We start from the raw sequence: 144,179 nt of genomic DNA, 5'->3' as shown, positions 1-144,179 counted from the left end.
AGGCGACTGCCCTAGCTGAAGATCTACTTCCGAATAACTTTGTAGTCGCCTTAGACTGCAAGAAGGTGGTCGCAGATATCAATAAGGGGACCCGATGTCAATATGGTGCCGTCATCAACGAGATCAAGCTTAGGGTAGCCCAACATAATTGTATTTTTTCTTTCGAGAGTCGTGCTGTGAATTATGAAGCACATAGTCTAGCCAGGTTTTCACTTACGAGAGGTCCGGGGCGCCACGTTTGGTTTGGCCATCCCCATGATCAAACTCGCATCCCACTTTCTGTGGAATTTGAATAAAGGACTCGCTTTCCCCCTAAAAAAAACTTGGCTATTCATGAGTGATGTTAGGCACTACAGCCAACAGCTACTACTCACATTTCGCATCACAAAACATATAAGAAGTGAGTATACCTGCGCATTCACTATAGCACCTTGTTTGTTGTACCTTATGGATTTCTAAATAATTTGAAAATCTCATGGAAAAACCACACACAGTTTTATGAAGAAAGGAAATGCATATAAATTAGAACTTTTTCATACATTTTTTGTAAAACCCCAATGATTTTTAGAAATTCCGAACATTTTTCCAAAACTCAGACTAAGTTTGAAAAGACGACCATTTTCTGAAATACGAACATTATTTTGTAAAATGGAACATTTTAAAAAATCCCCATACACATTTTGAATTGTGAAAAAAGTTAGAAACATGAATAAATTTCAAATTTGTGAAAAAATTATAAAACCGCGAACATTTCTCGAATCTGCGAACAAATTTTGAAATTGAAAACATTTTTGGAATTGTGAACAAATTTTGAAACATGAACAAATTTCAAAATAGTGAACAAAATTACAATTTTTTGACATTTTCGAATTCTGAACAAATTTTGAAACCGTATTTTTTCTAATTGTGAACAAATTTTAAAACATGAATAAATTCCAACTTCGTGAACAAAATTCAAACATTGTGAACATTTTTTGAATCTGCGAACAAATTTTGAAAACTGTGAACATTTTTGAATTGTGACCAAATTTTGGAAAATGAACAAATTTCAAATTCATGAATAAATCTATAAAATTGTGAAGATTTTTCGTTAAACCACGATTTTTTTGAATTGTGAACAAATTTTTAAATATGATGAAATTTCAAAATTCGTGAACAAAATTATAAAATTGCGAACATTTTTCAAATTGTGAACAAATATTAAACCCGTAAACTTTTTTGAATTGTGAACAAATTTTGAAACCATGAACAGTTCTCAAATTGTGCACAAACTCTGAAAAACCATGATTTTTTTGAATTGTGCACAAATTTTACATTTTTAAAAAAGGAAATAGGAACCAAAGGAAAAACAGGAAAAGGAAAAACAGAGAAAAGAAAAGAAAATATAAAATAGAAAAACCAGAATAAAGAAACAAAAGAAAAAAAACAGAAATTGGATGAGAGAAAAGAAAAGAAAATAAAAAATAAAAACAAGAATAAAGAAAAAACCGATTCAAGGAACCTTCTAGAAGTTTCCCAAAACCAGAAAAAAAAACAGCTGGGAACCTCTAGAAGGTTCCCAGAACCGGGGGCTTTGGAACGGTTAAACGGGCCGGCTCGTTGCGTCGCTGCTCGGTCGCTCGCCTATGCGAAGCGCCGGCAGTTTGATGCAGCGAGCGGCAAATAGCATTTTCCCCCGGGCGGAGCGAGGGGTCGCTGACCGTGCCGCTCTCGCTGCCGTGGATGTGGGCAGGCCTGTTACTGTAGCACCTTTTTTTTCTTCCTTTTTTCAGTTTTTGCTGCTTTTGGGGGAGTTTATTCATTTTTCTTCAGTTTATATTAGTTCATTTTTTCTTTTCTTTATGTTTTCCCTTTTCTTTTGGTTTTCTTTGTTTCATTTTGATTTTATTTTATTTTTTCTTTGTTTCTTTCCTTCTTTTCCATTTGTTCAAACACATATCATCTTTTTTTCCACACACAATGTAGATTTGTTTATGCATCAAGAAGATTTTTTAATACATGTTTAGTATTTTTCAAATACACGGTTAACACAATTTTCAAAAACATGTTTTTGATCATTGTTTCAAATATATGTTACTCACTTTTCAAATACAGAACTTTTTTTTGAATAACAATGTTTTTGAACAATGAAAACATTGTCACGAACACATTTTTGAAACTCATGTTTATTTTTAAAAATGTAACATTCATTTTTAATTATGCGAACACTTTTTAAAATGTCGCTTACATTTCCTTTTAACACATGACATTTTTTAAATGTCACACATGGTTTCCGTGCACATAATTAATAATTTCAATTTTTATGTAATCTTTTAAAATATATATAATTATAATATTTATAAATATAAAGAAAGGTAAGAAAATAAAGAGAAACAAAAAATGTGAGAAAAAAGAAAGGAGAAAATGAAAAAACACGCATTGCGTCAGCGTGACGTCAGCATGACAAGACACGTGGTTACTGGGCCGGTTTAGTGCGGCATCGGCGGCCGCTATCTCTCCTACTCTGAAGTGGCCCAATGTCTCCTACCAGCCCAACTCGAATTTTGGTGCAACCCACAAAAAGTACGAAGCCCTGGTCGCGCATGATTGATGATTGATTAGGTGAACAAACAAATGCGAGCCAGCTTGTGGTTGGATAGTTAGAGGGACTGTGGTATACCCAGCCCACCAGGGTTCAAGTTCTGGTGCTCGCATTTATTCCTGGATTTATTTCAGAATTTCCGACGATGCGCATTGGTGGGAGGAGACGTTCCCGTCGATAACGAGGTGGCTACGGTGACTTCGTAAACTTGCACGAGACCAAGCGACACTGGCCAAAGGCGGCAAGAGGTGCCGGAGGCCCGACGTGTTGGCTTTCGTCCCTCGTCTAATCTTTGCTCATGTTTTTTGTCCGCGCCCGCACTTCGCAGCCGGAACCCGCAGGCTAGGGCGTGTTTGGTTCCCGTAGCAACTTTTTGCCTGCATTGCATGCTTGATCCAGTTGGGCCTGGCTAAGAGAAAACTATCGAAAAATCAACATCTGCATTTGTTTGGTGCCTGCATACCCTCTAGTCTGCCTGGAGCGAAATAGAAGGTAGGCTGTTTGGTTGCCCGTTTGTTTAGGCGGAAACACAAGCAATGACGTTTGGTTACATGAAACGCATGTTATCTGGTAACCTCCTCGTCAAGGTGGTGAGATTACCAGCACACTAGACAGGCAGAAAAACCAAAGACACACAAATAGATATCATATAAACATAGTTCTAAACTAAACATAACAGTTTAGACGATAGTATGTAGCTTAAAATAAGCAGTTTTGAACCAAATCCATAAAACATTACACTTATAACCAAAGCAGAGCTCTCCTAGACGTTCACGGGGAAGGCAGCCCCGTGCCTCCCACACTTGGTCACCACTTCAATGTTGTCATTATTAAAAATGATGACCTTGAGTGTGTCGGGAGTCAGCAACTTAAAGGTCACCATGTACCCGATCTTGATCTGATGGACGACGGCGAAGGTGGCCCAACCTTGATTGAGGTTGACCCTGCTGTGCATCAGCTTGACAGTGACCCTCCATGAGCAGGCGGTGTTCGCCTTCAGCTTGAACTCCATCGACACGGCTAAGAAATGCTTCGTGAAGTGTAGGAGCATTGGTATGCACTCGAGCATTGGGGTAAGGATGACCTTGCGGAAGTGAGTTGGCCCAGACGCATCATGGTAGTGCCCGTAGTTCCAGCGCTTGCCGCTGGGGTGTTCCTCCAACACCACGTCATCGTCAGTGGGTGGCACCTCCTCGGCCGTGTGCGGCACCACATCCTTTCCCTTGTCCATGGGTGGCACCACCTCCTTGCTCTTGTTCTCCATCTCGATCTACGTTCTGAATAACACAAAGTTCTGCGTTATGAAGAGCACAAAGTTCAAATGTTGATCGACGTTAAAAACCTATTTTCCAAAGTCCCTATATTTACCCAACATGACACTCACTACTTACCCGCCACCCACTAAGTTAACCCTCTCTGTCCCACACTCTTGTTCCACCTATCCATCGCCATGAACTACAACCCCAACCCCTTCCCTTGGGGGCATTGGATGAAGAGATTTCTTCCTCGGATGCTCGTGTTGGAAATATGCCCTAGAGGCAATAATAAAATGGTTATTATTATATTTTCTTGTTCATGATAATTGTCCATTGTTCATGCTATAATTGTGTTATCCGGAAATCGTAATACATGTGTGAACACATAGACCATAACATGTCCCTAGTGAGCCTCTAGTTGACTAGCTCGTTGATCAATAGATGGTTACGGTTTCCTGACCATGGACATTGGATGTCATTGATAACGGGATCACATCATTAGGAGAATGATGTGATGGACAAGACCCAATCCTAAGCATAGCACTAGATCGTGTAGTTCGTTTGCTAAATCTTTTCTAATGTCAAGTATCATTTCCTTAGACCATGAGATCGTGCAACTCCCGGATACCGTAGGAATGCTTTGGGTGTACCAAACGTCACAACGTAACTGGGTGGCTATAAAGGTGCACTACAGGTATCTCCGAAAGTGTCTGTTGGCTTGGCACGGATCGAGACTGGGATTTGTCACTCCGTATGACGGAGAGGTATCTCTGGGCCCACTCGGTAATGCATCATTATAATGAGCTCAATGTGACTAAGTAGTTAGTCACGGGATCATGCATTATGGAACGAGTAAAGTGACTTGCCGGTAACGAGATTGAATGAGGTATTGGGATACCAACGATCGAATCTCGGGCAAGTAACGTACCGATTGACAAAGGGAATTGTATACGGGATTGCTTGAATCCTCGACGTCGTGGTTCATCCGATGAGATCATCGTGGAACATGTGGGAGCCAACATGGGTATCCAGATCCCGCTGTTGGTTATTGGCTAGAGAGCGGTCTCGGTCATGTCTGATGATTCCCGAACCCGTAGGGTCTACACACTTAAGGTTCGATGACGCTAGGGTTATAAGGAAGATTTGTATGTGATTACCGAATGTTGTTCGGAGCCCTACCGGAGAACTGCCACTCCATCACCACCACGCCGTCGTGCTGCTGTTGGAGCCCTCTTCCTCAACCTCTCCCTCCTCCTTGCTGGATCAAGGTGCGGGAGATGTCACCGGGCTGCACGTGTGTTGAACGCGGAGGTGCCGTTGTTCGGCGCTAGGATCGGAATCCACCGTGATCTGAATCGCTACGAGTACGACTCCCTCATCCGCGTTCTTGTAACGCTTCCGTCTCGCGATCTTCAAAGGTATGAAGATGCACTCCCCTCTTGTTGCTAGTAAACTCCACAGATTGATCTTGGTGATGCGTAGATTTTTTTTAATTTCTGCAACGATCCCCAACAGTGACATCATGAGCTAGGTCTATGCGTAGTTTCTATGCACGAGTAGAACACAAGTTGTTGTGGGCGTCGATTTTTTCAATTTACTTGCCGTTACTAGTCTTATCTTGATTCGGCGGCATCGTGGGATGAAGCGGCCCGGACCGACCTTACACGTACGCTTACGTGAGACAGGTTCCACCGACTGACATGCACTAGTTGCATAAGGTGGCTAGCGGGTGTCTGTCTCTCCCACTTTAGTCGGGTCGAATTCGATGAAAAGGGTCCTTATGAAGGGTAAATAGAAATTGGCATATCACGTTGTGGTTTTGGCGTAGGTAAGAAACGTTCTTGCTAGAAACCTATAGCAGCCACGTAAAAATTTGCAACAACAATTAGAGGACGTCTAACTTGTTTTTGCAGCATGTGTCATGTGATGTGATATGGCCAGAAGAATGTGATGAATGATATATGTGATGTATGAGATAGATCATGTTCTTGTAATAGGAATCACGACTTGCATGTCGATGAGTATGACAACCGGCAGGAGCCATAGGAGTTGTCTTAGTTTATTTATGACCTGCGTGTCAACTGAAACGTCATGTAATTACTTTACTTTATTGCTAACCGTTAGCCATAGTAGTAGAAGTAATAGTTGGCGAGACAACTTCATGAAGACACGATGATGGAGATCATGGTGTCATGTCGGTGACGATGATGAACATGGCGCCCCGAAGATGGAGATCAAAAGGAGCAAAATGATATTGGCCATATCATGTCACTATTTGATTGCATGTGATGTTTATCATGTTTTACATCTTATTTGCTTAGAACGACGGTAGCATAAATAAGATGATCCCTCGCAAAAATTTCAAGAAAGTGTTCCGCCTAACTGTGCACCGTTGCGAAGGTTCGTTGTTCCGAAGCACCACGTGATGATCGGGTGTGATAGGTTCTAACGTTCGCATACAACGGGTGTAAGCCAGATTTACACACGCAATACACTTAGGTTGACTTGACGAGCCTAGCATGTACAGACATGGCCTCGGAACACAAGAGACCGAAAGGTCGAACATGAGTCGTATAGCAGATACGATCAACAGGAAGATGTTCACCGATGATGACTAGTCCGCCTCACGTGATGATCGGACACGACCTAGTTGACTCGGATCATGTATCACTTAGATGACTAGAGGGATGTCTGTCTGAGTGGGAGTTCATTAATAATTTGATTAGATGAACTTAATTATCATGAACTTAGTCTAAATCTTTACAATATGTCTTGTAGATCAAATGGCCCACGCTAATGTCAACCTCAACTTCAACGCGTTCCTAGAGAAAACCAAGCTGAAAGACGATGGTAGCAACTATACGGACTGGGTCCGGAACTTGAGGATCATCCTCATAGCTGCCAAGAAAGCATATGTCCTTGAAGCACCGCTAGGTGAAGCACCCGTCCCAGCAAACCAAGACGTTATGAACGCCTGGCAAACACGTGTTGATGATTACTCCCTAGTTCAGTGCGGCATGCTTTACAGCTTAGAATCGGGGCTCCAAAAGCGTTTCGAGCAGCACAGAGCATATGAGATGTTCCAAGAGCTGAAAATGGTTTTCCAAGCTCATGCCCGGGTCGAGAGATATGAAGTCTTCGACAAGTTCTATAGTTGTAAGATGGAGGAGAATAGTTCTGTCAGCGAGCACATACTCAAAATGTCTGGGTTGCACAATCGCTTATCTCAGCTGGGAGTTAATCTCCCTGATGATGCGGTCGTTGACAGAATCCTTCAGTCGCTCCCACCTAGCTACAAGAGCTTTGTGATGAACTTCAATATGCAGGGGATGGAAAAGACCATTCCCGAGGTATATTCAATGCTGAAATCAGCGGAGGTGGAGATCAAAAAGGAACATCAAGTGTTGATGGTGAATAAAACCACTAAGTTCAAGAAAGGCAAGGGTAAGAAGAACTTCAAGAAAGACGGCAAGGGAGTTGCCGCGCCCGGTAAGCAAGCTGCCGGGAAGAAGACAAAGAATGGACCCAAGCCTGAGACTGAGTGCTTTTATTGCAAGGAAAACGGTCACTGGAAGCGGAACTGCCCCAAGTACTTAGCGGATAAGAAGGCCGTCAATACCAAAGGTATATGTGATATACATGTTATTGATGTGTACCTAACCAGCGCTCGTAGTAGCTCCTGGGTATTTGATACCGGTGCGGTTGCTCATATTTGTAACTCAAAGCAGGAGCTGCGGAATAAGCGGAGACTGGCGAAGGACGAGGTGACGATGCGCGTCGGGAATGGTTCCAAGGTCGATGTGATCGCCGTCGGCACGCTACCTCTACATTTACCTACGGGATTAGTTTTAAACCTCAATAATTGTTATTTAGTGCCAGCTTTGAGCATGAACATTGTATCTGGATCTCGTTTGATGCGAGATGGCTACTCATTTAAATCCGAGAATAATGGTTGTTCTATTTATATGAGAGATATGTTTTATGGTCATGCCCCGCTGGTCAATGGTTTATTCTTAATGAATCTCGAACGTGATGTTACACATATTCATAGTGTGAATGCCAAGAAATGTAAGGTTGATAATGATAGTCCCACATACTTGTGGCACTGCCGCCTTGGTCACATTGGTGTCAAACGCATGAAGAAACTCCATGCAGATGGACTTTTGGAGTCTCTTGATTATGAATCATTTGACACGTGCGAACCATGCCTCATGGGCAAAATGACCAAGACTCCGTTCTCCGGAACAATGGAGCGAGGAACCAACTTATTGGAAATCATACATACTGATGTGTGCGGTCCAATGAGCGTTGAGGCTCGCGGTGGCTATCGTTATGTTCTCACCCTCACTGATAACTTGAGTAGATATGGGTATGTCTACTTAATGAAACACAAGTCTGAGACCTTTGAAAAGTTCAAGGAATTTCAGAGTGAGGTTGAGAATCAACATGACAGGAAAATAAAGTTCTTACGATCAGATCGTGAAGGGGAATATTCGAGTCACGAATTTGGCACACACTTAATGAAATGTGGAATTGTTTCACAACTCACGCTGCCTGGAACACCTCAGCGTAATGGTGTGTCCGAACGTCGTAATCGCACTCTATTGGATATGGTGCGATCTATGATATCTCTTACCGATCTACCGCTATCATTCTGGGGTTATGCTTTAGAGACTGCCGCATTCACTTTAAATAGGGCTTCGTCGAAATCCGTTGAGACGACACCGTATGAATTATGGTTTGGAAAGAAACCTAAGCTGTCGTTTCTTAAAGTTTGGGGATGCGATGCTTATGTCAAGAAACTTCAACCTGAAAAGCTCGAACCCAAGTCGGAAAAATGCGTCCATAGGATACCCTAAGGAAACCATTGGGTATACCTTCTACCTCAGATCCGAAGGCAAGATCTTCGTTGCCAAGAACGGGTCCTTTCTGGAGAAAGAGTTTCTCTCGAAAGAAGTAAGTGGGAGGAAAGTGGAACTTGATGAGATGACCCCTCTCGAACCAGAAAGTAGCGCAGCACAAGAAAATGTTTCTGTGGTGCCTGCACCGACTAGAGAGGAAGTTAATGATGACGATCATGATCAAGTTACCACTGAACTTCGTAGGTCCACAAGGACACGTTCCGCACCAGAGTGGTACGGCAACCCTGTCATGGAAATCATGTTGTTGGACAACGGTGAACCTTCGAACTATGAAGAAGCAATGGCGGGCCCAGATTCCAACAAATGGCTTGAAGCCATGCAATCCGAGATAGGATCCATGTATGAAAACAAAGTATGGACTTTGACAGACTTGCCCGATGATCGGCGAGCGATAGAAAATAAATGGATCTTTAAGAAGAAGACGGACGCGAATGGAAATGTTACCATCTATAAATCTCGACTTGTCGCTAAGGGTTATCGACAAGTTCAAGGAGTTGACTACGATGAGACCTTCTCACCCGTAGCGAAGCTGAAGCCCGTCCGAATCATGTTAGCAATTGCCGCATTCTACGATTATGAAATATGGCAAATGGGCGTCAAAACGGCATTCCTTAACGTCCTTAAGGAAGAATTGTATTGATGCAGCTGGAAGGTTTTGTCGATCCTAAGAATGCTGACAAGGTATGCAAGCTCCAGCGCTCAATCTATGGGCTGGTGCAGGCATCTCGGAGTTGGAACATTCGCTTTGATGAGATGATCAAAGCGTTTGGGTTTACACAAACTTATGGAGAAGCCTGTGTTTACAAGAAAGTGAGTGGGAGCTCCGTAGCATTTCTCATATTATATGTTGATGGCATACTATTGATGGGAAATGATATAGAATTCTTGGAAAGCATAAAGGCCTACTTGAATAAGTGTTTTTCAATGAAGGACCTTGGAGAAGCTGCTTACATATTAGGCATCAAGATCTATAGAGATAGATCGAGACGCCTCATAGGTCTTTCACAAAGCACATACGTTGACAAGATATTGAAGAAGTTCAATATGAATCAGTCCAAGAAGGGGTTCTTGCCTGTATTGCAAGGTGTGAGATTGAGCACGGCTCAATGCCCGACCACGGCAGAAGATAGAGAAAAGATGAGTGTCATCCCCTATGCCTCGGCCATAGGGTCTATTATGTATGCCATGCTGTGTAGCAGACCTGATGTAAACCTTGCCGTAAGTTTGGTAGGAAGGTACCAAAGTAATCCCGGCATGGAACACTGGATAGCGGTCAAGAACATCCTGAAGTACCTGAAAATTACTAAGGATATATTTCTCGTTTATGGAGGTGACGAAGAGCTCGTCGTAAAGGGTTACGTCGATGCTAGCTTCGACACAGATCTGGATGACTCTAAGTCACAAACCGGATACGTGTATATTTTGAATGGTGGGGCAGTCAGCTGGTGCAGTTGCAATCAAAGCGTCGTGGCGGGATCTACATGTGAAGCGGAGTACATGGCAGCCTCGGAGGCAGCACATGAAGCAATCTGGATGAAGGAGTTCATTGCCGACGTAGGAGTTATTCCCAATGCATCGGGGCCGATAACTCTCTTCTGTGACAACACTGGAGCTATTGCCCTTGCCAAGGAGCCCAGGTTTCACAAGAAGACCAGGCACATCAAGCGTCGCTTCAACTCCATTCGTGAAAATGTTCAAAATGGAGACATAGATATTTTTAAAGTGCATACGGATTTGAATGTCGCAGATCCGTTGACTAAACCTCTTCCACGGGCCAAACATGATCAACACCAGAACTCTATGGGTGTACGATTCATCACAATATAACTAGATTATTGACTCTAGTGCAAGTGGGAGACTGTTGGAAATATGCCCTAGAGGCAATAATAAGATGGTTATTATTATATTTCCTTGTTCATGATAATTGTCTATTGTTCATGCTATAATTGTGTTATCCGGAAATCGTAATACATGTGTGAACACATAGACCATAACATGTCCCTAGTGAGCCTCTAGTTGACTAGCTCGTTGATCAATAGATGGTTACGGTTTCCTGACCATGGACATTGGATGTCATTGATAACGGGATCACATCATTAGGAGAATGATGTGATGGACAAGACCTAATCCTAAGCATAGCACTAGATCGTGTAGTTCGTTTGCTAAAGCTTTTCTAATGTCAAGTATCATTTCCTTAGACCATGAGATCGTGCAACTCCCGGATACTGTAGGAATGCTTTGGGTGTACCAAACGTCACAACGTAACTAGGTGGCTATAAAGGTGCACTACAGGTATCTCCGAAAGTGTCTGTTGGGTTGGCACGGATCGAGATTGGGATTTGTCACTCCGTATGACGGAGAGGTATCTCTGGGCCCACTCGGTAATGCATCATCATAATGAGCTCAATGTGACTAAGTAGTTAGTCACGGGATCATGCATTACGGAACGAGTAAAGTGACTTGCCGGTAACGAGATTGAACGAGGTATTCGGATACCGACGATCGAATCTCGGGCAAGTAACGTACTGATTGACACAGGGAATTGTATACGGGATTGCTTGAATCCTCGACATCGTGGTTCATCCGATGAGATCATCGTGGAACATGTGGGAGCCAACATGGGTATCCAGATCCCGCTGTTGGTTATTGGCTAGAGAGCGGTCTCGGTCATGTCTGCATGATTCCCGAACCCGTAGGGTCTACACACTTAAGGTTCGATGACGCTAGGGTTATAAGGGAGATTTGTATGTGATTACCGAATGTTGTTCGGAGTCCCGGATGAGATCCCGGACGTCACGAGGAGTTCCGGAATGGTCCGGAGGTGAAGATTTATATATGGGAAGTCATCATACGGTCACCGGAAATATTCGGGGGTATACCGGTATTGTACCGGGACCACCGGAGGGGTTCCGGGGGTCCACCGGGAGGGTCCACCTGCCCCGGAGGGCCTTATGGGCTGTAGGTGGAAGGGAACCAGCCCCTAAGTGGGCTGGGCGCCACCCCCCCTAGGGCCCATGCGCCTAGGGTTGCGGGGGAACCCTAAGGGGGGCGCCCCCCTTGCTTGGGGGGGGGGGCAAGCCCCCTTCCCCTTGGCCACCGCCCCCCTCTAGATCTCATCTAGAGGGGCCGGCCCCCTTCCCCCTTCTCCCTATAAATAGAGGGGTGGAGGGAGGGCTGTAGCACCACATCCAAGGCGCAGCCCCTCCCCTCCCTAACACCTCTCCTCCTCCGCGTGAGCTTGGCGAAGCCCTATCGGAGAACTGCCACTCCATCACCACCACGCCGTCGTGCTGCTGTTGGAGCCCTCTTCCTCAACCTCTCCCTCCTCCTTGCTGGATCAAGGTGCGGGAGACGTCACCGGGCTGCACGTGTGTTGAACGCGGAGGTGCCATTGTTCGGCACTAGGATCGGAATCCACCGCGATCTGAATCGCTACGAGTATGACTCCCTCATCCGCGTTCTTGCAACGCTTCCGTCTCGCGATCTTCAAAGGTATGAAGATGCACTCCCCTCTCGTTGCTAGTAAACTCCATAGATTGATCTTGGTGATGCGTAGAATTTTTTTTAATTTCTGCAACGATCCCCAACAGCTCGCTTGGTGATCGTACCAAGTTTGAGAACACCATGGAAGTGTGCTCGAACTTCAGCAACATCGAAGACATGCATAGGTAGGTAGACGCTATGGTCAAGAAGGCAATGGCGGAGGAGTTGAAGACACTGATTCCTGACCTAGTGAAGGGGCTATGTCAGTCGACATCCTGCGCTTGGCCATGAATCAGGCAGACTCCGGCGATGCTGGATAGAGGGCAAGGTGGGCCAAGTACAGGGAGTACATGGCTCCTCAAGACCAACAGGCCACAACTTTCTGGAATAGGACTTTGGAGGCACCGAAGGTCACCACTTGGAGCCGGAGGAGGAAGAAGAAGCGATGGAGGTGGTGACTAGGGTGTCGGAGCTAGGCCACCATACTTTGCCAATCGATTTGGATGATGGCGAGGACAATGACGAGAACTATGAGCCGGTGCATGCTATGGTGCAGCCGAAGAACAACAACAAGGGCAAGGGTCCCTGCTGCTCCAAGTGCCTCCAGGGTCGCCGGGGCTAGGATTTGAAGCTACCATAAAAATATTAACCCACAATCCCCATTCCCCTTGTACTCAATTCGGATCCGAAGCCTAAATCTATCGGTAGTTAATACTCATGAAGAAGTTATGATCAATCCTATGGCTATTTATCCTGATTTCCCATTCCCCTAGAACGCGGATGGATTATGCGGTCCGAATCTAAATGCGGATGGAATGCGAAATAGTAAGTGAGGAGGTGAAAATAGCGCTTACGGCCATTGCCCAAGTGTTGCGGGTGATGTTGTTGATGCCAGCGATGCAGGACTGTGGTCGCCTTGTTGTTCCCCGATCCGCTGATCGTCGTCGCCGATGTGAGGGTGGGAGAGTGGAGAGAGGGGGGGAGAGAGCGGTGAGGGAATGTGAGGGTAATTATTGTCGGCACTTCAGAAAACAACACGACTTCTCGAGCGTGGCTCCTCGCATGCAGACGCTGCCACCCACGTGCATCTCACAGGCCTGGCCATGGAAAAATTGCCGATTTGGACATTCTTAGCGGGCCTGGCTGCGAGGTGCTTTAAACATCGTGGGATGCAGGCCAAAAGTTAAACACAGGTAACCAAACTGGCAATTTTCTTCCCATGCGGGCCTGGTTGGGCATAATGCGGGCAATCATATTTCTCCCACCATTAAAACTGGACCCTCCTTACACTAGTAATCTAATCGTGTACATGCACGTATGTCCCCGCTTGACCGTAATACTATTTTCAGAATTAGCCGCAATTGATGTTGTTTTCAAGGTTAATTGTGTTTAGTGCAATTAATGTTATTTTCAAAGTATGATTAGTGAAATTAATGTCATTTCCAAATTATGAATAGTGCAATTAACATGTTTCTAAATTATTGATGATGTGATGGATTAATCATTAGAGCAACGCGAGACGTTGGATATAGGTGATTGGATGGCTCAGATTATTTGGATTCACCAAACTCGTGCTCAATTTTATGTTCAACAAAATGGAATTATTTGGATGTAGGTGCACGCACGTCTAGTTCGACACTAATATTATTTCCAAGATTATCCATAATTAATGTTGATTTCAAGATTAATTGGGTTTAATGTAATTAATGGCGTTTCAAAATTACGATTAATGCAATTAACATGTTTACAAATTATTAATGATGTGATGGATCATGGATACATCATTAATAACGTGTTTACAAATTATTAGTTAATGATGTGATGGATCATGGAGACATTAAATATAGGTGGCTGGATGGCTCAGATCATTTGGATTCCCTAAATTCATGGTCTTTATATGCAACGAAAGGGATTTTTCTTGCAATTTTCAGGTGAGGATATCATCACTCGTTCTCAAAGCATCAAGGACCGAGAAGGACCGAGAAGTTATCCTATAATTCGGAAGCATTTTCTCATTATTTTGTTGTTTCCTGTCCTTCGTATTTTTTTGCCACTTTGATATGTCGAAAGAATATTAACTCTTTTCGCAAAATGGAAATAGAAAAATTAGTATTTTTATCGGTTGAAAAATTTAAAGTCATGATTAATTATATGAATCCATGTTATGTTCAACTTTGGGTTATAACTTTCATATAGTATTATACAATTAGTGTAATATGGTGCTATAATCAAGTATAATGGCAAAAACAAGAGTTTAGGTTGCTTGAAAATTTTAGCCTTCAAAATTTGATTGAATTCAACTTTTTACACCCTAATTGCACATTTATGACAGTTTTTACCGCATTTAGCAGAAATTCTTAAATTTAATCAATTTAGCGAAACTTGTGACATAAATTACCCCTCTTTTGGTTTTTGTACTAACCCTGCATGCCATGTTTGCGATTTTTTATATATTTTCCGTTTGCTTTGGTTTTTGGAGACTCCAACCGAACTAGCTAGCCGCGGCCGACCTTGTACCGAACCGCCCAGGGTGGCCGTGTGTGCCGCCGAAATCAGACCAGTTAGACTGTGGTATTGTGCGGTGCGGTTCGATGTACAGGCGGACACACGGCTACCTTATTCGGTTAGAGCCTCCAAAACCGAAGCAAACAAAACAAATAATAAATTACCGGCATGCTCGGTCAATAGAAAAATCAAGAAAAAAATAAAAGGGGTAATCTTCGCCACAAGTTTCACTAAATTGAATAAGAATGATTTTTTTTTTGCTAAATGTTGCTTCGAGTTTTGTTAGGGTTTGTGTCCTGATCAGGAAGACGAGACACGGCTCCCTAAAGATGGAATAAAGTTCTCCCCATCTAACCCTCGTCTTGGTGGTGTGCCTAACATCGTTGGTGGGCGTGAGGTGATGTGTCTCTGGCGGATCTATCATTGATGGATTTGCTCGGATCTGATCGTAGTTCGGCTACGTTTGTGTGTCTTCAGGTTAGATCATTCCGATCTACACTACTATTGATCGGTGACGGCTGCTGTTCTGTTATGCCGGTCCTATGAGGTCTTAGCATGAAGACTTCCTGACTGTCTACTACAACAAGTTTTGCCCGGTTCCGATGAAGGAGGGGCAATGACGGGGGCACGCCTTCGGCTCGCTTTAATGCTTGTAGTTGTTGCTAGGTGGTCTACGGATCTGGATGTAATTTTAATCATTTCTGATGTTCGTTGTAACGTCATGATTGAAAATGAATAGATCGGAAGTTTTCTCGAAAAAAAAACATCAAACTAGAAGGTAAAAAAAATGTAAATCAATCTTAAAATATGAATACACACTTTCCTAATCATGGGCCCGACCCTTCAATCAACAAGAGAAAAAGAGAAAAAAAAAATCGCGGACAAGAACGCAACCAAGGAAAAACAGTTTGTGCTCGAGGGCCCCTCTTGGATGGGATGAGACACCATGGTGTGAGGGTGATCTGGTGATCACCACCCACGAGCAACGAGGTTAACCGAGAATCCCGCCCACCTTTGTGCTCCACCCTTTCCGTCGTCGGCGGTGCCTTTTGCATGCTGCACCGGTCGTTTCATTCCCCCCGTGCTCATCCACCATCTTTCCCTGCATTTTCCACGCCTCGCCTTTCCGGCCGGATCGAAAGAGATCGCCATTCAGCGCGCGCACCGATCGACCGAGCTCTCGCCAAGCCACAGTTTGTCGCCAGCACGTAGCACCCATCCCGCCCACGCGTAGTGCCGAGCTTTCATGCGACGATGACGCCAACAGCACCTGATGCTCGTGCCCTGCATCACTAGGTTGTTTTTGTAGGTTTCAGAAAGCGAAATCCATTCCATTTGCTTAGATCTTATCTTCCACGCAACTCCGGATGCAAAGCTTTGGAAGAAGACATATGCAAAACATGTCTCCTGCGGCTCTGCCTGCCGACGAATGGGATGTATCCATGAAACCGAGGCTAAAAGAACAGAAAGTCAAGCCATCGTGTAGATTCCCCGGGGGGGAAAAGTCATCGCGCAGATCACTGTAGCGTCACTGTAGTGGGCATAATGGCACACAGCGGGTCAGCCAGTTAGGCCCATGCATGCGCGGTAGTAGAAGAGAGTTAAAAGCGTTTACTTGCATGGCATGCAATCTTTGGCCTGCATCCACGCTAGTAGAGTTGGGCATTGACTATTGAGCACTTTGAAGATATACAAACCTACCACTACCAGCACACGCTAGGAAAGAGTGGGGGCTCGTCGGCGTCACTTACGTGTGCGTGCATGTAAACACACATACGAGTGCATGAACCCAAAAAAAGAAAAGAAAAGAAAAAGTGCATGCATGTCCTCTCGTGGACTGAATGGGTGAGAGAGCACGAACAATCTTACCCACGCCAGTGCTAAGTCATCTGCAACACAGGTAACTGGCAGTGATCATTCACTAAAAAACCCGAAAATAGAACAATTGTTCTTCTGCCAAATATGCATACAAGCACTCACTAACAACCAGATTGCATTATTGTATATAAAATTATTAGGCCGGCAACAGGGTTTGGTTCTATATAGTGCATGCACAGGAAAGGCCGTTGATCACTTGCCCGAAACGGAACCAACGCCCATCAGCCAACCATCGGCGTGCCACTGCTAAGATAACGCGGAACAGTCGGCAGACGGAACTAACCAACCGAGACTCTACTCCGGAATAAAAGAGTGTGGCCGTGCTGTACTTGTCATGCTGCACTTTCAGAGGCTTTCCGGTTAGCTGGCGACAATCGATCGGAGGCGGAAGAAAATGGTCTTCTCCTGCCGCCGAACGCTGCTGCTGAGTGAGTGCGTGGGTGCTAGATTTGATTCCTTGCGCCGATCATTTCGGATCGAGAGACGGAAAGGGGGACGACTAATAATCTGCACATATGCATCTTCTTTACTGAATGATTCACATAGCCGGAATTTGGTATATCGGAGTAGCACATATCTATCTATCATCTTTCGAGGATCATGATGCGAACTGTGATCGCTGCCTTATTGCTTTGCCGATTAACAAAGCGCCACGCGACCAATCTGGAGTTCTGGAGGACAAGGCATCGGCAGAAAGAGGCAGTGATGTGAGATGCCGAGCCACATCCTCGACGCGGCATGCATATCCGGGAAACTGATTTTTCGAACGATAGCGGGAGAGCTGCTATATTCATTCCGGGAAACTGATTGGATGTCCCTGTCTAGGGTTGTGGTGTTACGGTGTGTTTGGTTGGTATACTAAGCTTGCCATGTCACGCGTTAGGCAAATTTGATCTGGGTTAGCCCATTGTTTGGTTTGCAACCACACTTTTCTGGCATGATTCTTTTCATGCAAATTGGTCCAGAATGCCACTAACAGAGCAAAATGTGACAAAATTATCTCAAGTGAAGTGTGGTGCCAATTTGGAATTTTCATGAAAAATGTTTCCATTGGAGTGGCCACGGTGAGGCAACCGCATGGGCGACCACTCCACTCCCGCGCCGCCACTCCCACTACCACCCCCTCCACAAGCTCCCCCCTTCGTTGTTCATGCCGGTGCGCCTCCGCCGGGAACCTTGGTTCCTTTCCGCGGGGCCGAGACAGATCCTCGAGTCGACAGTGCTCGCTCAGTGACGGATCTGATGCCAGTGGCCACGCCAACCTCGATCTCCACGCTAAGTCATTCGCTTTCCTCCTCTGGGACGGACAAGGTCATCCTCGACTCTGCATCGGCCACCTCCCTCCACCTCAGATCCACCCCTAACCTATTGGAGATATACCCTGGGAGCAATCACATGTCATGATATGTCCTTGTACGATATCAATGATACATGTCGGCAAGTATGTGACTTGTTTGTGAGATCTTACATTGTATGGTAAGTTCTAAATAGTCCCTGTTCAGGAAGTGGTGTGTGGACTCACATCAAACTAGACCGGCATAGAACACGATGGATGGCTTAGTCTCACTACCCATGTAGCATTTGATGCTAGCCGGTTCGCACGGACCTCATTGGATCAGAGGTCGGCTACGGGAGACTAGGAGCCAACTCAGATGGATGTCAAGTCGGACAGACCCAACCACGAGACGGAACGATAGGTCATTTGTTAGTCACTAGTACAAAGTATCATTCTATGTCTTAGACCTTAGGTCGGCGCATGGACTCAGGATGGTGATCGAACTATTTTGGACCGATCAAATGCTACTCCATAACAAGGTAATTACAAAGTTAGGTTTCAGACTTGTCCAGACCAATGTCACAAGACATCGTCGAGCAAGAAGGGGTTTACCCCTTCGACTTGGAAAGATATGCTCTAGGATCATGTGTGATCCGACTTGAATAAAGCATGGCCATGCAATAAGGATTATGAGATAATCCAGTTTGTAAGTCTGCATCACAGAACAAGAAAGAGGTCGGGCTGGAACAAGGATTACGAGTTTGCCTTGAGCCCAACAATACATATTGTGAGGCAAAAGAAAGAGAACCAATACATATTGTGAGGCAAAAGGAAGAGAACTGTGACACGTTGTATAGGTACGTCAAATCGTATTTATTGTTAACTTAGAGGTTGACACGTTTTGTTAGACGCCACCACGAACTAAGAAGATCGGATGTGAGACGACCTGCAACCAAGTTGACTTGAACCTAAGGGGTTGGACACTTAAGGGAAGGAACCTACAAGGCTGAATCTGACTTCACAGGTTGGTTGTGATCTGACTTGAACTTGGATCTGGGCCGAGTAACTATGGGCCAAACGATCCTAGTTCGCCTCATGTGTTGAGCCCATGACAAACATCTATATAAGTGGAAGGGCAATGATAGGCGCCGGTCGACGGGCCCAATTTTGGCCGGTCGCCGCACAGCCCTTCGATTAGACGAAGGGGGACCACTCGATTGCTCCCCTGTTTCATCCTCCGAACACCGCACCCCGTGCAGGCTGTCTTCGCAACTGCACTTCACGGGAGCCCCACTGCCTCTGCCATTGGCGAGCTCGAAGTACCCCCTCCACCGTCGAGCTCGAAGCATCCCCGCCAATCTGCTCGTTCGAGTTTTGCAGCACCTTCCCCCATGCATCATGCCGCTGCTGTTCCCATCATCTCCTCGCTGGATGCAGCTCCAAAACAACCCCCAGCCGGTTGCAGCTCCTGCCGATGCCGGTTCCAGCATCCATAAACACTGGTTCGAGCAAAAATCCCACAAACAACTCCCCCTCAAAATCGATTGTAGCAAAAAACACAACCGGAGCAATAATTTACTATGGTTCCAACAAAATCCCACAACATCAAAACTCCAACAAATTTGATTGTAGCAAAAAAATAGCCGGCTCCAGCAAGAAATTACTATGGTTCCAACAAAATTCCACAAAATAGCAAACTCCAACAAAATCGATTGTAGCAAAAAAAATATGCGGTTCCAGCAACAAAAAACTCTGGTTCCAGCAAAAATAAAACACACCACCCATGGTCACAGCTCTGTGGCTGTCAGTTGCATCTTCCCCTTGAAGTAGTGGCCTGCTCTTCATGTGTACGATGCAGGAGGAAGTCGATGTAGCATGTATGGATCTCGTCGCTGGGGAGGGTGGGGATCTGAGAGAAAATGCGGAGGAGGACGGCCGACCGGAGCTCGCCGGATTTTGTAGAGCAAAGTAGGTGGAGAGAGGGATTTGAGACCTCCATGGCCGCTGGTGATGAGCTCCATGGGAACTTGAGGAAAAGGGAATCACGGCTGAGCAGATAATGATGGGATCCAAAGCGGTGGGGTGAGGCGCGAAGCAGGGTCCACCAAAAAATGATGCATGCGTGAGGATGGGCGGTAACTCGTGGACGCACGATTAGATTAATCACACGGCGCGCGTCTGGCCGGCGGAATCTTTGGCCGGTCCGCCGTTCCTAAACGTTTCCCTAAGCGGAAGGGGTTGGTACTGATTGCGGTTCGACGGATGATCTTAGATCATTGCACCGGCTAGGGTTTGCATGTGTTTCATCTAGCCACTTCAACTTTGCTCAATCGCGACTGGACCTAGTCAGCTGCTCCGCGTTCCTCCCGTACGTACGGATACCAGTCGAGGCAGTGCAATTGCGCTGCTCCAGCGAGCCTGTTTAAGGGATCCGATGATCAAGATGTTCGAGGGAGATCGGCGATGAGGAGGAGATGGCCCCGGCTAGGCGCTACTCTAATTCTTTTTCCGTTGTGAGGACCGCACGTCTAGTCGCAATCTCAGTATCTATCCCCCTAGCATGATTCTAGCTGATCTACGCGATAGGGAAATTTTTGTTATGCAATAGTTGTACGTCGTGTAGCCCAACAATAATGGTATTAGAGCCTTTGCTATTGGTTTTAGACAAATGTGATATGTTGCCGTTTATGGTGGTCTTTCTATGTGATAGATTGTTTTGTGTTTGCCCGATGAGATCGACCGTACTCCAGGATCGTGGTGGTTATGTTTCTGAGAATCGGAATTGTTGAGGTCATAACACAACACGCCTAACGTAAGGAAAAGCGTTAGGTGGCCCAATCTTTCACACTTTGAGATGGATCTAGTTGCAAGAACACAAGGGAACAAACACTCAAAGACAAGATCCAAATCACACATGCGCTCTTCCACAAATCCACCAAAGGTCACAAGATCCACAATAAACTAAGAGGAGTAGCTAGGGTAGTTCTTGCCAAATCCACAAGGGAGATGAGGGATTGATGATCTACAGAGATCCTCCTCCCTTAGGAGGTCTTGATGATCAAGAGAGATCCTTCTCCAAGATGGAGGTCTTGAGATCTAGATAGATCCTTCTCCAAGATGGAGGTCTTGTTCCTCTCGGAGGAGGTACACGGAGCAAAGCTCTCTCAATATGTTTAGGTATACTTTGCTCTCTCAGGATGTTTAGGTATACATTGGTAACCCTAATGATGAGGTAGGGGATGTTTGTATATGGTCCAAGATGAGACAGGGGTAGAAGAGATGATTACAAGGCCTCATGGATCGACTTGCACGCAAGTAGGGGACGGATGTCCGGGTAGATGGCGAATCCCAGAAAAACATTTCTGTTCGTATGTATATCACACACAGTTTTGTGTGTGGAAACGTTTGTGCAAGGTGGCCTAACGCAAACAGTTCTCTGCTAGAAGCCGTGTGTGATTGTTAGTTGATCGAACACGCCTACTTTCTAGAAACCGTGTGGGTTGTTTGAGTTCATCTCCCACGGTGATGTTTGAGTAACCGTCTGCAATAGAAAACCCCAATAAGCAGGGTAATTAGCCTATTATTGATAATCCACGTACTAATCAAATTGATATTTCTTATAAAACACACTAGATATTTCATATCCATATAATGACAACCAGGATTTCATAATCGAATTACATTAGATAGCTTTGGCACTCAGTTACGCCATTACACTACAGCACCAAGTTTCACATGCAACATCGAAAACCTTTGGAAAGTAGCATCATACACGTTAAACAGACAGATGAATCTCATCTACGAAACTGCAGAAGCGGAAGGCAAATATTGAGTCTTCAGTGATGTTGAATGTCCTTGCAACTTTAGGCCAATGGCTATGGATAATTGCCTGCCCAACTTTCGTCCTCTTCAGGAAGACTTCAATATTGTACCGTGGGTGTTGAATGAATACCTTCCTCGCCTCTTGACCATGCAGGTGGTTTGAGAGGTAATCATCGGTGAATTGCTTTGAAAAGTATTGAAAACAAAGGTATGCATAAATTGCTGTTATAAATTTTGAGATGGCGCAACGGGTAAAAATAAGGTAAAAGAGTTAGTACCATCCTATAGTTGACTGATGTCTTCTTCATTGTGCAAACAAAGATCTTGCTATTATTCATCCCAAGTTTCTTCATCCTAACAATCTTTCTGAGTTTCTTGACTTGACTGATATTCATGGACATCTCATTTCCCCATATGCAAAATGGGTCGAACAGTGGGTCTAAGCCTCTGACAGAAGGACCTACATGTGCAAGACCAAATTGTAAGAAACCTAAATATTAGAATGATTCCTGCAACTGCACAATAATGTGCTATTAGTGAAAGGACTATGCATGAGCAAACCTCGATGGTAAACCGCAGTGTCTCCCGTTGTTTCCTTGCAACACACATAAGGAAGATTTTGATTGGGTTAACTGAGAGTTGCCATACTATCAGTAGAATACGTATTCAGTACAGCCAAATTCGATTTATTTCACATGCATAACAATACAAAATTGTACCCACAGCAAATGAAAATCAAATTGCAGAATTGAACCAAACGGTTAAATGGGCAGCAGACCAAATGAACCAAAATAGTTAACTGAGCACGACATTGCAGAATAGAAACATGTACTAGAAGATAAGATAGTTAACAAAACAAAAAATGCTACTGTTAACTGAACATTATTTCAGAAGACCAAACTGTTAACTGAACATCAGATTGCATATTAACATTACAGAGGACAAATCACTAGAAGGCACCGGCGGTGGCCTCGAGAAAACAACACAAACTGTATTTTAAAGTAGACAACCGTGCGGCGGTGTCGACGATGGCCTCGAAGATGAGGTGCTCCTCCAAGATCTGGCGGTCGGCACGCATGGCAGCCATAGAGATCTTGTGCGCGCGTGCGGCCGCGATTTGCTTCTCCGCTGCCAGATGCTACTGAGCTCCACATTATACTGAGTTGTGACGCCCGGATAATTAAGCTACAGTAATCCCATGTTAACGATGCCACGTCACCCCGGTTACTGTTGATAAACTCTCGATAGTTCAGAACCGAAATAAATTCAAAATTTAAATAAAAACAAATAATAAAAGTTTTAAAATATCAAAACTAAAATGTTCGGTTTGTGCCAAATAATGCATAGGTAACTATGGTGGAGAGACCACACTTTTATAAATGGTTTAAATACTCTAAAAAAATAAAACGCAGCGAGAACAATTATTTAAATGCTTTTAAAATAATAAACAATTACAAACTAATTTATTTTAGGTGCCAAGTTAATTGTGGTGGTGGCATAATTGTTAACACTAATTTAGGTACAACTAATGTATTTTATAAAACTAATGTATTTAAAATTTAAAATTAGAACAGAAAAGAAATAAAACAAAATTCAAAAATAAATAAAATAGGGGGAGACAAATACCCCCCCCACTGGACCCCTTGGCCCAACTGGGCCATGGCCCAGCCAGGCCGGCCCACGCCTCTGGCCTACATAGGCCTCCCCCACTCCCACAAACCCTAACCGACACCCCCACTCCCCCCACTCGTTCGCCCTCTCCCTCTCCCCACCCAATCCGATCTGGATCGGGGCACGAACGCCGCCGCCGATCCCTGCGGCCACTACGCCGGAGCCCGCCCTCGCCGCAACGCCCTCCCGCCCCTACGCCAACCCGGTGAACGCCGCCCCGTCACCGTCGCCGAATCGCCTCCTCGTCCCCCTCCCCACCACTCGCCATCACACCTCGACGCCGCCCCGCTGTGGTCGCCGTCACCTCGCCGCCCGGCGCCGCCCGGAGCGTCCTCGCCTGCCTGCACCTCGTCACCACGTCGCCGTCGTCTCCGTCTCCTCCCCGTGCCCCACTGCCCCGATCCTTGCATCCCGCAGTGAGCCCCGACTCCTCCTCCCCTCTCTGTCGCCGGCGCCGTTCCCCCCCGCCGCGCCCAGCGCGTGCGTGGCCGCGCTCCTGCGCGCCCACGGTCCGCACCGGCTCCCCGGCCCGCCTGTCATAGACTCGCCTCGCCTGCGCGAGCCCGCCGCAGTCGTCCGCGGCCACCTCCACCCGTGCTCGTCGGCTCCCCGCCCCGTCGCCCCGTTTCCGTCCCGCGGTGGTCCTGCTACTTCGCCACGCCGGCGCGCAGCCATGGCCACCAGCGTCCCGCCCTGCTCGCCGGCGCTCCCGCTCGGGCGACGCCATGTCTGATCTCGCCCCTGTCGGGCGCCCGCTCCTGGCGCCCGCGCTTGTTCGCGCACCCGCGCCCAAACCCGCTAGGCCTCCCCAGGGCCTATGACAAACGGGCCCAGCCCAGAATGTTTTTTGTAAAATAAAAGTAAATAAAATTAATAATTAATTAATTAGTGAATTAATTAAGTTAATTAATCATATTTAATTAATCTGATTAACTTGTTAGTTTAGTTAAACAGTAATTAGTTTAGCTAAACCCTAGTTAACCTTAACAGAGTATGACAGGTGGGTCCCACTGGACCCACACGTCAGTTTGACCAGTCAACACCTCTGTTGGATGCTGACATCACGCTGATGTCATGATGACGTCAACATGCACTATTCTGGATAATGTTGAATTAAATTAATTAAATAAATTTTTAAAATGATTTAAAACTTCAGAAAATCATATAAAATAAACTGTAGCTCAGATGAAAATACTTTCTACATGAAAGTTGCTCAGAACGACGAGACGAATCCGGTTACGTAGCCCGTTTGTCCGCCACCCATACCTAGCATAGCAAACACGCAACTTTCCCCCTCCGGTTCATCTGTCCGAAATGCGAAACACCGGGGATACTTTCCCGGATGTTTTCCCCCTTCGCCGGTATCACCTCCTACCGTGTTTGGGCACACCTAGCACCGCTGTTTGCTTTGTCATGCACCATCATGCATCTGTTTGCATTATATTTACTGTTTCTTCCCCCTCTTCTTCTCCGGTAGACCTCAAGACCGACGCTGATGCCCCTGAGTACGACTACGTCGACGACCACCCGTCCTTCTTGCCAGAGCTTCCAGGCAAGCCCCCCCTTGATCACCAGATATCGCCTATTCTTCTCTATACTGCTTGCATTAGAAGAGTGTAGCATGTTACTTCTTTCGGTTAATCCTATTCTGCTGCATAGCCTGTCATTGTTGCTACAGTTGTTACCCTTACCTGCTATCCTACTCCTTAGAATAGGATGCTAGTTTTTCCATCAGAGGCCCTACATTCTTGTCCGTCTGCCATGCTATACTATCGGGTCGTGATCACTAGGGAGGTGATCACGGGTATATACTATATACTTTATATACATGACACATGTGGTGACTAAAGTCGGGTCAGCTCGTTGAGTACCCGCAAGTGATTCTAATGAGGGGGCTGAAAGGACAGGTGGCTCCATCCCAGTAGAGGTGGGCCTGGGTTCCTGACGGCCCCGATTGTTACTTTGTGGCGGAGCGACAGGGCAGGTTGAGACCACCTAGGAGAGAGGTGGGCCTAGCCCTGGTCGGCGTTCGTGGATACTTAACACGCTTAACGAGATCTTGGTATTTGATCTGAGTCTGGCCATTTGGTTTATACGCACTAACCAACTACGCGGGAACAGTTATGGGCACTCGACGTCGTGGTATCAGCCGAAGCCTTCGTGGCGTCAGCGACGGAGCGGCGCGCGCCGGATTGGACTGGAACGCCTGCTAGGCTACGTCTGCTTCCGGCCACCCTCGCAACGTGCAGGTGTGCAATGGGCCATGGGCCCAGACCCCTGCGCCATAGGATTTAGACCGGCGTGCTGACCTCTCTGTTGTGCCTAGGTGGGGCTGCGACGTGTTGATCTTCCGAGGCCGGGCATGACCCAGGAAAGTGTGTCCGGCCAAATGGGATCAAGCATGTTGGGTTATGTGGTGCACCCCTGCAGGGAAGTTTATCTATTCGAATAGCTGTGTCCCTCGGTAAAAGGACGACCCGGAGTTGTACCTTGACCTTATGACAACTAGAACCGGATACTTAATAAAACACACCCTTCCAAGTGCCAGATATAACCCGGTGATCGCTCTCTAACAGGGCGACGAGGAGGGGATCGCCGGGTAGGATTATGCTATGCGATGCTACTTGGAGGACTTCAATCTACTCTCTTCTACATGCTGCAAGATGGAGGCTGGCCAGAAGCGTAGTCTTCGACAGGATTAGCTATCCCCCTCTTATTCTGGCATTCTGCAGTTCAGTCCACCGATATGGCCCTTTACACATATACCCATGCATATGTAGTGTAGCTCCTTGCTTGCGAGTACTTTGGATGAGTACTCACGGTTGCTTTTCTTCCTCTTTTCCCCCTTTCCTTTCTACCTGGTTGTCGCAACCAGATGCTGGAGCCCAGGAGCCAGACGCCACCGTCGACGATGACTCCTACGACACCGGAGGTGCCTACTACTACGTGCAGCCCGCTGACGATGACCAGGAGTAGTTAGGAGGATCCCAGGCAGGAGGCCTGCGCCTCTTTCGATCTGTATCCCAGTTTGTGCTAGCCTTCTTAAGGCCAACTTGTTTAACTTATGTGTGTACTCAGATATTGTTGCTTCCGCCGACTCGTCTATGATCGAGCACTTGTATTCGAGCCCTCGAGGCCCCTGGCTTGTATTATGATGCTTGTATGACTTATTTATGTTTTAGAGTTGTGTTGTGATATCTTCCCGTGAGTCCCTAATCTTGATCGTACACGTTTGCGTCCATGATTAGTGTACGATTGAATCGGGGGCGTCACAAGTTGGTATTAGAGCCAGGTTTCGATCCTGGGACCTGTGGGTTATGGGCCCACGTCGCCATTGGGGGGTATTAGGATCTTTTACTCCTTGTCTATACTCTGGGACTATGATCTCTCTTCTATTCGGGTTAAATGAATTTTGCTAATTCTAACATTAGGATCTCGTTATCACTTTCACCCGGAGAGCCCCTTATTACTGATGATCGTCTGCTGCACGTGGGGACCCTGAAGACACTCTTCACTGTTAACCCGAGAACTTGTGTTCATCGCTTTTGCAATTCCCTTCCATCGATAAACTCCTATGGATAACCACGTATACTCGCCATTCATACAATGTTTCCCAGTTGATCTTGTTATTACAAGATACCCCGAAATTCTCTCTGTTGTTCCGAGAATCCTTTGAGCTTACTGCCTTGCTGTTCTTTGTCACCTGAATAACCCTACGGATAATTCTCGCACTTACCGAGTATCCGCTCACCCCCAGTTGATTCTAGTATTTCACAAAAGTGTTCAAAATACCATTCGATCTTCCGAAAATCCTCAGGAGCCTTTTTTCTCTTGAAATTCTTGCTTACTTGCATTATGATTAATCTTAAGTCTCGTAATCTTATTGGCATCTCTTGTCATTATCATTTTGAGTCCGTTGATTCAATTTGTTGCGAAGGCTCGCAATCCTCAATCAGAGCCTAGTATTCATCCTTCCGGCTCAGACGTCATTTGAAACGTGAACTGGTTATCGACCAATCAAATTGCCGTCGATTGTACCCCTAAGTCTATTCCACTTATCCATTCTTAATCAGGCCATTGGCTTCTGATCCCTTGATTTGGAAATGATAATTCCTTTGCATTTGGGATTTGAATTACTCAGTTGTTTTTATAGTCTGATGCCCTTTCGTTCCTTCTTCCTCTGATAGAGTACCGATACTCGCATCAGCTCCGTTATAAACCACAAGACCCCTTGTTGGGTTATTATCCGACAGTGTCCTTCATATTCAATAACCTTGTGATCATTTCCATGGATATATAATGCCTTTGGTAATTTGTATCCTCTGCTTGATAACCATACTCTACTTTTGAGCTGGTGATTTTACTCTTGAAGTTTGAGGTATATGTTTCTAAGATGCCCCGATGGATTGAACCTATACCTTCCCTAAAAACCGTATGAACCCGAAGGTTTTCACAAGTCATACCCTTCTGGTATTTTACCAGATAATTTTCTACCATACAACTTCATCGAATGCGAGAAGTGAATGAAAGGTTATGCATTGGAGAAGTGGGAGTCGACCTTGAACTTTGTGTTCATGCCCATGGACACGATGTAGATCTTATCATTAAAGCTTCTCTTTAATTACTTATTCCCTGGGTATAAATTCATCTTATATCTGGGATTTGGCCTTTTTCAATCGTGGTTCTGACCATGTTCTCCTTTAAATACCATTTCTCGTGCAAGTTTAAGCACTTGTCCTCTGCAGAGCAATACCCCCGTCCAACCTCTACTTTGGTCTGTCGTCGAGTATTACCCCCCTGGTATCTCGGGAATGCCAAGGAACTACTTAACTTCTTATGAGTTCTTCATCAACTAATATTCTTGCCGATTCCATGTTTCCAACGGGTTCTGAGTTGTTAGAACCCCCCCAAGGACACCGATAAGTGAATCAATTCCGCACTCCGATTCAATAACTCTAAGTAATTTTTGTTGCTTACGAGTTTAATAATTCTTCAATGTCCTTCCTAGCCTGCTCGGCTATGTCATTATCGTGCTGATTTTAACTGTGCTACCTGGACCTTCCCAGCGCACAAATTTTGACAATGAGCTAATCTTGCGTCGATCTTCCTCGTCATATCACTTCTCCTTGAACAGCAAACTTGATTTCGAGTTTGTGTCCTACCCGTGGTTCTAATAACCTTTCGCTTTCATCATTCCTTTGACTTGATGTCATCGTCGATCAATTACATCTTCTTGAAAACCTCTCGACAAATTTGTCGTGATCATTGTCAACAATTTGACTTCTTCCAAGTTGTTAGTCGAAATTCAGGATGAGAAATACCATCCTTCCCCCTCGATGAATTGTGTTATCATCGACAACATTCTTGCCTCCCCCCAACACAGACTTGTTCATATTTTGTGTTGTATCTTGATTTCCCTGCTATCTAGCTTATGATATGTTCTACCTTGGAGTATTACCATCTTTTATGTCAAGAATGTCGTGAGGATTACTCCACCTCTTAAGAATTCTTGGTACAGTGATACTTCTCACCATCACCATTCTTTCTTGGTCCCCGTGTTGTTTCTAGACGAAATACCGACAAATGGTCTGTGATGTGTAAATTCTAAACTTCTAGCAACCCTATTGCTTTGAAGTTATTGGTCTATAGTTTCATTCTACGTCTATGGCTTAATGAATCATCATTCGAACATTGATCGTGCTACCTAGCCCATATTTCGGGTGCACATTTCAACCAATGTTTAACTGTGTATGTTTTCCTCGAGCATACATCATTAAGTCATTCGATCTAGCTAATGTTATCTCCTTGTTCACATAGTTGTGGAAATCCATCTTTTGGAAATCTCAATGGATTGTCGCTGAGTCAATCAGTCACCTCCTCACCTCTCCTTGATTTAATGATGAACCCTTGTTCGGAACTCGCATCCATAGTTCATCTCCCGAGAATCTTCGATGTCGTTTCGACAATTTGTGTTGCACCTTTCTTCTCAGGCATCCTGAGTCTGAGGTTTCCTAACACCGATCAGATCTGAATCTCGGCCAGCTATGATGGTTGGAGCATATTTGCAAGAGTTATAACATTGGTCTTTATATGACCCGGTAAGGTGATGTCATGCCTAGCACACTTGACCGGAGGACCTATTGTTATAGTTCTTCCTTTCAGCAAGGTTATCCATTCTTCCATGAGGAAATTGTAAGACTTATTCTACAAGTTATTCCTGATGCATCCATTGAGTATCCAAAGTCCGACACTTGCTTGAAGACCATGTCAATGCTATCCCGAAGCATGTCTGTGGTACTCCGATTTTCGACAAGAACATTTGAAGCCCAATGCTAAATGTTTTCTTGCTCAATTATCCAAACACCGTTGTATGGGTAATGTCATGAAATTTCTCTCCCCTTACCTAAAGAGTTTTTCTACATTATATCCTGTCATGGATATCATGCTCTGCTTGTCCTTGGGAAGGACATACCCCTGAAATATGCGTTTAAACACATTTTTCTTTCCATTGTTCTGATTAAATCTGATAAACAATTTTCCTTTCCATTGTTTTGTTTAACCTTTCTGGTGATCTATATGATATAAGTAGTAATATTTCCCTGCTTATGTAAACACCTCGGTGTACAACCTTATCAGTAAGACCCTGTTACTACGGTTGACAGCATTCCGGTAACCACCGATGGACGAGAACTTTGCCTATTGGTCCGCCTCGTTTCAACGAGCAGGAAAATGGTTCTCTTCGCCCCTCGCCCTTGGTACCAGCATTGTTGCCATCATAACTGGCAGGCTACCCTCTGACATGCCTTGCTATCATGACCATACAAGATGTCGCTGCCCCTCTTACCTTAACCCACATGGTGGGCCCATAACCCACAGTTCCACAGGATCAAAACCTGACTCTCATGTACACCTTGTTGTCAAAGTTATTCCTCGCGCTTGACTTTGTATGTAATTCACGGGCCGCCTGCCTAGTGATCTATACTCGTATCAGATGCAATGCTTATTCACATTGCTCTAAACCCCTTCAACACTTCGTTTCAGGCAACGAACGATTGCCTATGCGCTTGAAACTTCTATTTTTGTACCTTCTTACTTTGCTCTCGATAATTTCTTAAGTTGCAATTCGAGAGTTACTTTCCGCCACCTTCCCCGATGTTAGCTACCACATAGTCAACCTTGCAGAGGTCCGTTCTCTCGGAATACCCCCTTTATACATTCGTAAGTACGATGGAGTTCCAGAAGAAAGGATGTCGACTTCAGCATGATGACCTGAAGCAGAGAAATGAAGACATCAACATAATGGATCGACCTCTCTGAGAATAGCAACCAAGTCCAAGAAGATTCGTTAGAATTTCGTAACCAGATCTTTCCCCCTTGCTCCACCTCTTAAATCTCGAGACGAGATTTCTTGTAGTGGAGGAGAATTGTGACGCCCGGATAATTAAGCTACAGTAATCCCACGTTAACGATGCCACGTCACCCCGGTTACTGTTGATAAACTCTCGACAGTTCAGAACCGAAACAAATTCAAAATTTAAATAAAAGCAAATAATAAAAGTTTTCAAATATCAAAACTAAAATGTTCGGTTTGTGCCAAATAATGCATAGGTAACTATGGTGGAGAGACCACACTTTTATAAATTGTTTAAATACTCTAAAATAAATAAAACGCAACAAGAACAATTATTTAAATGCTTTTAAAATAATAAACAATTAGAAACTAATTTATTTTAGGTGCCAAGTTAATTGTGGTGGTGGCATAATTGTTAACACTAATTTAGGTACAACTAATGTATTTTATAAAACTAATGTATTTAAAATTTAAAATTAGAACAGAAAAGAAATAAAACAAAATCCAAAAATAAATAAAATAGGGGGAGACAAATACCCCCCTCCCCCACTGGACCCCTTGGCCCAACTGGGCCATGGCCCAGCCAGGCCGGCTCACGCCTCTCGCCTACATAGGCCTCCCACCACTCCCACAAACCCTAACCGACACCCCCACTCCCCCACTCGTTCGTCCTCTCTGTCTCCCCACTCGATCCGATCTGGATCGGGGCACGAACGCCGCCGCCGATCCCTGCGGCCACTACGCCGGAGCCCACCCTCGCCGCGACGCCCTCCCGCCCCTACGCCAACCCCGGTGAACGCCGCCCCGTCACCGTCACCGAATCGCCTCCTCGTCCCCCTCCCCACCGGTCGCCATCGCGCCTCGACGCCGCCCTGCTGTGGTCGCCGTCACCTCGCCGCCCGGCGCCGCCCGGAGCGTCCTCGCCGGCCTGCCTCCTCCTCCTCGCTGGCCTGCACCTCGTCACCACGTCGCCGTCGTCTCCGTCTCGTCCCCGCTCCCCACTGCCCCGATCCCTGCATCCCGCAGTGAGCCCCGACTCCTCCTCCCCTCTTTGTCGCCGGTGCCGCCGCCCCCCGCCGCGCCCAGCGCGTGCGTGGCCGCGCTCCCGCGCGCCCACGGTCCGCACCGGCTCCCCGGCCCGCCTGTCGTAGACTCGCCTCGCCTGCGCGAGCCCGCCGCCCCGCCGCAATCGTCTGCGGCCACCTCCACCCGCGCTCGTTGGCTCCCCGCACCATCGCCCCGTTTCCGTCCCGCGGTGGTCCTGCTACTGCGCCACGCCGGCGCGCAGCCATGGCCACCAGTGTCCCGCCCTTCTCGCCGGCGCTCCCGCTCGGGCGACGCCATGCCTGATCTCGCCCCTGTCGGGCGCCCGCTCTTGGCGCCCGCGCTCGTTCGCGCACCCGCGCCCAAACCCGCTAGGCCTCCCTAGGGCCTATGACAAACGGGCCCAGCCCCAGAACGTTTTTTGTAAAATAAAAGTAAATAAAATTAATAATGAATTAATAAAATTAATAATTAATTAATTAGTGAATTAGTTAAGTTAATTAATCTCATTTAATTAATCTGATTAACTTGTTAGTTTAGTTAAACAGTAATTAGTTTAGCTAAACCCTAGTTAACCTTAACAGAGTATGACAGGTGGGTCCCACTGGACCCACACGTCAGTTTGACCAGTCAACACCTCTGTTGGCTGCTGACATCATGCTGATGTCATGATGATGTCAGCATGCACTATTCTGGATAATGTTGAATTAAATTAATTAAATAAATTCTAAAATGATTTAAAACTTCAGAAAATCATATAAAATAAACCGTAGCTCACATGAAAATAATTTCTACATGAAAGTTGCTCAGAACGACGAGACGAATCCGGATACGCAGCCCGTTCGTCCACCACGCATACCTAGCATAGCAAACACGCAACTTTCCCCCTCCAGTTCATCTGTCCGAAACGTGAAACACCAGGGATACTTTCCCGGATGTTTTCTCCCTTTGCCGGTATCACCTCCTACCGCGTTTGGGCACACCTAGCACCGCTGTTTGCTTTGTCATGCACCGTCATGCATCTGTTTGCATTATATTTACTGTTTCTTCCCCCTCTTCTTCTCCGGTAGACCTCGAGACCGACACTGATGCCCCTGAGTACGACTACGTGCACGAGGACCCGTCCTTCTTGCCAGAGCTTCCAGCAAGCCCCCCCTTGATCACCAGATATCGCCTATTCTTCTCTATACTACTTGCATTAGAGGAGTGTAGCATGTTACTTCTTTCGGTTAATCCTATTCTGCTGCATAGCCTGTCATTGTTGCTACAGTTGTTACCCTTACCTGCTATCCTACTCCTTAGAATAGGATGCTAGTTTTTCCATCAGTGGCCCTACATTCTTGTCCGTCTGCCATGCTATACTATCGGGCCGTGATCACTAGGGAGGTGATCATGGGTATATACTATATACTTATTATACATGACACATGTGGTGACTAAAGTCGGGTCAGCTCGTTGAGTACCCGCAAGTGATTCTGATGAGGGGGCTGAAAGGACAGGTGGCTCCATCCCGGTAGAGGTGGGCCTGGGTTCCTGATGGCCCCCGACTGTTACTTTGTGGCGGAGCGACAGGGCAGGTTGAGACCACCTAGGAGAGAGGTGGGCCTGGCCCTGGTCGGTGTTCGCGGATACTTAACACGCTTAACGAGATCTTGGTATTTGATCTGAGTCTGGCCATTTGGTCTATACGCACTAACCAACTACGCGGGAACAGTTATGGGCACTCGATGTCGTGGTATCGGTCGAAGCCTTCGTGACGTCAGCGATGGAGCGGCGCGCGCCGGATTGGACTGGAACGCCTGCTAGGCTAGGTCTTCTTCCGGCCGCCCTCCCAACGTGCAGGTGTGCAATGGGCGATGGGCCCGGACCCCTGCGCCATAGGATTTAGACCGGCGTGCTGACCTGTCTGTTGTACCTAGGTGGGGCTGCGACGTGTTCATCTTCTGAGGCCGGGCATGACCCAGGAAAGTGTGTCCGGCCAAATGGGATCAAGCGTGTTGGGTTATGTGGTGCACCCCTGCAGGGAAGTTTATCTATTCGAATAGCCGTGTCCCTCGGTAAAAGGACGACCCAGAGTTGTACCTTGACCTTATGACAACTAGAACTGGATACTTAATAAAACACACCCTTCCAAGTGCCAGATATAACCCGGTGATCGCTCTCTAACAGGGCGACGAGGAGGGGATCGTCGGGTAGGATTATGCTATGCGATGCTACTTGGAGGACTTCAATCTACTCTCTTCTACATGCTGCAAGATGGAGGCTGCCAGAAGCGTAGTCTTCGACAGGATTAGCTATCCCCCTCCTATTCTGGCATTCTGCAGTTCAGTCCATCGATATGGCCCTTTACACATATACCCATGCATATGTAGAGTAGCTCCTTGCTTGCGAGTACTTTGGATGAGTACTCACGGTTGCTTTTCTCCCTCTTTTCCCCCTTTCCTTTCTACCTGGTTGTCGCAACCAGATGCTAGAGCCCAGGAGCCAGACGCCACCGTCGACGATGACTCCTACGACACCGGAGGTGCCTACTACTACGTGCAGCCCGCTGACGACGACCAGGAGTAGTTAGGAGGATCCTAGGCAGGAGGCCTGCGCCTCTTTCGATCTGTATCCCAGTTTGTGCTAGCCTTCTTAAGGCAAACTTGTTTAACTTATGTCTGTACTCAGATATTGTTGCTTCCACTGACTCGTCTATGATCGAGCACTTGTATTCGAGCCCTCGAGGCCCCTGGCTTGTATTATGATGCTTGTATGACTTATTTATGTTTTAGAGTTGTGTTGTGATATCTTCCCGTGAGTCCCTGATCTTGATCGTACACGTTTGCGTGCATGATTAGTGTACGATTGAATCGGGCGTGTCACATGAATGCAAAATGGCTGTGGGCGACACTTAATTGGAGGAGGGGGACAGTGATTTCGGCGGAAGGTGTCGCGTCGTCGGTCGGGGAATGTGGGATGGGGAAGGAGGAGGATGGTGTGTGGATTACTGACCATATCGACGGGCCACGCAGCAAGAAGAAGGGTCGGCGGCGAGGAGGTGGCACTGCAAGAAGAAGGGTCACCAGCGAGGAGGCAGCACTGCAAGAAGAAGGGTAGCCGGCGAGGAGGCGGCGCTACAAGAAGAAGGGTCGCTGGCGAGGAAGCTGAGCTGCCAGTAAGCAGCAATGAAGGTTTGAACTTGGAAAGCAAGGAGAATAGTGGAAATGTGGCTTTTGGTGGGAGGGAGGGGGCGGGGAGATAGATATTTCCGCGGTGGCAGAAAAATTTCACGCGGTGCCACGAGAAACTGGCGCGCAAGTGTGGTTCAAGCGGGGGCGGTGGACGATAGAAGACGAAGCTTCCTACGTAAGCCAGACAAGACGATGCGCCAAGATATTTTATATCGCATCCCACACGATTCTTTCTAGTAAACTATTTGTGGTATACCTAATTTTTTCATTATATTTTGAAAGACAAAATGGTGTTACGGAGGGAAAGGATGGTGTTTGAATTGCTAGAACATTTATGTACAGTGAACATGCGACTACATGAGTGTCGTGTTTAAATTTGGAATTATTCTGGGCTCGATTGGCATTTTTATGCATTAATTGAGTTTCTAGGCATTTAACTACAAGCACATGCTCCAGTGCACCAAAGTTTGTTGAAAAATCACATGTGTGTCTTTGGTTGAATTTATAGGTCCCATGCAAGAAATGGGAATGAAATTCAAACATCTGGGCATAGTGGCCCAGCCGGGAGCCGGGAACATTGAGAAACTTGGTTTTTAAATTCTTGGAAATTCAAAACTCGCCTGAAAATCATGAAACTTGGCATGGTGTCATTTCATGGCACCAGCATACTGTGGTAAAAAAATTGGCCACATTTGGACAAGTTTTTGGTATAAGCTTCTTGCAAACCAGAGCTTCTCTCGAGAAGACTCGTGGTTCCCGAGGGGGGACGTGTCACCTTTGTGTGCGAGACGATATAGGTTGCGTACCCCCTTGATTTTTTACAGAGGCAACATAGAACTATATAAGTGTCGTGTTAAAATTGGAATTATTCCGGGTTCGTTTGGACTTTCTTATACATTAATTGAATTTCTGGTCATTTAATGTGCATAATTCAAATTTGAACTACAAGCACATGCTCCAGTGCATCAAAGTTGATTGAAAAATCACATGTGTGTCCTTGGGTGAATTTCTAGGTCCCATGCAAGAAATGGGAATGAAATTCAAACATCTGGGCGTCGTGGCTCGGTCAGGAAGATTGAGAAACTTAGTTTTTTTAATTCGTGTAAATCCAAAACACGCCTGAAAATCATGAAACTTGGCATGGTGTCATGACCTGGCACCAACATGCCGTGGTAATTTTTTTTGGCCGAATTGGGACAAGCTTTGGTGCAAGCTTCTCTCAAACCGGAGCTTCTCTCAAGAAGGCTCGTGGTTCCGAGAGGGAACGTGTCACCTCCGTGTGCGAAATGACATACGTACACTGCCTTCTCCCGCCTTAATTATTTTACACAGGTAGATTAGACCAAATAGAAGTATCATGCTAAATTTTGGAATTATTTCGGGTTCGTTTGGCCTTTTTATACATTAATTGAATTTCTGGGCATTTAATGTGCATATTTCAAATTTAAACTACAAGGACATGCTCCAGTGCACCAAAGTTGGTTCAAAAATCACTTGTGCGTCCTTGGGTGAATTTCTAGGTCCCATGCAAGAAATGGGAATGAAATTCAAACATCTGGGCGTCGTGGCTCGGCCGGAAAGATTGAGAAACTTGATTTTTTAATTCCTGTAAAACCAAAACACGCCTAAAAATCATGAAACTTGGCATGGTGTCATGACATGGCACCAACATGCTGTGGTAATTTTTTTGGCCGAATTGGGACAAGCTTTGGTATAAGCTTCTTGCAAACCGAAGCATCTCTCAAGAAGGCTCGTGGTTCCGAGAGGGAACGTGTCACCTCCGTGTGCGAAATGACATACATACACTGCCTTCTCCCGCCTTAATCAGGTAGATTAGACCAAATAGAATTATCGTGCTAAATTTTGGAATTATTTCGGGTTCGTTTGGCCCTTTTATACATTAATTGAATTTCTGGGCATTTAATGTGCACAATTAAAATTTGAACTACAAGCACATGCTCCAGTGCACCAAAGTTGGTTGAAAAATCACATGTATGTCCTTGGGTGAATTTCTAGTTCCCATGCAAGAAATGGGAATGGAATTCAAACATCTGGGCGTCGTGCCTCGGGTGGAAATATTGAGAAACTAGGTTTTTTAATTCCTGTAAATCCAAAACATGCCTGAAAATCATGAAACTTGGCATGGTGTCATGCAATGGCACCAACATGCTGTGGTAATTCTTTTGGCCGAATTGGAACAAGCTTTGGTCTAAACTTCTTGCAAACCGGAGCTTCTCTCAAGAAGGCTCATGGTTCCGAGAGGGAACGTGCCACCTCCGTGTGCGAAACGACATACACTGCCTTCTCTCACCTTGATTTTTTTACACAGGCAACTTAGACCAAATAGGAGTTTCGTGCTAAATTTTGGAATTATTCTAGATTCGTTTGTTCTTTTTATACATTAATTCACTTTCCAGGCATTTAATGCACATAATTCAAATTTGAAGTACAAGCTCATGCTCCAATGCGCAAAAGTTAGTTGGAAAATCATTTATGTGTACTTGGGCGAACTTCTAGGTCCCATGGAAGAAGTGGGAATGGAATTCAAACATCTGGGCATCTTGGCTCGGCCGGAAACATCGAGAAACTTGGTTTTAAAATTCCCGTAAATCCAAAACTCGCTTGAAAATCATGAAACTTGGCATGGTGTCATGACATGGCACCAACATGCTGTGGTAATTTTTCTGTCCTATTTGCGAAGGCGCACACATTAACAAGCAACAAAGTCATTTTGGAACAAGTGTTGTCACATTACAGTCGGAAACACAAGTATTATAGAAACCGTGGGCGTTCTACTTACCAATTACGTGCCGCCACGCGTCCCCTTTTTATTGGCTAGGAGGTGTCGTGCGGGGTAGCTGTTTGAGTACGGGAGGCGTGTGATCAGACCCTACGTGTGCTCATCGGGAGGAGAGCCCTTTGAACTCTATCCGCCACGCACCTCCCTCCCAACGTCTCCGTTAATGGAGCTCGAGCCCCTGTTTCACGACGTGGCTATGTCTCACTAGATTGAGATTTAAGAGAGAAAAAAGAAAATCTGAAAAGAAAGTTTTGCACGGATCTTGATGTAAGATCCGACAGACCTATATAGCATCGACTGCGACTTATAGCAAGACTGATGAATATAAGGACAATGACAGTGGATAATAATTGTCTTACATATTTAGGAAGATAATTACAAAAGCCACATGCAGCAACACCCGAAATACACAAGGGCGAAAGAAGAAGGAAGACAATGATGTGGCTCGCTGATCTCTACTTTCTTGATGCGTTGCTGCAGGCCGCGGGAACTAGTCTCCGCGGCGAGCGGTGATGAGCTCTTTCGTGTCCTCAAGACGGTGCTTTAGAGCATCCACGGATTCCTCCACCAGCCTTTGGCGCTCGATGCGGAGCATGTCATTCTCGTACATAAGTTTCTTGACGATGATGCATGTCCTCTTCAACAAGGTAGTGGTCTCCTCCTGCTGCTCCGCACTTTCGACGATCTTCGCCCTCAACAGGTCGCGCTCGGCCCGGAGGTTCTCATTGCCTCCCTTAGTTGCCGGATGATGCCGGTAGCCTGTTCAAACGAGGATTTCATGTCGTCCTGCAACCTCGCCAGGCCGGAGATTTGATCCATCTAGCTATGGACAATCGCATGCATGCGCCTGTAAGAGTCCTCGCCTGCCCGCGAGACATTTTCCCAGGCCACCGCGGCGCGGGAGGACATGTCTGCTGCATTCGCGGCGCAGCGGGACATCTTTGCTGCTTCCGCGGCGCGCCCGGACTAGTCTGCTGCATCGACAGTGCGGCGGGACCTCTGTGCTGCTACGGCCGTGCGGCGGGACATGCCGGCTGCTTTCGCGGCGAGGCGGGACATCTCTCGTGCTTCCGCTTCCATGCCCGCCTCTCCCTGGTAGCAATCTCTCGACCCAGAACTCACGCTGGCCATGGCAGACGCAAGGGAACGGTGATGAATGACTTGTTTGTTTTTGTGGATGAGGAGTTGAGGAGGAATGTGTAGTCATCTTGGAGTAGTAGTATTTATAACCGAGTACTAATACACTCCTAAGTGGGAAACTATTTAGGTTTTGATCGGTGTGAACGAGTTTGCAATTAAATATATATAGCATGGTAGTAATTTGAAATGTGACGGGACGCAGGCTCAAAATTTATTGACGATTCTATAATTTCTAAGTGCGGCACTATTCCCGGACGGCGTAACATGGGCACGCTTTCTCAGCCGCGTACGTGGCGTTTGCACCATAGGGTGCACCACAATAGGAAATGTGAGCACACGTCTTGTTCCAACAACCGTGTGCGCTCGTTATTACCATCGCGCACGCTTCTTTTAATTAGAATGTGTGCCTGTCTAGCACACACACGTTGGTCTTTCTAACTGTTTCTTTTTGTTGTGGCTAATCGCAAATAGTTCATCCGTGTGAAGTGTATGCCATCAATCGCAGACACTTTGATCTGGTTGACCGTTTCTCTTCTGTTGCCTAATCGCAAACAGTTAATCCTTCAAGTGTATGCCCTCAATCGCACACACCTTTATCTAGCTGCTCGTTTACGTTGTTCCTCCTCATCACAAACAACTAATCTGAGTGAACTGTATGCCGTATATCGCACACGCCTTCATCTGGCTGCCCGTTTCTATTCTTCTTCCTCATCGCAAACAGTTCATTGAACTGAACCGTATGCCCTGCATCGCACACGCAACTAAAATTGGAACCATGTTTGATGCATCCGTCATCGCAAACATTTTGCACCTTTTTTGACGGTTTTTTACATCACCGTTTGCGATTAATTCACCGCACACAGTTTTGTCTAAGGGTCTCTGATCGTAGTGTCGCGTTAGCAGCATCCTGAAGTAGTGTCTAGTCATCGGCCCACTTGGCACTTGGGGTGTTGGTGTAGAGTCCATGGGGATGCTCGTGTGTGCTCTGTGTGACGCCGTCGATTCAATCGTACACTAATCATACACGCAAATGTGTACGATCAAGATCAAGGACTCACGGGAAGATATCACAACACAACTCTAGACACAAATAAAATAATACAAGCTTTATAGTACAAGCCATGGGCGTCGAGGGCTCGAATACATCAGCTCGAAAACACAAGAGTCAGCGGAAGCAACAATATCTGAGTACAGACATGAGTTAAACAGGGATGCCTTAAGAAGGCCAGCACAAAAGCAAGACGATCGAAGAGGCAAGGCCTCCTGCCTGGGAGCCTCCTAAATACTCCTGGTCGTCGGCGGCCTCCATGTAGTAGTAGGCACCCTCGGTGTAGTAGTAGTCATCGTCGACAGTGGCATCTGGCTCCTGAGCTCCACCATCTGGTTGCAACATCCGAGAAGAATGGAAAAGGGAAAAAAGGAGGAGCAAAGCAACCGTGAGTACTCATCCAAAGTACTCGCAGCAAGGATCTACACTACATATGCATCGGTGTCAATGAAATGGGTAGTATATGTGGACTGAACTGCAAAATGCCAGAAGAGAAGGGGAAAGCCTAGCCTATCAAAGACTAGCATCTTCAAGTAGCTCCAAGCATCTTGCAGCATGAGAAGAGATAAGAGTAGCATAAAGTAAAGTAGTAGTAGTGTTGTCAACCTCGGCCAGAGATCCTTTCTCGACTCCCTGCGAGAAAGCAATCCCAGAGCCATACTATTTAGTTATGACCTCAAGTATCCAGTTCTAGTTGTATTGATCGGGATACAACTCCAAGCGTCCGTTACCACAGGACAGGCTATCGATAGATGTTTTCTTCCTTGCAGGGGTGCACCAACTTACCCACTACGCTCGATTAACTCTGGCCGGACACACTTTCCTGGGTCATGCCCGGCCTCGGCCAAACGATACGCGACAACCCGACCTAGGCTTAATAGAGAGGTCAGCACACCTGACTAAACCTATGCCCCCAGGGGTCATGGGCCATCGCCCGGGAACTCCTACACGTTGCGAACGCAGCCAGTGAGCAGACCTAGCTACCTCCTTAAAAAAGGCAGGTGCTTACGCAGTCCAACCCGGCGCGTGGCTCAGTCGCTGACGTCTATTAAGCTTCGGCTGATGTATACGACGCAGAACGCCGATACTATGCCCACGTGATGGTTAGTGCTATCAGGCAAGAGGCCCCTCAGATCAAATATCCAAATCGTAGTGGATTAGGAGCACGCGGTAACGAGCAGAGACTCACGATCGATGTGACCCCGTCGCCCCGTCTCGAGGACTTGCGGCAAGGGCTAATAATGCCCGGCCACACCTCGTAAGTATCTCGTGGGCTCCTTTCTGGTCAACCCGACTGCACATCACTCGCAATTAAGCTCACGTGGGTACCCCTTAGGGCCGACCCGTCTTTAGTAACATGGTTCAGTGTAAAGTCATAGTAACCATAGTAACTGTGTGTCTAACACCAAGGGGAACCCTGAGGAACCACCCTTGGTGGATTCCACTCGATGTAATAATCAAGGTGAACGTAAGAGGAACCACCCTCGAGGTTCACACTTGAGGGGTTGCACGACAGAGTCGTATCGGAAGTGCTTAAGGAGGAAATCACCCTCGATGACCACGACCGAATAGCTACACTACAGAGATCTCATCAGGAGTGATGTATGAGGGGCCACCCTCGGCACTCGATCGTAGCTCTGCAGAGTCGAGCAACAAAAGGGGCGTGATGTGATGTGAGGTGTCAGGCTCTGGTCGTCGTTCATGTTGATCGAGTCATCGGTGATGAAGTAGGGGCAACAAGGACCAGGTGGGGGTCACTGATGGATCACTAACCAACCTATACTAAGCAGTTTAGGATAAGCGGGTAGGTAACAATAAGCAGGTTACAAAAGCAGGCTATGCATCCGAATAGGAACAATTAATTACAGTAGCAAAATCTAATGCAAGCATGAGAGAATGGAATGGGCGATATCGGGACGATCAAAGGGGGGGCTTGCCTGGAAGCTCTGCTGAAAAGGGAGAAGTGTCCTCGGTGACGTAGTCGATCACAGCGGCATCATCGGTCTCGGGGTCTACCGAGAGAAGAGGGGGAAGAAACAATAAATATAAAGCAAACAAAACATCATAAAGCATAACATGGTAATACGTGGTGTTAGGGTGAACTAACGCAGTGCTAGACATTGCAGACGAAGAGGGAAAACATCCGGAGGGTTTTTTCCGGCTTCTGACGTTTTTCGCACAGATGAAAGGAGAGGGGACGGTTCCATGTTCAGCATGCTAGGGGCATGTGTCATGTATGAGGAGGGCGTACTCGGATTTTTCTCGTCGTTCTGAGCAACTTTCATATATAAAGTTTTTCGACCCGAGCTACGGTTTATTTTCTACGAATTTGTCAAGTTTAAAGTATTTTCTGGAATGACTCAAATTAACAGAAATTCATTATGACGTCAGTATTGCGTGGGGATGAGGTCAGCAGTCAACAGTAATTTAAACTAAACTAACAGGCTAATTAGAGGGGTGGCCCCCTGGTGTGAGTGACTAACTAATTACTAATTAATTAACAGATTTTAATTAGCAGATTTATTTATTTTTAAAACGTTTAAGCTAGTTGGGCCCGCATGTGAGTGGGTCAGAGTGCCCAGTCAGCAGTTGACCGAAGTCAACAGGTCAGCCGGGCCCCAGGGGCCTACCAGTCAGCGACTCAGGGGGTGGCCCCGACCGGCCAGGTCAGCGGTGGTGCCGGAGCTAGCTCCAGCGACCAAACCCGTGGCGGAGGGCGCGGCCGTGCGTCGGGATTCGTTGTCTGGGGGCCAAAATGGGTGCGGGCGGGCGTGTTCGAACGAGGAGAGCCCGTCGCGTCCTGTGGGGGCACCGGTAGAAGCTGAGGCCGCCGGAGTTGGCACCGGCGTTGAGCAGAGACCGCAGTTGGCAGCAGACCTCGACGGGGACGGCCACGCAGGGTGTTTGCGAGCGAAGCAGGGGGGACAGGCCGCACCATTGGAGTGCCCTGAGCACAACGGTGTGCTCGGATGGCCATGACAATTATGAGGGAAACAGCGGCGAGCCGTACAGCGGAGCTGAGCTCGGCCCAGGGCGGCGAGCATGGCTACGGGCGAACGGGGTGTCGCAGGGAGGGGGGAAGGAAGCAGAGGCTCACCGGGAGCCTGCAGGTGTGCAATCATGGGCTCGGGGGAGGCTCGGCGGAGTGAATCGACGGCGGCGAGCTCAAGCGTCCCGAGGAGGAAGACGGAGTGGATCCGGCGCTGCGGCGCTCCTCGATCCGAGGAGGTGGGGGTTGCTGGAGTCCTTATCCTCCCGTTCATCATCAGCGAGGGGGTCGGGCGGCGACGAGCACGCGCAGGCGCCCGGTCGGACGCGCCCGAGAAACAGGGAAGAGGGGCGAGGGGTTTGAGTGGGCCGGCGTGCCCTGGTGGGCTAAGGCCCAGGGAGCAGGGGCCCTCTCTTTTTCCTTTTCTCCTTTCTTTGATTTCTGTTTTTTTAATAAACAGAGATGGGTAAGAAAACATTGGGCCTGCTATTTACTGAGGAAAAATATGGGAAGTGCCCCTTCTATTCCCTGGTGATCTTAGACAGTGCCACAAATATTTTGGAGACCAAAAGAATTCATTTGGTACTTTTCATAAATAGGATAGTATTTAAAATGCTGAATTGGTGCTGTTATAATTGCTAATGCTCATCTCTGCACAAAACTGATGTTGTGTTCCTTAACAAATAATTGTTATGGATTTTTTTGACAAATGATGAACATTTTGCCAGCAACTTTTGATCAACTTCAAACTTCACTTGAATTTGAATTGACTGGAATTTCAAATGAGATATTGAACAAAGGTGATTGATACGTCTCCGTCGTATCTATAATTTTTGATTGTTCCATGCCAATATTATTCAACTTTCATATACTTTTTGGCAACTTTTTATACTATTTTTGGGACTAACATATTGATCCAGTGCCCAGTGCCAGTTCCTGTCTGTTGCATGTTTTATGTTTCGCAGAATATCCATATCAAACGGAATCCAAACGGGATAAAAATGGACGGAGAATATTTTTGGAATATTTGGAGAATTCCGGAAGAAGAATCAACGCGAGACGGTGCCCGAGGTGGCCACGAGGCAGGAGGGGCGCCTGCCCCCCTGGGCGCGCCCCTGACCCTCGTGGTCCACCCGTAAGGCGGTTGATGCCCTTCTTCGGCCGCAAGAAAGCTAATTTTTGGTAAAAAAATCACGGCGAAGGTTTCAGTCCAATCGGAGTTACAGATCTCCATATATATACAAAACGGTGAAAGGGCAGCAGAGGAGAGCGCAGAAACAGAGAGAGACAGATCCAATCTCCGAGGGGCTCTCACCCCTCCCACGCCATGGAGACCATGGACCAGAGGGGAAACCCTTCTCCCATCTAGGGAGAAGGTCAAGGGAGAATAAGAAGGAGGGGGCTCTGTCCCCCTCGCTTCCGGTGGCGCCGGAACGCCGCCGGGGGCCATCATCATCACCGCGATCTACACCAACACCTCCGACATCTTCACCAACATATCCATCACCTTCCCCCCTCTATCTACAGCGGTCCACTCTCCCGCAACCCGTTGTACCCTCTACTTGAACATGGTGCTTTATGCTTCATATTATTATCCAATGATGTGTTGCCATCCTATGATGTCTGAGTAGATTTTCGTTGTCCTATCGGTGGTTGATGAATTGCTATGATTGATTTAATTTGCTTGTGGTTATGTTGCTGTCCTTTGGTGCCCATCATATGAGCGCGCGCGTGGATCACACCATAGGGTTAGTTGTATGTTGATAGTGTTGGGAATCGTAGCATAATTTTAAAATTTTCCTACGTTCACCAAGATGCATCTATGGAGTATACTAGCAACGAGGGGAAGGGAGTGCATCTACATACCCTTGTAGATCGCCAGCGGAAGCGTTCCAATGAACGTGGATGACCGAGTCGTACTCGCCGTGATCCAAATCACCGATGACCGAGTGCCGAACGGACGGCACCTCCGCGTTCAACACACGTACGGTTCAGCGACGTCTCCTCCTTCTTGATCCAGCAAGGGGGAAGGAGAGGTTGATGGAGATCCAACAGCACGACGGCGTGGTGGTGGATGTAGCGGGTCTCGGCAGGGCTTGGGTAAGCTTCTACGAGAGAGAGAGAGAGGTGTTGCAGGGGAGGAGGGAGGCGCCCAAGGCTGTTGTGTGCTGCCCTCCCTCCCCCCCTTTATATAGGCCCCCTGGGGGGGCGCCGGCCCCAAGAGATGAGATCTCAAGGGGGGGGGGGGGCGCCGGCCACAAGGGGGAAAGGGGTTGCCTTGCCCCCCAAGGCAAGGGGGAACCCCCCCTAGGGTTCCCAACCCTAGGCGCATGGGGGGAGGCCCAAGGGGGGGGCGCCCCAACCCACTATGGGCTGGTTCCCTTCCACTTCCAGCCCACGGGGCCCTCCGGGATAGGTGGCCCCACCCGATGGACCCCCGGGACCCTTCCGGTGGTCTCGGTACAATACCGATAACCCCCGAAACTTTCCCGGTGGCCGAAACTGGACTTCCTATATATAATTCTTCACCTCCGGACCATTCCGGAACCTCTCGTGATGTCCGGGATCTCATCCGGGACTCCGAACAACTTTCGGGTTTCCGCATACATATATCTCTACAACCCTAGCGTCACCGGACCTTAAGTGTGTAGACCCTACGGGTTCGGGAGACATGCAGACATGACCGAGACGCCTCTCCGGTCAATAACCAACAGCGGGATCTGGATACCCATGTTGGCTCCCACATGTTCCACGATGATCTCATCGGATGAACCACGGTGTCGAGGATTCAATCAATCCCGTATACAATTCCCTTTGTCAATCGGTATGTTACTTGCCCGAGAGTCGATCGTCGGTATCCCAATACCTTGTTCAATCTCGTTACCGGCAAGTCTCTTTACTCGTACCGCAATGCATGATCCCGTGACTAACGCCTTAGTCACATTGAGCTCATTATGATGATGCATTACCGAGTGGGCCCAGAGATACCTCTCCGTCACACGGAGTGACAAATCCTAGTCTCGATCCGTGCCAACCCAACAGACACTTTCGGAGATACCCGTAGTGCACCTTTATAGTCACCCAGTTACGTTGTGATGTTTGGCACACCCAAAGCACTCCTACGGTATCTGGGAGTTGCACGATCTCATGGTCTAAGGAAAAGATACTTGACATTGGAAAAGCTATAGCAAACGAAACTACACGATCTTTTATGCTATGCTTAGGATTGGGTCTTGTCCATCACATCATTCTCCTAATGATGTGATCCCGTTATCAATGACATCCAATGTCCATAGTCAGGAAACCATGACTATCTGTTGATCAACGAGCTAGTCAACTAGAGGCTTACTAGGGACACTTTGTGGTCTATGTATTCACACATGTATTACGATTTCCGGATAATACAATTATAGCATGAATAATAGACAATTACCATGAACAAAGAAATATAATAATAACCATTTATTATTGCCTCTAGGGCATATTTCCAACAGTCTCCCACTTGCACTAGAGTCAATAATCTAGTTACATTGTGATGAATCGAACACCCATTGCGTCCTGGTGTTGATCATGTTTTGCCCTAGGGAGAGGTTTAGTCAACGGATCTGCTACATTCAGGTCCGTATGTACTTTACAAATATCTATGTCTCCATTTTGAACACTTTCACGAATGGAGTTGAAGCGACGCTTGATATGCCTGGTCTTCCTGTGAAACCTGGGCTCCTTCGCAAGGGCAATAGCTCCAGTGTTGTCACAGAAGAGAGTCATTGGGCCCGACGCATTGGGAATCACCCCTAGGTCGGTAATGAACTCCTTCATCCAGACTGCTTCCTGTGCTGCCTCCGAGGCTGCCATGTACTCCGCTTCACATGTAGATCCCGCCACGACGCTTTGCTTGCAACTGCACCAGCTTACTGCTCCTCCATTCAAAATATACACGTATCCGGTTTGTGACTTCGAGTCATCCAGATCTGTGTCGAAGCTAGCGTCGACGTAACCCTTTACGACGAGCTCTTCGTCACCTCCATAAACGAGAAACATATCCTTAGTCCTCTTCAGGTACTTCAGGATATTCTTTACCGCTGTCCAGTGTTCCTTGCCGGGATTACTTTGGTACCTTCCTACCAAACTTACGGCAAGGTTTACATCAGGTCTGGTACACAGCATGGCATACATAATAGACCCTATGGCCGAGGCATAGGGGATGACACTCATCTCTTCTATATCTTCTGCCGTGGTCGGGCATTGAGCCGTGCTCAACTGCACACCTTGCAATACAGGCAAGAACCCCTTCTTGGACTGATCCATATTGAACTTCTTCAATATCTTGTCAAGGTATGTACTCTGTGAAAGACCAATGAGGCGTCTTGATCTATCTCTATAGATCTTGATGCCTAATATATAAGCAGCTTCTCCAAGGTCCTTCATTGAAAAACACTTATTCAAATAGGCCTTTATACTCTCCAAGAATTCTATATCATTTCCCATCAACAATATGTCATCCACATATAATATGAGAAATGCTACAGAGCTCCCACTCACTTTCTTGTAAACACAGGCTTCTCCATAAGTCTGTGTGAACCCAAACGCTTTGATCATCTCATCAAAGCGAATGTTCCAACTCCGAGATGCTTGCACCAGCCCATAGATTGAGCGTTGGAGCTTGCATACTTTGTTAGCATTCTTAGGATCGACAAAACCTTCCGGCTGCATCATATACAACTCTTCCTTAAGGAAGCCGTTAAGGAATGCCGTTTTGACGTCCATCTGCCATATCTCATAATCATAGTATGCGGCAATTGCTAACATGATTCGGACGGACTTCAGCTTCGCTACGGGTGAGAAAGTCTCATCGTAGTCAACCCCTTGAACTTGTCGATAACCCTTAGCGACAAGTCGAGCTTTGTAGATGGTCACAATACCATCCGCGTCCGTCTTCTTCTTAAAGATCCATTTGTTTTCTATGGCTCGCCGCTCATCGGGCAAGTCAGTCAAAGTCCATACTTTGTTTTCATACATGGATTCTATCTCGGATTTCATGGCTTCTAGCCATTTGTCGGAATCCGGGCCCGCCATCGCTTCTTCATAGTTCGAAGGTTCACCGTTGTCTAACAACATGATTTCCAGGACAGGGTTGCCGTACCACTCTGGTGCGGAACGTGTCCTTGTGGACCTACGAAGTTCAGTAGTAACTTGATCCGAAGCTTCATGATCATCATCATCAACTTCCTCCCTAGTCGGTGTAGGCACCACAGGAACTTTTTCCCGCGCTGCGCTACTTTCCGGTTCGGAAGGGGTGACTATCACCTCATCAAGTTCCACTTTCCTCCCACTCAATTCTTTCGAGAGAAACTCCTTCTCCAGAAAGGACCCGTTCTTGGCAACGAAGATCTTGCCTTCGGATCTGAGGTAGAAGGTATACCCAATAGTTTCCTTAGGGTATCCTATGAAGACGCATTTTTCCGATTTGGGTTCTAGCTTTTCAGGTTGAAGTTTCTTGACATAAGCATCGCATCCCCAAACTTTTAGAAACGACAGCTTAGGTTTCTTCCCAAACCATAATTCATACGGTGTCGTCTCAACGGATTTAGACGGTGCCCTATTTAAAGTGAATGCGGCAGTCTCTAAAGCATAACCCCAAAATGAGAGCTATAAATCGGTAAGAGACATCATAGATCGCACCATATCCAATAGAGTGCGATTACGACGTTCGGACACACCATTTCTCTGAGGTGTTCCAGGCGGCGTGAGTTGTGAAACTATTCCACATTTCCTTAAGTGTGTACCAAATTCGTGACTTAAATATTCTCCACCACGATCTGATCGTAAGAATTTTATTTTCCTGTCACGTTGATTCTCGACTTCACTCTGAAATTCCTTGAACTTTTCAAAGGTTTCAGACTTGTGTTTCATTAGGTAGACATACCCATATCTACTTAAATCATCAGTGAGAGTGAGAACATAACGATATCCTCCGCGAGCCTCAACACTCATTGGACCGCACACATCGGTATGTATGATTTCCAATAAGTTGGTTGCTCGCTCCATTGTTCCGGAGAACGGAGTCTTGGTCATCTTACCCATGAGGCATGGTTCGCACGTGTCAAATGATTTGTAATCAAGAGACTCCAAAAGTCCATCTGCATGGAGCTTCTTCATGCGCTTGACACCAATGTGACCAAGGCGGCAGTGCCACAAGTATGTGGGACTATCGTTATCAACTTTACATCTTTTGGTATTCACACTATGAACATGTGTAACATCACGTTCGAGATTCATCAAAAATAAACCATTGACCAGCGGGGCATGACCATAAAACATATCTCTCAAATAAATAGAACAACCATTATTCTCAGATTTAAATGAGTAGCCATCTCGAATTAAACGAGATCCAGATACAATGTTCATGCTGAAAGCTGGCACTAAATAACAATTATTGAGGTTTAAAACTAATCCCGTGGGTAGATGCAGAGGTAGCGTGCCAACGGCGATCACATCGACCTTGGAACCATTCCCGACGCGCATCGTCACCTCGTCCTTTGCCAGTCTCCGTTTATTCCGTAGTTCCTGCTTTGAGTTACAAATATGAGCAACCGCACCAGTATCAAATACCCAGGAGCTACTACGAGTACTGGTATGGTACACATCAATTACTTGTATATCACATATACCTTGGGTGTTGCCGGCCTTCTTCTTATCCGCTAAATATTTGGGGCAGTTCCGCTTCCAGTGACCACTTCCCTTGCAATAAAAGCACTCAGTCTCGGGCTTGGGTCCATTCTTTGACTTCTTCCCGGTAACTGGTTTACCGGGCGCGGCAACTCCCTTGCCGTCCTTCTTGAAGTTCTTCTTACCCTTGCCCTTCTTGAACTTAGTGGTTTTATTTACCATCAACACTTGATGTTCTTTTCTGATCTCCCCTTCCGTTGATTTCAGCATTGAATATACCTCGGGAATGGTCTTTTCCATCCCCTGCATATTGTAGTTCATCACAAAGCTCTTGTAGCTTGGTGGAAGCGACTGGAGGATTCTGTCAATGACCACGTCATCTGGGAGATTAACTCCCAGCTGAGACAAGCGGTTGTGCAACCCAGACATTCTGAGTATGTGCTCACTAACAGAACTGTTCTCCTCCATTTTACAGCTGAAGAACTTGTCGGAGACTTCATATCTCTCGACCCGGGCATGAGCTTGAAAAACCAGTTTCAGCTTCTCGAACATCTCATATGCTCCATGTTTCTCAAAACGCTTTTGGAGACCCGGTTCTAAGCTGTAAAGCATGCCGCACTGAACGAGGGAGTAATCATCAGCACGCTGCTGCCAAGCGTTCATAACGTCTTGGTTCTCAGGGAATGGTGCTTCACCTAGCGGTGCTTCTAAGACATAATCTTTCTTGGCTACTATGAGGATGAGCCTCAGGTTCCGGACCCAGTCCGTATAATTGCTGCCATCATCTTTCAGTTTGGTTTTCTCTAGGAACGCGTTGAAATTGAGGACAACGTTGGCCATTTGATCTACAAGACATAGTGTAAATTTTTTTAGACTAAGTTCATGATAATTGAGTTCATCTAATCAAATTATTTAATGAACTCCCACTCAGATAGACATCCCTCTAGTCATCTAAGTGAAACATGATCCGAGTCAACTAGGCCGTGTCCGATCATCACGTGAGACGGACTAGTCAAGATCGGTGAACATCTCCATGTTGATCGTATCTTCTATACGACTCATGCTCGACCTTTCGGTCCTCCGTGTTCCGAGGCCATGTCTGTACATGCTAGGCTCGTCAAGTCAACCTAAGTGTATTGCGTGTGTTCCGAGGCCATGTCTGTACATGCTAGGCTCGTCAACACCCGTTGTATTCGAACGTTAGAATCTATCACACCCGATCATCACATGGTGCTTCGAAACAACGAACCTTCGCAACAGTGCACAGTTAGGGTGAACACTTTCTTGAAATTATTATAAGGGATCATCTTACTTACTACCGTCGTTCTAAGCAAATAAGATGCAAAATATGATAAACATCACATGCAATCAAATAGTGACATGATATGGCCAATATCATCATGCTCCTTTGATCTCCATCTTCGGAGCACCATGATTATCTTCGTCACCGGCATGACACCATGATCTCCATCATCATGATCTCCATCATTGTGTCTTCATGAAGTTGTCACGCCAACGATTACTTCTACTTGTATGGCTAACGCGTTTAGCAACAAAGTAAAGTAAATTACATGGCGTTATTCAATGACACGCAGGTCATGCAAAATAATAAAGACAACTCCTATGGCTCCTGCCGGTTGTCATACTCATCGACATGCAAGTCGTGATTCCTATTACAAGAATATGATCAATCTCATACATCACATATATCATTCATCACATTTCTGGCCATATCACATCACATAGCACTTGCTGCAAAAACAAGTTAGACGTCCTCTAATTGTTGTTGCAAGTTTTTACGTGGTTTGTAGGTTTCTAGCAAGAACGTTTTCTTACCTACGTATGACCACAACGTGATTTGCTAATTTCTATTTACCCTTCATAAGGACCCTTTTCATCCAATCCGTTCTGACTAAAGTAGGAGAGACAGACACCCGCTAGCCACCTTATGCAACTAGTGCATGTCAGTCGGTGGAACCAGTCTCACGTAAGCGTACGTGTAAGGTCGGTCCGGGCCGCTTCATCCTACAATGCCGCCGAAACAAGAAACGACTAGTAGCGGCAAGAAGAATTGGCAAACTCAACGCCCACAACTGCTTTGTGTTCTACTCGTGCATAGTAACTACGCATAGACCTGGCTCATGATGCCACTGTTGGGAATCGTAGCATAATTTTAAAATTTTCCTACGTTCACCAAGATGCATCTATGGAGTATACTAGCAACGAGGGGAAGGGAGTGCATCTACATACCCTTGTAGATCGCGAGCCGAAGCGTTCCAATGAACGTGGATGACGGAGTCGTACTCGCCGTGATCCAAATCACCGATGACCGAGTGCCGAACGGACGGCACCTCCGCGTTCAACACACGTACGGTTCAGCGACGTCTCCTCCTTCTTGATCCAGCAAGGGGGAAGGAGAGATTGATGGAGATCCAACAGCACGACGGCGTGGTGGTGGATGTAGCGGGTCTCGGCAGGGCTTTGCTAAGCTTCTGCGAGAGAGAGAGAGAGAGAGAGAGAGAGAGGTGTTGTAGGGGAGGAGGGAGGCGCCCAAGGCTGTTGTGTGCTGCCCTCCCTCCCCCCCTTTATATAGGCCCCCTGGGGGGGGGGCGCCGGCCCCAAGAGATGAGATCTCAAGGGGGGGGGCGGCGGCCACAAGGGGGAAAGGGGTTGCCTTGCCCCCCAAGGCAAGGGGGAACTCACCCCCTAGGGTTCCCAACCCTAGGCGCATGGGGGGAGGCCCAAGGGGGGGCGCCCCAGCCCACTATGGGCTGGTTCCCTTCCACTTTCAGCCCACGGGGCCCTCCGGGATAGGTGGCCCCACCCGGTGGACCCCCGGGACCCTTCCGGTGGTCCCGATACAATACCGGTAACCCCCGAAACTTTCCCGGTGGCCGAAACTGGACTTCCTATATATAATTCTTCACCTCCGGACCATTCCGGAACCTCTCGTGACGTCCGGGATCTCATCCGGGACTCCAAACAACTTTCGGGTTTCCGCATACATATATCTCTACAACCCTAGCGTCACCGGACCTTAAGTGTGTAGACCCTACGGGTTCGGGAGACATGCAGACATGACCGGGACGCCTCTCCGGTCAATAACCAACAGCGGGATCTGGATACCCATGTTGGCTCCCACAAGTTCCACGATGATCTCATCGGATGAACCACGGTGTCGAGGATTCAATCAATCCCGTATACAATTCCCTTTTTCAATCGGTATGTTACTTGCCCGAGGTTCGATCGTCGGTATCCCAATACCTTGTTCAATCTCGTTACCGGCAAGTCTCTTTACTCGTACCGCAATGCATGATCCCGTGACTAACGCCTTATTCACATTGAGCTCATTATGATGATGCATTACCGAGTGGGCCCAGAGATACCTCTCCGTCACACGGAGTGACAAATCCCAGTCTCGATCCGTGCCAACCCAACAGACACTTTCGGAGATACACGTAGTGCACCTTTATAGTAACCCAGTTACGTTGTGTCGTTTGGCACACCCAAAGCACTCCTACGGTATCCGGGAGTTGCACGATCTCATGGTCTAAGGAAAAGATACTTGACATTGGAAAAGCTCTAGCAAACGAAACTACACGATCTTTTATGCTATGCTTAGGATTGGGTCTTGTCCATCACATCATTCTCCTAATGATGTGATCCCGTTATCAATGACATCCAATGTCCATAGTCAGGAAACCATGACTATCTGTTGATCAACGAGCTAGTCAACTAGAGGCTTACTAGGGACACTTTGTGGTGTATGTATTCACACATGTATTACGATTTCCGTATAATACAATTATAACATGAATAATAGAAAATTACCATGAACAAAGAAATATAATAATAACCATTTATTATTGCCTCTAGGGCATATTTCCAACATATAGGACTATGTATTGGAGGTCAAGAGTGACAGAAGCTTCAACCTAGCATAGAAATTGATGCATACGGGATTGAAGGGGGACCAATATATCTTAATGCTATGGTTGGGTTTTACCTTAATGAACGTTAGTAGTTGCAGATGCTTGCTAATAGTTCCAATCATAAGTGCATAGAATTCAAAGTCAGGGATGACATGCAAGCAGTGGCCTCTCCCACATAATACTTGCTATCGGTCTAGTAAAGTAGTCAATTGCTTAGGGACAATTCCGCAACTCCTACGACCAGTTTTCCACACTCGCTATATTTACTTTATTGTGTCTTTAACTAAACAGCCCCTAGTTTTTATTTACGCGCTCTTTATTTTCTTGCAAGCCTATCCAAAAACACCTACAAAGTACTTCTAGTTTCATACTTGTTCTAGGTAAAGCGAACGTTAAAGCGTGTGTAGAGTTGTATCGGTGGTCGATAGAACTTGAGGGAATATTTGTTCTAACTTTAACTCCTCGTTGGGTTCGACACTCTTACTTATCAAAAGAGGCTACAATTGATCCCCTATACTTGTGGGTTATCAAGACCTTTTTCTAGCGCCGTTGCCGGGGAGCAATAGCGTGGGGTGAATATTCTCGTGTGTGCTTGTTTGCTTTATCACTAAGTAACTTTTATTTGCTGTTCTTAGTTGTTTTCTATCTTTAGTTATGGGTAGGAAACGCAAAATACCAAAAAAATTAGTTGTACCTACTGAACCAATGGTTGAAGAACCACTCAAAATCTATCACACTCCTGAAGCTTTTTACTTGGATAATCTTCGATCCCTATGTGGTCGTGCTGAAACCCCAACTAGCTTAGTTGAGGGCAAATCCTTAGATGAGCATGCTTGTTATGTGCGACACCGCATATTTGAAAAAGGGAAACTTTTACTGGGTCAAATTCATCGTTTGCAATGCTATGCTTGGAATTTATGTTATATATATGATTTTACTTGTTGTTCTGAAAACCCTAAGAAACACCTTCCCTACCAATGTGAGTTTATTGATAATGGAATCTTATATTCGTATGCTAAGGGTGTTTATAATTACTATGATGTTCAAAAAATTGAAGAATTTGTTGCTTTTAAGGGTGCTTACGAAATTGCTTCTTCGATTGAAAAGTATGATGCTACTCTTTACAAATCTGAAAATTTTGCCATACTTAAATATTGCTATGATAATTATGCTTCTAATGCCTATGTTGAACCATATATTGAGGACTACTCCGCTGTCCAAGAAGAGACTAATATTTTGCAGGAGTCTATGGAAGAAGAAATTGATGAAACTGTCAGCTCATTGGATGAAAAAGATGATGAGGAGAGCGAAGAACAAAAGGAGGAAGAGGGGATTAGCTACCCATGCCCACCTTCTAATGAGAGTAACTCTTCAACTCATACATTGGTTAATTTCCCTTCGTACTTACCGAAGGATGATGGCTATGATGATTGTTATGATCCCGTTGATTCTCTTGAAATATCCCTTTTTGATGATGCTTGCTATGCTTGTGGCCAAGATGCCAATATTAATTATGCTTATGGAGATGGACTTGCTATAGTTCCTTATGTTAAAAATGAAATTGTTGCTATTGCACCCACGCATGATAGTCCTATTATCTTTTTGAATTCTCCCAACTACACTATATCGGAGAAGTTTGCTTTTATTAAGGATTATATTGATGGGTTGCCTTATACCGTTGCACATGATGATTTTGATGAATATAATATGCATGTGCTTGCTTCCTACTTGCAATTATTATGAGAGAGGAACTATATCTCCACCTCTCTATGTTTCCCACACGTTAAAATTGCAAGAAACTGTTTATACTATGCATTGGCCTTTACTATGTGTGCATGAATTGTTCTTTTATGACATGCCGATGCATAGGAAGAGAGTTAGACTTCGACATTGCTTGATATATGTTGCTTTGTGCTCACTACTAAATGCTAAATCATTGTTAATTAAAATTGGCTTTGATATACCTTGGGATCCGGGTGGATCCATTACTTGAGCACTATATGCCTAGCTTAATGGCTTTAAAGAAAGCGCTGCCAGGGAGACAACCCGGAAGTTTTAGAGAGTCATTTATTTCTGTTGAGTGCTTTCATATAGTTTAAAAACAACAAAAATAAAGAGGGGAACCCAAAACTTTTTCAAAAAGGAAAGTGAAAGTGAGAGAGACAAGCATTGTTGAAGTGGGAGCTAGCCTTGAACTTTGTTCATGCTCACGGAAACTTTTTGAATCTTAATTACAGAAACTTTTCAAAAAAAATAATTATCCCCTTGTACAATTCCATTGTATTATAAAAATAATGTGCCAAGGTTTGCCTTTAGGATGGTTACAATGCTTGTTGGTTTGTGTGGTGCAGGACAGAAACTTTGGCTGTAGTGTGTGATTTTTAATTTTTTTACTGGAACGTCAAATGGTTCTGATTCTTCTTGCACTGTCTTTCTGTACAAATTGTATATTTTTCCTAAATTTGGCAGATTTTTTCAAGTATCAGAAGTATGGTGAATGTTCAGATTATTACAGACTGTTCTGTTTTAGACAGATTCTGTTTTTGATGCATAGTTTGCTTGTTTTGATGAAACTATCGATTTATATCAGTGGATTAAGCCATGAAAAAGTTATAATACAGTAGAAACAATGCAAAAAAAGATATGAATTGGTTTGCAACAGTACTTAGAGTAGTGATTTGCTTTATTATACTAACGGATCTTACCGAGTTTTCTGTTGAAGTTTTGTGTGGATGAAGTGTTCGAAGATCGAGAAGGTCTCGATGTGAGAAGAAGTAAGAGAGGCAAGAGCTCAAGCTTAGGGATACCCAAGGCACCCCAAGTAAATATTGAAGGAGACTCAAGCGTCTAAGCTTGGGGATGCCCCGGAAGGCATCCCCTCTTTCTTCAACAAATATCGGTATGTTTTCGGATTCGTTTCGTTCATGCGATATGTGCAATCTTGGAGCGTCTTTTGCATTTAGTTTTCATTTTTATTTTATGCACCATGCTGGTATGAGATAGTCCTTGGTTTATTTATAGAATGCTCTTTGCGCTTCACTTATATCTTTTGAGTATGGCTTTATAGAATGATTCATGTGCTTCACTTATATCATTTGAAGTTTGGATTGCCTGTTTCTCTTCACTTCGACAACCGCAATTTGTCGAATGCTCTTTTGCTTCACTTATATTTGTTAGAGCGTGGGCATATCTTTTGTATAAAGAATTAAACTCTCTTGCTTCACTTATATCTATTTAGAGAGATGACAGGAATTGGTCATTCACATGGTTAGTCATAAAATCCTACATAAAACTTGTAGATCACTGAATATGATATGTTTGATTCCTTGCAATAGTTTTGCGATATAAAGGTGGTGATATTAGAGTTGTGCTAGTTGAGTAATTGTGAAATTGAGGAATACTTGTGTTGAGGTTTGCAAGTCCCATAGCATGCACGTATGGTGAACCGTTATGTAACGAAGTCGGAGCATGAGGTGTTCTTTCATTGCTTTCCTTATGAGTGGCGGTCGGGGACGAGCGATGGTCTTTTCCTACCAATCTATCCCCCTAGGGGCATGCGTAGTAGTAATTTGCTTCGAGGGCTAATAAACTTTTGCAATAAGTATATGAGTTCTTTATGACTAATGTGAGTCCATGGATTATACGCACTCTCACCCTTCCATCATTGCTAGCTTCTTCGGTACTGTGCATTGCCCTTTCTCACCTCGAGAGTTGGTGCAAACTTCGCCGGTGCATCCAAACCCCGTGATACGATACGCTCTACCACACATAAACCTCATTATATCTTCCTCAAAACAGCCACCATGCCTACCTATCATGGCATTTCCATAGCCATTCCGAGATATATTGCCATGCAACTTCCATCATCATCATCATATACATGACTTGAGCATTTATTGTCATATTGCTTTGCATGATCGGAAGATAGCTAGAGTGATGTTTTCATGGCTTGTCCGTTTTTTTGATGTCATTGCTACGCTAGATCGTTGCACATCCCGGTACAGCGCCGGAGGCATTCATATAGAGTCATATCTTTGTTCTAGATATCGAGTTGTAATATTGAGTTGTAAATAAATAGAAGTGTGATGATCATCATTATTAGAGCATTGCCCCAGTGAGGAAAGGATGATGGAGACTATGATTCCCCCACAAGTCGGGATGAGACTCCGGACTTTACAAAAAAATAAAAGGAGGCCAAAGAAGCCCACCAAAAAGAGAGAAAAAATAAAAAAAATGAGAGAAAAAGAGACGAGGGGCAATGTTACTATCCTTTTACCACACTTGTGCTTCAGAGTAGCACCATGTTCTTCATATAGAGAGTCTCTTGAGTTATCACTTTCATATACTAGTGGGAATTTTCATTATAGAACTTGGCTTGTATATTCCGATGATGGGCTTCCTCAAATGCCTGAGGTCTTCATGAGCAAGCAAGTTGGATGCACACCCACTTAGTTTCAGTTTGAGCTTTCATACACTTATAGCTCTAGTGCATCCGTTGCATGGCAATCCCTACTCCTCACATTGACATCAATTGATGGGCATCTCCATAGCCTGTTGATTAGCCGCGTCGATGTGAGACTTTCTCCTTTTTGTCTTCTCCACACAACCTCCATCATCATATGCTATTCCACCTATAGTGCTATATCCATGGCTTGCGCTCATGTATTGCGTGAGGGTTGAAAAGGCTGAAGCGCGTTAAAATGAACCAATTGCTCGGCTTGTCATCGGGGTTGTGCATGATTTGAATGCTTTGTGTGGTGAAGATGGAGCATAGCCAGACTATATGATTTTGTACGGATGAGCTTTCTTTGGCTATGTTATTTTGATAAGACATAATTGCTTGGTTGGTATGCTTGAAGTATTATTGCTTTTATGTCAAATGATAGACTATTGCTTTGAATCACTCGTGTCTTAATATTCATGCCATGATTAGATACATGATCAAGATTATGCTAGGTAGCATTCCACATCAAAAGTTATCTTTTTATCATTTACCTACTCGAGGACGAGCAGGAATTAAGCTTGGGGATGCTGATACGTCTCCGTCGTATCTATAATTTTTGATTGTTCCATGCCAATATTATTCAACTTTCATATACTTTTTGGCAACTTTTTATACTATTTTTGGGACTAACATATTGATCCAGTGCCCAGTGCCAGTTCTTGTCTGTTGCATGTTTTATGTTTCGCAGAATATGCATATCAAACGGAATCCAAATGGGATAAAAACGGACGGAGAATATTTTTGGAATATTTGGAGAATTCTGGAAGAAGAATCAACGCGAGACGGTGCCCGGGGTGGCCACGAGGCAGGGGGCGCGCCCCTGACCCTCGTGGTCCAGCCGTAAGGCGGTTGATGCCCTTCTTCGGCCGCAAGAAAGCTAATTTTTGGTAAAAAATCACGGCGAAGGTTTCAGTCCAATCGGAGTTACGGATCTCCATATATATACGAACGGTGAAAGGGCAGCAGAGGAGAGCGCAGAAATAGAGACAGATCCAATCTCGGAGGGGCTCTCGCCCCTCCCACGCCATGGAGACCATGGACCAGAGGGGAAACCCTTCTCCCATCTAGGGAGAAGGTCAAGGAAGAATAAGAAGGAGGGGGGCTCTCTCCCCCTCGCTTCCGGTGGCGCCGGAACGCCGCCGGGGGCCATCATCATCACCGCGATCTACACCAACACCTCCGCCATCTTCACCAACATCTCCATCACCTTCCCCCCTCTATCTACAGCGGTCAACTCTCCCGCAACCCACTGTATCCTCTACTTGAACATGGTGTTTTATGCTTCATATTATTATCCAATGATGTGTTGCCATCCTATGATGTCTGAGTAGATTTTCGTTGTCCTATCGGTGGTTGATGAATTGCTACGATTCATTTAATTTTCTTGTGGTTATGTTGCTGTCCTTTGGTGCCCATCATATGAGCGCGCGCATGGATAACACCATAGGGTTAGTTGTATGTTGATAGGACTATGTATTGGAGGGCAAGAGTGACAGAAGCTTCAACCTAGCATAGAAATTGATGCATACGGGATTGAAGGGGGACCAATATATCTTAATGCTATGGTTGGGTTTTACCTTAAAGAACGTTAGTAGTTGCGGATGCTTGCTAATATTTCCAATCATAAGTGCATAGAATTCCAAGTCAGGGATGACATGCAAGCAGTGGCCTCTCCCACATAATACTTGCTATCGGTCTAGTAAAGTAGTCAATTGCTTAGGGACAATTCCGCAACTCCTACCACCACTTTTCCACACTCGCTATATTTACTTTATTGTGTCTTTGACTAAACAGCCCCTAGTTTTTATTTATGCGCTCTTTATTTTCTTGCAAGCCTATCCAAAAACACCTACAAAGTACTTCTAGTTTCATACTTGTTCTAGGTAAAGCGAGCGTTAAAGCGTGCGTAGAGTTGTATAGGTGGTCGATAGAAGTTGAGGGAATATTTGTTCTACCTTTAGCTCCTTGCTGTGTTCGACACTCTTACTTATCGAAAGAGGCTACAAATGATCCCCTATACTTGTGGGTTATCAGTGATTAAGGACTATTTGGAAAAATGATTAGCTTAATCACAGAGGGTTACTGTAGCATGACACTGGGGGTGTTACAAATCTCCTACACTACAAGAAATCTCATCCCGAGATTTAAGAGGTGGAGTAAGGGAAAGACTCGGGAAGGACGGAGCTCAACACAAGATAGGTACGTGGGAACTATGTCAGTGAACGTGGCATAGAGGCATCTCTCGAGTTGAAATTCAAGAAAGTCATCGAGAGCAGGGTGAGGTGCAATAAGAAGCTTCAACCTAGTAGACAATCGTTTGTTGCCTGAAACAAGGGGTGAAAGGGGTTCAGAGCAATGTGAATAAGTATTGTGTCTGATACCAGAATAGATCGCCTCTCGAAAGGCGGCTCGGGATTTTCATATGAAGCCAAGCGGGAGAAATAACCTTAGAAACAAGGGTGTACAGGAGAGTCGGGTTTCGATCTTGTGGAACTGTGGGTTATGGGCCCACCATGTGGTTTTAAAAGTAGAAAGGACGCTGACATCAGGCACTGTCATGATAGTAAGGCAGGTCAGAGGGTAGCCTGTCAGTTATGTTGACAACAACGTTGGTACCAAGGGCGAGGGACGAAGAGAACCATTTTCCTGCTCGTTGAAACACGGTGGACCGATAGGCAAGGTTCTCGTCCATTGGTAGTTACTGGAATGTCATCAACAGTAGTAACAAGGTTTTTCTGACAGAGTTGTACATCGAGGTGCTTACATAAGCAGGGATTTTTCTCTGCTCAGATAAGTTAGATTACTGGAAAGGTTAAACAAAACAACGGAAAGGAAATTATGGTTAGTATATTAATCAGACCAATAGAAGGAAAATGTGTTTATACCCGAGTATCAAGAGTATATCTTTCGCAAGGGAAGGCAAAGCATGATATACACGATAAGGCCCCACGTATGAAACCATTTAGACAAAGGGGCAAGGAATTATGAGTATTACCTATACAACGGTGTTTCGATAATTGGTCAAGAAAATTCAGCATTGCGCTTCCAATGTTCTTGTTGATGATCGGAGTACCACAGACATGCTTCAGGATAGCATTGCCATAGTCATCGGTTAATGGTCAGACGTTAGGAACACAAAGGATCCATCGGGAATTTTAGAACATCTCATGCAATTTTATTAGGAAAAGGATGAGGATGTGGCTGATGGGTTCAGCTGCAATCCATCGACATGTCAAAAGGATGTATTTCCAAAATTATATGAACAAGTTTGTGTAGGGGGGAAAACAAGAATGTTGTCAATGCTAACACAAATCATCGAGGGGCAAGGAGGGTATTTCTCATCATGAATTTGATTGATACCCTCGAAGAGCATCAGAATGTTGATGATGATCATGACACATTTGTCGAGAGATTTCATGAAGATGTAATCGATTGGCGATGACATCAAGTCAAAGGAATGATGAAGCGAAAGGTTATTAGAACCACGGGTACGCCACAAACTTGAAATCAAGCTTGTTGTTCAAGGCGAAATGATATGACGAGGAAGATCGATGTAAGCTTAGCTCATCGTCGAAAATTGTGCTCCGGGAAGAAGAACCAGGTAGCACAATTAAAATTTGGCACGATAATGATATAGCCGACCAGGCTAGGAATGACTTGAATGATTATTAAACTCGTAAGCAACAAAAATTACTTAGAGTTATTGCATCAGAGTGCGGAATCGATTCACTTATCGGTGTTCTCAGTTGACAAACAACCCAGAACCCTTGAAGTGACAAAGACAGGGTAAGGTAGTACTCCATCAAAAGTTCATAAGATGTAGTGCAATGGCATGATATCCTCGAGATACCAGGGGTAATACTCGAAGGTAGATCATAATAGAGGTTGGACATGCGTATTGACCTGCAGAAGACAAGTGATTTAACTTGTCCAAGAAATGGGACCAAAGAAGAACCATAATGGTCGGAACCACGGTTGCGAAGGATCATGTAGCGACCAGACCTCAAACAGTCTAATCTCTGTGCATCAGTGTCATCCCTGGATCGGTAATGCTGACACGCACAGTACTTGAAGGATTTATAACAGAGTAGCAATCACACACATATTACATCGAATAGTCTCAAGAGAGAACTTATTACAATAAATATGGCTTAAGGCCATCTAAAAACGATAACAGCAGAAGGCTTGGAAGATAAAGTGAGTCCATCAACTCCAACGGCATCACTGAGTATATGACCACGACCTATGACACCTTACTCGTCGCCTGAAAAGTCTGCAACATGAACGTTGCAGCCCGAAAACGGGTCAGCACATGGAATATGCTGGCAAAGTAACACATAGAGAGAAATGAACAGAGTAATGCTATCACTACATGCATATTTGGCTGGTGGAAAGCTCTATGGTTACATTTTTGCGAAAAGCCAATTTTTCCCTACAACAAAGGAATAAATTTTATTTAACTATCATGGTGGTTGTTAAACATTGAGAAGGTACCTCCAACTCAATCCCAATTAAGAACGTGATTAACCCAATCAAATTAAATTAAGTAACATGATGATGAGATTCACATGATAATCCAAGAAACTAGATACTCAAGATGTCCATAACCGGGGACACGGCTAACCATGATTAGTTTGTACACTCTGCAGAGGTTTGCGCACTTTTTCCCACAAGACTCGATCGCCTCCGTTTGATTTCTCGCACTACATGGTGTTTGAGAAACGGATGACTGAGACACAGTCTTTCAGAAACAATACTCTTTACTCCGGGTGGACAGTTACACCTACTTTCCCCTACATCTGCTAGCCCACCTCTTCAAGAGGTCATGTAACCTACTCAACTATGCTAGAGCCTTTATAGCTTGTGGCTGCACACGGAAGTTTCTAGCATGAATAATCTCATGATCCCTTTGAGCCTGGGTGGCGGTCCATAGGATGATCACACGGGTACTCCGGGATATCCAAAAATACAGGCAACACTGGGTTCTCCAGGTGCCTCAGTCCACCGAGATGTAAATTAAAGTAACCACCTTAAGTTGAACCATTAATTAACTATCTCACATCTGTCATGAAAATTCACTCGAACCCAATCCACGTCTACGAGCATAGGATAGCAATATAAGCAAAGGTAGAAGTAACTCCCAAAGGTTTGATAATAAACAGGGCAATAGGTACTACCTCATCTACTTCCCAAAACCCACATATTAATCAGATCCTAATCATGCAATTGTTTGAGGATTGATCTAATGCAATAAAACTGGGTGGTAAAGAGGTATGATCAAAGTGTTACTTGCCTTGCTGATGATCCGTGAAACCTAGAGACTCGTAGTACCACGCTTCGCACTCCGGGTACTCTATCCCAAACAAACAATACATACATAAGCAATCAAGCAAGGGTGCACGGGTAAAACTTGAAATAAGAGATCCAACCAGAAAGTTCAACTTAAGAACTCCGGTTTGCAAAAAGAATCAAATCAAACGAAGGAACGAAACTCAAACGACGAAAGAAACAAGCTTCGTTTACTAATCTGGACCTAAGTCAAATTTTACAGTAGCAAAAACTTGTTTAAGTTGGTTAAACAGAAAGAGGGTTTTGAGACAAAACTCTAGGCGCTTGAATCGCCTGATTCCGATAAACGAGCGAAAAGTTATACTAAAACAAAAAACAGATCGAAAATCGCGATCGAAAATAATCGCGAAAAATCCGAGAAAAAGAAATACTGACGACCAGGCTAACGAACGAACGTTCGCTGTCTGCGGTTAAACGACAAAAACCGTTCGTTAAAACGAACGTACGGACGAATGTCCGCTAAATAGACTAAACCAGAAAAAAATAAAACCGATCTAGTAAAAAAATAAACCGGGTTCCTAAAAAAACCGACGGTTTTCTCTTGAAAACCGCGGCGGCGGCGGTGACTACCTCCGGCGGGTCAACGGCGGCGGCGGTCGGCTCCGGCGGGTCAACGGTGGTCGGCGGCGGCGGCGCGGGCGACGACGGCGGCGGGCAGCGGCGGCGGCGGCTCGGGGCTTGGGTTAGGGTTAGGGGCGGCATGGGCTGGGGTGGGCTGGCGGCGGGGCGGCTTATAAAGCCCGGGGCGAGGCAGAGTCCGGGTCGCCCACGGCGGCACGAGTCGGTTCGTTTTATTTATAAATCGGACGTGCAGAAAAAGCAAGAAAAGAATACTAAACGGACTCCAAAAATCCCGAAATAAAATTTCCCCGTCCTCTAAAAATAAGCCGGACAAGATGAACATTTATTTAGGCCTAAAATGCAATTTTGAAACACACATATTTTTCTAGGCAAATAAAATCTGAATAAAATCAAATATTTGTTTTTAATATTTTCCTCCGATATTTCATTATTTTTTTGGAGAAGTCATATTATCCCCTCTCATATATTTTGATATGAAATATTTTCGGGGAGAAAAATAATTAAAACAAATCATCCTATTTTCAAAATTTGAGAAAACCCAAATATGAAAATAACAAAATCCCCAACTCTCTCCGTGGGTCCTTGAGTTGCTTAGAATTTCGAGGATCGCAAAACGAAATGCAGCAAAATATGATATGCATGATGATCTAATGTATAACATTCCAAATTGAAAATTTGGGATGTTACAAACCTACCCCCCCCCTTAAGATGAATCTTGCCCTCGAGATTCGGGTTGGCTAGAAATAGGTGAGAGTGGTCCTTCCGTAGATCTTCCTCTCGCTCCCAGGTGGCTTCATCCTCGGTATGGTGACTCCACTAAACTTTGCAAAACTTGATAACCTTGCCGCGGGTGACTCGGCTGGCATATTCGAGAATCTTGACTGGTTTCTCCTCATAGGTCAAATCACTATCCAACTGAATCGCTTCCAGGGGCACCGTATCTCTCAGTGGTATCTCAGCCATCTCTGCGTGGCACTTCTTCAGCTGAGAAACATGGAACACATCGTGAACTCCCGACAATCCTTCGGGCAATTCCAACTTGTAAGCAACTTCTCCTATACGCTCCAAAACTTTGTATGGTCCTACAAAACGTGGTGCTAACTTTCCCTTAACTCCAAAACGCTTCACTCCTCGAAGTGGTGATACACGAAGATAAACTCTGTCTCCGACTTCATAAACTGTCTCCTTGCGTTTAGAATTTGCATTGCTCTTCTGCCTGGACTGGGCTACCTTGAGCCTATCGCGAATCAACTTCACCTTCTGTTCAGACTCTTTAATCAAATTTGGTCCAAACAACTGACGGTCTCCAACTTCATCCCACAACAACGGTGTCCTGCACCTCCTTCCGTACAGAGCTTCGAAAGGGGCCATCTTCAAACTGGATTGATAACTGTTGTTGTAAGAGAACTCTGCATATGGCAAATTTTCGTCCCAACTAGATCCATAATCTAATGCACAAGCTCTCAGCATGTCCTCCAAAATCTGATTGACTCTCTTGGTCTGTCCGTCTGTCTGTGGATGAAAGGCTGTACTGAACTCTAGCTTGGTACCCAAAGTTTCGTGCAACTGATTCCAAAACTTTGAAGTAAACTGGGGTCCTCTCTCTGATACAATGGTCCTCGGAACTCCATGCAGACATACGATCCTGGTCATGTAGCACTGGTATAAGTGGTCTTTACTGGGATGAAATGAGCTACCTTTGTCAAACGATCGACTACAACCCATATCGAGTCATAGCCTGAACGAGTCCTGGGCAATCCCGTGATAAAATCCATGCCTAGCTTATCCCAGTTCCATTCGGGTATCGGCAATGGTTGTAGTAATCCTGCTGGCTTCTGATGCTCTGCCTTCACTCGCTGACATACATCACAAACTGCTACATACTCCGCAATATCCTTCTTCACTACGGTCCACCAAAAATTGTCCTTCAAATCCAGATACATCTTGGTATTTCCTGGGTGAATCGAATATGGTGAATCATGGGCCTCTTGCAAGATCAACTTCCTGATCTCCGGATCATTGGGCACATAAACGCGGTCCTCAAACCATAAGGTATCGTGCTCATCCTCACGAAATCCCTTGGCTTTTCCTTTGCTCATCCTTTCCTTTATCTCGGCAATTTCCTTGTCTGTCTTCTGAGCTTCTCTGATCTTATCCATCAAGGTAGACTGAATCTCCAATGCTGCTACAAAGCTTCTTGGAACTATTTCCAAACATAGTACGCGAAGATCCTCTGCTAACTCCTTGGGTAACTCTCCAGTCATGAGGGTATTGACATGGCTCTTGCGGCTCAACGCATCAGCTACTACGTTAGCCTTCCCTGGGTGATACTGCAATCTCATGTTATAATCCTTAATGAGCTCCAACCATCTCCTTTGCCTGAGATTCAACTCCTTCCGCGTGAAAATGTACTTCAAACTCTTGTGATCCGTGTACACCTCACAATGGTTTCCGATGAGAAAATGTGTCCATGTCTTCAACGCATGCACTACGGCTGCTAACTCCAAATCATGTGTAGCATAATTCAACTCATGGGGTTTAAGATGTCGTGAGGCATATGAAACAACTTTTCCCTCATGCATTAGCACTGCTCCAAGTCCTCGACGAGAAGCGTCGCAATATACTTCATAATCCTTGCGTTGATCTGGCAGAATCAACACTGGCGCTGTAACTAAACATTTCTTCAACTCCTGAAAACTAGCCTCACATTCCTCCGTCCAACTGAACTTGGTGTCTTTATTCAACAACTCCGCCATAGGCTTTGCAATCTTCGAGAAATTCTCAATGAATCTCCGGTAGTATCCTGCGAGTCCAAGAAAACTCCGGATCTCTCCAACTGACGTGGGTGCTTCCCAATTAGTCACAGTGTTAACCTTGGTGGGATCTACTGCTATTCCTTCTTCGGATATAACATGTCCAAGGAATGCAACTTCCTTTAACCAAAACTCGCACTTGCTAAACTTGGCATATAACTGATTTTCTCTGAGCTTTCCAAGTACCAAACGCAAATGCTCCTTATGCTCTTCTTCATTCTTCGAATAGACCAGAATATCATCAATGAACACTACGACGAACTTATCCAAAAACTCCATAAACACTTTGTTCATCATGTTCATGAAATAGGCAGGTGCGTTAGTCAGGCCAAATGATAACGGTGTACTCATATAGCCCATACCTTGTGGTAAAAGCTGTCTTGGGTATATCCTGCTCTCGAATCTTCAACTGGTGGTATCCGGATCGCAAATCAATCTTGGAAAATACTTTAGCTCCTTGTAGTCTGTCAAACAGATCATTGATCATCGGCAGTGGGTACTTGTTCTTGATTGTTACTTCATTCAATCCACGATAATCAACAACCATCCTCAATGATCCATCTTTCTTCTCCACTAGAAGTACTGGTGATCCCCAAGGTGACGAACTTGGGAGAATATATCCTTTATCCCGTAACTCCTTAATCTGATTCTTAATTTCTTTCAAATCCTTAGCGGGCATCTTATACGATCTCTTAGACATCGGCCCTGTGCCTGGCAAAAGCTCAATCAAAAACTCAATGTCTCTATCCGGTGGCATGCCTGGTAACTCCTCTGGAAATACATCAGGGAAATCCTTCACCACTGGCACTTCCTCCTGTACAACTCCTGATAAGGAATTCACTGGAGTCCTCTTCGGCACATGCCGGGATACATACTTAATCCTTCTTCCTTCTGGGGTAGTAAGCAAGATCGTCTTACTGGCTCAATCAATGTTTCCTCCATACATCGATAGCCAATCCATTCCCAAAATCACATCCAAACCTTGCGACTCCAAAACTATTAGGTCTGAGGGGAAAACATGCCTACCTATGGCCAATGGCATCTGAAAACATCCTTGGATTACCATATACTCTGCTCCTGGCGAGGTTACTAACATAGGTGTTCTAAGAACTTTGGTGGGCAACTTAAACTTATCCACAAATACCCTTGATATGTATGAATGCGATGCACCAGTATCGAAAAGAATGATTGCAGTAAATGACTTAACCAAGAACTTACCTATTACTGCATCAGGCTGGGCTTCTACCTCCTCCACGTTAACGTGGTTCACTTGTCCTCTGTTGAAAGGGTTCGGCTTCTTCCCCGAGCTTCCATTGCCATTTCCATTCTTTGCTTCCGGACAATCAGTGGCATAATGTCCAATCTTCTGGCACTTGAAACAAGTAACGTGGCTTAGATCCCTCTTGGCTGGGTTGATGGGTTGGTACGGTTCTGTCCGTTGCTTCCTCCGTTCCCATTGCCATTCTTGGGGCCACTATGATTGTGCGAGCTCCCTCCATTGTGATTGTGACCTCCATGGTTGTGTTGAAGGTGTCCTCCCGAGTTCGGGGTAAAACGAGGCTTCTGATGAGCTCCCGTACTGTACTTTCCTTGTCCATACTTCCTCTTACGGCTCTCAATCTGCTGCTGTTTCCCTTCAATCATGAGAGCTCTGTCTACCAACTTCTGGTAGTTGTTAAAAGTTGCCACCATCAACTGCATGCTCAGCTCATCATTCAGTCCTTCCAAAAACTTCTCCTGCTTAGCTGCATCCGTAGCAACGTCATCTGGGGCATAACGTTCTAACTTACTAAAATCCTCCACGTATTGGCCAATGGTACGTCCTCCTTGGCGTAAGTTGCGAAACTCACGTTTCTTCATGGCCATAGCTCCTACTGAAAGAAGGGCAGTACAAAAAGCTTGCTGAAACTGGTCACATGTGACGGTGTCAATGGGGTGAGTGGCTGTGTAATTCTCCCACCATGATGCTACGGGTCCATCAAGCTGATGTGCGGCAAAACACACTCTCTCCGCATCTGTGCATCCTGTAGTGGTCAGCTCCCTTCCAACCTTGCGGAGCCAATCATCTGCAACAATCGGCTCGGTGCTACTAGAGAACACCGGCGAATTCAGCCTAAGTAAACGGGCTAAGTGATCAACAGGTGGTGGTGGTGGTGGGTTGTTATTGTTGTTGTTGTTGTTGTTGTTGCCTTGGTTCTGAACTAGCGCTTGCATCAGGGTATTCTGCTGCTGAATCAACTGAGTGATCTCCGATGGGAAAACAAATCCAGTGTCGCGTCTCGGAGGCATCTGATGGGTTTAGAAAAGATGAGAAAATAGGATAGAATGAGATCTAGAGGGAAAACACTACCCATATGCACATGAGACAAACACAATCATATCACTCCAATCAATTCAAACAAGGCAATCGATCTAACTATCGTTACAAAGTGCATGGACTATACTATATACATGGTGGAATAGTACTACTGATTTGGTGGTCTACTAGAAATATTGGTCGGTCAAAGACTCCATGATATCTGCTCCGGCTTCATCCTCCCAATCATCATCACCGGGTTCTGAGTCGGTGTCGTCGATGATGATGTAGTTCTCTGGGCAAGTAGAATCGTTGTCATCTCCTCCTGGTGCAGGGTCTCCCATGAAAACTCCTAGCTTCTTTATCAGGTTGTCATTCTTCTCCAATAATGTTGCGATTTCCTCCTCATATCCATCTCGTGTAGACTTGAGTTCTTCCTCTAGCTCCATGATCCTAGTCTTTGCCTTCTTCAGATCTATCATGTCTGCGCACATCTGGTTCTCCTGGCGACGAATGTGCTGGTTTAACTCTTGAATGAAAGCTGCAATTGATCTATCCTTCCTGCTGCTGATCATCTCCCATTGCTCGTCTCGGCGCCCACAAATCTGGTAGATTGTATCCTTGAGATCATTGTGGTACACTTCTCCAATGCGTCCCATGGTGATGTGGGCTGCCATGTTCTTTCCTAGACTCCAGGCTGGTGCATCAAAGGAAAACTCTATGGGCTCAGTGACTGGCATGAACGTCCTTCCTGGAACTTGAACTTGAATCATCCAGCGCTCCTCTTCTGGTAGTATGGTGTTGTAGGTCCCGGTGAAGCTTGGTATTCCGATGTTCAGGTACTTAGTAACTTCCTTCAAGTGTCATCCAAAAGGTGTATCCTCATCCGGTTGCGCGAACTTGTTCCTTGCATCCGCCATCCTAAAAGAGTGGAAGAAAGAAGAGGAGTCAGAAATGAGAAGAGAGTAGTGATCTAGGGCTTTAGCTTAGTGGTCGTGTCCTACAGTCAGCGTGTGCTCTGATACCATCTTTGTAGCGACCAGACCTCAAACAGTCTAGTTTCTGTGCATTAGTGTCATCCCTGGATTGGTAATGCTGACACGCACAGTACTTGAAGGATTTATAACGGAGTAGCAATCACACACTTATTACATCGAATAGTCTCAAGAGAGAACTTATTACAATAAATATGGCTTAAGGCCATCTAAAAACGATAACAGCGGAAGGCTTGGAAGATAAAGTGAGTCCATCAACTCCAACGGCATCACTGAGTATAAGACCACGACCTATGACACCTTACTCGTCGTCTGAAAAGTCTGCAACATGAACGTTGCAGCCCGAAAACGGGTCAGCACATGGAATATGCTGGCAAAGTAACACATAGAGAGTAATGAACAGAGTAATGCTATCACTACATGCATATTTGGCTGGTGGAAAGCTCTATGGTTACAGTTTTGCGAAAAGCCAATTTTTCCCTATAACAAAGGAATAAATTTTATTTAACTATCATGGTGGTTGTTAAACATTGAGAAGGTACCTCCAACTCAATCCCAATTAAGAGCGTGATTAACCCAATCAAATTAAATTAAGTAACATGATGATGAGATTCACATGATAATCCAAGAAACTAGATACTCAAGATGTCCATAACCGGGGACACAGCTAACCATGATTAGTTTGTACACTCTGCAGAGGTTTGCGCACTTCTCCCCACAAGACTCGATCGCCTCCGTTTGATTTCTTGCACTATATGGTTTTTGAGAAACGGATGACCGAGACACAGTCTTTCAGAAACAATACTCTTTACTCCGGGTGGACAGTTACACCTACTTTCCTCTACATCTGCTAGCCCACCTCTTCAAGAGGTCATGTAACCTACTCAACTATGCTAGAGCCCATAATAGCTTGTGGCTGCACACGGAAGTTTCTAGCATGAATAATCTCATGATCCCTTTGGGCCTGGGTGGCGGTCCATAGGATGATCACACGGGTACTCCGGGATATCCAAAAATACAGGCAACACTGGGTTCTCTAGGTGCGTCAATCCACCCAGATGTAAATTAAAGTAACCACCTTAAGTTGAACCATTAATTAACAATCTCACATCTGTCATTAAAATTCACTCGAACCCAATCCACGTCTATGAGCATAGCATAGCAATATAAGCAAACGTAGAAGTAACTCCCAAAGGTTTGATAATAAACATGGCAATAGGTACTACCTCATCTACTTCCCAAAACCCACATATTAATCAGATACTAATCATGCAATTGTTTGAGGATTGATCTAATGCAATAAAACTGGGTGGTAAAGAGGTATGATCAAAGTGTTACTTGCCTTGCTGATGATCCGTGAAACCTAGAGACTCGTAGTACCACGCTTCGCACTCCGGGTACTCTATCGCAAACAAACAATACATACATAAGCAATCAAGCAAGGGTGCACGGTTAAAACTCGAAATAAGAGATCCAACCAGAAAGTTCAACTTAAGAACTCCGGTTTGCAAAAAGAATCAAATCGAACGAAGCAACGAAACTCAAAGGGCGAAAGAAACAAGCTTCGTTTACTAATCTGGACCTAAGCCAAGTTTTACAGTAGCAAAAACTTGTTTAAGTTGGTTAAACAGAAAGAGAGTTTCGAGATGAAACTCTAGGCGCTTGAATCGCCTGATTCCGATAAACGAGCAAAAAGTTATACTCAAACGAAAACCAGATAGGAAATCGCGATCGAAAATAATTGCGAAAAATCCGAGAAAAAGAAAAACTGACGAACAGGCTAACGAATGAATGTTCGCTGTCTGCGGTTAAACGACGAAAACCGTTCGTTAAAACGAACGTACGGACGAACGTCCGCTAAATAGACTAAACCGGAAAAAAATAAAACCGATCTGATGAAAAAATAAAACCGGGTTCCTAAAAAAACCGACGGTTTTCTCTCGAAAACCGCAGCGGCGACGGTGACTACCACCGGTGGGTCAACGGCGGCAGCGACGGGTCAATGGGCGGCGGCGGTCGGCTCCAGCGGGTCAACGGCGGCGCGGGCGGCGGCGGCGGCTCGGGGCTAGGGTTAGGGTTAGGGGCGGCGTGGGCTGGGGTGGGCTGGCGGCAGGGCGGCTTATAAAGCCCGGGGCGAGGTAGAGTCCGGGTCGCCTACGGCGGCACGAGTCGGTTCGTTTTTTTATATATAAATCGGACGTGCAGAAAAAGTAAGAAAAGAAATACTGAACGGACTCGCAAAATCCCGAAATCAATTTTCCCCGTCCTCTAAAAATAAGCCGGACAAGATGAACATTTATTTGGTCCTAAAATGCAATTTTGAAAAACGCATATTTTTCCTAGGCAAATAAAATAGAAATAAAATCCGAATAAAATCAAATATTTGTTTTAAATATTTTTCCTCCGATATTTCATTATTTTTGGAGAAGTCATATTATCCCCTCTCATATATTTTGATATGAAATATTTTTGGAGAGAAAAATAATTAAAACAAATGATCCTATTTTCAAAATTTGAGAAAACCCAAATATGAAAATAACGAAATCCCCAACTCTCTCCGTGGGTCCTTGAGTTGCTTAGAATTTCGAGGATCGCAAAACGAAATGCAGCAAAATATGATATGCATGATGATCTAATGTATAACGTTCCAAATTGAAAATTTAGGATGTTACAGATCAATTCACCGATACCAGATGAACTTATAAAAAGGGGTAATTATTTTTACGAGCAACTTCCATGGTAAGTTCTACATCGGGTCCATGGGCATGAACACAAAGGTTCAAGGTCGACTCCCACTTCTTTAATGCATAACCTTTCAGTCACTCCTCGTTTTCGAAGAATTTGTAGTTCGAAAGATTTATCTGCTGAAACACCAGAAGAGTATGACTCACATCTCTTTCGAGTTCACACGGAGTAGGGAAGGCATAGGTTCAACCCATAGGGGTATCTTAGGAACATATACTGATACGTCTCCGTCGTATCTACTTTTCCAAACGATTTTGCCCTTGTTTTGGACTCTAACTTGCATGATTTGAATGGAACTAACCCGGACTGACGTTGTTTTCAGCAGAATTGCCATGGTGTTATTTATGTGCAGAAACAAAAGTTCTCGGAATGACCTGAAACTCCACGGAGATTATTTTTGGAAATAATAAAAAATACTGGCGAAGGAATCAAGGCCAGGGGGCCCACACCCTTGCCACGAGGGTGGGGGGCGCGCCTGCCCCCTGGGCGCACCCCCCTGCCTCGTGGGCCCCCTGAAGCTCCACCGACCTCAACTCCAACTCTATATATTCGTCTTCGGGAGAAAAGAATCAGAGAGAAAGATTCATTGCGTTTTACGATACGGAGCCACCGCCAAGCCCTAAACTCTCTCGGGAGGGCTGATCTGGAGTCCGTTCGGGGCTCCGGAGAGGGGAATCCGTCGCCGTCGTCATCATCAAGCATCCTCCATCACCAATTTCATGATGCTCACCGCCGTGTGTGAGTAATTCCATCGTAGGCTTGCTGGACGGTGATGGGTTGGCTGAGATTTATCATGTAATCGAGTTAGTTTTGTTAGGGTTTGATCCCTAGTATCCACTATGTTCTGAGATTGATGTTGCTATGACTTTGCTATGCTTAATGCTTGTCACTAGGGCCCGAGTGCCATGATTTCAGATCTGAACCTATTATGTTTTCATGAATATATGTGAGTTCTTCATCCTATCTTGCAAGTCTATAGTCACCTACTATGTGTTATGATCCGGCAACCCCGTAGTGACAATAATCGGGACCACTCCCGGTGATGACCGTAGTTTGAGGAGTTCATGTATTCACTGTGTGTTAATGCTTTGGTCCGGTACTCTATTAAAAGGAGGCCTTAATATCCCTTAGTTTCCATTAGGACCCCGCTTCCACGGGAGGGTAGGACAAAAGATGTCATGCAAGTTCTTTTCCATAAGCACGTATGACTATATTCGGAATACATGCCGACATTACATTGATGAATTGGAGCTAGTTCTGTGTCACCCTATGTTATGATTGTTACATGATGAACCGCATCCGGCATAATTCTCTATCATCTATCCAATGCCTACGAGCTTTTCACATATTGTTCTTCGCTTATTTACTTTTCCGTTGCTACTGTTACAATCACTACAAAACCCAAAAATATTACTTTTGCTACCTTTTTTTCGTTACCATTACTATCATACTACTTTGCTACTAAATACTTTGCTGCAGATACTAAGTTATCGAGGTGTGGTTGAATTTACAACTCAACTGCTAATACTTGAGAATATTCTTTGGCTCCCCTTGTGTCGAATCAATAAATTTGGGTTGAATACTCTACGCTCGAAAACTGTTGCGATCCCTTATACTTGTGGGTTATCAAGACTATTTTCTGGCGCCGTTGCCGGGGAGCATAGCTCTATTATTTGAGTCACTTGGGATTTATATCTGCTGGTCACTATGAAGAACTTGAAAGACGAGAAATAAAAAATTATTCCTCAACTACGAGGGGAGGTAAGGAACTGCCATCTAGCTCTGCACTTGATTCACCTTCTGTTTTGAGTAAGCTTGCGACACCTAAACCTGCTTCTGCTATTAATTCTGATATGTCGCATGTTATTGATGATGCCACTTCTGCTATGCATGATACTTATGATGAAATTACTTCTATGCTTGATACTACGGTGCCACTTGGTGAATTTCTTGATGAACAACTTGCTAGGGCTAGAGAGAATGAAATTATTGAAACTGATAATATTGATGAAAGTGATGATGAAGACTCTCCTAATAAATATGAATTGCCTGTTGTGCCTGAGGGCTATGTTATGGATGAAGAAACTGCTAGAGACTTTCTTGCTTGCAATGATAGAAGTGATCTTAAGAAATTATTAGCTAAGCTGAAACAAAGAAACTCTGAATGTTAGAATGAAATATGATCCTGCTTATGCTACTTCACCTATCTTTGTTACTGATAAGGATTATGAATTCTCCATTGATCCTGATATAATTACTTTGGTTGAATCTGATCCTTTTTATGGCCATGAATCTGAAACTGTTGTGGCACATCTTACTAAATTAAATGATATAGCCACCCTGTTCACTAATGATGAGAGAACTCGCTATTTTTATATCCCTAAAATATTTCCGTTCTCATTAAAGGGTGATGCTAAGATATGGTTTAATTCTCTTGATCCTGGTTGTGTGCGTAGTCCCCAGGATATTTTTTATTACTTCTCTGCTAAATATTTCCCTGCTCATAAGAAACAAGGTGCTTTAAGGGAAATATATAATTTTGTGCAAATTGAAGAAGAGAGTCTCCCACAAGCTTGGGGGAGGCTTCTCCAATTACTCAATGCTTTGCCTAATCATCATCTTAAGAAAAATGAAATACTTGATATCTTTTATAATGGACTAACCGATGCTTCCAGAGACCACCTGGATAGTTGTGCTGGTTCTGTTTTCAGGGAAAGAACACCAGATGAAGCTGAAATTCTATTGAATAATATGTTGACAAATGAAAATAATTGGACACTTCGTGAGCCTATTCCTAAGCCAACTCCGAAGAAGAGGGGTATTCTATTTCTCAGTCCTGAAGATATGCAAGAGGCAAAGAATTCTATGAAAGAAAAAGGTATTAAAGCTGAAAATGTTAAGAATTTACCTCCTATTAAAGAAATACATGGTCTTAATTTACCGCCTGTTGAAGAAATATATGATCTTAATCCATTACCTATTGAAGAAACTCATGGTCTTGATAACCCGACACAGGTAGTAAAGGTAAATTCTCTCTATAGATATGATAAAGCTGAAATCCCTCCTACTAAGTTTGCTAGCCAATGTTTGGATGAGTTTGATAACTTTATGGTTAAGCAAGAAGATTTTAATGCTTATTTTGGTAGACAATTAAAACAAAATGCTTATATGATTGAACACTTGGGTGATTATATGTCTAGAGTTAAAGGTGAACTTAAACTCATTAGTAAACATGCTTCTATGGTTACCACTCAAGTAGAACAAGTACTTAAGGCTCAGAATGATTTGCTCAATGAATTGAATAGTAAGAATAATGATTTTGCTATTAGAGTGGCTACTAGAACTGGTAAAATGACTCAGGAACCTCTGTATCCTGAAGGCCATCCTAAGAGAATTGAGCAGGATTCTCAGAGAAATAATTTAGATGCACCTAGTCCTTCTAAAAAGAAGAAAAACAAAAATGATAGGACTTTGCATGCTTCTAGTGAACCTGTTGCTGACACACCTGAGAATCCAAACAATATTTCTATTTCTGATGCTGAAACACAATCTGGTAATGAACATGAAACTAGTGATAATGTTAATGGTGATGTTCATGTTGATGCTCAACCTAGCAATGATAATGATGTAGAAATTGACCTGCTGTTGATCTTGATAACCCACAATCAAAGAATCAACGTTATGATAAGAGAGACTTTGTTGCTAGGAAGCATGGTAAAGAAAGAGAGCCATGGGTTCAGAAACCCATGCCTTTTCCTCCTAAACCATCCAAGAAAAAGGATGATGAGGATTTTGAGCGCTTTGCTGAGATGATTAGACCTATGTTTTTGCGTATGCGATTAACTGATATGCTCAAAATGAATCCTTATGCTAAGTATATGAAAGAAATTGTTACTAATAAAAGAAAGATACCGGAAGCTGAAATTTCCACCATGCTTGCTAGTGGTGCACCTATTTTGCCTACTAATGGCGCACTACAGGTGCGCCACTAGCATCACGCCATTAGAATTTTTTACTAATGGCGCACCACAGGTGCGCCATTAGTATACCAGATACTAATGGCGCACCAGGGAGTGCGCCATTAGTATATCATACGGTGCGCCATTAGTATGCCTCCCAGGGGGCCATATTTAACCATGTGCTCTGGCTTACTAATGGCGCACTTGTTGATGATGTGCCACTAGTGTGCATTTTGCAGTGCGCCACTAAAGTGCTGGGTGGTGCGCCACTAGTATGAATATTAGGGATTTTTTTTCTTTTCTGATATTTGCACAGGTTACAAAACATATTACTACACAGAATATAGATTGCACAACATATAAACAACAGATTTATCGAATACAATAGAAGATTAGTCTCCGAATACAATTCATCATATTAGTCTCCGAATTCAAAAGACCGAACAAAGTTAGAACATTACAAGTCTCGAGACCACGAGTAGCGAGTTTGTCTTCACATTACAAGTCGATATCGATCATCTAAACTACCATCACATAGAAAAGAGTTGCGGTCGTCACGATTAGCATCATCGCGATGAAACTGGTCTTCATCCGGTTCCTCCTCCGCTCCCTCCTCTCTCCCGCTAGATAGCGCGCCTATCTAGCTTCCGCCTCCGCCCTAGTGGTGTACCCTTTGTAACTGTTACCGCTGAAACGGTGAACCTGTCTCCGAAACTCCTCCCAGTCGTCGTAGACTCCGGGAACCTTACCCTTGTACACGACATACGATGGCATCTCTATGCACTACCCAAACAAAACGTTAGTAGCAATTCACAGACAATACATAAGCAATATATAAGTATGCAACAAAAGGATCGGAAGAGAAAAGCAACACATTAATAGCACGATTCATGGTCCTACTAATAAATAGCATCGATTACATATAAGTTGAACGACTATCCAAACCAAAGAGACATACAAGTTCATTAAAGTTTAATATTACAACATGAGCCAATCGACATTTCAGAACTACATAGCATCACTACTTTCGACTCGACTCAGGGACCGGAGCGTGGATGAAGCCGTCGTCTTTCGTGATGGTCATGAAATCGCGGGTGTTGTCAGCCTGCATTTGTAGCGTTGTTTCTATCTCACTATTGGACGGTTGATATCTGAGATAGAACTGCCTCGAGGTACGAAGGACATCTTGATGGTTGATTTCCGCAAACTCCGACTGGATGCGAAAGAATTCTTGTCGGATGTCCGCGTCCTGGATTGCCGACAAGCGTGCGACCCAATCTTTGAGATTATTTGGTAGCAGAAGGTGATTATGGTCCCGTACGATCGCCCGCATGTGATGGAGGGCGTAGTAGGCATCCTTCTGACCATCACGCGGCTGCTTGACGCAGGGGAACGTCGTATTGTGGGTGAACATGTGCTTGTCGTACCTATGAACTGGCCTGCTGAAGGTGCCTCCAGGTCTGGCGTAGCCGGGGAGAACATCATCAAGAACTTTCTTGATATTTGTGTAGTCTTTCTTCGACTGACAGTCCGGGTCGAAATACGTGGCCATGGAATATTTCGGGCTTAAGAGGATGAGTGTGCAATGTGTGTCACTGCACAAAACACGGAATGTTAGGAAAAAAAAGAACGATCGAAATCTAAGAAATCATATGTTACGGGGCGGTGAGGGGATGACTTACTCGGGAAAGTAAGGCACGAGGAAGTTATCCTTATCTAGGTTTGCCAGAATGACGCCTTCGAGGTATGAACTCGCGACTTGCCGATCCCCAGCGCTGCCCAAGATCTTGGCACGCATGTAGAAGGGGTCGACTATCACGATGTCCGGGGTCTTGTATCTAATGATCCGCATCTCCATACTCAGCGAAAATAGCCGAACGAAGGTGTAGTGCGGCGGATGAAGGTTAAACATAGCGAAGATGTCATCAAACCGTAGGACGATCGTACCCCCGATGGCGCTATCCACAAAGCCCTTGCCCTCTGGCACCTTGGCCACGAAAACCGGGTATGCCACATCATTCTCGGAGAGACGCCGCTTCTCCAAAGAAAGAACACTGTCATGCAGACTCTGCATAGCACCGGTTGCATCATTGAGCAGATTAGTCGGTAGCATCGGCCTACCCGCCACATGCACCCTCCTCGAGATATCCTTAGGTGAAGGTGGCCTGTCCTGAGCATGGATCGTACTCGGTGCCGGCTGGCTCGCACCGCCCTTCTTGTTCTTTCGTTTCTGTCCCTTCTTCCTCATCTGTTGTAATGGGATCGAGTTCTGCTCAGAGACCGCCTTCTTGAGTGCGTTGGGGCTGATAATATTCCGCACATCGGCTATCTGAGGCTCGGTGAAGGCGGCAGCTGGAGGCATCTCCTGAGAACTGAACGCCAGACGACGCCTGTTGCAATTGGGTTTCTCCGCGGTACCAGCTAGATCGCGGTCATCTTTTTCAGGGTTGGGTTCTTGAGAAGGAGGCCCGAAGAATTCGTCACCGTACCCATGTTCGGAAAAGTACTTATCGATGTTGGTAAATGTACCGTTGTCGTTGTCGTCCGGATCTTGTGCCATATGCATGTCCGGATCCTGTGCCATAGGGATGTCCGGCATGTCCGGTAGCGTTGTGGCGGTGTTGCCATGGCTTGGCGCCGGCACGACTGGCGATGTTGTCTGTGGGGTGGTGTCCCCCGCCCCCAAACGAATCTGGCTCTTCGGCCAAAGCAGGGGCCAGCTTACGCAGGCGCTGAGGGTCATCACATCATCTTCGTCGGCCCCAGCCGGTCGAATCGGAGGTAACAACTCGTCGCAGCCTGGCAGCACCCGAACCAGTTCAACCCTATACACGGTGGGTGGCATCGGATTACCGTGGACCACAGGGTTGCCCGGTTGAACGATTCTGCCCTTGGCGACATCGATCAACTCGCCGCCCACGAAGTACAGGAGAGTGCATGGAACGTCGGCGGCGCCCTGCGAAAACATGTAGGGCGTCAGGGATGCCCAGTCAAAGGCAAGGAGACGAAGTCATCGGTCGAGAGGCTTAGTTACCGTGATGGCGTCGAGCTCGGCTAATGTCGAGGCACCGCCAACGGCGGGCGTGCAACTGACGGAGGGGCCGCTTGCTGCCGAGGTGCCGACCGGCGTACACCCGGGTGCATTAAGCTCCAATGCCCGTGCCGGCGCTGGAGACACCAATACCGCCTCTGCCGGAGACACCAATGGCGCCGCCTGCGCGTTGTGTGAGTTGCTGGCAGTGAAGCTGGGAACCGGGGGCGGCCCCTGTTGGCCGCCCGCAATCCACGTCTGCAGCCCCTGAATCAATGTAGGCACAATGGCGGTGAGCGTCGTTCCCAGTTGTTGTTGCACTTGCTCTTGGACAATCTCCGGAATCCGCGCCACTTGTGCCTTGAGTTCTTGAACCTCGCGCGACTGGCTTTCCGAGCTGGTCTTTTTCTCCTTTCGCCCACCAGCGTTATAGTATGACGACCATTTTGTGGACAAGCCTTTGCCGGCCACACAACCAGCTGACGACGGCTTACTGAGCTTATCATTGTTTTTCATTATGTTCAATGCCCTATTTAGAGTGTTGTCCCAAGGGGAGCTCCGAGACGACCCCGCGCTACTGCTTTAAGTCTCCTGCGGAAGGAATGTGAACCATTTAGAAATTTGGCTTCATTAATTAGAATGCAACCATATGAGGCTAATTACGCGGGGGTGTATTCCTTACCAGAACACGCTCAAGCGCCTTGGTCTTCGGATCCGTGGTAAGCTCCTTTGTTACCGGGTCCTCCTTGTACCGGGCCCTGACATAGTTCCTGGTCTGCTTGTCACGGTATTTCTCGAGGCGAGGCGGTAGGCCTTGCTCGGCACGCTCCGCGTCCTCCTTATGCCATATAGGTTCCGCCACTCTGTAACCGCTGGGACCGAGTTTGTGGACCCCTAAGTTCAAGTCCCGCATCTCTTTCCCCCACTGACTTGATTCCTCGGATGCGCCGCTCTCGCACTTGATCTTGAACTCCTTGTAGTCATCTTCGCTGATCGAAGGATTTTTCGCCTTGATCTTCTCATAATTATCACCTTTGTTAATCATTCTCTTCACCGCGCTTCTCCAAGTAGACAGGGCCGTGCTCATCTTCGTGAGGGCGGCACTGTTCACTTTATTCCCTGAGAGGTGTGTGTTTGCAAAGTCAGCGGGGAACTTGTATCATTCGTGCAGCTTCGTGAAGAGGAGGTTGCGCAAATTCCCTCGGTCCTTATGCCTTAGGTTCTCGGTGTTGATCGAGACGGTGCTCCGGAGAATGCACCCGAGCTGAACCGAGTACCCCTTGACTAATTCTTTGGGCGCCGTTGGATCCCCGTCGGAGTTCACTTCAGTAAATTCCTCCTTGACGGTGCTGAGCACGTTCGGGCGCCGGTCCTTCCGTTGCCTCTTCGGTTGGCTGCCATCTGTGCGTGCGCTGCCATCATCAGTGGTGGCATCCTCGGCGGCACCATCAGTGGTGTCATCCCCGACGCCACTAGGGGTTGTGTAGTCAGGATCGGTGTCTTCCGCGGCGTCCTCATAGCGGTGAGGTTCTTCCTCCATCTGCTGGGACAGCTCCCAGAATGCCTTGCCACCCGAACCGCCGGCCTCATCGTTGTGGGCCATGTTTCGCTCTAAATAGGAAAAAAGTTTGGTCAAAAAGTTGGTTATTGTCAAGGAACAAGATCATGGTCTCATCATTTAGGGTTTGTCGACATCGAGGCATCCTAAAAGCTAAGCTTTTATCATTTAGGGTTTGTCGACGCCGAGACACCCTAAAAGCCTAAGCTTTCATCATTTAGGTTTTTATCAACATCGAGGCACCCTAAAAGCCAAGGTTTTATAATTTAGGGTTTGTCGACACTGAGGCACCCTAAATGCTAAGTTAAGTTTTCATCATTTAGGGTTTATCGATGCCGAGGCACCCTAGGTTGACTGATATATATGGGTGTCTTCTAAGAATATACCCTATCAAGAAAAGGGAAGGAGAATTCTAAGTTGGGCCTAATCACTTGGCTCTATTGCCACCTATGGTTTAATGCAGCAAGAATAAAGGGGCAGTTGATCCTACTTAATTAAGTACTAAGATATCCCGGCCCATGCATTAGTCGCAAGTACCCCATATGTCCTATTTTTAGCAAAGTCATGCTAAAATTCACGGAAAATTTCAGCATGACCTTTGCTGAAAATATGACATATGGAGTACCCGAATTTGCCGGAACGGAAGTTAATCGACATTCCGGCAAACTCAAGGGCCTCTCGGGGTACCTGCAAAATCATCACGACACGATGGTCGGAGACAAAATCAACACTTCTAGATTCATATCAGACTAACAGCCAACACTGCATAACAGTTCTGAACTTCTGCCAAAGCTGAACACAACATATACCAAGGGAAATCGACAGTTTGGGGTCACAGTTTGCCCCCAATTGGACAGTTAATGGAAAGAAAATAATAATAATACTTGCATGTTCAAAGAAAAGCACAGGAACTTTATAGCCCCTTTTCTACTTTCTTTTATTCCATAGGTGAGCAAGAAACTTTGGTCTTGTAGTTACAGTCCTACAGAACAAAGCTAACATAATTCTAGATGCCGCAAATCATGTCCAGAAGATCAAAATGGCACAGGAGGCTGATGATTCTAGATACAATTGTGGAACAATCACAACAGTAGTAGGAAAGTAGTAGTTCACAAAGATTATGTTTCAACTAGTGTGTTAGAAGGCTGGTATATGCAACTAGGGTGTTAGTATCTTTAGTGGAGTATACAATGCAGAACCAGGCACATAGAATTATACAGTATTAGTTTGGAAAAGAATGAAGCTGCCATCCTTTTTATTAACCTATTAAGCTTAATATTTGGTCACAGAAAGTAGTACTACTTCCACTACTAAAGTAAAGCAATAGAATAAACTGTGCACGTGTACTTGGTAGCTCACTCACATTACCAGTTCGCTTACAAAAATAGCACTATAGTGTTCCCTCACACATTTGTACTAGCATATAGAGATTTTCGAATACCAGAGGAGTAGGAGCAGAACATGTATACCAGAGGAGTAGGAGCAGCACTATATGTGGACTTACTCGATCAGCAAACAAACTCTCCTTCTTACTGGTCTTGAAAAGCGCCAACTGAAACTCCTCCTGCACCACGTCAACGCACAAGCATCACAATTCAGGCTATTCGTCACTCATCATATAGTACTGCATTATCTGAATCGATGAGAATAGTATGAAATCAATGCTTTCCATACCAAGGTTGTGTGTAATCATCTTTCACACTTATCTACAAGACCACAACAGTTGCCGATAATTACCAACTCCTGACAGTTTCAGACTACAGCAGTTTCAGTTAACTGTTTTTTAGACTACAACAATTTCAGTGAACTTGCAAGATGGAGCCAACAAGTAACAGTAAAGCACACATACTAAATGACATTGGAGAAATAAAAGACAACAGTACGGCAGCTCCAGCTACTTCGCATAGGTTCAAACATATCCAAAAGTGTGTTTATGGGGTAAAGGGGATTATTATGCAGATTCAGACATGTAGGCTCCAACGAATTTATTGTGGTAATCAGGATAAATGCAGATAACGGTGCTATGCAACAAATTTAAGTCACATCGGCTGTCTACACAAAAGAACATAGTAGCATGCAGGGTCATCGCACAACAAGGCAGCAAATATTAAATTTTACAGGAGATGAAGCATATTAGAGAGGAACGCACCTTCGGTTGGCCTTCTTCCAGTGGGTTCGCTGCTAGCCTTCTGCACGTGGACTCGCGGCTAGCCTTCTATGAGCGGACTCGCGGATTGCCTTCTTCCAAACCCTAGGAACGAGATTTCAGACGATTCAAGCATGACGGTTCCACGAGATCATCAGGAGTAGATCGTCGACCGTTCTAGGGAACCATGGAGGAGGGGCGGGAAGGGGAATGCTGCGCACACACCTTCTTGCCTTCTCCCTGTGGCTTCTCTGCTCGCCTTCCGCCGATGGATCCGCCGTTCGCCCGTAGCCGCCGCCGGGAGCGAGAGAGAGATTTGGGGGCGGCGGCGGTCTGGTGGGGGTCGGGGGCGGTGGGGGTCGGCGGCGGGGGCGATGGGGCGACGGGCAGTGAGGTGCTGGGGCAGTGGTGGTCGGGTGCGGTGGGGGTCGGCGGCGGGGGCAGCGAGCATGGGGGCGGCGCGGGTGAGGTGAGGCAGTGTGGGGGGCTGAGAGAGAAAGAGATTGGGGATTTTAGTTGGGGGGAGGGTTAGCAATGGCGCACCCCCTAGCGGTGCGCCATTAGTAAAAAAAATTAATAGCAATGGCGCACCTCCTGGCGGTGCGCCATTAGTAACCTTTTTTTTCGATAGCAATGGCGCACCCCCTAGCCGTGCGCCATTAGTTTTTGGTTCAGTTTGTGAATTAATATTAACTAAATAAATTATTACCCTTCATTTGTGAATTAATATTAACTAAATAAATTATTACATTTAAGTACTTATCATTTAAGTAAACTTCCGGGATATAAATTTTATTTTTTCATATGTATTATTCATTTAATAGTTCACATACAAAAAATTTATATGCAGTGGCGATCCCGGCCGACCCGTTGGCGTACTCGATGCAGACGGAGGAGGCACGGCTCCTGGAGTGGACGGAGGGGGCCGCAATCGAGATGGGGAGGGTGCGGAGGGGTCGTCGGCGGCGGCGGAGCAGGGGAGGGTGCGGGGGGTCGCCGGCGGCGGTGGAGCGGGGGAGGGTGCGGGGGGTCGTCGGCGGCGGTGGAGCGGGGGAGGGTGCGGGGGGTCGTCGGCGGCGGTGGAGCGGGGGAAGGTTAGCAATGGCGCACCTCCCAGGGGTGCGCCATAAGTAACATTTTTTTAGTTGCGTCTAATAATTTTTTATTTGTTATTTGAAAAATTTTATGAATATGAAAATATTTATGAATATGAAAACATTTGTCGAAATACAATCGAGAAATGAAGGCTACAATTTAAATACAATCGATCTTAGCTAGCTATCTGTTCATAATCTTCTTGCCCTTATTTTTCGCAAATGGAGTTCTTCTCTTGAACGGACATCCTTTAGGTAGGGTGGTCCTGCTTCTTCTTGTGGTGTATGCTGGTAGTTCATCGTCATCGTCATGTTCCATCTTCGGGTCGCCGTACTTGTCGAAGTCTTGCTCATTGGTGACTCCATCCATTCCGATGATCTTCCTTTTGCCTCTCCTCACGACAACACGACTGGGCTTTGACGGGTCGGTAATGAAGAAGCATTGGTCCACTTGGGAAGCCAGTACCCATGGCTCATTTTTCGCGGTGACGTTTGCGCCCGCGGTCTTGGATTTGGCTTCGGGTATAACCATGGTGGTGAAATACCGGTCTTCTTTTAGGACACTCTTGGCCCATTTGACACGGAACATCGGGACCTTCTCTCCAGCGTAGCTCAGCTCCCAGATCTCCTCGATCCTTCCGTAGTATTTGTCCTTGTCGTTACCGGTGTAGGATTCCATCGTTACCCCGGAGTTCTGATAACCATCGCTCTTCATGTCCTTTCCCTCGGTGTAGAATGTGTAGCCGTTGATATCGTACGCCTCATACGTCATCAGGTTGTGCTCGGCGCCCTGTGACAAGGCGAATATGAGTTGTTCTTCCGCGGAAGAATCCTCATGTAAAGGGTACGACAGAAGCTTCTGCTTGAACCAACGCGTGAAACATGAGTTGTGCTCTTTGATTATATCTCCGTCCGTCCTCTGTTGGCCTCGGCCATTGTACGTCTTCTCAATAAAGGTTTTGTGCTCTACCACCCAAGGATCGACCACGTCTATGTGTTGTAGCGCGACTAGGTTTGCTCTTTCAAAGTCGGTGAGCCGACCCTCGAAGTCGACATGCATTTCGCGGCGACCCTCACGGTGACCCCATCCAGGGAGCCTGCCGAGGTGCCTGTTGACAGGCAGACCAACGGGGTTCTCGATGCCTAGATAATTCGTGCAGTAGGAGATGCACTCTTCGGTCAGAAAGCCCCTGGCTATGGTTCCCTCTGGACGTGACATGTTGCGAACGTATCCTTTGAAGACACCATTCATCCTTTCGAACGGCATCATGCTGTGCAGGAACGTCGGCCCGAGTTGGATGATATCCTCCACGATATGGACCAGCAGATGCACCATAATGTCAAAGAATGCGGGCGGGAAGTACATCTCAAGCTCGCATAGTATCACCATGATCTCTTCCTGTAGCCTTCTGAGTTGCCTCACGCCAACCGACTTCCGAGAGATGACGTCGAAAAAGTTGCATAGGCCAAATAGCGTTTCACGGACGTGCGCGTCCATGATCCCACGGATTGCAACTGGAAGTATCTGCGTCATCAGCACGTGACAGTCGTGAGACTTCATCCCGCTGAACTTCTGCTTCGCTGACTCTAGGTATCTTCTTATCCTCCCCGCGTAACCGTAAGGAATTTTTACTCCTACGAGGCAGGTGAAAAACTGATCGATCTCCTCCTCACTTAGACTGAAGCACGCGGGAGGGAAGTCATTTCTGGTCTTCTTGGCCTTTTTGCCTTTGCGACGACTTTCCGTGTCCTGCTTCGCCTCATCATCATCATCATTAGCGTGAAGCTCCTCCCTGATGCACATTGATTTCAAGTCTACCCTTGCTTTCGGCCCATCTTTGGTCCTCTCTGGCATGTTGAGCAGGGTACCAAGCAGTCTCTCGCACACGTTCTTCATGATATGCATGACATCAAGGCTGTGAGGCACACGGTGGATCTTCCAGTACGGCAAGTCCCAGAAAATAGACCTCGTTTTCCATACCTTCAACAGCGGCTCTAGCGCCTTTCGCTTCTTTCCCGGCTCTGGCGCCTTTTGCTTCTTTCCCGGCAGTGGGCAATCTTTCCAATTTTTCAACAGCTCGTCTATTTCCTCGCCGCTCCTCGTACGCGGGCGTCTTCGGGTTTCGGTTTCACCATCGAACAGATCCTTGCGTTTCCTCCATGAGTCATCGTCGCAGAGCCACCTTCGATGTCCCATGAACACGGTTTTCGGAGACCCGGGATCTCTATCTAGCTGGCGATACGTTGTGTCATCCATGCACCTGACGCATCCAGAAAATCCGTGGACCACCTGCCCCGCGACATATCCGTAACCGAGATAGTCCTGCACTGTCGTGAGCAGTGCGGCTCTCATAGGGAAATATTCTTTCTCTGCGGGGTCCCACGTATTGGCTGGCGTTTTCCACAGCATGTCTAGCTCCTCTTTCAGCAGCCCTAGATACAGATTGATGTCGTTCCCTGGTTGTTTCGGCCCTTCAATTAGCATACTCATGTGAATGTACTTCCTCTTCATGCACAACCAGGGGGAAGGTTGTACATCCACACAAACACAGGCCAGGTGCTATGTGTGGTTCTCTGGCTGCCAAATGGATTGACTCCATCGGTGCTCACGCCCAACACGATGTTCCTTGGATCGTTCCCAAATTCTGGGTGTTCGAAGTTCAACGCTTGCCACTGGCTCCCATCCTTAGGGTGATTCAGCATCTTGTCTTTTTTATTTATCTCCGGATCATTTGCGTCATCTTCTCGCTTCTTGTCCTCCCTATCCGTGTGCCAACGCAGGAGCTTTGCTACCTTAGGGTCCGCGAAATACTGCTGCAGACGAGGAGTGATCGGAAAGTACCACACCACTTTTTGAGGAGCTTTCTTCCTCTTCTTGTATCGAGTGACGCCGCACACCGGACATATGGTAGACTCCATGTGCTCGTCCCGATAAATGATGCAATTGTTCATGCACACATGGTATTTCACGTGCGGTAAATCCAGAGGACACATGATTTTCTTCGCCTCCTCGAAACTGGTCGGGCACTTGTTCCCCTTGGGAAGACCTTCGTGCCAGAATGACATGTTCTCGTCAAACCATGCGTCGGTCATTTTGTGTTTTACCTTCATCTCCAGAGCCATGAGCGTTACTTTCAGGCGGGTATCCTCGGGCCTGCATCCTTCATACAATGGAGTAACCGCGTCTATCTCCAGTTGATCCAGCTTGGCTTTCTCTCGGGCGGCAGCTCTTGCGTTATCCGTCTGCTTGAGAAGCAGCTCTTGAATATGAGGGTCCTGCACCGAGCCCATCAATGGTCCATCGTCGTCTGCTCCGGCATCTTCATCTTCATGATCATGCCCTTCGTCTGCTCCGGCATCTTCCTCATCATCATGTCCGGCATCTTCTACATGATGACTGTGTACTGCATCTACTTCGTGATCACGTCCTGGAGATTCTTCGTCTTCTCGCCCGCCCTCGCCGCGGTTGTCTTGCTGCCCTTCCTCATTTCTTGCCCGGCCCCCATGGACGACTTCATAATCATCTTCATCAACTTGCCACCAATAGCCATCCATGAAACCACGCAAGAGCAGGTGGTCCCGCACCTGTACGGAATCCAGGTCCATAAGGCTCCTCAGCTTGCATCTTCGACACGGACATCTTATCTCCGTCTCGTTCTTTTGAAGCATCTCGGCCTTCGCGGAGCTCAAAAACCTATTCACGATGCCTTCGGTCATCGTGCGGACCATGCTCGCCTGCGGGGTAGAGCAAAACGATATTTTAGAACCAAGAAAAAATTTGGCATGACTTTACCTAAAAAAAGGACCAAAAAGAATGCATAGTGCCAAAATTCTCGCCGAAACGGAAATGAATCAACATTCCGGCAAAATATTGGCAACTATCGCATTTCAAATACCGGTACCTGCAAACACAAACATATATGCAACACCACAAACATATGCAACACCACAAACATACATAGATCTAGCTAGGCCATAAAAAGTGCATGTGCACGTTGTTGGAGGGAGAAAAAAGTAGATCTACAACATAAAGAAAGCTTTCCCCTTACTTACCTATCAAAAAAGGTAATTTAACCACTTAATTTGGATGAATCTATGGTGCAAATGAGGTGAGGAGGAGGAGGCAGCCGAGACAAGCTTGGAGGAGGAGGTGGAGAGAATGAAGTGGGGAAAGTGAGTGTGTAGGTGGTTGTCCAAAATATCTACCTGGTCCCAGGTTACTAATGGCGCACCACCCACAAATGCGCCATTAGTAACCCTGGTTACTAATGGCGCACCAGCTAGCGGTGCGCCATTAGTAGTTTTGCAAAAAAATGATAGTAGTGGCGCACGGGGTGACTGGTGCGCCATTACTAGTTAAAACTGGTAATGGCGCACTCTGCCCTGGTGCGCCATTAGTATTTTTGGAAAAAAAATTGTTAGTAGTGGCGCACCATGGTTGTGGTGTGCCATTAGTGTCTATCACACTAATGGCGCATCAACACACGGTGCGCCACTGCTATATAGTAGTGGCGCACCGCATGTCTGGTGCGCCATTAGTGTCCATATTATCTATAGCCCTTTTCCTAGTAGTGAGAAACTAGGAGATCCAGGAGTACCAACTATACCATGCTCCATTAAAAGAAACTATGTTAAAACTGCTTTATGTGATCTTGGAGCCGGTGTTAGTGTTATGCCTGTCTCTTTATCGTAGATTTGATTTGAATAAGTTGACACCTACTGAAATATCTTTGCAAATGGCTAATAAATCAACTACTATACCTGTCGGTATTTGCAAGGATGTGCCTGTTGTAGTTGCAAACGTTACTATTTTAATGGACTTTGTTATTCTTGATATTCCCGAGGACTATAGTATGTCTATTATTCTTGGAAGACCCTTTTTAAATAATGCAGGGGCTGTTATTGATTGCAACAAAGGCAATGTCACTTTTCATGTTAATGGTAATGAGCATACAGTACACTTTCCGAGGAAACAACCTCAAGTTCATAGTATCAACTCTATTGGAAAATTTCCATCGATTATTTCTGGAGGTTTTGAATTTCCTCTACCTACTGTCAAGAAGAGATATGATATTCTTATTATTAGGGATGTGCGTATCCCCGCTGAGGTAACATAGTGTTATTCGAAATTTCTCCGGTTCCATGTTATTCGAAATGAGTTCGTTAACAAGACCCGATCAACCTTGTTAGTGGATCCCTTTTGATGAGCATGAGATGGATGAAGTTAGAAGGCACAACCTTCTGTACCCTCCTCTTACTTTCTGTTATTTAGTTGAAATAAAGCAAAAATAGTATTTTCTGTCTGTTTTCTGAATTATCCGTGCAATATAAAAATACCCCGAAAATAAAAGTTCTCCAAATGCCTCGAAATTGAAATATGATTTTTTCTGGAATATTTGAGAATATCTGGCACTGAGAACACAGCAGGGGGAGCAATCACCTGGGCACGAGGGTCCAGGGCGCGCCCCCTGCCTCGTGGGCCCACGGTGGCTCCCCTCCACTTATTCCTGCACCCACACACTCCTACCTCTCAAAAAAATCACCATCCAGCTCAAGCACGAGTTCTAGCTCATTTTGCTGCGATTTTCGATCTCCTTGCTCAAAGCACCTCTCACAAACTGCTTTGGGGGATTGTTCCTTCGTATGTGACTCCTCCATTGGTCCAATTAGTTTTGTTCTAGTGCTTTATTTATTGCAAATTTGTGCTGCCTAGGTGACCATGTTCTTGAGCTTGCATGTCAAATTTATATGGTTCCAATTAGTTCTAATGCATGATATAGTCTCTAGGCACTTGTAGGAGTAGTTGCTATCAATTTTGTTGAGTTTGGTCCACTTTTATTTGAAGTTACTAAAAATTTCAGAAATTTTCAGAAAATGATGAAGAGATTTTTGAGGGGCTCATCGAGCCGAAGCTCGAAGGAAAAAGCAAAGTGAAGAAGCAGAGAGGCCCAAATATAATCTGCCTCGCACAGCGGAGGTTCGGCCATGTGAATGGCCTTGTGATGATTTCTTGAGAGCAGCCGGGATTTATGATGTTTTTTATGAGTTGGCTGAGAATGCAGGCCTCTCCGACTTCCTCCGCGACCAACACGAACAGTATCTCTTACTCAGCAATACCTTTGTGCAAAATTTTCATTTCCATTCTAGGAGATCACCACCTACGGTTGATTTTTATTTATATGATGAGTATAAGGAGATGACCCTTCAAGAATTCTGTGTGGTGTGCAAGTTACCTTTTCCGGGTTTCATAGAGGAACCACATAGTAACGATGTGGAGGGGTTTATTGATACAATTGCTGTAGGGGAAACGAGGAAGGTTTCTGACGCACGAATCACTAGCATACATTTTCCTGTTCTACGTTACTTTGCTATATTTGCTAGTAGGTGCTTAATTGGTCGCGGAAACTGTGGAAACGTGAGTGTCCCCCATATTATTATTTTGTGCCATGCCTTGTTTCGTGATGATACATTTTGTATGGGCGCTATTGTTGCAAAGCGGTTAAATCTTAACCGTACTAAGGGCCCCATCTTGGGAGGCATCTTCGCCTCACGCCTCGCTGCATACTATAACATACCTATTAGGCACTATGAGAAAGAAGAAAAATTGCTGCCTACTGTTTATTTAGATTATAAGAGTATGGTTGCGCATGATTTTATTGTTAAGAATAGGGAAAGGGCGCTTAAATACAAATTGTTATTTGATAAAAGTAACCCTGAGACTATTAACTTGCCTGCTCCTTCCTTGTTTGATTTATCTGCAGGTCAATATCTCGTTCCGCTAGCTACCATCCAAGCGTACCGGAACCCTAAATCAGCCAGAGAGCCAGAGCCGGAACCACAATTTGATCCTCCACGGCCGTCTAATTACCAGTGGGATCCTGAGATGATTGCCAACCAGTGGCAATCAGAGGCTTCTTCTTCTCATACGACCCCAACTATAACTTTGGATATCCGCCAAGCCAGTCGTGGCCGTAGACCAACTTAGGCAAAAAGCCTAAGCTTGGGGGAGTACGTATTTCTCACCGACATTACATTCATGTTCGCACACTCATTGCTAGATGTCGGTGCTCATACTCTTTCACTGAATATCCATGCTAGTTTATTTTCTTTTTCTTGCTTTCTTCTTGTGTGTTTGATAAACCTTAAGAAAACCAAAAAAAAATTGTTGTAGCTTTTAGCTAGTTTGCTTTCTTGGTGTAGTAGTAGTAATTAAAAAGAAAACCCAAAAAGATTTCATGTTCTTCTTTTGCTTGTTGGGAGCTTTCCCGTGTAAACAGTTTTTATTTCTTTTCTTTCCTTTGGGGGTCGATAGGAGAAGACCTTAATTAAATTGTTGAAGTGGCTCTTATATGCATTATTGTTGATTTAACCAAGAGCCCATATTACCTTGTCTTCTCCTGTTTATTGAATGCTCGCAGATTCCAGCTTAGTCCAATGCACGTGCACTATTATTATTATTATTCACATCATTCGGTCGTGCAAGTGAAAGGCAATAATGACGATATATGATGGACTAATTGAGATGAGAAAAGCTGGTATGAACTCGACCTCTCTTGTTTTTGTAAATATGATTAGTTCATCGTTCCTGATTTAGCCTATTATGAATAAACATGTTTGCAATGACAATTAGAGATTATAGTTACTTATGCCATGCTTAATTAGCTAGGAGCTTATAATGGTTTGCCTTGCGTGCCAACATGCTATTAAAATGATTGTGATGTGGTATGATAGGATGGTATCCTCCTTTGAACAATTCGAGTGACTTGACTTGGCACATGTTCACGCATGTAGTTGAAACAAAATCAACATAGCCTTCACGATATTTATGTTCATGGTGGATAATATCCTACTCATGCTTGCACTCAATGTTTATTAATTTTAATGCATGTTCATGACTGTTGTCGCTCTCTAGTTGGTCGCTTCCCAGTCTTTTGCTAGCCTTCACTTGTACTAAGCGGGAATACTACTTGTGCATCCAATTCCTTAAACCCCAAAGTTATTCCATATGAGTCCACTATACCTTCCTATATGCGGCATCTACCTGCCGCTCCAAGTAAATTTGTATGTGCCAAACTCTATACCTTCAAATGAAATTCTATTTTGTATGCTCGAATAGCTCATGTATCAACTAGGGTTGTCTGTATCTTCCATGCTAGGCGGGTTATTCTCAAGAGGAAATGTCTGGTCACCGGGATGCCCAGTCCCATGCTTCAAACAAATCAAATCAAAATAATTGCAAACAAAACTCCCCCAGGACTGTTGTTAGTTGGAGGCACTCGTTGTTTCGAGCAAGCCATGGATTGATGCTTGTTGGTGGAGGGGGAGTACAAACTTTACCATTCTGTCTAGGAACCGCCTATAATGTGTGTAGCATGGAAGATATCGCCATCTCTTGGTTGTTATGTTGACAATGAAAGTATGCCGCTCAATATATTATTCATCTCTATCTCAAAATCGAGCTCTAGCACCTCTACAAATCCCTGCTTCCCTTTGCGAAGGGCCAATCTATTAACTTTTACGTTGAGTCATCACCCTCTTATTAAAAAGCACCAGCTGGAGAGCACCTCTGTCATTTGCATCCATTAATATTAGTTTATATTGGGTATGACTATGACTGGATCTCTTTTGCCATGAATTACAATGTTTAGTCAGTCCTTGATCTTTAAAGGTGCTCTACATTTTTGTTTTGCGGTCTCAGAAACAGCTAGCGAGATACCATCTTGTTATATCATATGATGATTGTTTTGAGAAAGTGTTGTCATCCGAGATTTATTATTATTGCTCGCTAGTTGATTATGCCATTGACATGAGTAAACACGAGACCTAAGAGTTATTGTGAATATGGTTAGTTCATAATCTTTGCTGAAAACTTGAATGCTGGCTTTACATGTTTACAACAACAAGAGCAAACTGAGTTTGTAAAAGCTTTTCTTTATCACTTTCAGTTTATCAACTGGATTCCTTGAGGATAAGCAAAGGTTTAAGCTTGGGGGAGTTGATACGTCTCCGTCGTATCTACTTTTCCAAACACTTTTGCCCTTGTTTTGGACTCTAACTTGCATGATTTGAATGGAACTAACCCGGACTGACGCTGTTTTCAGCAGAATTGCCATGGTGTTATTTATGTGCAGAAACAAAAGTTCTCGGAATGACCTAAAACTCCACGGAGATCATTTTTGGAAATAATAAAAAATACTCGCGAAAGAATCAAGGCCAGGGGACCCACACCCTTTCCACGAGGGTGGGGCGTGCCTGCCCCCTGGGCGCGCCCCCTGCCTCGTGGGCCCCCTGAAGCTCCACCGACCTCAACTCCAACTCTATATATTCGTGTTCGGCGAGAAAAAAATCAGAGAGAAAGATTCATCGCGTTTTACGATATGGAGCCGCCGCCAAGCCCTAAAATCTCTCGGGAGGGCTGATCTGGAGTCCGTTCGGGGCTCCGTAGAGGGGAATCCGTCGCCGTCGTCATCATCAACCATCCTCCATCACTAATTTCATGATGCTCGCCGCCGTGCGTGAGTAATTCCATCGTAGGCTTGCTAGACGGTGATGGGTTGGATGAGATTTATCATGTAATCGAGTTAGTTTTGTTAGGGTTTGATCCCTAGTATCCACTATGTTCTGAGATTGATGTTGCTATGACTTTGCTATGCTTAATGCTTGTCACTAGGGCCCGAGTGCCATGATTTCAGATCTGAACCTATTATGTTTTCATGAATATATGTGAGTTCTTGATCCTATCTTGCAAGTCTATAGTCACCTACTATGTGTTATGATCCGGCAACCCCGAAGTGACAATAATAGGGACCACTCCCGGTGATGACTGTAGTTTGAGGAGTTCATGTATTCATTATGTGTTAATGCTTTGGTCCGGTACTCTATTAAAAGGAGGCCTTAATATCCCTTAGTTTCCATTAGGACCCCGCTGCCACGGGAGGGTAGGACAAAAGATGTCATGCAAGTTCTTTTCCATAAGCACGTATGACTATATTCGGAATGCATGCCTACATTACATTGATGAATTGGAGCTAGTTCTGTGTCACCCTATGTTATGATTGTTACATGATGAACCGCATCCGGCATAATTCTCTATCACCTATTCAATGCCTACGAGCTTTTCACATAATGTTCTTCGCTTATTTACTTTTCTGTTGCTACTATTAAAATCACTACAAAACCCAAAAATATTACTTTTGCTACCGTTACTATCATACTAATTTGCTACTAAATACTTTGTTGCAGATACTAAGTTATCCACGTGTGGTTGAATTGACAACTCAGCTGCTAATACTTGAGAATATTCTTTGGCTCCCCTTGTGTCGAATCAATAAATTTGGGTTGAATACTCTACCCTCGAAAACTGTTGCGATCCCCTATACTTGTGGGTTATCATATACCACTAAGTTCCAGAGCATATAACATCAGCTCAATAGCAGAGCTTGGTTGAAAATAAGTAGAGGATACAATTTATCAAAGGCATTATGTATCAGGGGAAGAACTCAAGGATTTGAGAATAGGCAGGAACGGTCAGATAATAATCCACCAAAGGATATGGTGGACCACAAAGAATATGATGTGAGTGTCAATGCTCAACCAGAAGAAGAAATAGTGCAAAGGCATCGAATTATAGAAGCAGCTGAATAATTCGATGTTCAAATTGAAGGGAACTAGGTGGACAATCAATTAGAACATGCTTGGCCAAGATCCAACTCATGTCTAGAATGACGTATGAGCAGGAAGGTCAAATTTCAGGGTTCGACTGATGATTGTGAGCAATCGCAACATAATGAATCAATAGGCTCAGGATGACAATGACAAAGGATGTTAATGAATATTGCCGGACATATGGATTTAACCATAATGCAGGCAGACAAGACTTTCGGGAGCACTAGGCTGGAGAGGATCTTCGGGAGATCGAGTTGCATTCGAGGAATTTTGTGAGACATATGGTCAACTGGGGATGAATGAATCCCCAATAAGCGTGAGGAATTATTCGTAGGGATATTCACGCAGAAAAGAGCTGCAAGGCAGTCAGAAAAAAGGATTCTTAAAAATCGGAGAATACTTTCGGGTATCTTGTAATAACAAGAACAACTAGGGATGGAAGTAAGAACGGCGAGGGTACGCGGTTATCCATCAGGATTCAACGGTGTTAAGGGATTGCAAAAGAAATGAACACAAGTCCTCGGGAGTAGATCGGAGAGTATCTTCGAAGTCTTCTGGTGAAGCAGGCAACCATCCTGAATCAACGGGCTCTTCGGGGAAAGTCGTTATGAGAACCTAATGTAGTTAGTAAATTCATTTAACCCGAATGGAAGAGAGATTAGAGTCCTAGAGTATAGACGAGGAGTAAAAGATCCTAATACCACCCAATGGCGACGTGGGCCCGTAAGACACACAACCATGTTAGTAAAAGTTTTTGTAGTGACTAGACTCGACTTCGGCCAAGGAGTTGGAAAGGGGGCTACCTACTGGCAGTCGGCTCTGATACCAACTTGTGACGCCCTCGATTCAATCATACACGCAAATGTGTACGATCAAGATCAAGGACTCACGGGAAGATATCACAACACAACTCTAGACACAAATAAAATAATACAAGCTTTATATTAAAAGCCAAGGTCCTCAAGGGCTCGAATACATCAGCTCGAAAACACAAGAGTCAGCGGAAGCAACAATATCTGAGTACAGACATGAGTTAAACAGGGATGCCTTAAGAAGGCTAGCACAAAAGCAACACGGTCGAAGAGGCAAGGACTCCTGCCTAGGAGCCTCCTAACTACTCCTGGTCGTCGGCGACCTCCACGTAGTAGTAGGCACCCTCGGTGTAGTAGTAGTAGTCCTCATCGATAGTGGCATCTGGCTCCTGAGCTCCACTATCTGGTTGCGACATCCGAGAAGAATGGAAAAGGGGGAGCAAAGCAACCATGAGTACTCATCCAAAGTACTCGCAAGCAAGGATCTACACTACATATGCATCGGTGTGAATGAAATGGGTAGTATATGTGGACTAAACTGCAGAATGCCAGAAGAGAAGGGGAAACCCAAGCCTATCAAAGACTAGCATCTTCAAGCAGCTCCAAGCATCTTGCAGCATCAGAAGAGATAAGAGTAGCATAAAGTAAAGTAAGTAGTGTTATCAACCTCGGCCAGAGATCCTTTCTCGACTCCCTACGAGAAAGCAATCCCAGAGCCATACTATCCAGTTATCACCTCAAGTATCCAGTTCTAGTTGTATCGATCGGGATACAACTCTAAGTATCCGTTACCGTAGGACAGGCTATCAATAGATGTTTTCTTCCCTGCAGGGGTGCACCAACTTACCCACTACGCTCGATTAACTCTGGCCGGACACACTTTCCTGGGTCATGCCCGGCCTCGGCCAAACAATACGCGACAACCCGACCTGGGCTTAATAGAGAGGTCAGCACACCTGACTAAACCTATGCCCCCAGGGGTCATGGGCCATCGCCCGGGAACTCCTACACGTTGCGAACGCAGCCAGTGAGCAGACCTAGCTACCTCCTTAAAAAAGGCAGGTGCTTACGCAGTCCAACCCGGCGCGTGGCTCAGTCGCTGACGTCTATTAAGCTTCGGCTGATGTATACGACGCAGAACGCCGATACTATGCCCACGTGATGGTTAGTGCTATCAGGCAAGAGGCCCCTCAGATCAAATATCCAAATCGTAGTGGATTAGGAGCACGCGGTAACGAGCAGAGACTCACGATCGATGTGACCCCGTCGCCCCGTCTCGAGGACTTGCGGCAAGGGCTAATAATGCCCGGCCACACCTCGTAAGTATCTCGTGGGCTCCTTCCTGGTCAACCCGACTGCACATCACTTGCAATTAAGCTCGCGTGGGTACCCCTTAGGGCCGACCCGTCTTTAGTAACATGGTTCAGTGTAAAGTCATAGTAACCATAGTAACTGTGTGTCTAACACCAAGGGGAACCCTGAGGAACCACCCTTGGTGGATTCCACTCAATGTAATCATCAAGGTGAACGTAAGAGGAACCACCCTTGAGGTTCACACTTGAGGGGTTGCACGATAGAGTCGTATCAGAAGTGATTAAGGAGGAAATCACCCTCGATGACCACGACCGAATAGCTACACTACAGAGGTCTCATCAGGAGTGATGTATGAGGTGCCACCCTCGGCACTCGATAGTAACTCTGCAGAGTCAAGCAACAAAAGGGGCGTGATGTGATGTGAGGTGTCGGGCTCTGGTCGTCGATCACGTTGATCGAGCCGTCGATGATGAAGCAGGGGCAACAAGGACCAGGTGGGGGTCACTGATGGATCACTAACCAACCTATACTAAGAAGTTTAGGATAAGCAGGTAGGTAACAATAAGCAGGTTACAAAAGCAGGCTATGCATCCAAATAGGAGCAATCAATTACAGTAGCAAAATCTAATGCAAGCATGAGAAAATGGAATGGGCGATATCGGGATGATCAAAAGGGGGGGCTTGCCTGGAAGCTCTGCTGAAAAGGGAGAAGTATCGTCGGTGACGTAGTCGATCCCAGGGGCATCATCGGTCTCGGGGTCTACCGAAGAGAAGAGGGGGAATAAACAATAAATATAAAGCAAACAAAACATCATAAAGCATAACATGGTAATACGCGGTGTTAGGGTGAACTGACGAAGTGTTAGACGTTGCAGACGGAGAGGGAAAACATCCGGTGTTAGGGTTTTTTCCGGCGTCTGGCGTTTTCTGCACAGATGAAAGGAGAGGGGACGGTTCCATGTTCGGCATGCTAGGGGCATGTGACATGTATGAGGAGGGGTACTCGGATTCTTCTCGTCGTTGTGAGCAACTTTCATATATAAAGTTTTTCGACCCGAGCTACGGTTTATTTTCTACGAATTTCTAAAGTTTAAAGTATTTTCTGGAATTACTCAAATTAACATAAATTCATTATGACATCAGCGTTGTGTGGGGATGACGTCAGCAGTCAACAGACTCGCTGACCAGGGTCAAACCTGACCTGTGGGTCCAATGGGACCCACATGTCAGCCTTTGTTAGTCCAACAGTAATTTAAACTAAACTAAAAGGCTAATTAGAGGGGTGGGCCCCTGGTGTCAGTGACTAGCTAATTACTAATTAATTAACACACTTTAATTAGCAGATTTATTTATTTTTAAAACGTTTAAGCTAGTGGAGCCCGCATGTCAGTGGGTCAGAGTGCCCAGTCAGCAGTTGACCAAAGTCAACAGGTCAGTCGGGCCCCAGAGGCCCACGGGTCAGCGACTTAGGGGGTGGCCCTGGCTGCCAGGTCGGCGGTGGTGCTGGAGCTAGCTCCGGCGACCAAACCCGTGGCAGTGCGTCGGGATTCGCCGTCCGGCGGCCAAAATGGGCGCGGGCGGGCATGTTCGAACGGGGAGAGCCCACCGCGTCCTGTGGGGGAAGTTGAGGCCGCCGGAGTTGGCGCCGGCGTTGAGCAGAGGCCGCGGTTGGATTCGGACCTCGATGGGAACGGCTACGCAGGGTGTTTGCGAGGGAACCAGGGGGGCATGCCCTAACCATTGGAGTGCCCCGAGCACAACGGTGTGCTCGGATGGCCATGACAACGATGAGGGCAACGACGGCGAGCCGTACAGCGGAGCTGAGCTCGGCCCAGGGCGGCGAGCATGGCTAGGGCGAACGGGGTGTCGCATGGAGGGGGAAGGAAGCAGAGGCTCACCGGGAGCCTGCAGGTGTGCAATCGTGGGCTCGGGGGAGGCTCGGCGGAACAGATCGACGACGGCGAGCTCGAGCGTCCCGAGGAGGAAGACGGGGTCGATCCGGCGCTGTGGCACTCCTCGATCCCGGGGAGCTACACCGGAGGGCGGGGAACTTGACGGCGAGGTGGACGAACACGTCGGTGAGGCGTAGGGATGGCAGTCGTCGCGGTGGTGGCCGACGGCGGCGACATGGTTGCTCGGCAAAAAGGGGATCTGAGGAGAGGGAGCAAGGGCGAGAGGATGAGGGAGAGCGTGAGAGGGCAAGTGGGAGGGGCCCGAGGAGGCGGGGGTTGTTGGGGTCCTTATCCTCCCGGTCATCATCGACGAGGGGGTCGGGCGACGACGAGTACGCGCAGGCGCTTGGTCGGACGCGCCCGAGGAACAGGGAGACGGGCGAGGGGTTTGAGTGGGCCAGCGTGCCCTGGTGGGCTAAGGCCGAGGGGGCAGGGGGCCCTCTCCTTTTCCTTTTCTCCTTTCTTTGTTTTCTATTTTTTTAATAAACAAAGATGGGTAAGAAAATATTGGGGCTGCTATTTACTTAGGAAAAATATGGAAGTGCCCCTTTTATTCCCTGGTGATCTTAGACAGTGCCACAAATATTTTGGAGACCAGAAAAATTCATTTGGTATTTTTCATAAATAGGATAGCATTTAAAATGCTGAATTGGTGTTGTTATAATTGTTAATGCTCATCTCTGCACAAAACTGATGTTGTGTTCCTTAACAAATAATTGTTATGGAATTTTTGACAAATGATGAACATTTTGGTAGCAACTTTTGATCAACTTCAAACTTCACTTGACTTTGAATTGACTGGAATTTCAAATGGGATATTGAACAAAGGTGATTAAGCATTGTTTGGAAAAATGATTAGCTGAATCACAGAGGGTTACTGTATCATGACACTGGGGGTGTTACACTCCGCACCAATACCCCTACCGGTTTGTTTCCACCATCGGGGTGGATCGTGGAACATAATTCAACTCGAATTTGAGATGATCAATATGATTGATCAGATCAAAAAGGTTGACATGATCGGAATACACATTTGATTTATGATTTCCTATATGTCGAGCACTGTTCCATCGAACCTCGTCCATTAAACGGGTAGCGGGACCTCCATTGCTACATGTTGTAGCATCGTAGATTTCGTACAAGTTCGCTCAAACGGTGAAATGTGATTCTATGCATAACTTTGTTTTGCAGGTTTGATGTAAATAGTATGGCTCATGTGTGTCATTTACTGGCATTTGTGTCATGGTTTCATCGGCCGGCTGGAGTTAAAGCTTTGTCATTATAATGTATAACAACATGTGTGTTCTCTTGTGATGCTATGTAAATTCATTGCTAGAGGTAGTTTTTGGAGGACATAGATCAACTACGCTGTTTCGATGGAAATCCAGCTCCGCATATCCGTGTGACGAATCAGATGAAGATCCGACCTGGATTTCCAACCTGCATGTCAAAGTCAGAAATGACCTCGAAGGACTTCATGAAGGGTATCGGACACAGGGTTTTTACCCAGGATCGGGCTCTCATGGTCGAGGTAAAACCCTACTCCTTCTTTGCTTTGATTGATTGTGGGAAAACACCTCGTGTGAGGGGGTTACAATTTGAAGGGATTATGCTACCAAGGCGATGACCATAAGCCAAATGATCCCAAACCATCACATGGCCTTGCTCTATATAGGGGCGAGACCTATGGTTACAAGTTAACCTAATCGACATAGAGACCCGATCACCAAGGAATCATTGGCTTGCAGGCCAAGATGGAGAACCTTCCAAAATTTGAACCTCCCAATGGGCGAAGGCCCTTGCCGCATTCCAGTTATCTAGTTGTCGCATTCCAGTTATCTAGGCCTAAGGCCAAGCCATTGCTCGGCTAATGGTCCAACCCCGATATAATACACCATCAGTAGCCCGCGAGCTTGTCTGAAGTTTTGACTAAGCATCTTTTAAGGATAAATCTAGGCGGGCTCCTCCCACGTGGAATGGGTGGATCAATCCATCTTCTAGTTGTTCGGCTTCAACCTAACTTCCCTTCTCTTCATTAGTTATATCAAATCTTCGTCCGTGGTGCCCTGGCCTACCTTCTCTTTTCCTGGGAACCCTGCCCATGCTCCAGCCTCTTATTGAACATCAGGATTCGTAGTCTTGAAGACACCACACTTTGACCATCAGACCCAGGAGCATATCAGGTCAGTTAAGTCATAAATGTCTTACTGTGGGGATCGAGGTGTCATGGCTACTCACGTCGGTCGCGTCCCATCACTATCATTGTAAAGACATGAGAGCAACCAGAAGCCTGACTAATCCAGAAAATGAACTTAACACTTATCACCAAATGGACTTGGGAAATTTCTAAACATGACAATAGCTTGTGGGCTCAAATCTCGAAAGCCAAATATTTCCGAACTCCTCTTTCTTCTCCTGCTCGGTTAAGGGTACTCATGGCATCCAAAAATGTAAGGGGATTTTTAACTTGGGACCGTGCTTCTCAGTTGGTAATGGGGCTGACACCAAGTTCTTGGTCTCCAAGTGGATCAATAACTCCCGTCTCCATGCATCCTTTTGGACATGTTTTCATTGCATTCGACCCAGAGATCGTAATAAAGGACGTGCTTGCGAACAGTAAGGTCAACATCTTCATCGCAACCTCAGTGAGACGGAGCTGGCATCCTGGGAGGACTTGAAGGTCCTTATTGGCTAGTCCAATCTTTACAATGAGAGTGATTCTATCATTTGGGACCTCGATGTTGGGATAAGTAGAAGAAACAAAAAAATCACCCTACGAATCAAGTCCCCAAGATCACTATGAAGATGCAGATGAGATTGGATCTGATCATTACCAACAAGAATGCAGCCGAAGAAGTTATTGGTGTACATATTGTTGGGAAACGTAGTATTTCAAAAAAATTCCTACGATCACGCAAGATCTATCTAGGTGATGCATAGCAACGAGACGGGAGAGTGTCACTACTAGGGAAAACCTTATACATAGAATGTTAGCAGCAGCGCGGCACAAAAAGAGGCGCTACTGCTATTCAGTAGCGCGGGTAGGGAACAAGCGCTACTGCTACTTAGTTAGCAGTAGCGCGGCCGAGCCGAACCGCACTGCTACTAAAAGTGACCGACAGTACCCACCAACCTAGGTTTAGCAGCAGCGCTCTTATGCGACACGCGCTACTGCTAAATTTATAGCAGTAACGCGCTTTTTTTGCTTGTCGCTACTGCTAATTTTGAAACTGGCCACATGGCGGGCCCCTCTTATTAGTAGCGCGTGCAAGAGAAGCGCACTGCTGCTATTCTCTTAGCAGTAGCGCGCTTAGCCACCCGCGCTACTGCTAAGACGCAGCATAATGCCACCTTTTCCCTCCCCCTCCCCCCATCTCCTCTCTTCCTCACTTTCCCCTACCTCCCACCTCTCTCTTCCTCAATACTTCTCCCCCCATTACTCTCCCTCTTCTACCTACCTTTCTCTCTCTTTATTACTCCTAGCTAACTACACCACCTCCATTAATGCATCTCCTTTCTCTTTTTCCTCCCCCCTCCACTACTTGAAGTTGTCTCCTCCCAAATTAGCTAGCTAGGTAGATGTAGCATTTAGTGAAGTGACCTATGTGCTCCCTAACTAGTCTAGCTTTGTCAAGAAGAGCTTTGTCGACTTTTGATCTCCCTACTACATCATCATCTCTCCACCATGTGCTCGATCTCGAGATAGGTGTGTGATAAAAAATTCATGCTTTTGCAAGAATGGAAATATGTGTATGTGTGTGTGATATGACAATTGGGCGATATGATGGAAATTGTGTGTGTGGCATGAGTTGATGCCGAATTGTGCTTGTGAGTTGCCTATGTTTTGCCGAAATGTCGATTTATTTTCGTTTCGGCGAATTCCGGGCAAACTCTAGATCTATATGTCCTATTTTTAGGGAAGGTCATGCCGAATTTTTGTATGACTTTGATGCATGCACGTATTTTTATAATCAATTTGTTTATTATTACCGTGCAGGCATTCATGATGGTCACTGGGACGATGGTGGACAGGTGGTTGCGGTCGGCGGTGCAGGACATGAAAGAAAATAACCTGACAGAGGTTTTATGTCCGTGTCGAAGATGCAAAGGAATAGTTTGGCTCGACCCCTATGACGAAGGTCGTGTCGAAGCGCACCTGCTCATGACTGGTTTCATGGATGGCTATACTCGGTGGATAATTGAAGATGAGGATGATGATGTTGAGGACGCCGACGGGGCAGGCAATGACGACACGGGGCAAGACGATGAGATGATCAATAATGGCGGCGGGGAAGAGGCCGGACATCCCGGCGGAGAAGGGGCCGGACATGGCGGCGGAGAGAACGTGGACTCCACGTCGCAGAGTTCGTCGGTACTAAGTTCAATCGTGCGGGACCCTCATGTTCAAGCACTGCTTTGCAAGGAGACGAGTACTGAGAGAGTTGCTTCTAGAGAGGAGGCTAAGCTGCAGCAACTCGTGGTAGACTCGAACACTCCATTGTATGACGGTTGCAATCCTGAGGTGACCCGCTTGAGTTTCACGCTCCAACTCCTGAAGACGAAGGCTAAAAACAAATGGACCGACACTAGCCTCGATGAGCATCTGAAGTACCTAAAGGATGTTCTTCCCGCGAGGAATCTATGTCCTACTAGTGTGGATGAGGCCAAGAAGATCGCGTGCCCTCTTGATCTGCCGCACGTTAGATACCATGCATGCATCAACGATTGCATAATTTATCGAAAGGAGCACGCGGAAAAAACAAGCTGTCCGGTATGCAATGCTTCTCGATACAAGAAGGCTGGGAAGAAATGTCCCCAGAAAGTTGTATGGTACTTACTGATCACTCCCTGTCTCCAGTGGTATTTCATAGATCCCAAGGAAGCAAAGCTCATGCGCTGGCACGCGGAGAGGAAGAAGCCCGACGATGGAGATGATCCGAAGCTGAGACACGTCAAGGATGGAAGCCAGTGGAGAGCGTTGAACGGCTTCTATCGGTATTTCGAATGTGATGCAAGGAACATCGTGCTCGGCGCGTGTACCGATGGCATGAATCCGTTTGGCAACCAGAACACCAACCATAGCACATGGCCCGTGTTTGTATGGATCTACAACCTCCCCCTGGTTGTGCATGAAGTCGAAGTACATTCACATGAGCATGCTGATTCAAGGGCCGAAACAACCAGGAAATAATATTAATCTGTATCTGGGGCTACTTCAAGAGGAGTGAGAAATGTTATGGAAAACACCGGCCAAGACATGGGACGCCAGCAAAGGCGAGTATTTCTACATGAGAGCCACGCTGATCACGACGGTGCACGACTATCTCAGTAACGGATATGTCGCAGGCCAGGTGTGCCATGGATATTGCGGATGCACGTGGTGCATGGATGATACGATGTCTCAGCAGTTAACGTCAAGGAAAGATGGCGGGTCTGGGAAAATCGTGTACATGGGGCATCAAAGATGGCTCGCTCCGGACGACCTGTGGAGAAACCGTGGAGATCTATTCAATGATCACGCTGAGCATCGAGGACCTCCACGTAAGTGGAGCAGCACCAAAATCGATGAGCTGTTGAAAAACTAGGAACAGTGCCCCGCACCGGGAAAGGCAATGAAAAAGGCGTCGGAGCCACTGCTGAAGGTATGGAAGACGAGGTCTGTGTTCTGGGACTTGGAGTACTGGCACAAACTCGACACACCTCATTGCCTTGATTAATGCATATCTGTAAGAATGTCCTTGAGCTTGCTCGCGACACTGATGAACATGTCGGATAAGACCAAGGATGGGACGAAGACAAGAAAAGACTTGCAAGATTTGAATATTAGGGAATATCTGCATATGCCTCCCCATAAAAAGACAGACGAGACAGAGACTTGTGTGTTCTAGGGTGCCCCCCTCCCCACGTATATAAAGGAGGGAGGAGGGGAGGGCCAGACGGCCCCTAGGGAGCTCCCGAGAGGGGAGTCCTACTAGGACTCCTAGTCCTAGTAAGATTCCACCAAAAGGGAGAGAGGGGGAAGGAAGGATAGGGAAAGAAGGAGAAGGAAAGAGGGGGGGTGATAACCCACAAGTATAGGGGATCGCAACAGTTTCCGTGGGTAGAGTATTCGACCCAAATTTATTGATTCGACACAAGGTGAGCAAAAGAATATTCTCTCAAGTATTAGCAGTTGAGTTTTCAATCCAACCACACCTGGAAAACTTAACATCTGCAGCAAAGTATTTAGTAGCAAAGTAGTATGGAAGTAACGCTAATGGTGGCAAAAGTAACAATAGCAGTTTTGTAGTAATTGTAACAGTGGCAACGGAAAAGTAACTAAGCAAAGATCAATATGTGAAAACTCGTAGGCATTGGATCAGTGATGGATAATTATGTCGGATGCGATTCCTCATGCAACAGTTATAACATAGGGTGACATAGAACTAGCTCCAGTTCATCAATGTAATGTACGCATGTATTCCGAATATAGTCATACGTGCTGATGGAAAAGAACTTGCATGACATCGTTTGTCCTACCCTCCCGTGGAAGCGGGGTCCTATTGGAAACTAAGGGATATTAAGGCCTCCTTTTAATAGAATACCAGACCAAAGCATTAACACTTAGTGAATACATGAACTCCTCAAACTATGGTCATCACCGAGAGTGGTCCCGATTATTGTCACTTCGGGGTTACCGGATCATAACACATAGTAGGTGGCTATTGACTTGCAGAATAGGATCAAGAACTCACATATATTCATGAAAACATAATAGGTTCAGATCTGAAAATCATGGCACTCGGGCCCTAGTGACAAGCATTAAGCATAGCAAAGTAATAGCAACATCAATCTTAGAACATAGTGGATACTAGGGATCAAACCCTAACAAAACTAACTCGATTACATGGTAAATCTCATCAACCCATCACCGTCCAGCAAGCCTACGATGAAATTACTCACGCACGGTGGTGAGCATCATGAAATTGGTGATGGAGGATGGTTGATGATGACGACGGCGATGGATTCCCCTCTCCGGAGCCCCGAACGGACTCCGGATCAGCCCTCCCGGGAGAGATTAGGGCTTGGCGGCGGCTCCATATCGTAAAACGTGATGAATCCTTCTCTCTGATTTTTTCTCCTGAACGTGAATATATAGAGTTGGAGTTGAGGTCGGTGGAGCCTCAGGGGGCCCATGAGGCAGGGGCGCGCCCCAGGGGGGTGGGCGCGCCCTCCACCCTCGTGGACAGGATGTGGGCCCCCTGGTGTTGATTCTTTCGCCAGTATTTTTCATTTATTCCAAAAATATACTCCGTGAAGTTTCAGGTCATTCCGAGAACTTTTATTTCTGCACAAAAATAACACCATGGCAATTCTGCTGAAAACTGCATTAGTCCGGGTATGCAAGTTAGAGTCCAAAACAAGGGCAAAAGTGTTTGGAAAAGTAGATACGATGGAGACGTATCAACTCCCCCAAGCTTAAAACTTTGCTTGTCCTCAAGCAGTTCAGTTGACAAACTGAAACTGATAAAGAAAAACTTTTACAAACTCTGTTTGCTCTTGTTGTTGTAAATATGTAAAGCCAGCATTCAAGTTTTCAGCAAAAATTATGAACTAACCATATTCACAATAACACTTTGGTCTCATGGTTACTCATAGCAATGGCATAATCAACTAGCAAGCAATAATAATAAATCTTGGATGACAACGCTTTCTCAAAACAATCATAATATGATATAACAAGATGGTATCTCGCCAGCCCTTTCTGAGACCGCAAAACATAAATGCAGAGCACCTCTGGAGATCAAGGACTGACTAAACATTGTAATTCATGGTAAAAGAGATCCAGTCATGGTCATACTTAATGTAAACTAATAGTAATGCATGCAAATGACAGCGGTGCTCTCCAACCGGTGCTTTTTAATAATATGGTGATGACTCAACATAAAAGTAAATAGATAGGCCCTTCGCAGAGGGAAGCAGGGATTTGTGGAGGTGCCAGAGCTCGAGCTTTGAAACAGATATAAATAATATTTTGAGCGGCATACTTTCATTGTCAACATAACAACCGAGAGATCTTGATATCTTCCATGCTACACACATTATAGGCGGTTCCCAAACAGAATGGTAAAGTTTATACTCCCCCACAGTGATACTAGCAAGAAAGTCTTTGTATTCAGATTTGCGAGGTTCACTATCATTGCCCCACTGCGGGAGTTTACAAGCAATATTAAAATCTTCTAAATCCATGGTATATGATTTATCATAGAGATCAAATAAAACAGTGTGAGAATTGCATGAGGATTTTAAACCTTCTCACAAAGGAATCAGTTAGGTAACGGTATTGCGGGAACTTATCTGACACGAAGCCCTCAAGATCAGCATTACGCACATACGCGTCAAATTCATCCTTGATACCTGCTCCGACCATAAACTCTTCTGACGGCCATTCACAAGGCCGCACTTGAGCTTCCCTTGGTAGTTCATTGTCCAGCTCACGTATCGCGAGCCTTGGGCCTTGCTTCCTTGAGGAACCACCTTGGTACATTTTCCTAAACATATTTCTTCTCTGAAAAATTTCCGAAAGTTTTAGTGACTCAAAATAAAAGTGAACCAAACTCAACAAGATTGATAGCAACTACTCCCACGAGTGCCTAGAGACCATATCATGCATTAGAACTACTCGGGACCATATAAATTTGACATGCAAGCTCAAGAACAGGGTCACCTAAGCAGCAAAAATTTGCAATAAATAAAGCGCTAGAACAAAAACTAATTGGACCATTGGAGGAGTCACATACCGAAGAACAATCCCCCAAAGCAGTTTTGTGAGTGGAGCTTTGAGCACGGAGATCGAAAATCGCAGCAAGATGAGCTAGAACACGGGTTTGAGCTAGGGGAGGATTTTTTTTCTGGAGGAAGAAGAAGTGTGTGGGTGCTGGAATAAGTGGAGGGGGCCATGTGGGGCCCACGAGGCAGGGGGGTGCGCCCCAGGGGGGTGGGCGCGCCCCGTGCCCTCGTGGCCAGGTGGTGGCTCCCCCTGGTGTGTTCTCAGTGCCAGATATTCTTAAATATTCTACAAAAAATCATATTTCATTTTCAGGACATTTGGAGAACTTTTATTTTTGGGGTATTTCTTTATTGCAATGATAATTCAGAAAACAGACAGAAAATACTATTTTTGCTTTATTTAATCTAAATAACAAAAAGTAAAAGGAGGGTACAGAGAGTTGTGCTTTCTAACTTCATCCATCTCATGCTCATAAAAAAGAATCCACTAACAAGGTTGATCAAGTCTTTTTAACAAACTCATCCCGAATCGCATGAAACCAGAGAATATTCGAATAACACTAGGTTACCTCAACGGGGATATGCACGTCCCCAATGATAAGAATATCATATTTCTTCTTGACAATAGGAAGAGGGATTTCAAAACCTCCAATGGTAATCGTTGGAATTTTTCCAATAGAATTGATACTGTGGACTTGAGGTTGTTTCCTCGGAAAGTGTACCATATGCTCATTACCATTAACATGAAAAGTGACATTGCCTTTGTTGCAATCAATAACAGCCCCTGCAGTATTCAAAAAGGGTCTACCAAGGATAATCGACATACTATCGTCCTCGGGAATATCAAGAATAACAAAGTCCGTTAAAATAGTAACGTTTGCAACCACAATAGGCACATCCTCACAAATACCGACAAGTATAGCAGTTGATTTATCGGCCATTTGCAAAGATATTTCAGTAGGTGTCAACTTATTCAAATCAAGTCTATGATATAAAGAGAGAGGCATAACACTAACACCTGCTCCAAGATCACACAAAGCAGTTTTAACACAGTTTCTTTTAATGGAGCATGGTATAGTTGGTACTTCTGGATCTCCAAATTTCTTTGGTATTCCACCCTTAAAAGAATAATTAGCAAGCATGGTGGAAATTTCAGCTTCTGGTACCTTTCTTTTATTTGTAACAATATCTTTCATGTACTTAGCATAAGGATTCATTTTAAGCATATCAGTCAAAGGCATACACAAAAAGATAGGTCTAATCATTTCAGCAAAGCGCTCAAAATCCTCATCATCCTTTTTCTTGGATGGTTTAGGAGGAAAAGGCATGGGTTTCTGAACCCATGGTTCCCTTTCTTTACCGTGCTTCCTAGCAACAAAGTCTCTCTTATCATAACGTTGATTCTTTGATTGTGGGTTATCAAGATCAACAGCAGGTTCAATCTCTACATCATTGTTATTGCTAGGTTGAGCATCAACATGAACATCATCATTAATATTATCACTAGGTTCATGTTCATTACCAGATTGTGTTTCAGCATGAGAAATAGAAATATCATTGGGATTCTCAGGTGTGTCAACAACAGGTTCACTAGAAGCATGCAAAGTCCTATCATTTTTCTTCTTCTTATTCTTAGAATGACTAGGTGGATCAACATTAGTTCTCTGAGAGTCTTGCTCAACTCTCTTAGGGTGGCCCTCAAGATACAAAGGTTCCTAAGTCATTTTACCCCCTCTAGTCATAACTCTAACATCATTATCATTTTTCTTATTATTTAATTCATTGAGCAAATCATTTTGAGCTTTAAGCACTTGTTCTACTTGAGTGGTAACCATAGAAGCATGTTTACTAATAAGTTTAAGTTCACCTTTTACTCTAGACATATAATCACTCAAGTGTTCAATCATATAAGCATTACGTTTCAATTGTCTACCAACATAGGCATTGAAGTTTTCTTGTTTAACAATAAAATTATCAAACTCATCCAAGCATTGGCTAGCAAACTTAGTAGATGGGATTTCATCCTTACCAAATCTATAGAGCGAATTTACCTCTACTACCTGTGTCGGGTTATCAAGACCATGTATTTCTTCAATAGGTGGTAAATTCTTGACATCTTCAGCTTTAATACCCTTTTCTTTCATAGATTTCTTTGCCTTTTGCATATCTTCAGGACTGAGAAATAGAATACCCCTTTTCTTTGGAGTTGGCTTAGGAGTTGGTTCAGAAGTGTCCAATTATTATCATTACTCAACATATTATTCAATAGCAATTCAGCTTGATCAACAGTTCTTTCCCTGAAAACACAACCAACACAACTATCCAGGTGGTCTCTGGAAGCATCAGTTAGTCCACTATAAAAGATATCAAGTATTTCATTTTTCTTGAGAGGATGATGAGGCAAAGCATTAAGTATTTGGTGAAGCCTCCCTCAAGCTTGTGGGAGACTCTCTTCTTCAATTTGCACAAAATTATATATTTCCCTTAAGGCAGCTTGTTTCTTATGAGCGGGAAAATATTTAGCAGAGAAGTAATAAATCATATCCTGGGAACTACGCACACAACCAGGATCAAGAGAATTAAACCATGTTTTAGCATCACCCTTTAATGAGAACGGAAATAAGTTAAGGATATAGTAGTAACGAATTTTTTCCTCATGATTAAATAGGGTGGTTATATCATTTAATTTAATAAGATGTGCCACAACAGTTTCATATTCATAGCCATAAAAAGGATCAGATTCAACCAAAGTAATTAACTCAGGATCGACAAAGAAATCATAATCCTTATCAGAAATACAGATTGGCGAAGTAGCAAAAGCAGGGTCATATTTCATTCTAGCATTCAAAGACTTTTCTTTCAGCTTAGCTAACAGTTTCTTAAGATCATATCTATCCTTGGAAGCAAAGAAGTCTCTAGCAGTTTCTTCATCCATAACATAACCCTCAGGTACATCAGGCAATTCATATATAGGGGGAGAATCTTCATCATCACTTTCATCAATACTATCAGTTTCAATAATTTCATTCTCTCTAACCATAACAAGTTGTTCATCAAGAAATTCACCTAATGGAACACTATTATTAAGCATAGAAGTAGTTTCATCATAAGTATCATGCAAAGCAAAAGTGGAATCATCAATAACATGCGACATATCATATTCAATAGCAAGGGTAGGTTTGGGTGTCGCAAGTTTACTCAAAACAGAAGGTGAATCAAGTGCAGAGCTAGATGGCACTTCCTTACCTCCCCTCGTAGTTGAGAGATAAATCTTGGTTTTTCCGTCTTTCAAGTTCCCCATAGTGATCAGCAGATATAAATCCCAAGTGACTCAAAGAATAGAGCTATGCTCCCCGGCAACGGCGCCAGAAAATAGTCTTGATAACCCACAAGTATAGGGGATCGCAACAGTTTTCGAGGGTAGAGTATTCAACCCAAATTTATTGATTCGACACAAGGGGAGACAAAGAATATTCCCTCAAGTATTAGCAGTTGAGTTGTCAATTCAACCACACCTGGAAAACTTAATATCTGCAGCAAAGTATTTAGTAGCAAAGTAGTATGGAAGTAACGGTAACGGTGACAAAAGTAACAGTAGCAGTTTGTAGTAATTGTAACAGTGGCAACGGAAAAGTAACTAAGCAAAGATCAATATGTGAAAAGCTCGTAGGCATTGGATCAGTGATGGATAATTATGTCGGATGCGATTCCTCATGCAACAGTTATAACATAGGGTGACACAGAACTAGCTCAGTTCATCAATGTAATGTAGGCATGTATTCCGAAGATAGTCATACGTGCTTATGGAAAAGAACTTGCATGACATCTTTTGTCCTACCCTCCCGTGGCAGCGGGTGAGGGAGTCCTGGACTAAGGGGTCCTTGGGCGTCCGGCCTGTTATCCATGGGCCGGACTGATGGGCTGTGAAGACATGAAGGCCGAAGACTGTACCCGTGTCCGGATTGGACTCTCCTTGGTGTGGAAGGCAAGCTTGGTGACTGATTATGAAGATTCCTTCTTATGTAACCGACTCTATGTAAACCCTAGATCCCCCCGGTGCCTATATAAACCGGAGGGGGTAGTCCGGAAAGGAGATATTCATTACCATAGTTATACAGGCTAGGCTTCTAGGGTTTAGCCATTACGATCTCGTGGTAGATCAACTCTTGTAATACTTCTATTCATCAAGATCAATCAAGAAGGAAGTAGGGTATTACCTCCATAGAGAGGGCCCGAACCTGGGTAAAACATCGTGTCCCCCGTCTCCTGTTACCATCGATCCTAGACGCACAGTTCGGGACCCCCTACCCGAGATCCGCCGGTTTTGACACCGACATTGGTGCTTTCATTGAGAGTTCCACTGTGCCATCGACGAAAGGTTTGATGGCCCCTTCGATCGTCTATAGTGACGTTGTCCAGGGAGAAACCTTCCTCCCCGGACAGATTTTCGTGTCCGGCGGCTTCGTACTGCGGGCCAACTCGCTTGGCCATCTGGAGCAGATCGATAGCTACGCCCCTGGCCACCAGGTCAGATTTGGAAGCTTGAACTACGTCGCGGATATCCGTGGAGACTTGATCTTCAATGGATTTGAGACCGCAGCGATCGCTCCCCCTCGCCCAGATGAACATAACTTAAATCTGTCATCGGATCACATCTAGGAGATGGTTCCTGTTGCTGCAACATTCTTAGAACCGGAGCAGATCGTGCCATCCGAGGCCACAGAGTCCGCGGCGTTGGAGCCGCACACGGACTCGACACCCCGCAATATTTGCGTCCATGGAACTCCGGACTCGTCTCCGGCTATAAGTTCCGGACCCGGTGCGCCTGCGGACACCGGGCTGGATCGGCTATCGATTTCCGAATTTAGCACCGCAGACATCTTCCAGCACTCACCTTTGGGCGATTTGCTGAACTCTTTAAAGAATTTGTCCTTGCAGAAGGACTCACAGCCGAACTATGTCCGGTTCGATCTAGGGGCTGACGACGGAGAATTTTGCTTCCCACCCGCCACCCACTTCATAGCTACCGTCGAGGACTTAACCGACGAGCTCGATTATGGCTCCGAAGACATCGACGGTATGGACGACGACGCCGACAAGGAGCAAGGACAAGACCCGCCATTCACTGGGCGTTGGATGGCCACCTCTTCGTACGACGTGTACATTGTTGACACACCTAAAGGATCTGAAGGCGATGACAAAGAAGTGCCAGATGCGAATAAACCCTCTCAGACGCAGTCCAGGCGCCGGCGCCCTAATCGCCGCTCTAAGTCATGTCGCTGAAAAGACAGCAACACCGGCGCCGAAGAAAATAGTACTCCTGACGACGCCGAAAACAATGAAGACCCTATTGGAACAACATCCGAACAAGAGGAACAAGACAACGAGCAAGTTAACCCTGATAAACAGGCCAGGCCCAGTGACCTGGAGGACGATAGTTACCGTCCACCCTCCGAGGATGATGAGAGCCTCGGCAATGAGGACTTCATCGTGCCTGAGGCACCCCTCGAGCAGGAGCGCTTTAAGCGCCAGCTCATAGCTACTGCAAGAAGCCTAAAGAAAAAGCAGCAGCAGCTCCAAGCCGATCAAGACCTACTCATCGGTAGATGGACCGATGTCCTGGCAGCCGAACAATAAGGCCTCAAGCGCCCAACCAAGAGTTACCCAAAGTGTAGACTGCTACCTCAGTTTGACGAGGACGCACCAGATCCCTCGCGTAATGCGGAACGACCACCACGAGGTCGGGACAGTGTAGCGGACCGACCACCCCGCGGTCGGGATAAAACGACGACTCAGGACGAACAACAGCCTGCCCCACCGCCTCGTAAACACAGGGACAGACCAGCTTGGGACCATACATACGACCTTCGGCAGGAATTGGACAGCAGAGCATGACACACCAGATCGATCTACGGATCACGAGAATGCTTCCCTACTCGGGATGACGGCTACCTATTCGGACGTGACAAACCTAGTCACACACGGGCCGATAACCGCAGACGGACTTCATCGGAGGTGCACCGTGATGCGGCCCGCTATAGAGGCGCCGCACACCCCCTCTGCTTCACAGATGAGGTGCTGGATCACGAATTCCCCAAGGGGTTCAAGCCCGTCAATATTGAATCATACGACGGAACAACCGATCCCGCGGTGTGGATCAAAGATTTTATCGTCCACATCCACATGGCCCGTGGAGACGACCTCCACGCCATCAAATACCTCCCACTAAAGCTTAAAGGGCCAGCTCGACACTGGCTAAATAGCTTGCCTGAAAATTCCATCGACAGCTGGGAAGACTTGGAAGAAGCCTTCCTTGACAACTTCCAAGGTACATATGTCCGGCCACCCGATGTCGATGACTTAAGCCACATACTTAAACAACCTGGAGCATCAGCCAGAAAATTTTGGACTAGGTTCCTCACCAAAAAGAACCAGATCGTTGACTGTCCGGATGCCGAAGCCCTAGCGGCCTTTAAACACAGCATCCGTGACGAATGGCTAGCACGCCACCTTGGCTAAGAAAAGCCGAAGTCCATGGCAACCCTTATGGCACTCATGACCCGCTTTTGCGCGGGTGAGGACAGCTGGCTGGCTCGTAGCAAAAATACAGCCAGCGAGACAGGCCCCTCCGAGGCCAAGAACAGCACCGGCAAGCTCCGGCGCAGTAGACACAAACGCCGAAGCAATGGCGACAACACCGATGACACCACCGTTAACGCTGGATTCAGCGGCTGCAAGTCCGGCCAGCGAAAGAAGCCCTACAAAAGGAACAGTGAGGGACCATCCAGCCTGGATCGCATACTCAATCATCCGTGCCAGATACATGGTACCCCAGATAAACAAGCCAATCACACCAACAGAGACTGTTGGGTTTTCAAACAGGCTGGCAAGTTAAATGCCGAAAACAAAGAAAAGGGATCACAAAGTGAGGACGAGGACGATGAGCCCCGGCAGTTGAACACTGGAGGGCAGAAGAAATTTCCCCCTCAAGTCAAAATGGTGAACATGATATATGCTACACACATCCCCAAAAGGGAGCGCAAGCGAGCACTTAGGGACGTCTACGCGGTAGAGCCAGTCGCCCCAAAATTCAATCTGTGGTCGTCGTTCCCGATCACCTTCGATCGTCGAGATCACCCAACTAGTATCCGCCATGGCGGTTTAGCCGCACTAGTCCTCGACCCAATTATCGATGGGTTTCACCTAACACGAGTCCTAATGGACGGTGGTAGCAGCCTCAACCTGCTTTATCAAGACACAGTGCGGAAGATGGGCACTAACCCCTCACGAATCAAACCAACAAAGACTACCTTTAAAGGAGTCATACCAGGCGTAGAGGCCCGCTGTATGGGCTCAATCACGCTGGAGGTGGTCTTCGGTTCTCCGAGCAACTTCTGAAGCGAAGAGTTAATCTTCGATATCGTCCCCTTCCGCAGCGGCTACAACGCACTGCTCGGACGAACCGTGTTTGCTAGATTAAACGCAGTACCACACTACGCTTATCTCAGGCTCAAGATGCCCGGTCCACGTGGCGTCATAACAGTCAATGGAAATACTGAACGCGCCCTCCGAACAGAGGAGCACACCGCTGCGTTGGTTTTCCCTTGAAGAGGAAAGGGTGATGCAGTTAAGTAGCGTAAGTATTTCCCTCAGTTTTTGAGAACCAAGGTATCAATCCAGTAGGAGGCCACGCTCAAGTCCCTCGCACCTACACAAACAAATAAAAACCTCGCAACCAACGCAATAAAGGGGTTGTCAATCCCTTCACGGTCACTTACGAAAGTGAGATCTGATAGATATGATAAGATAATATTTTTGGTATTTTTATAATAAAGATGCAAAGTAAAATAAAAGGCAATAAAAATAGCTAAGTGTTGGAAGATTAATATGATGGAAAATAGACCCAGGGGCCATAGGTTTCACTAGTGGCTTCTCTCAAGAGCATAAGTATTACGGTGGGTGAACAAATTACTGTTGAGCAATTGATAGAATTGAGCATAGTTATGAGAATATCTAGGTATGATCATGTATAAAGGCATCACGTCCGCGACAAGTAGACCGACTCCTGCCTGCATATACTACTATTACTCCACAAATCGACCGCTGTAACATCCCAAATTTTTTAATTTGGAATGTTATACATTAGATCATCATGCATATCATATTTTACTGCATTTTGTTTTGCGATCCTCGAAATTCTAAGAAACTCAAGGACCCACGGAGAGAGTTGGGGATTTCACGATTATCATATTTGAATTTTATCAAATATCGAAACGAGGATCATTTGTTTTAATTATTTTTCTCTCCGAAAATATTTCATATCAAAAATATATGAGAGGGGATAATATGACTTCTCCAAAAATAATGAAATATTGGAGGAAAAATGTTAAAAACAAATATTTGAATTTATTCGGATTTTATTTCTATTTTATTTGCCTAGGAAAAATATGCGTTTTTTAAAATTGCATTTTAGGGCCAAGATAATGTTCATCTTGTTCTAAATATTTTATTTAGACGGAGAAAAATTGTTTTGGCATTTTTAGATTTTTATTTATTTTTCTAGGATTTATTTAAGTTTCGGCGAAATTGTTTTTTTTTATATATATTTTTGCCTGCGAACCGAACTGGGCCGAAGGCCCAGCCGGCCCACCTGCCCGTGCCGCCTCGCCCGAGCGTGGCCGAGCCGGACTCCCGCCGGAGTCCGGGTCAGCGCCGCCGCCGCCCGGGGGTGCCGCCTCCCCCAAGTCGGACGCCCCCCCGACCCCTTTAAGTACCCCGCCCCGCCGCCACCTCTCCCCACCCCGAGCCAAGCCGCCGCCCGCCCTCACCGCCGCCAAGCCGCCGCCGCCGGAGGGAGCCGCCGCCGCCCCGCCGCCCGACGCTGACCCCGCCGGAGCCCGCCGCCGGAACCGCCGCCGTCCCGCGCCTCGCCGGAATCCCGCCGGACCCGAGGTAGCCGGCGCCGCCGGTCTTTCCCGGAAAACCGATCGGTCTTTTTTTAAAAAAACCGTGGTTGTTTTTTTATAGATCGCTTTAGTTTTTTTCGGTTTATTTATTTTGCGGACGTTCGTCCGTGCGTTCGTTTTAACGAACGGTTTTCGTCGTTTAACCGCAGACAGCGAACATTCGTTCGTTAGCCTGTTCGTCAGTTTTTCTTTTTTTTGGATTTTTCGTGATTATTTTCGATTGCGATTTCCGATCTGTTTTTCGTTTTAGTATAACTTTTCGCTCGTTTATCGGAATCAGGCGATTCAAGCGCCTAGAGTTTCATCTCGAAACCCTCTTTCCGTTTAATCAACTTAAACAAGTTTTTGCTACTGTAAAATTTGACTTAGGTCCAGATTAGTAAACGAAGCTTGTTTCTTTCGTCGTTTGAGTTTCGTTGCTTCATTCGATCTGATTCTTTTTGCAAACCGGAGTTCTTAAGGTGAACTTTCTGGTTAGATCTCTTAATTTGAGTTTTACCCGTGCACCCTTGCTTGATTGCTTATGTATGTATTGTTTGTTTGCGATAGAGTACCCGGAGTGTGAAGCTTGCTACTACAAGTCTCTAGGTTTCACGGATCATCAGCAAGGCAAGTAACACTTTGATCATACCTCTTTACCACCCAGTTTTATTGCATCAGATCAACCCTCAAACTATTGCATGGTTAGGAACTGTTTAATATGTGGGTTTTGGGAAGACCTATTGTCCTGTTTATTATCAAACCTTTGGGAGTTACTTCTACGTTGCTATTATTGCTATGCTATGCTCGTAGACGTGGATTGGGTTTGAGTGTATTCCATGACAGATGTGAGATTGTTAATTAATGGTTCAACTTAAGGTGGTTACTTTAATTCACATCTGGGTGGATTGAGGCACCTGGGGAACCTAGTGTTGCCTGTATTTTTGGATATCCCGGAGTACCCGTGAGATTATCCTATGGACCGCCACCCAGGCCCAAAGGGATCATGAGATTATTCATGCTAGAAACTTCCATGTGCAGCCACAAGCTATTATGGGCTCTAGCATAGTTGAGTATGTTGCATGACCTCTTTCAGTGGTGGGCTAGCAGATGTAGGGGAAAGTAGGTGTAACTGTCCACCCGGAGTAAGGAGTTATTGTTTCTGAAAGACTGTGTCTCGGTCATCCGTTTCTCAAACACCATGTAGTGCGAGAAATCAAACGGAGGAGATCGAGTCTTGTGGGGAAAAGTGCGCAAACCTCTGCAGAGTGTACAAACTAATCATGGTTAGCCGTGTCCCTGGTTATGGACATCTTGAGTATCTAGTTCTTGGATTATCATGTGAATCTCATCATCGTGTTACTTAAATTAATTTGATTGGGTTAATCACGTTCTTAATTGGGATTGAGTTGGAGGTACCTTCTCAATGTTTAACAACCACCATGATAGTTAAATAAAATTTATTCCTTTGTTGTAGGGAAAAATTGGCTTTTCGCAAAACTGTAACCATAGAGCTTTCCACCAGCCATATATGCATGTAGAGATAGCATTATTCTGTTCATTACTCTCTATGTGTTACTTTGCCAGCATATTCCATGTGTTGACCCGTTTTCGGGCTGCAACGTTCATGTTGCAGACTTTTCAGACGACGAGTAAGGTGCCATAGGTCGTGGTCTTATACTCAGTGATGCCGTTGGAGTTGATGGACTCACTTAATCTTCCAAGCCTTCCGCTGTTATCGTATTTAAATGGCCTTAAGCCATATTTATTGTAATAAGTTCTCTTTTGAGACATTCGATGTAATAAGTGTGTGATTGCTACTCTGTTATAAATCCTTCAACTACTGTGCGTGTCAGCATTACCGATCCAGGGATGACACTGATGCACAGAGACTAGACTGTTTGAGGTCTGGTCGCTACAACCGCTATCCAGCATGCATCTAGAGTATTAAGTTCAAAAGAACAGAGTAATAATTTAAGTAAGATGACATGATGTAGAGGGATAAACTCATGCAATATGATATAAACCCCATCTGTTATCCTCGATGGCAACAATACAATACATGCCTTGCTGCCCCTACTGTCACTGGGAAAGGACACCGCAAGATTGAACCCAAAGCTAAGCACTTCTCCCATTGCAAGAAAGATCAATCTAGTAGGCCAAACCAAACTGATAATTCGAAGAGACTTGCAAAGATAACCAATCATACATAAAAGAATTCAAAGAAGATTCAAATATTGTTCATAGATAAACTTGATCATAAACCCACAATTCATCGGTCTCAACAAACACACCGTAAAAGAAGATTACATCGAATAGATCTCCACGAGAATCATGGAGAACTTTGTATTGAGATCCAAAGAGAGAGAAGAAGCCATCTAGCTAATAACTATGGACCCGAAGGTCTGAGGTAAACTACTCACACATCATTGGACAGGCTATGGTGTTGATGTAGAAGCCCTCCGTGATCAATGCCCCCTCCGGCAGGACACCGGAAAAGGCCCTAGGATGGGATCTCACGGGTACAGAAGGTTGCGGCGGTGGAATTAGGCTTTCATGGATGCTTCTGTTGGTTTGGGGGCACGTAGGTATATATAGGAGGAAGAAGTACGTCGGTGGAGCAACGTGGGCCCCACGAGGGTGGAGGGTGCGCCCAGGGGGGTAGGCGCTCCCCTGCCTCGTGCTCTCCTGGTTGCTTTCTTAACGTAGGGTCCAAGTCCTCTGGATCACGTTTGTTCCGAAAATCACGTTCCCGAAGGTTTCATTCCCTTTGGACTCCGTTTGATATTCTTTTTCTGCGAAACTCTGAAATAGGCAAAAAACAGCAGTTTGGGCTGGGCCTCCGGTTAATAGGTTAGTCCCAAAAATAATATAAAAGTGTATAACAAAGCCCATTAATCATCCAAAACAGAATATAATATAGCATGAAGCAATCAAAAATTATAGATACGTTGGAGACGTATCAAGCATCCGCAAGCTTAATTCGTGCTCGTCCTCGAGTAGGTAAATGATAAAAACAGAATTTTTGATGCGGAATGCTACTTGGCAGAATTTTTAATGTAACCCTCTTAATTGTGGTATGAATATTCGGATCCGAAAAATTCAAGATAAAAATTTAATGTTGACATAAAAGCAATAATACTTCAAGCAAGTAACTAAGCAATTATGTCTTCTCAAAATAACATGGCCAAAGAAAGTTCATCCCTACAAAATTATATAGTTAAGTCATGCTCCATCTTCGTCACACAAGAATGCTCTCATCATGCACAACCCCGATGACAAGCCAAGCAATTGTTTCATACTTTAGTAATCTCAAACTTTTTCAACCTTCACGCAATACATGAGCACGAGCCATGGATATAGCACTGTGGGTGGAATAGAATATAATGATGGGGGTTATGTGGAGAAGACAAAAAAGGAGAAAGTCTCACATCAACGCGGCTAATCAACGGGCTATGGAGATGCCCATCGATTGAGGTTAATGCAAGGAGTAGGGATTGCCATGCAACGGATGCACTAGAGTTATAAATGGATGAAAGCTCAACAAAAGAAACTAAGTGGGTGTGCATCCAACTTGCTTGCTCACGAAGACCTAGGGCATTTGAGGAAGCCCATTGTTGGAATATACAAGCCAAGTTCTATAATGAAAAGTTCCCACTAGTATATGAAAGTGACAAAACAAGAGACTCTCTATCATGAAAATCATGGTGCTACTTTGAGGCACAAGTGTGGAAAAAGGATAGTAGCATTGTCCCTTTTTATTTAATTTTATTTTTTGGGCCTCCCTTTTTTTTTATTTGGCCTTTCTCTTTTTTTCTTTTTTTTCGGAAATGCTCTATGAATGATGATCATCACACTTCTATCCATTTACAACTCAATGATTACAACTCGATACTAGAACAAAGTATGACTCTATATGAATGCCTCCGGCGGTATACCGGGATAGCAATGAATCAAGAGTGACATGCATGAAAAATTATGAACGGTAGCTTTGCCACAAATACGATGTCAACTACATGATCATGCAAAGCAATATGACAATGATGAATGTGTCATGATAAACGGAACGGTGGAAAGTTGCATGGCAATATATCTCGGAATGGCTATGGAAATGTCATAATAGGTAGGTATGGTGGCTGTTTTGAGGAAGATATAAGGAGGTTTATGAGTGAAAAAGTGTATCATATCACGGGGTTTGGATGCACCGGCGAAGTTTGCACCAACTCTCAATGTGAGAAAGGGCAATGCACGGTACCGAAGAGGCTAGCAATGATGGATGGGTAAGAGTGTGTATAATCCATGGACTCAACATTAGTCATAAAGAACTCACATACTTATTGCAAAAATCTACAAGTCATCAAAAACCAAGCACTACGCGCATGCTCCTAGGGGGATAGATTGGTAGAAAAAGACCATCGCTCGTCCCCGACCGCCACTCATAAGGAAGACAATCAAAGAACACCTCATGTTTCAAATTTGTTACATAACGTTTACCATACGTGCATGCTACGGGACTTGCAAACTTCAACACAAATATTTCTCAATTTCACAACTACTCAACTAGCACAACTTTAATATCACTACCTCCATATCTCAAAATAATCATCAATAACTTCTCTTAGTATTCAGCACACTCATAAGAAAGTTTTTTTTACTAGTCTTGAATACTTAGCATATTAGGATTAATTTTCCTATTTAAGCAAATTACCATGCTGTTTAAGACTCTCAAAATAATATAAGTGAAGCATGAGAGAATAATAGTTTCTATAAAACAAATCCACCGCCGTGCTCTAAAAGATATAAGTGAAGCACTAGAGCAAAAACTATATAGCTCAAAAGATATAAGTGAAGCACATAGAGTATACTAATAAATTCCGAATCATGTGTGTGTCTCTCAAAAGGTGTGTACAGAAAATATGATTGTGGTAAACTAAGAAGCAAAGACTCAAATCATACAAGACACTCCAAGCAAAACACATATCATGGTGAATAAAAATATAGCTCCAAGTAAAGTTACCGATGGAAGTAGACGAAAGAGGGGATGCCTTCCGGGGCATCCCCAAGCTTTGGCTTTTTTGTGTTCTTAGATTATCTTGGGGTGCAATGGGCATCCCCAAGCTTAGGCTCTTGCCACTCCTTGTTCCATAATCCATCAAATCTTTTACCCAAAACTTGAAAACTTCACAACACAAAACTTAGCAGAAAATCTCGTGAGCTCCGTTAGCGAAAGAAAACAAAACACCACTTCAAGGTACTGTAATGAACTCATTCTTTATTTATATTGGTGTTAAACCTACTGTATTCCAACTTCTCTATGGTTTATAAACTATTTTACTAGCCATAGATTCATCAAAATAAGCAAACAACACACGAAAAACAGAATCTGTCAAAAACAGAACAGCCTGTAGTAATCTGTAACTAACGCAAACTTCTGGAAGTCAAAAACTTCAGCCAAAATCGGAAGACCTAGACAATTTGTTTATTGATCAGCAGAAATTGGAATCAATATTTTATCACGTTCTGGTGATTTTTAACAATTATTTTTGTGAACAGAAAGTTTCTGGAATTTTCAGCAAGATCAAATAACTATCATCCAAGAAGATCCTATAGGTTTAACTTGGCACAAAAACTAATTAAAACATAAAAACAAATCTAGCCAGAGGCTAGATCAAAGATTTTTATTCCTAAATAGAAGCAAAAAGCAAAAAGCAAAAAACTAAAAATAAGATTGGGTTGCCTCCCAACAAGCGCTATCGTTTAACGCCCCTAGCTAAGAATAAAAGCAAGGATAGATTTAGGTATTGCCATAATAATAGGATAGATCACGAAAAATCATTTCATATTCTCTATGTTCAGCAGCAACTTTTCTTTCAGGCAAGCAAAAGTAATCAAAAGGGCTAAATTTAATGGGACGGAATTCCCCAAGATCATCCTTTGGAGGTATAGGTTCCTCCTTCGGCCCTTCATAATGCACAACCAATTCATCATTATAAGCGTTCTTTTGACAAAATTTCGTGAGCCTATACTCAAGAGAGTATCCTAGCTCATTATTTCGAATAGCAAGATCATTATTAAGTTCAGAAATTCTATCAAATAGAACATTGGTTGGAACCCTTTTTCTAAGGTTTTCATTAAAAGCAACATAGTCTAGGGATTGAAAACGCATTATTTCCTCTTGATCAAATAAGATAGTCTCTATGGGAGGACGGCCAGCGTCCACCTTATAGTGAGCAAAGATTTCTTTGGCCTCTTTTATTATAAATCTGAACTCATGAGCCAAAAAGATAGTAGTGGCACGCTTAACAGAAGAATGCTCAATATTAGAAAATTCTAGAAAAATCCTTTGTATGCAAGGGTGCATGTGCATAAATTGCCTTTCAAGTTCAACGATAAGCATGGCAATAGCGTCCGCAAGACTACTAGTTCTATGAAGAATAGAACTACCCATAGAAGGCAAAGCACCGGCACAAGTAAAGAAATCTTGAATAACCCCTTTTCCAATAATATTACCACTACCAATTCGGATTTTTTTATGTAAGATAGGGGGTTCTTCAGCAGGAGCATCAGAATTTTCCATGTTGTTGTTTTTGTCCACATCGACAATAATTTCCCTAATTTCAGACATAACGGCAGAAAGTGCGAGGAGCAAAAAGAAAGAGGGAGGCGAACGGAAAGAGAGGGCGAATAAAACGGAAAGGGTGAAGTGGGGGAGAGGAAAATGAGAGGCAAATGGCAAATAATGTAACGCGGGAGATAAGAGTTTGTGATGGGTACTTGGTATGTTGACTTTTGCGTAGACTCCCCGACAACGGCGCCAGAAATCCTTCTTGCTACCTCTTGAGCACTGCGTTGGTTTTCCCTTGAAGAGGAAAGGGTGATGTAGTAAAGTAGCGTAAGTATTTCCCTCAGTTTTTGAGAACCAAGGTATCAATCCAGTAGGAGGCCACGCTCAAGTCCCTCGCACCTACACAAACAAATAAAAACCTCACAACCAACGCAATAAAGGGGTTGTCAATCCCTTCATGGTCACTTACGAAAGTGAGATCTGATAGATATGATAAGATAATACTTTTGGTATTTTTATAATAAAGATGCAAAGTAAAATAAAAGGCAATAAAAATAGCTAAGTGTTGGAAGATTAATATGATGGAAAATAGACACGGGGGCCATAGGTTTCACTAGTGGCCTCTCTCAAGAGCATAAGTATTACAGTGGGTGAACAAATTACTGTTGAGCAATTGATAGAATTGAGCATAGTTATGAGAATATCTAGGTATGATCATGTATATAGGCATCACGTCCGCGACAAGTAGACCGACTCCTGCCTGCATCTACTACTATTACTCCACACATCGACCGCTATCCAGCATGCATCTAGAGTATTAAGTTCAAAAGAACAGAGTAATGCTTTAAGTAAGATGACATGATGTAGAGGGATAAACTCATGCAATATGATATAAACCCCATCTTGTTATCCTCGATGGCAACAATACAATACGTGCCTTGCTGCCCCTACTGTCACTGGGAAAGGACACCGCAAGATTGAACCCAAAGCTAAGCACTTCTCGCATTGCAAGAAAGATCAATCTAGTAGGCCAAACCAAACAGATAATTCGAAGAGACTTGCAAAGATAACCAATCATACATAAAAGAATTCAGAGAAGATTCAAATATTGTTCATAGATAAACTTGATCATAAACCACAATTCATCGGTCTCAACAAACACACCGCAAAAGAAGATTACATCGAATACGTCTCCACGAGAATCATGGAGAACTTTGTATTGAGATCCAAAGAGAGAGAAGAAGCCATCTAGCTAATAACTATGGACCCGAAGGTCTGAGGTAAACTACTCACACATCATCGGAGAGGCTATGGTGTTGATGTAGAAGCCCTCAGTGATCAATGCCCCCTCCGGCAGGACGCCGGAAAAGGCCCTAGGATGGGATCTCACGGGTACAGAAGGTTGCGGCGGTGGAATTAGGCTTTCGTGGATGCTTCTGTTGGTTTGGGGGTACGTAGGTATATATATAGGAGGAAGAAGTACGTCGGTGGAGCAACATGGGCCCCACGAGGGTGGAGGGCGCACCCAGGGGGGTAGGCGCGCCCCCCTGCCTCGTGCTCTCCTGGTTGCTTTCTTGACGTAGGGTCCAAGTCCTCTGGATCACGTTTGTTCCGAAAATCACGTTCCCGAAGGTTTCATTCCGTTTGGACTCCGTTTGATATTCTTTTTCTGCGAAACTCTGAAATAGGCAAAAAACAACAGTTTGGGCTGGGCCTCCGGTTAATAGGTTAGTCCCAAAAATAATATAAAAGTGTATAACAATGCCCATTAATCATCCAAAACAGAATATAATATAGCATGAAGCAATCAAAAATTATAGATACGTTGGAGACGTATCAACCGCCGCCCTAGCAGCAGAGGTACAGAGCGGCCTTCTCAAGCAGCAGCATAGTATGGCTGCCGAGCCCCTGGACATCATTAAAAGGTTCCGGACTACACTGCAACAGTATAGCGCGTTTTGTCAAGAGCTCGATTAGCAATTCGGCCTCCGTCCCAGTCACCATGAAGTAGTGGCATTCGTACCACGTGTACATAATTACGCACTCAAAATTCCATGGACATCGACGGAGCCACAAGCTAGCCCGGGATCTACAGTTCGGCTAGACCGATCCCGGACGCACATATAACTTTACTATTTCCTTTTCCCCTTTTTCGCAGGTTTCTCTTATGCGGGCCTCTTTCGACGGCCTGATTTATGGTCCTGTCAAAGGACAAATACACCGGATCGACATGGAGCATAGGCGTACAGAGGCAGCCCTAGAGGCCAATCCAAGGATTACTCTGTTTTCAGGACCCACACGCAGCTCGCCTTTAGTTGTGGCATGTCAAATAGCCGGTTGCTTATGGCATTATTTTGTACCAATGCGCTTTGACGCATTAATCCAACTATAATGGAAGTAGTTCATGGTCCAAGTTTACGGGCCCCAGATCCTATCTCTGTTCTCCCTCTGTTTTCCTTTAAATTACTTATTTCCTAGCAACCATACACTCTGGTACGTTTCATATTTGCCAGGGGCTCTCCATCGCCCCACGATACGGCAAGAAAGTCCGAACAATCCTTAAAGATAAGTTCGGCATCCCGAATTTTGCATTATATGCATTGGCTCCGAATCATGTCTTTGGTCAATAGTTGGGTTGCCCGGCTCCTGTGCTTGCTACCCTACGTTCCGCTAAATCGGCTAGGGTAGTAAAGGGAGAACTACTGCGATTGTGCCCTGGCCTTGACCAGATGAGCGCCTCAGTAGAGAAAGCCGAAAACTGACTGTCAAGATACAACGAGAGCCGGTCAGCTGTTCGAGGGTTATAAATCGTTGGAGATTTTTTTCCACATTATGCGAAAGATCGGCACTTCCCGATCAGATGCTGACAGCAGTCTGGTTTGAACCAGGGGCTGCGCCCATGCTTTATTATAAAACTCCTATGGCTAAGTGAGGGCGTTTAAGCCGCATAGTCTGATTGCCTTGTTCGTTGCGCTAAACAACTCCTTCAAGGACCATATAATTGGATCAAGATTGTTTAGATTCCATCCCAAACACCTCCGTACTACCTACGTGAGGGCAGAAGCCGACGACTGGCCAACCCTCAGATTACATACAACACGGCCACACGGGAGGAAACAATTAAAGCATAACAAAATTATATTACAAACAGGCTTTTGTTTTCATAATACAAGGCAAAGGCAACACGAATACATTTATTCAAATACAATGTCTTGCGAACATTGTGCTGCCGCAAGGCGAGACCCCTCCAGGACATCCGCAAAATACCTTTCGGGTGTGCGGTACTCCTTGCCCTCCGGTGGCCCTCTGGTCACCTCGACGGCGTCCATCTTCGCTCACCACATCTTGCAACGGGCGAAGGCCATGCGCGCGCCTTCAATGCAGGACGAGCGCTTGACGACGTCTAGCCGAGGACAGGCGTTCACCATCCGCCTCACGAGTCCGAAGTAGCTGCCTGGCATAGCTTCGGCTGGCCATAGCCGGATTATCAAATCCTTAATGGCTAGTTCGGCCACCCTATGCAGCTCCACCAGCTGTTTCAGCTGATCGGTGAAGGACACGGGATGCTCTGGCGCTGCATACTGCGGCCAGAATAGCTTCTCTGTAGAACCCCCTCCTTCGGCTCGATAGAACTCCGCGGCGTCTGATACATTGCGTGGTAAATCCACAAAAGCCCCTGGGGAACTCCGAACCCGGGTTAGTAAAAGGTACTGCTTCTCCGCATACTTGCTTTGCATCTTAAATGCCTTACCCGCCGTGATCTTCTTGGCCTCCTGGATCTCCTGGAGGGCGGCCTGGGCCTCATTCAGTGCGGTCTCTGCGCTCTAACGAGCCTTGGCGAGTTCGGCCCCTTGAACCGACGCATCATGCTCCAAGGCCTTGCACTTTTTCACCGCATCCTGGAGCTCCTGGTGGACTTCTTTGACCCGGGCCTTGAGCTTCTTACGGGCGGCTTGCTGCTGGACAGCCTTCTCCTCGGCCTCGCCCAGGGCCTTCCTCAGGGCCTCGACCTCGGTCGCGGCTCCTGCACATATTACGCCACTACGGTTAGTATATAGCCCCTATTCTTTTCGAACACATAGCAAGTCATCATTCACCTTGCTTCTCCTGGAGCCGAATTTTAACCTCGCCGAGCTCGTTCTCGGTCCGCTCCAGCCTCTGCTTCAGCTCAGAGACTTCAGCAGCATGCGAGGTTGCGGCCAATAGTCGCCTGCTTATTGCTACATATTAAGTTAATCTCCTATAACAAAGGATTGATCCTCTGTCCGGTTCTTCTCGCCGAACACCGGACAGTGTCTCAGGGGCTACAGTCTACAGGGTTTTTTTCTCTTTCTACGTCACTTACCTCGAAAGCTGTCAACAGGTTGCTGCAGGCTTCGTTCAGTCCACTCTTGGCGGACTGAACCTTCTCGATCACCGCACCCATAAGGACATGGTGCTCGTCCACAACGGAGGCGCCTCGTAGCGCCTCCATCAGGTTATCCGGCGCCCCTGGATGGACAGGGGCCATTGGTGGAAGCGGCGCACCCCCTCCATCAAAGGGGGCTGCTCGCCCGACTCCGGAGCCATATGAGTGTCCGGAATCGTATACGGCTGAGAGCCGAACTGGATGCGGCCCTCTTCGCCAGTCTCCATGGGGATCGGCTCCCCCATGTGTCCGGCAGTGGAGGTCTCGCCTTGTGGCGCCTCCCGGAGAGCGTCCTGGGCTCCTCCCCAGTCCGGAGCGATCCTCCGGGATAACACTTCGGTGCCGTCCCTGGCCCCGGGGGAATAAGCAGGCAGTGGCGACATGCTCGCCATCTCCGACGGAGCCAACGAACCTCCAGATGAGGATCGCTGGATAAGGTCGCGGGCCGGACTGCAATAGTACAGTTAACTATGTCAAAATAATGAAGAGAAAGGGCCAGATGTGCGCATGAGCGAGCCATGTCACTTACGATGCGGCCTGGGGCTTAGTGCGGGGGCGTCGTTCCGGACTGCTGTCAACGTCCCACGCGGTATTGACCGCTGGGACGCCCTTCCCCTTCTTGGGCGTTTCCGCCTCCAGATGCGCCGAAGCCGCCCTCTTCTTCCTCCTCTCCTCAGGGGGAGGGTTGTTTTCCTCCTCCTCCTCCTCTTCCTCGTCATTGTCCTCAGGGACAGAGGAATGAGCTTCGTCGTCTTCAGACGTCACGTCCGAAGTGCCCTTGCGACGGGGGCCACTCTTGGCCCACTTGGCCTTCTTCTCTGGCTCCTTATATGGCGCCGGCACCAGCATCTTCGCTAGACGCGGGATGACCGGTTCTTCAGGCAGCGGAGCCGGACACTGGATCCGCTTCGCCCTCTCCACCCAGCCCTGAAAAAGCAATGATAAACTCAGACATCATCTTCGAAACAATTAAGTTGGGGATATGTCAGAAATAACATACCTCGCTGGCGGGGTGATTAAAATCGTGACCACGGTCTGAATCCGTGGCCGGTGGCTTCTCGTTGCCCTTAAAAAGCAACTTCCAGGCATCTTCATGGGTGGTTTCGAAGAGCCTCACCAGGGTTTGATGCTTCTTCGGATTAAAATCCCATAGAGGGCGACTTCTGCGCTGGCAGGGGAGAATCCGGCGAAGTAGCATCACCTGAATTACATCGACGAGCTTGACATCCTTGGCTATCATGCTCTGGATGCACGTCTGCAACGCTATCAGCTCATCGGGCGAGCACCAGTCTGGACTCTTCTCGACCCAGGAGGTGAGTCGCATGGGAGCACCGGGGCGGAATTCGGCAGCCGCGGCCCAGGTGGTGCCGCGGGGTTCTGTGATGTAGAACCATTGTCTCTGCCACTCCTTTACTGTCTCCACAAAAGTGCCTTTCGTCCAGGAGACGTTGGGTAGCTTGCTCACCATGGCTCCTCCGCACTCCGCGTGCTGGCCATCCACCACCTTCGGCTTCACATTGAAGACTTTGAGCCACAGCCCGAAGTGGGGATGGATACGGAGGAAGGCCTCACACACGACTATGAACGCCGAGATGTTGAGGAAGGAATTCGGGGATAGCTCATGGAAATCTATACTGTAATAATACATCAACCCGCAGACGAAAGGGTGGAGCGAAAACTCTCGCCCGCGGAAGAAATGGGGGATGAATACTACCCTCTCGGTGGGCTTCGGCATGGGGACGAACTATCCCTCGGCCGGCAGACGGTGGGAGATCACCTTCGCCAGATAACCGGTCGCCCGAAGCTCAATAATGTCCTCCTCCTTAACGGAGGAGACCATCCACTTGCCCTGGCCTTCGGATCCGGACATGGTTGCTCAAGTGGAAAGGAGATGAGAACTTGGGCGCTGGAGCTCGAGATCGGAAGGGCGGAGACAGAGAGAAGGCGTGAGAGGGGAAGAAGGAATCCTTATCCCCTTATAAAGGCCTTGAATATCAAGCGCCTCCTCACTCGCCTCAGGATTCGCCTATTCCCAAGGGTTGTATAAATGGCACGGTTGGGTTACCCATACCCGCATTGATGATAATCCCGCGATAAGGGGACACGATCTCTGCTTTGACAAGACGTGCCAATGGCAACCGCGCCTCGGGGCGTGGAACGTCGAACACAAAAGTAGTTTGGAATTATGGCCGGTTAGATGTAATGGCGTGCTGTAAAAAGTTGTTAGGGGATAGAACTCGTGTAAAAATACATTCTCTCTGCGGTTGTGTATGGTGTGTGTGATGGGTCCGGATTCTATCATCGCATCCGAAGACTATCTTGGAGTTCGGAATGGGGAACCCGCCTTGCAATGCCGAAGACAATCTGCGCGCCGGACTCCTCGTCATTGAAGCCAGGTTCAGGGGCTACTGAGGGAGTCCTGGACTAAGGGGTCCTCGGGCGTCCAGCCTATTATCCATGGGCCGGACTGATGGGCTGTGAAGACATGAAGGCCGAAGACTGTACCCGTGTCCGGATTGGACTCTCCTTGGCGTGGAAGGCAAGCTTGGCGACCGATTATGAAGATTCCTTCTTATGTAACCGACTCTATGTAAACCCTAGATCCCCCCGGTGCCTATATAAACCGGAGGGGGTAGTCCGGAAAGGAGATATTCATTACCATAGTCATACAGGCTAGGCTTCTAGGGTTTAGCCATTACGATCTCGTGGTAGATCAACTCTTGTAATACTCATATTCATCAAGATCAATCAAGCAGGAAGTAGGGTATTACCTCCATAGAGAGGGCCCGAACCTGGGTAAAACATCGTGTCCCCCATCTCCTGTTACCATCGATCCTAGACGCACAGTTCGGGACCCCCTACCCGAGATCCGCCAGTTTTGACACCGACAACGGGGTCCTATTGGAAACTAAGGGATATTAAGGCCTCCTTTTAATAGAGTACCAGACCAAAGCATTAACACTTAGTGAATACATTAACTCCTCAAACTATGGTCATCACCGGGAGTGGTCCCGATTATTGTCATTTCGGGGTTACCGGATCATAACACATAGTAGGTGACTATTGACTTGCATAATAGGATCAAGAACTCACATATATTCATGAAAACATAATAGGTTCAGATCTGAAATCATGGCACTCAGGCCCTAGTGACAAGCATTAAGCATAGCAAAGTAATAGCAACATCAATCTTAGAACATAGTGGATACTAGGGACCAAACCCTAACAAAACTAACTCCTTCCGAACCGGAAAGTAGCGCAGCGCGGGAAAATGTTCCTGTGGTGCCTACACCGACTGGGGAGAAAGTTAATGATGATGATCATGAAGCTTCAGATCAAGTTACTGAACTTCGTAGGTCCACAAGGACACGTTCCGCACCAGAGTGGTACGGCAACCCTGTCCTGGAAATCATGTTGTTAGACAACGGTGAACCTTCGAACTATGAAGAAGAGATGGCGGGCCCGGATTCCGACAAATGGCTAGAAGCCATGAAATCCGAGATAGGATCCATGTATGAAAACGAAGTATGGACTTTGACTGACTTGCCCGATGATCGGCGAGCCATAGAAAACAAATGGATCTTTAAGAAGAAGACGGACGCGGATGGTAATGTGACCATCTATAAGGCTCGACTTGTCGCTAAGGGTTATCGACAAGTTCAAGGGGTTGACTACGATGAGACTTTCTCACCCGTAGAGAAGCTGAAGTCCGTCCGAATCATGTTAGCAATTGCTGCATACTATGATTATGAGATATGGCAGATGGACGTCAAAACGGCATTCCTTAACGGCTTCCTTAAGGAAGAGTTGTATATGATGCAGCAGGAAGGTTTTGTCGATCCTAAGAATGCTAACAAAGTATGCAAGCTCCAACGCTCAATCTATGGGCTGGTGCAAGCATCTCGGAGTTGGAACATTCGCTTTGATGAGATGATCAAAGCGTTTGGGTTTACACAGACTTATGGAGAGGCCTGTGTTTACAAGAAAGTGAGTGGGAGCTCTGTAGCATTTCTCTTATTATATGTGGATGACATATTATTGATGGGAAATGATATAGAATTCTTGGAAAGTATAAAGGCCTATTTGAATAAGTATTTTTCAATGAAGGACCTTGGGGAAGCTGCTTATATATTAGGCATCAAGATCTATAGAGATAGATCAAGACGCCTCATTGGTCTTTCACAGAGTACATACCTTGACAAGATATTGAAGAAGTTCAATATGGATCAGTCCAAGAAGGGGTTCTTGCCTGTATTGCAAGGTGTGCAATTGAGCACGGCTCAATGCCCGACCACGGCAGAAGATAGAGAAAAGATGAGTGTCATTCCCTATGCCTCGGCCATAGGGTCTATTATGTATGCCATGCTGTGTACCAGACCTGATGTAACCTTGCCGTAAGTTTGGTAGGAAGGTACCAAAGTAATCCCGGCATGGAACACTGGACAGCGGTCAAGAATATCCTGAAGTACCTTAAAAGGACTAAGGATATGTTTCTCGTTTATGGAGGTGACGAAGAGCTCGTCGTAAAGGGTTACGTCGACGCTAGGTTCGACACAGATCTGGATGACTTGAAGTCACAAACCGGATAAGTGTATATTTTGAATGGAGGAGCAGTAAGCTGGTGCAGTTGCAAGCAAAGCGTCGTGGCGGGATCTACATGTGAAGCGGAGTACATGGCAGCCTCGGAGGCAGCACAGGAAGCAGTCTGGATGAAGGAGTTCATTACCGACCTAGGGGTGATTCCCAATGCGTCGGGCCCGATGACTCTCTTCTGTGACAACAATGGAGCCATTGCCCTTGCGAAGGAGCCCAGGTTTCACAGGAAGACCAGGCATATCAAGCGTCGCTTCAACTCCATTCGTGAAAGTGTTCAAAATGGAGACATAGATATTTGTAAAGTACATACGGACCTGAATGTAGTAGATCCGTTGACTAAACCTCTCCCTAGAGCAAAACATGATCAACACCAGGACGCAATGGGTGTTCGATTCATCACAATGTAACTAGATTATTGACTCTAGTGCAAGTGGGAGACTGTTGGAAATATGCCCTAGAGGCAATAATAAATGGTTATTATTATATTTCTTTGTTCATGGTAATTGTCTATTGTTCATGCTATAATTGTATTGTCCGGAAATCGTAATACATGTGTGAATACATAGACCACAATGTGTCCCTAGTAAGCCTCTAGTTGACTAGCTCGTTGATCAACAGATAGTCATGGTTTCCTGACTATGGACATGGGATGTCGTTGATAACGGGATCACATCATTAGGAGAATGATGTGATGGACAAGACCCAATCCTAAGCATAGCATAAAAGATCGTGTAGTTTCGTTTGCTAGAGCTTTTCCAATGTCAAGTATCTTTTCCTTAGACCATGAGATCGTGCAACTCCCGGATACCGTAGGAGTGCTTTGGGTGTGCCAAACATCACAACGTAACTGGGTGACTATAAAGGTGCACTACGGGTATCTCCGAAAGTGTCTGTTGGGTTGGCACGGATCGAGACTGGGATTTGTCACTCCGTGTGACGGAGAGGTATCTCTGGGCCCACTCGGTAATGCATCATCATAATGAGCTCAATGTGACTAAGGCGTTAGTCACGGGATCATGCATTGCGGCACGAGTAAAGAGACTTGCCGGTAACGAGATTGAACAAGGTATTGGGATACCGGCGATCGAATCTCGGGCAAGTAACATACCGATTGACAAAGGGAATTGCATACGGGATTGACTGAATCCTCGACATCGTGGTTCATCCGATGAGATCATCATGGAACATGTGGGAGCCAACATGGGTATCCAGATCCCGCTGTTTGTTATTGACCGGAGAGGCGTCTCGGTCATGTCTGCATGTCTCCCGAACCCGTAGGGTCTACACACTTAAGGTTCGGTGACGCTAGGGTTGTAGAGATATGTGTATGCGGAAACCCGAAAGTTGTTCGGAGTCCTGGATGAGATCCCGGACATCACGAGAGGTTCCGGAATGGTCCGGAGGTGAAGAATTATATATAGGAAGTCAAGTTTCGGCCACCGGGAAAGTTTCGGGGGTTACCGGTATTGTACCGGGGCCACCGGAAGGGTCCCGGGGGTCCACCGGGTGGGGCCACCTATCCCGGAGGGCCCCGTGGGCTGAAGTGGGAAGGGAACCAGCCCCTAGTGGGCTGGGCGCCCCCCCATGGGCCTCCCCCCATGCGCCTAGGGTTGGGAACCCTAGGGTGGGGGGGCTTCCCACTTGCCTTGGGGGGCAAGGCATCCCCCTTGGCCGCCGCCCCCACCCTAGATGGGTTTGGCCGCCGCCCCCCTCCCAAGGGGGCCTATATAAAAGGGGGGTGGGAGGGCAGTAGTAACACAGCCTTGGGCGCCTCCCTCTCCCCCTGCAACACCTCTCTCTCTCGTATATGCTCGGCGAAGCCCTGCCGGCATCCCGCTACATGCACCACCACGCCGTCGTGCTGCTGGATCTCCATCAACCTCTCCTTCCCCCTTGCTGGATCAAGAAGGAGGAGACGTCGCTGCACCGTACGTGTGTTGAGCGCGGAGGTGCCGTCCGTTCGGCACTCGGTCATCGGTGGTTTGAATCACGGCGAGTACGACTCCGTCATCCACGTTCATTGGAACGCTTCCGCTCGCAATCTACAAGGGTATGTAGATGCACTCCTTTCCCCTCGTTGCTAGTTTACTCCATAGATGCATCTTGGTGAACGTAGGAAAATTTTAAAATTATGCTACGATTCCCAACAGGCATCAGAGCCAGGCCTATGCGTAGTTACTATGCACGAGTAGAACACAAAGCAGTTGTGGGCGTTGATGTTGCCAATTCTTCTTGCCGCTACTAGTCGTTTCTTGTTTCGGCGGCATTGTAGGATGAAGCGGCCCGGACCGACCTTACACGTACGCTTACGTGAGACAGGTTCCACCGACTGACATGCACTAGTTGCATAAGGTGGCTAGCGGGTGTCTGTCTCTCCTACTTTAGTCGGAACGGATTCGATGAAAAGGGTCCTTATGAAGGGTAAATAGAAATTGGCAAATCACATTGTGGTCATACGTAGGTAAGAAAACGTTCTTGCTAGAAACCTACAAACCACGTAAAAACTTGCAACAACAATTAGAGGACGTCTAACTTGTTTTTGCAGCAAGTGCTATGTGATGTGATATGGCCAGAAGATGTGATGAATGATATATGTGATGTATGAGATTGATCATATTCTTGTAATAGGAATCACGACTTGCATGTCGATGAGTATGACAACCGGCAGGAGCCATAGGAGTTGTCTTTATTATTTTGTATGACCTGCGTGTCATTGAATAACGCCATGTAAATTACTTTACTTTGTTGCTAAACGCGTTAGCCATAGAAGTAGAAGTATTCGTTGGTGTGACGACTTCATGAAGACACAATGATGGAGATCATGATGATGGAGATCATGGTGTCATGCCGGTGACGAAGATGATCATGGTGCCCCGAAGATGGAGATCAAAGGAGCATAATGATATTGGCCATATCATGTCACTATTTGATTGCAAGTGATGTTTATCATGTTTTTGCATCTTATTTGCTTAGAACGACGGTAGTAAGTAACATGATCCCTTATAATAATTTCAAGAAAGTGTTCACCCTAACTGTGCACCGTTGCGAAGGTTCGTTGTTTCGAAGCACCACGTGATGATCGGGTGTGATAGATTCTAACGTTCGAATACAACGGGTGTTGCCGAGCCTAGCATGTACAGACATGGCCTCGGAACACACGCAATACACTTAGGTTGACTTGACGAGCCTAGCATGTACAGACTTGGCCTCGGAACACGGAGGACCGAAAGGTCGAGCATGAGTCGTATAGAAGATACGATCAACATGGAGATGTTCGCCGATCTTAACTAGTCCGTCTCACGTGATGATCGGACACGGCCTAGTTAACTCGGATCATGTTTTCACTTAGATGACTAGAGGGATGTCTATCTGAGTGGGAGTTCATTAAATAATTTGATTAGATGAACTTAATTATCATGAACTTAGTCTAAAATCTTTACACTATGTCTTGTAGATCAAATGGCCAACGTTGTCCTCAATTTCAACGCGTTCCTAGAGAAAACAAAGCTGAAAGATGATGGCAGCAACTATACGGACTGGGTCCAGAACCTGAGGATCATCCTCATAGTAGCCAACAAAGATTATGTCTTAGAAGCACCGCTAGGTGATGCACCAATCCCTGAAAACCAAGACATTATGAACGCTTGGCAATCACGTGCTGATGATTACTCCCTCGTTCAGTGCGGCATGCTTTACAGCTTAGAACCGGGTCTCCAAAAGCGTTTTGAGAAACATGGAGCATATGAGATGTTCGAGGAGCTGAAAATGGTTTTTCAAGCTCATGCCCGGGTCGAGAGATATGATGTCTCCGACAAGTTCTTCAGCTGTAAAATGGAGGAAAATAGTTCTGTAAGTGAGCACATACTCAGAATGTCTGGGTTGCACAACCGCTTGACTCAGCTGGGAGTTAATCTCCCGGATGACGCGGTCATTGACAGAATCCTTCAGTCGCTTCCACCAAGCTACAAGAGCTTTGTGATGAACTTCAATATGCAGGGGATGGAAAAGACCATTCCTGAGATATATTCAATGCTGAAATTAGCGAAGGTGGAGATCAGAAAAGAGCATCAAGTGTTGATGGTGAATAAAACCACTAAGTTCAAGAAGGGCAAGGGTAAGAAGAACTTCAAGAAGGACGGCAAGGGAGTTGCCGCGCCCGGTAAGCCAGTTACTGGGAAGAAGTCAAAGAATGGACCCAAGCCTGAAATTGAGTGCTTTTATTGCAAGGGAAGTGGTCACTGGAAGCGGAACTGCCCCAAATACTTAGCGGACAAGAAGAAGGCCGGCAACACCAAAGGTATATGTGATATACATGTAATTGATGTGTACCTTACCAGTACTCGTAGTAGCTCCTGGGTATTTGATACCGGTGCGGTTGCTCATATTTGTAACTCAAAACAGGAACTACGGAATAAACGGAGACTGGCGAAGGACGAGGTGACGATGCGCGTCAGGAATGGTTCCAAGGTCGATGTGACCGCCGTCGGCACGCTACCTCTGCATCTACCCACGGGATTAGTTTTAAACCTCAATAATTGTTATTTAGTGCCAGCTTTGAGCATGAACATTGTATCTGGATCTCGTTTAATTCGAGATGGCTACTCATTTAAATCCGAGAATAATGGTTGTTCTATTTATTTGAGAGATATGTTTTATGGTCATGCCCCGCTGGTCAACGGTTTATTTTTGATGAATCTCGAACGTGATGTTACACATGTTCATAGTGTGAATACCAAAAGATGTAAAGTTGATAACGATAGTCCCACATACTTGTGGCACTGCCGCCTTGGTCACATTGGTGTCAAGCGCATGAAGAAGCTCCATGCAGATGGACTTTTGGAGTCTCTTGATTACGAATCATTTGACACGTGCGAACCATGCCTCATGGGTAAGATGACCAAGACTCCGTTCTCCGGAACAATGGAGCGAGCAGCCAACTTATTGGAAATCATACATACCGATGTGTGTGGTCCAATGAGTGTTGAGGCTCGCGGAGGATATCGTTATGTTCTCACTCTCACTGATGATTTAAGTAGATATGGGTATGTCTACCTAATGAAGCACAACCCTGAAACCTTTGAAAAGTTCAAGGAATTTCAGAGTGAGGTTGAGAATCAACGTGTTCTTACGATCAGATCGTGGTGGAGAATATTTAAGTCACGAGTTTGGTGCACACTTAAGGAAATGTGGAATAGTTTCACAACTCACGCCGCCTGGAACACCTCAGAGAAACGGTGTGTCCGAACGTCGTAATCGCACTCTATTGGATATGGTGCGATCTATGATGTCTCTTACCGATTTACCGCTCTCATTTTGGGGCTATGCTTTAGAGACTGCCGCATTCACTTTAAATAGGGCTCTGTCGAAATCCGTTGAGACGACACCGTATGAATTATGGTTTGGGAAGAAACCTAAGCTGTCGTTTCTAAAAGTTTGGGGATGCGATGCTTATGTCAAGAAACTTCAACCTGAAAAGCTCGAACCCAAGTCAGAAAAATGCGTCTTCATAGGATACCCTAAGGAAACTATTGGGTATACCTTCTACCTCAGATCCGAAGGCAAGATCTTCGTTGCCAAGAACGGGTCCTTTCTGGAGAAGGAGTTTCTCTCGAAAGAATTGAGTGGGAGGAAAGTGGAACTGGATGAGGTGATAGTCACCCCTTCTGAACCGGAAAGTAGCGCAGCGCGGGAAAATGTTCCTGTGGTGCCTACACCGACTGGGGAGGAAGTTAGTGATGATGATCATGAAGCTTCAGATCAAGTTACTGAACTTCGTAGGTCCACAAGGACACGTTCCGCACCAGTGTGGTACGGCAACCCTGTCCTGGAAATCATGTTGTTAGACAACGGTGAACCTTCGAACTATGAAGAAGCGATGGCGGGCCCGGATTCCGAAATTTGGCTAGAAGCCATGAAATCCGAGATAGGATCCATGTATGAAAACGAAGTATGGACTTTGACTGACTTGCCCGATGATCGGCGAGCCATAGAAAACAAATGGATCTTTAAGAAGAAGACGGACGCGGATGGTAATTTGACCATCTATAAGGCTCGACTTGTCGCTAAGGGTTATCGACAAGTTCAAGGGGTTGACTACGATGAGACTTTCTCACCCGTAGCGAAGCTGAAGTCCGTCCGAATCATGTTAGCAATTGCTGCATACTATGATTATGAGATATGGCAGATGGACGTCAAAACGGCATTCCTTAACGGCTTCCTTAAGGAAGAGTTGTATATGATGCAACCGGAAGGTTTTGTCGATCCTAAGAATGCTAACAAAGTATGCAAGCTCCAACGCTCAATCTATGGGCTGGTGCAAGCATCTCGGAGTTGGAACATTCGCTTTGATGAGATGATCAAAGCGTTTGGGTTTACACAGACTTATGGAGAAGCCTGTGTTTACAAGAAAGTGAGTGGGAGCTCTGTAGCATTTCTCTTATTATATGTGGATGACATATTATTGATGGGAAATGATATAGAATTCTTGGAAAGTATAAAGGCCTATTTGAATAAGTATTTTTCAATGAAGGACCTTGGAGAAGCTGCTTATATATTAGGCATCAAGATCTATAGAGATAGATCAAGACGCCTCATTGGTCTTTCACAGAGTACATACCTTGACAAGATATTGAAGAATTTCAATATGGATCAGTCCAAGAAGGGGTTCTTGCCTGTATTGCAAGGTGTGCAATTGAGCACGGCTCAATGCCCGACCACGGCAGAAGATAGAGAAAAGATGAGTGTCATTCCCTATGCCTCGGCCATAGGGTCTATTATGTATGCCATGCTGTGTACCAGACCTGATGTAAACCTTGCCGTAAGTTTGGTAGGAAGGTACCAAAGTAATCCCGGCATGGAACACTGGACAGCGGTCAAGAATATCCTGAAGTACCTTAAAAGGACTAAGGATATGTTTCTCGTTTATGGAGGTGACGAAGAGCTCGTCGTAAAGGGTTACGTCGACGCTAGCTTCGACACAGATCTGGATGACTCGAAGTCACAAACCGGATACGTGTATATTTTGAATGGAGGAGCAGTAAGCTGGTGCAGTTGCAAGCAAAGCGTCGTGGCGGGATCTACATGTGAAGCGGAGTACATGGCAGCCTCGGAGGCAGCACAGGAAGCAGTCTGGATGAAGGAGTTCATTACCGACCTAGGGGTGATTACCAATGCGTCGGGCCCGATGACTCTCTTCTGTGACAACACTAGAGCCATTGCCCTTGCGAAGGAGCCCAGGTTTCACAGGAAGACCAGGCATATCAAGCGTCGCTTCAACTCCATTCGTGAAAGTGTTCAAAATGGAGACATAGATATTTGTAAAGTACATACGGACCTGAATGTAGCAGATCCGTTGACTAAACCTCTCCCTAGAGCAAAACATGATCAACACCAGGACGCAATGGGTGTTCGATTCATCACAATGTAACTAGATTATTGACTCTAGTGCAAGTGGGAGACTGTTGGAAATATGCCCTAGAGGCAATAATAAATGGTTATTATTATATTTCTTTGTTCATGGTAATTGTCTATTGTTCATGCTATAATTGTATTGTCCGAAAATCGTAATACATGTGTGAATACATAGACCACAATGTGTCCCTAGTAAGCCTCTAGTTGACTAGCTCGTTGATCAACAGATAGTCATGGTTTCCTGACTATGGACATGGGATGTCGTTGATAACGGGATCACATCATTAGGAGAATGATGTGATGGACAAGACCCAATCCTAAGCATAGCATAAAGATCGTGTAGTTTCGTTTGCTAGAGCTTTTCCAATGTCAAGTATCTTTTCCTTAGACCATGAGATCGTGCAACTCCCGGATACCGTAGGAGTGCTTTGGGTGTGCCAAACGTCACAACGTAACTGGGTGACTATAAAGGTGCACTACGGGTATCTCCAAAAGTGTCTGTTGGGTTGGCACGGATCGAGACTGGGATTTGTCACTCCGTGTGACGGAGAGGTATCTCTGGGCCACTCGGTAATGCATCATCATAATGAGCTCAATGTGACTAAGGCGTTAGTCACGGGATCATGCATTGCGGCACGAGTAAAGAGACTTGCCGGTAACGAGATTGAACAAGGTATTGTGATACCGGCGATCGAATCTCGGGCAAGTAACATACCGATTGACAAAGGGAATTGCATACGGGATTGACTGAATCCTCGACATCGTGGTTCATCCGATGAGATCATCATGGAACATGTGGGAGCCAACATGGGTATCCAGATCCCGCTGTTGGTTATTGAGCGGAGAGGCGTCTCGGTCATGTCTGCATGTCTCCCGAACCCGTAGGGTCTACACACTTAAGGTTCGGTGACGCTAGGGTTGTAGAGATATGTGTATGCGGAAACCCGAAAGTTGTTCGGAGTCCCGGATGAGATCCCGGACGTCAGGAGAGGTTCCGGAATGGTCCGGAGGTGAAGAATTGTATATAGGAAGTCAAGTTTCGGCCACCGGGAAAGTTTCGGGGGTTACCGGTATTGTACCGGGACCACCGGAAGGGTCCCGGGGGTCCACCGGGTGGGGCCACCTATCCCGGAGGGCCCCGTGGGCTGAAGTGGGAAGGGAACCAGCCCCTAGTGGGCTGGGAGCCCCCCCATGGGCCTCCCCCCATGCGCCTAGGGTTGGGAACCCTAGGGTGGGGGGGCTTCCCACTTGCCTTGGGGGGCAAGGCACCCCTCTTGGCCGCCGCCCCCACCCTAGATGGGTTTGGCCGGCGCCCCCCTCCCAAGGGGGCCTATATAAAGGGGGGGAGGGAGGGCAGTAGCAACACAGCCTTGGGCGCCTCCCTCTCCCCCTGCAACACCTCTCTCTCTCGTATATGCTCGGCGAAGCCCTGCCGGCATCCCGCTACATCCACCACCACGCCGTCGTGCTGCTGGATCTCCATCAACCTCTCCTTCCCCCTTGCTGGATCAAGAAGGAGGAGACGTCGCTGCACCGTACGTGTGTTGAACACGGAGGTGCCGTCCGTTCGGCACTCGGTCATCGGTGATTTGAATCACGGCGAGTACGACTCCGTCATCCACGTTCATTGGAACGCTTCCGCTCGCGATCTGCAAGGGTATGTAGATGCACTCCTTTCCCCTCGTTGCTAGTATACTCCATAGATGCATCTTGGTGAACGTAGGAAAATTTTAAAATTATGCTACGATTCCCAACAAATACTCCGTGAAGTTTCAGGTCATTCCGAGAACTTTTATTTCTGCACAAAAATAACACCTTGGCAATTCTGCTGAAACAGCGTCAGTTCGGGTTAGTTCCATTCAAATCATGCAAGTTAGAGTCCAAAACAAGGGCAAAAGTGTTTGGAAAAGTAGATACGATGGAGACGTATCAGGGGGCGCCGCCCCTCCCTAGTCCAATTCGGACTAGACCATGAGGGGGCGCGTGGCCTGCCCTTGTGGCCCTTCCTCTCTCTCCCCTAAGGCCCATGAAAGCCCATTAGTTCCCCCGGGGGTTCCGATAACCCCCCTGGCACTCTGATAGTCATCCAGTACCCCTCGGAACTCATCCGGTGTCCGAATAACATCGCCCAATATATCATTCTTTATGTCTAGACCATTTCGAGACTCCTCGTCATGTCTGTGATCTCATCCGGGACTCCGAACAATCTTCGGCCATCAAAACACATAACTCATAATACAAATCGTCATTGAACGTTAAGCGTGCGGACCCTACGGGTTCGAGAACTATGTAGACATGACCGAGACACATCTCCGGTCAATAACCAATAGCGGAACTTGGATGCTCATATTGGCTCCGACATATTCTATGAAGATCTTGATCGGTCAAACAGCATAACAACATACGTTGTTCCCTTTGTCATCGGTATGTTATTTGCCCGAGATTCGATCGTAGGTATCATCATACCTAGTTCAACCTCGTTACCAGAAAGTCTCTTTACTCGTTCCGTAATGCATCATCCCGCAACTAATTCATTAGTCACATTGCTTGCAAGGCTTATAGTGATGTGCATTACCGAGAGGGCCCAGAGATACCTCTCCGATACTCGGAGTGACAAATCCTAATCTTGATCTATGCGAACTCAACAAACACTATCGGAGACACCTGTAGAGCATCTTTATAATCGCCCAGTTATGTTGTGACGTTTGATAGCACACTGAGTGTGCCTCCGGTATTCGGGAGTTGCATAATCTCATAGTCATAGGAACATGTATAAGTCATGAAGAAAGCAATAGCAATAAACTAAACGATCATGGTGCTAAGCTAATGGATGGGTCTTGTCATCACATCATTCTCTAATGATGTGATCCCGTTCATCAAATGACAACACATGTCTATGGCTAGGAAACTTAACCATCTTTGATTAACGAGCTCGTCAAGTAGAGGCATACTAGGGACACTCTGTTTTGTCTATGTATTCACACATGTACTAAGTTTCCGGTTAATACAATTCTAGCATGAATAATAAAAATTTATCATGATATAAGGAAATATAAATAACAACTTTATTATTGCCTCTAGGGCATATGTCCTTCACATATTTGATGCAAATTCCCGCAGGTAGGATTGCAACCTTCCAACCGTGGGAATTTCCCCTGAAGAAAGATAGAACGTATGATCTCTCTGTCGTTATCCATGCGTACGGCAATGCCAATCCAATAGAGCTTCACCGTCCAGAACAAAACCGTGTCGGGGAACTAGAAGAATAGGTGGAGCAGCCTTGCGGCTTGGAAATTTTCCATGGAGAGGGAGGGAGGGAGAGAGAGAGAGAGATGGGTCACCCACCCACCAAAATAAATATGCACCTCGAGAGGGATGCCCCTCTCTATTTATAATAGGCCAGGAAGGGAGGCCGACATGAAGAGGGGGCAGACCCCAAGCTGTTCCCCAAACTCTGGCCACACAAGGGTGGCATGGCCATCAAGTCTTTGGGGCGACCCACTATTAGACCCCGGGCCCATGCGGCTGCCCCCACTTGGGACTTGCCTATGGGGCTAGGCCACGTCATCCTAGGTTATTCCGGGAGGCGCCAGAAAATTGCAGAACATTCCCAAGCCTTCAAGTGGTCTTTTAGTGTTCGCGAAACTTTTCTGGTTCTTCGGAAATTTCTGGTTTTCTCCGAAACACTTCTGGTTCTCTCTCCAAAACATTTTTGATATTCCATAAACTTTTTAGCTGAATTTCTCTCAAGCTCCCAACACTTCTATGACTCCACATATTGGCATACCCTAAGCGTGTGACCACGTAGGTTCGATAAGTATAGTCGTATAGGCATGACCAGGAACTCCTTCCGGTCAATGATCAATAGCGGAACCATGGACATCCATATTGACCCCTACACCCACACAAATAACTTATCGAGTGAGCTTGTCGTTTAGGCACACAATTCCTTTTGCTTCGCATATAACAAAAACTAAAGCAAAACTTATGGTATACATGTGAAGCAACTTTTGATCACTATACCAAGTTATCCTCGTTACCAATTATGTCCTTTTTATCGTTTTCGTATTCTGACATCCCCATGATCATATCACATTGTGTCGGGCCAGGCAGTGATGGATATTTAAATAC

Source organism: Triticum aestivum, chromosome 5D, assembly GCF_018294505.1.
Source record: "Triticum aestivum cultivar Chinese Spring chromosome 5D, IWGSC CS RefSeq v2.1, whole genome shotgun sequence".
In the NCBI taxonomy this organism is placed as follows: Eukaryota; Viridiplantae; Streptophyta; class Magnoliopsida; order Poales; family Poaceae; genus Triticum; species Triticum aestivum.
The sequence above is the reverse complement of the archived record's forward strand: the minus strand, read 5'-3'. Positions refer to the sequence as shown.